Source organism: Megalops cyprinoides, chromosome 17 (genome assembly GCF_013368585.1).
Source record: "Megalops cyprinoides isolate fMegCyp1 chromosome 17, fMegCyp1.pri, whole genome shotgun sequence".
NCBI classification, from domain to species: domain Eukaryota; kingdom Metazoa; phylum Chordata; class Actinopteri; order Elopiformes; family Megalopidae; genus Megalops; species Megalops cyprinoides.
In genome coordinates this window covers 13,956,413-14,100,591 of record NC_050599.1, presented here as the reverse complement: position 1 = coordinate 14,100,591, position 144,179 = coordinate 13,956,413, and the positions used below count along the sequence as shown (strand labels likewise).

At 42.4% G+C, this 144,179-nt stretch overlaps 6 protein-coding genes across 8 annotated transcripts in view; 3 read left to right on the top strand and 3 right to left on the bottom strand.

Moving 5' to 3' along the window:
- The window catches only part of msra (methionine sulfoxide reductase A), a 58,990-nt gene extending 15,174 nt beyond the window's left edge, over positions 1 to 43,816 (top strand). For both annotated transcript variants that reach the window (XM_036549412.1, XM_036549413.1), the window contains exons 2-6: positions 20,150 to 20,218; positions 21,697 to 21,816; positions 27,385 to 27,489; positions 28,790 to 28,896; positions 43,427 to 43,816. In XM_036549412.1, the coding sequence (XP_036405305.1) occupies positions 20,150 to 20,218; positions 21,697 to 21,816; positions 27,385 to 27,489; positions 28,790 to 28,896; positions 43,427 to 43,591 (566 nt within the window). In that variant the 3' untranslated portion in view covers positions 43,592 to 43,816. The remainder of the gene's footprint in view (positions 1 to 20,149; positions 20,219 to 21,696; positions 21,817 to 27,384; positions 27,490 to 28,789; positions 28,897 to 43,426) is intronic.
- Positions 43,817 to 50,271: 6,455 nt separating this feature from the next.
- Positions 50,272 to 111,076, bottom strand: rcan2 (regulator of calcineurin 2). 2 transcript variants are annotated; one of them, XM_036550439.1, is made up of 5 exons: positions 110,912 to 111,076; positions 107,706 to 107,923; positions 64,549 to 64,722; positions 63,434 to 63,605; positions 50,272 to 53,799 (listed from the first exon to the last, which is right to left on the bottom strand). In XM_036550439.1, the coding sequence occupies exons 2-5, from the start codon at positions 107,919 to 107,921 to the stop codon at positions 53,645 to 53,647; spliced, it is 717 nt and encodes a 238-aa protein (XP_036406332.1). In that variant the 5' UTR covers positions 107,922 to 107,923; positions 110,912 to 111,076; the 3' UTR covers positions 50,272 to 53,644. The 2 variants fall into 2 exon arrangements, with proteins under 2 accessions (XP_036406332.1, XP_036406333.1); XM_036550440.1 differs by lacking the exons at positions 107,706 to 107,923; positions 110,912 to 111,076 and adding an exon at positions 76,974 to 77,187.
- A 2,907-nt stretch (positions 111,077 to 113,983) lies between these two features.
- On the bottom strand, positions 113,984 to 127,910 carry LOC118792554 (24-hydroxycholesterol 7-alpha-hydroxylase). The gene is made up of 12 exons (XM_036550433.1): positions 127,634 to 127,910; positions 126,005 to 126,140; positions 125,249 to 125,423; positions 124,187 to 124,336; positions 122,631 to 122,724; positions 121,303 to 121,398; positions 121,000 to 121,090; positions 120,089 to 120,222; positions 118,680 to 118,775; positions 116,797 to 116,885; positions 115,238 to 115,325; positions 113,984 to 114,914 (listed from the first exon to the last, which is right to left on the bottom strand). The coding sequence occupies exons 1-12, from the start codon at positions 127,808 to 127,810 to the stop codon at positions 114,846 to 114,848; spliced, it is 1,395 nt and encodes a 464-aa protein (XP_036406326.1). The 5' UTR covers positions 127,811 to 127,910; the 3' UTR covers positions 113,984 to 114,845.
- Positions 127,911 to 129,762: 1,852 nt separating this feature from the next.
- slc25a27 (solute carrier family 25 member 27) lies at positions 129,763 to 134,245 on the top strand. The gene is made up of 9 exons (XM_036550420.1): positions 129,763 to 130,084; positions 130,499 to 130,690; positions 131,165 to 131,246; positions 131,354 to 131,476; positions 131,752 to 131,864; positions 132,015 to 132,099; positions 132,369 to 132,461; positions 133,720 to 133,822; positions 133,921 to 134,245. Exons 1-9 carry the CDS (start codon positions 129,988 to 129,990, stop codon positions 133,990 to 133,992), a joined length of 960 nt encoding a protein of 319 aa, XP_036406313.1. The 5' UTR covers positions 129,763 to 129,987; the 3' UTR covers positions 133,993 to 134,245.
- Positions 134,246 to 135,434: 1,189 nt separating this feature from the next.
- Positions 135,435 to 136,947, bottom strand: LOC118792415. Its single transcript, XM_036550257.1, has 4 exons — positions 136,935 to 136,947; positions 136,301 to 136,744; positions 135,798 to 135,926; positions 135,435 to 135,651 (listed from the first exon to the last, which is right to left on the bottom strand). Exons 2-4 carry the CDS (start codon positions 136,705 to 136,707, stop codon positions 135,435 to 135,437), a joined length of 753 nt encoding a protein of 250 aa, XP_036406150.1. The 5' UTR covers positions 136,708 to 136,744; positions 136,935 to 136,947.
- A 4,255-nt stretch (positions 136,948 to 141,202) lies between these two features.
- Positions 141,203 to 142,196, top strand: ptrhd1 (peptidyl-tRNA hydrolase domain containing 1). The gene is made up of 2 exons (XM_036550631.1): positions 141,203 to 141,428; positions 141,689 to 142,196. The coding sequence occupies exons 1-2, from the start codon at positions 141,213 to 141,215 to the stop codon at positions 141,857 to 141,859; spliced, it is 387 nt and encodes a 128-aa protein (XP_036406524.1). The 5' UTR covers positions 141,203 to 141,212; the 3' UTR covers positions 141,860 to 142,196.
- Positions 142,197 to 144,179: the final 1,983 nt, after the last annotated feature.

The following is a 144,179-nucleotide window of genomic DNA, read 5'->3' as shown; positions in this document are numbered from 1 at the left end:
GATGTCTTGAAATGTAATTTTTATTTCAACTCATTGAAATAGAGGTTCTCGTGCCTTCTGTGACTGAAAGGTATTCAGGGTACATAAGAAGATGCCTATACACTTCACATTTTAGTATATGTATTCTATATACAGTACCTGTGTACTGAAGGGTTTGCATAATGTATATTGTACATACTTAAATCATTTATGAAGTGGGGCCTCTGTAGTTGTTTCCAGAATTGTGTTATATTTAGTCATAATTGATACCAATGCACAACACACAACTGCAAGTGAAATCACAGGTTTGATATTTACCGCTTTGGGTAAGGAGTCTGTTTGCTCAATAGCTTTTGATAAATGAGTAAGGTGGCGCTCTGAGATAATAGAATGTGTTGTCTTTGGCGTGGCACAACAAAGGAACAGTATCCTTGGATGCAGCTGCCTGGTGCTTTTAACACAATTATCTTTTTAGCTGCCTTAATTGCAGGTAGAACAGCCCGTGCTAAACTGCCCATTATTCCAGGGAAGAAAGCGGGTTGATTGGAGCTCGCACAGACGCTGTCATTTATTCAAGGTTTCAGCCACGCTTGCTAATGACAAACTAGCCAAACATCTGCACCAAGACGCTTTCTATTTCAAACTCAACCCCTGACATCCGTGTGTCTGAGCCTCTGTTTGTCGTCTCAACAATGTGTTCCATTATCCACCTGCTCCTTGAGTAGCTGTGCCCCCCCCCCAATTGCCAAGGCTTGCGAGCAGGAAATCAAATGGATTCTTTTGTGTGCTGTGACAATTAATGGAGCCTTCCCTCTGCGTGTGCGTGTGTGTGTGTGTGTGTGTGTGCGCGCGCATGTGTGTGTTCAAGTGTGTCTGTGTGTGTATGTGGTGTGTGCGTGTGTGTGTACGTGTGTGTGTGTGTGTGTTTTCCGCCATTCCCTTTTTTGAGTGAAAAATCTCATACACTTACTTGGTGGAAATTGAAAAGGAAGTTAAAACAATTTTTCTTTTGAATTCAAATACGTCTCTTCCTGGCTCTCACATTCCACTGAGAGGATGAAAGAACTCTCCTTTTAATTCTGTCTCATCATGTGTGTTTAAGCATGCTGCCTTGTATTGAAATTTCTCTGAACCTGCCCTTCAGTGAAAGACAGCCCTGGCATGAGCTATCAAACACCCTTCGAATACTATGTAGTCCCTGGTATGCAAGTCTTCTCATTTTTCTACAAAATGCATTTCAGTAAAAAGGCTTGTGGAGGGGATTCTGTAATGGCAAAGAGAAAAATCTCCACAGCAAGAGGACAATAAAGTTTCTGTTTTATCCACATTCCGGGAACAAGACTGTAGATAATTTGGGCACAAAATTCCAACTGAGTCACTTGCAAGTTATGTGTTTCCATTAAAATGGTCTACTGGTGACCAGCCATTGATGAGCAGAGCCAAACTGAGCCAAAGTTCGCCAGGCGTGCTCATAGGTAAGCAGGGTGCTGTCGTTGCGGGCACCTGGCAAGCACACAGGAACACCATGGCATTTGCCTTCCGCTGGCCACGGTCCTGGTGGGATCAGGGCGCACAGGCAGCACGGGCGGCAGCCACATGACTAGCAGCATGCCGCGTGCCAGACGACCTGCTTTCAAACAGCTCCCACGCCTCCACCATTTCACTTACACCTCCTCCCCCCCTGCCACCGCCACGGCCACCCCCCCCCCCCCCCCCCTTTGTTGTGGAATTTCTTTTTCCAATAAAATAGTTGCCAGCTAATGGATTTTTCCTTTATTCATTGGATGCACTGAGTGATGACTCTCCAGGCAGTTCTTAAACTTGATTTACAATTAAACGGAGTCAGGCTATTTTCTAATGATTCTTAGCTGAGCAGGTTTTATTGCACTACTAAGCTGCGTTATTAACAAACCCTGGCTTTTTCTCTCCCAGTGGGACATCTAAAATGCTTTGTCCTTTTTTTTTGCAAAGAATGAATAAGCCTTTTCCCCCAATTATGCATTTAGGGATTTTTACAAAAATGCACTCACATACATGCATGTACGCACATACACATACACATACACACACACACTCATGGGTCTTCACACACACAGCCCCCTCCACACACATGCATGCCTACAGACACATACACACAATTCATTAGGCTTTACACACATGCACCACCACATATACACAGGCAGTCCATTAAATTTGTTTATGAATACTTATCATTTATATTTACATTTAGTCATTTATCATATGCTCTTGTCCAGAGCAACTCTCCAAGTCCATTGAGCAAAGTTGTCTCAGCATGCTAAACGCAAAGGACCACATCCAAACGTGTGCCATTCTCTCCCTAGTGGTGTGATAAGTAGTGCTACTGCGAAAACACACATGTTACAATAAACTCATAAGTGCAGTACGTAAGTGCACGACTACAAGCGTGCAGTCAGACTAAATGTGAGCATTGGGCTTGGAGGTCTTCCATTAGCGTCAGACCTGGACTGTGAAACTGACCGGAGGAGCGCTGCTCTGGCTTTCCTATGTACTGCGCATGTGATCTCATGCCATGCAAATTTAGGTCACAGCATATAGGACAGGGCTCGTGGCTCATGGGTGCATGGCCATTTATTCACGGTCTCATGCAGACGGGTCGACCGTGCAGCTGACAGAGAGAGAGAGGAGAGGAGAGAGAGAGAGAGAGAGCCTGAGAGGGCGGATGTAGCGCGAAGTGTAATAATGGAAAGTGTTTTGAATGCATTTGGATTGATTTTTCTCTGTGATAATATTCATAGGGCCCCCTGCTGAGCTCAGAGACACAGTGGCTTTAGCTTCATTGTGTTTTGCCTCGTTTTTTTTTTTTTTCCAAACTGTAAAACACCGATGACAGATCAGTGGGGACTAGAACATCGGGAGATTTTCCTAAAGTGCACCTAAGGTGTTTCTCTGAAGCATTATCACTAAGTCACACTCCTATTAGTATTTCATGTTTATGAATGTAGAGCAAAGTACTCGGGCAGGCTTAAAACACACCGGTCAAATAGGCTTTAAAAGGCCTATTTGTGTGGCATGTTTAACCAAGACCTTTCCTAGAGATGAATTTTTAAGTAGAAGAACCCCAGGAATCCTTGAAGTCAGTTCTTTGTGATGAAGCATTAAAATTTGCTTTAGTGGTAAACCGCTGTGCTCCATGTACAATTACTCCTATTTTAAATTTCAACAGAATATGTTAGTGATGTATTGTCAAAAAGAGGCTTTTAATCAAATGTAAACACTTGAAACTACAGTTCCTTTAAGAAATGCAATTGTTTACTTAGTCCATGTATTGAGAGAACAGCAAGGTACTACATGGGAGCTGCTTAATACTGACATACACTAATATGATGGTTGCATGCTACCTAATATAGCTCTTTTTGCTTTGTTTTTGTGTGAAATGCTTGAAGGTTGGATGTGGAAGTATATATTATTGCAGACAGGCATTAGTTTAAGAGCTATGTAGTAATTCAGTGTTCTTACATTGAATGCATTTGAGAGGGCATTGCAAGTTGACCTTAGTTGATAAGGGTCCTTTGATTCCAGTGCAGTGCTGTATCGGGACACAGGACTGGCCTCGTGCCAGAATCGTCCGTCAGCAATTTGGTTTCCCACAGGAACATGTTCTTTTCTAATATGTTGTGCAGTCTCCTTTCTGGTATGAAGTCCTTCAAGGAATTATTATGAAAGAATCATTTCAGAATAGTATCTATATTTGACAGCAAAGATGAAAAAACATCCTACACTCATGTATTTAACTTAATGTTACAGCTGTTTAAATTGTTTGCTCTGTATAACTGTGTATTCACTTACCACCTGACATGACGTAGTTTCACTAGTAAAGGTTCGATCCCCACCATGTCATCAGCTGACATTGACCAGGAGCCCCTAACAGCGGAACAAATTGGCTTCATTCTGCTGGGAGTAGGGGTGGTTAGGTCAACTGACATTGACTGGGAGCACAACTCGGCTCGTAAGCCTGGGATAAGGCTGGGGTTCTCTTGTTACACATTCTCTTGTCACCTTGCAACTAGTTGGGTGCCAGTAAGGTACTGATATGATGTAGGGAATATACACCTGTCCACATATGTGTTGGCATATGCTTGCACTGTGGGATTTGTAGTGCGAAAGGTATTCATTGCTGGCGGGTGACTGTATTGAAGGTTTGCATTTTCTGCACCACTGCACTCCTGCACCAGTGAGATGAGCCTCGTTTACAAATTTTGATTCCAAAAAAGGGGGAAGAGGGGGGGAAAGCTTAAAAGAATTCATAATACTTTAAAAAATCAAATTACAGCTGAATAATGATCATTTGAGCTGTACTTCCTAAGGTAGGAAGGGGTTAATTCTTGCAGTATAAAATGTCATGTAGCCACGATTGTGTTGCTTAGTGTCTCTCCCGCTACCTAATGAAGCCCACCAAGGTCCCTGTCGCCTGAGTGCCTATCCTTGCAATCAGCTGCCTCTAAAATAAATGCCTCAGTAGTTGAACTGGTTGTCTTGTTCCGTTTCCTGTGGATCTTTTTGTGAAGGACAAAAATCTTCCACACATGATTAAGACTTGAGTGGTTATATATTCGCAGAAAACCGTCTCTGTCTCCCAGGGTGGCAAGAGGAACACAGCACAGCATGGCTGAGAGATATGTTGTCATAAATGTACTTCTTACTCAATACACCATTAGTAATTTAATTCATTGCCGCCAGCTAATGCTGTGTGCAGGTATTATTTAATATTCATTGTGCTATAGGAAGAAGTCATGTAACAGCCTCCTACACTGCTGTGAATCAACCGATCAAGCAGTTTCCCCTTTGAAAAGCTCTGTGTTTAAAAAAGGCTGTGGCTCTTATTGTCCTGTGCTGCTTATCACTGCATACGCAGACCCTCTCAATCTTTAGCAGTGCTACAGTCACAGGGCCTGCTTGGCCTTGGTTTACACTGGGGTCACGAGCAGACTGGAAGAGAAGCCTGATGCTCCCTTTGTTGAATAGCTATAAACCACCGATGATTGAGGTATGTGAAAACTCTGCGTTGCATAATGTGCTCATATGTATGCGCACACTCCATACGTTTCGCTTTAGACATTGTGTTTTTGTATGCAGGTCACTTTCAAGTGGAGTGGCGAGCGCTGATAACGACAAGCCCATTTTCACTAATTGCGTGGTGGAGTGCTATTGGTTTCTAATGGCTGGGGTCTGTGTGGTGTTTGACTCACAGTGGAAGCAAGAGTTTTTATCATGCCTGCTAATGGTTAGGAGAGCTAGAGGTACTGCAGACCTTCAGTGGGAAGGCTTAGGCACCCTAACAGGTTAAGTAAAACCCAATTACAGGAAACTGTGGAATGCACCTAAAATTGCTGCAGCAAAGTTAATTACAGGTATCTAGGACTTTTTACATTTTACTGTTTTATTAATGTTTTATTGTTTATTGTAAATCCTGTTATGTCCATAGCTGTTGCAACTCAAGATAACTGCCATGTAAATAAATGTACACACAAATGTAAATAAAACTCTAAATTTGTATATTGGTTAGGGTATTTGACTTACAACCAGAATATATTGTATGCAAAAGAAAGTTGCAGGTTTGTTTCATGGGTGGTATTCAGAAAATATCCAGCTATGTAGAGTAATGGTTAACACATTAAAAGCAGACTAGGTAAATCATCCTTTTTAAGGAGGTCAACTACACAATGAAATTGTCATATTCAGCCAACTGCTCTGTCCTGTAGGTCTATGTAGAGATTTACAAGAAGCATGAACAGAATGTTTCTGTTGATTACCTAAAAAGATGAAACCCTCGTCGAGCGATAGCTCAGCTCTATTTTGATTTCCGTGCTGCACTGGTCCTTCATGCTCTGTGCTGTACAGAGAGACACAGGTAGAGGGGCAGGTGGAGCTTTGTGGCATTATACTAGATAAAAGCCAGGACTGGGCCAGGCTGCTCTGAAATGAGTTCCCATATAGCTTCCTCCCCCCAGCACCTGGCTGCACACCAGGGCAGCAGAACAGCACTGTGGTGGGTAGCAGTGTAACTGGCTCTTGTCTGGGTGCCAGGTGTCACTGTATTGAGGGGGCACAGTATGGTACTTTTCTATTAGGAGTATGGATGAAGCATTTAATATCAAGAGTGGAGCCAGGATTTTGTGTCAATACCGAGGCATGGGGGGAAGCTGCTTGTCTATTTTCAATTCTCCCTCTCTGTTGCTGTGTCTTCACACCACACCACACCACACCACACCACTTCTCTCTCCCCCATTCCTCTCCTCTCCTCTCCTCTCTTTCACTCTTCTCTCTCCCTCCTTCAAATCTGTCGGCGGTTGCAGCAGTGGAGTCTCCTGAGTCACCATCACTGTGGTGTAATGGTGCGTAACTGGCCAAGGTGAATGGTTATTACTTATTGAGTTCCTGATTGCTGCATAAAGCTTAGACCTCATCTGTTTCAGCGGGGTGGGAGGGAGGCTGGGGGGTAGAAGGTTGTGTCAGAGCTGTATAGTTTTATTTTATTTTCTGTGTGGCCATAAGCAAAGCAAGTTCACATCAGTGGTTGACATCGATTTGCATATAACATATTCATAATTTTTTTTGTACTAAAGATTAAGTGCAAGTGGCATGGCATATCCCACATTTTCCACATAGTGAATCTTGCCAAAACACAGAGATTTATCGCAGGTTTTTCATGCCAGACACAGAACTGTGTGTGTTGGCTGCAAATCAGAATATGTTTTCTTTGACACATTTTTTACTATGGAGAAAATGTCTGTAAGTGTTCTTTTTTACTTTTTTTTTGCTTTGTTGCACCTGCTTTTCGTTCTCTGAAGCCCACTCTTCAAGAACACAGTCACCCAAAGAGTGAATTCTCATTGACAGAACACATCTGCATCTACATATTACATCTGATGGCTGTTATTCTAGTGAATTCATAATTCAGATTCACCCAAATAAATTCAAATGGATATTAACAGCGCTAATACTAGATCTGCATGGTATTACTCATGTATTAAAACGAAATTTAAATTAAAACAATGGGTGATGCAAACAGAGTTAATCCAGTTTCCACTTTATTCAGTGCAAACTGAGATTTTCATAAAAGCTTGTCTCGACAAACATAACATACACTGACGAGACATTCGTGGAAAGATACATTGAGATGGAGATGGAGAGGAAAAATGTTCTTTATAGAGTGGTGACCAAAATTAAACACAGTGATCTAATTGTGGTCTAAGGCATTGTATAATTTTGCCCGTCCTGTTTCGACTACACGTTTGGCTGTATACCCCATCATTGTGATGGCCTTTTATACTGCTTCAGTGTCTAGCTCCTCACACAGGTCTCCAGAACCATATTGACGTTCATGTCACAAATTCAAAGGTCAAGGTCACAGAGGACCCTTTCTTGACTCAAATGTTGTGCCAGCAGTTCCCAAGAACCCTATCAATAGGCAAAGAGATTCCAGAAAGGTTTCCCCCTTCCTATTTCTAACTCTGCCACTTATGTAAGAATTTAGATTGAAATGAGTTCAAATTTTTGCAAGTGGTTCTCTTAGAACCCCATTGAATCTCACTTTAAAAGGTCAAACGTCAAGGTCAGAGATTCCAGATAAATTTTGTAATTACAAGTCTCTTATTGTTTATACATTTGCTATTCTTCTTCAATTACAATCTATGACTGTTCATTGTGCATTCTTCTTTACACAATAGGTGACCACACTAGTTGTCCACCACCTCAGTGTTAGTGAACATACATGTACCCTACTTACAGCTTCCATTTTCTTGTATTGCATTAATTGGAACTTATGAATTTTAATCTTAGTCCTAAACCAATTTTAGTTCTAGTCCTTTAGTCCTATTCTGTGATTTTCAAACAGGTGGTTATTTTCTCAAGGCCTGTGTTGTGTGGAGTATTTCCTGTCTGGCGTGTGGTGATTCATGTAGTGTGTCGTTGTGTTTGACCCTGTGTGAATATGGCCCTTTCCAGTTGCATCTGCTGTCCTTCAGCCCAACTACACAGTGTACTGTTTGCCATCTATATGTGCTGGTTAACATATAAACATGGTTGTTTGGGTGTTTGTCTCTCTCCTTTTGATGTTAACCCGGGTGCAAATTTTCCCATCGTCATCATCAGTCACGTGTGGCACTGTTGAACAATGGGAAATTTTTCCCAGCATGATTAAGCCAAAGCTGGTGTTCTCTCTTTCTCCTCTTCCAATCTACTTTCCCTTTTTTTTCGAAAGCCATGTCATGTGTTCAAGGTCCTTGTCTTTACAGGCTTGTCAATACCTTAATCAAAAAGCCAGTGGCAAGAGTGAGACAGAAACGCTGATTCAATATCACTTATGCGCCTCCCTTTGATGAGACAAACCTATGCCTCGACAATGCGTTTGGCCAAACACGCTCGGGCCCTCTATTCACGGCGCATCTACCCAAACTGCACAAAGCGGCCGGGGTGTGGAGTGCATATTGAATAGGATGCTTGCTTGTGCCTTGAGAGACTGCGGGAGACATACTGTACAGCGTGCAGCACTCAGGACCTCTAATTGCCCCAGCACTTTGAATCCATTCAGAGTCCCCCTCCTGCTGGAACCATTGAAGCGCCGCTCTCTTCGGGGCGCCACCATTGTAAGGGCGAACCTGGTGGTGAGGAAGAGTGTCCCTGCGCTTTGAATCTTGCCCCGGCCCTTTTAAATTCCCCACCCTTTTTTTTTTTACATCCTCCCTCTCTTTTGTTAACCCGAATGCGCCAAAAGGCAGAGTGCATCTGGTCGCTCACCTCGCGGTACCGGATCCTTAATGGGTCCCCCCGTAGGACGGTTCGGGGTCAGATCCGGAGGGAGCTGGCAGTCCTGTGGGGGCCCAAAGGGCAGAGCCCGGGGGAAGGGGGGGGGGGGCCAAGGGAGACGGCGGTTTATTCGTACGGCCCTTCCATCATGCGTGCATCTGTCACTCAGAGCTGCTGTCAATCACATGGCAATCACTGCCTCACCAAACAATGGCCACTGACTGCCCCACGCGGTATCAGAAAAGCAGCTGATGAAATGATGTGTCACTTACATCTTAATGATAAGCTAACGTTCAGGCCATCTGGGGCAGCAATATTCTGGTCAAATCCCTTGAATGCGGCACAATTGCACACATTTAACATATGGCAAACATTTAAACAGAGCCCTCCCAGTATTGACACGGTGGCCTCAGGTTTGTTCACAGTCAGATACCTTTTTAGGGCCTTAAAATGATCTCGGTGTGACTTCTTCTTGGACATTGTGGGATGCATGCATTTTGGGTGTTTGGATGCCCCGTAGGTCTTGACCACTGTGTGTCATATTAGATGCGAGGGATTCTTTGGCCTTGCTCATATCTAAGTTGATATAAGACATGGAATATAAGATTATTCAAGAAAATAAGTGATAAAAACCTATTATCATGTAATGACATTTCAAACATTTTACACCCAATAGGCAACAACAGTGGATGCATCTTTTATTATTGTGAAATTTTTAATACATAAGACGCCTGAAATGCAAGATAATTTGTCTGCAAAGCAGTTGACTTAATTCTTACAGTGCCCGTGTGTGTACACTTAACATGTTTATTTGTTCTTTTATACCTGCATGTTTGTGTATATTTGTGCCGTTACTTAGGGGTACAACAGCACTGTCATTAGGGTTTTGAACCCACCGCCATCAGCCAATATGCTACACTATTTGTGCACCTTTTGTGAACCCACATGTAGCAACTGAGTAACTCCACAGCAACTTATGTAGATTATTCCATCAATTTGTATTTGTTTTTTTTTTTTATTTAGTTCAACATTTGAGAAATGATGTGTGCGCACCCAGACTCATCCTTCAGCAAGCAGTAGGTCTCTGTCAGTCTCAGGAGAGGAGGACTGAGTGGGATTCATCGTCGGGCTGTGTGGTTTGACGTGCTTGCAGGCACCCGAGGTTGAAACAGGGAAGCCGCTGTGAGCGAGTGGGGGTGGCGGACGCGGGTGGCGTTATCGGGAGTACCAATCTGCAATTATTAGGATGATGTGAGAAATGGAACGGCAGTTAGCTAGTGACTCGTGCACTTTCTGTAGGGGGAGAAAAAAAAACGTAGCCAGCGACCATTTGAACCGGCATTGGCCTTGCATTAAAACAGAGGAGCAAGTCATTAAAGCGAGGCAGTTAATATCCTGCTGCGCTTTTAAATTGGATTCGCGGGGAAGCGGAAGAGGCGCTTTCGGTCAGTCCAAACGGGAGCTCTCCGGGGGGGTAGGGGGGGAAGGGGCTAGGGCTCGAGCTCTCTCCAGGGAGAGATGACTCTCCTCCAAATCCTCTCATTTTTAGCACGGGCACAAGTGGAAATGAATGATTGTATTGTGATCTAATGGTTTTAAGGCGTTTTATTTGGCCCTCCGGCTAAAACGCTCAGCCTGTTAGCTCTTTGTCTTACTGTTTGATGAATGTGATCTTGATTGTGGATGCACACGGCTTTTTCTATATTTTACTCTACTGATAGTTGGATAATCTTCTGCTTTGTCTTGCTCTTTAAAAATGTAATGTATTCACAAGGTAGGATGCGAAACTAGAATGGTAATGGGATTAGTACCTCCCCCAGGCATTGTTTTGGCATCCGTGTCCTGTTGTGTACAGGGAACTCCACGTCTTCTCTGCGTGAGGCAATGTTGTGACCAAACCCTTTGTATGTCAGGGTCAGTTTCCACTGAGCCAAGGCTTGAGGGATGGACATCTTATGGATCATGCTATACAGCTTCATCTCCAAGACCTTTTGATGATCTGTACAAGAGTGGCTTGTAAAAATCTGGTTTAGGAATATGTGCCTATTTACCAAGCAGTAAAAGAAAGTAACCACACTGAACTAAACTTGAATAGCTACAGCAACAGAAATTCTGCACAGCTTCTGGGTCACTGCCTGGAGTGCTGTTGGGTGTTTGACCACTCTGTCATCCATCAAGCCACTGCAGAGTAATCGATGGAGCTGGGCTCTGCAAAGGTTCTCCCATCTGCACGCCTGCGTGGCTGGTGTGGGTCCCTCAGCAACACTGATCTGAAGTCAGGCAACACACCCGCACCTCTTCCACGGTGCAGAAACACATGGGGGATGCACTCCCTAATGCAAACAGCATATCAAGCCCTGTGGTTTAAGATTGGCATCAAGAGCTCACCATTGTGATATTGCGCATGATCACAGAAAGAGGATGCTGCGAGTTGTAGAGCTGACGGTTTCATTCCTTGATTGACAAGTTTATGCAGGTAAATGCTGCAGGGAATCACGGTCTCTCTGCCTAATTTGCCGTCTCCATTAGCGGGGCTAAACCTTGATTGATGGTGCTCTGAGGATGCTGGGGCTGGGAAATGATTAGAAGACTGTCTGGTTCCACCTATAATCCTCCTAGTCACCCACACATTTTCTGTCCATTCCTCTAGCACATGAAACGCCCTGGATGGGCAACTGGGTTACTCGCCCTACAACTCGCCCCATCAGAATGTTGCTTCTTGGCATTCACCTCTATAGGGAAGGGACTTGTTTGGGTCAGAGGTTGGCTTTTGAAACTGGTGGAGGTCTTAATCCTACACAGTTAATTGGGGTGTTAGTGAGTGGCCGAGGGCATCTGGTGTGTTTGCCTGGGTGTAGATATGGCCTTCATCACAGGAACAGTTCATCAGGCTCTGCGTCTAATGGCTTCTGTACTTTCCTGCAGTAGTTTGTACATGGAGTGTGTGTCGTTATCTTATTTTTGTGCTCTTAATTGTGGTAGAGCACCCAGAAAAAGGCTTCGCATCCGTCCCAGAGACATTAGATTGACTCCATTCCCTATAATATGCTTTTTGTCTTGGGTGTTATCTTTTAAGACACAAACTCATTGTGACACATCCCGAGGAGATCAAATGAGCTGTGAGATCACAATGCTACCCTCTCATTTGCATTTGTATAAAGACCTTTGTTCATACTGCTGATTTGGTGAGTGGCTAATTATGCTTATCAATGCCTCCAAAATAACTTTAGTGCTGGCTACAAGCTGGTTTCTAGTTAGCGTCTGCCTTGATGAATTACGCTTCTTCAAACAAAGTGGAACAAACAACAGCGATAAAGTGATTATTACTGTCGATGTCAGGGGCCTCCGATTGCAGACTTGGAGTCTGAGCCGAAACAAGGAATTCAAAAGAGGAGCACGGTATTGTTTTCCATTGATGGCATGAAAGTGTTCGGACTTGGCTGTGAAATCTCTGTCCTGGGTTGCTCCTGTCCCAGGTCTCACTGTCTTGTATGAGACTCTCCTCTCCTTTTGCTGGGTTTTAATCCAAGATGTCCAACCCTGGCAGATGCAGAATTTTTTTTTGCCACTCTGTGCGGTTGTAGGTGTCTCACTGATGTGGTGCAGGGTGTGTTGGTAGATGAGGGGAGATTTTTCACTGGCAATTTCTGTACTGTTTGGCCTATCTTCCATGGCTCTCCCTAATTTGGCCCAGTGGCTTTGATGTGGATGTGTGAAGTGCAGTAATGGTGGGTGGTATGGGGGGAATAAGCGTAATGAGGCAGGGCTGTTCTCACGGCTTCAAACGCCGCCCACTCCAGCGCACGCTGGCGAGAGATCAAGTGCTTCGCCTGCTGCTATCTCCAGCACGCCCTGACGCGCGGATGCAAATTAAAACAGGTATCCGAAGTGCGATGTCAAATTTCTCCCCACCTTTGGGTTGCTTAGGAATCTGCACTTTGCCGCTGTACGTATGTGAAATCCTTCTCATAGGCTTCCTCTCAGAGAGACTTCACATGATTGCGAAGAGAACATGCTGTCATTCAACACTTCTGTCAGAACCTCCCCTCCGAACGAGAGTTTGTTTTTCACCTGGCTATTTGTCTTTGTTTTGTTGAGAAGATGGTCTTGTGTATCTTGTGTATGTTTGCCATGGAAGTCTGGCCTCTTAATTGCAGGATCTAGCAGATTCAGGTTTCCACCTAGATCAGATTATTGCTATTGTGGATAACAATAATAATAATGGTAATAATAATTGTCATAAAAATGATGATGATGATGACGATGATGATGATAATTGTAATCAATGAAGAGGAGTGCAGCTGTGTATATTTCATGGCCGCTCATGCTGCGTGAGAGGATTGATGTCTTTTCCCTAATTGCTACAACGATGAGGCAGTGTGTTTTTCTCCCACCAGGGCTATTATTACAGAGGAGGGAGGCTGCTCCAATCAGGAGCGAGCCAAGCATTAATGATACCGCCTCGTTTATCACTGTCAGTCCGAGCCGGCCAGGAGAGCGGGGGGTGGGTCGGGGGGGGGGGGGGTATGGGGGGAGGGAGGGAGCGTCGACCCAGCCCGAGAGCCTGTCTGCTGGCTGTCTGCGTGCCGCGACTCCCAGGGCCCGCGGGCCCGCTAATCTGCAGCGCGGAGGGAGCAGCGGGGGGTGCGGGCCAGAGATAGCGTATCGCCCGGCACACACTCTCTGCCGCGCTACCCCAATCCGTACGCTTCCGCAGTCGCAAACACACAGCCCCACGGCCAGCGAATTCGTCTCTGGAAAAAAAAAAAACACAACAGAGGAGAAACGGCTGCACGGCTGTCTCTCCTCATTTATCTGCTTTTCTTTTGTGTTTGCTCTTCTTCTTCTTTCCCCTTTTGATGCCTTGGTTTTTTCAACTGCTTAACAAGAAAATCTTCTCACTTCCTTTGCTCAGAATTCTACAAGGCGGTTCCCTCTCTTGGTGTCTTTTTTTTTTTTTCACTTGAGACTTAATTGATATCTGTCCCATTTTTCTGAAGCGCTCACGTCAAGCTGCAGCAAGTAAGGCTTCAGATCAAAATAGCATTGCATCAAAGCGTTTCTTTTTTTTTAACTACAGAATTATCTCTGCTCAAACTCCGGCAGCAGCAGCAGTTCTACACAGCTTCTGGGTCACTGCCCGGAGTGTTATTGGGTGTTTGACCACTCTGTCATCCTTCAAGCCACTGCAGAGTAATCGATGGAGCTGGGCTCTGCAAAGGTTCTTCTGTCTGTACGTCTGTGTTGCTGGTGTGGGTCCCCAGGCGTCGCGACACTGATCTGAGATCAGGCAACACACCCGCACCCCCTCCACGGTGCAGAAACATGGGGGATGCACACTCTGCTACAAACAGAAAATCGAGCCTGTGGCATCTGAAACAGTCAAGATTTCATCAATGTGATATTCTTAAAGAGTAATGGTACGCTGTCAGAGAGCATTGCTAACTCAATATTAGAAAGTGTCAGAGAAATAACCAAGTTCGCTTTTCAGTTGAGTTAGTATGTTCATACATGATTTTGCATGTGGTGTAGTTCATTGGTTCCCATATGGGAGGAGGTGAGCTGGGTTGCCAGACACATGTGAAAGACATGTTAAGCCTCTTCCATAGTTATTCACACTGATCAAGCTAAATACTACATTGGCTTGTATACATCCTGTTGACATAAAAGTATATTAAATCCATTGTGCAACAAATCATATCTTCATGCATCTAGTCATAGGTTCAGAAAGTTTGGGAAGCCTTGTTGTAATGTGCCTGCTTTCAATTTTATGTTAATTTAGAATTCCCAATGTTTTTTCCCCTTTTTCTCCCAATTTAGAATCCCACTTTTGTCAAGCAGATTCTGCTTATGGAAACAACTCCCCTTAACAATCAGGAGTAAAACATGCTCTCCTTGGAAACATGTGATGCCTGACACCACTTCTTTACCACTCTGTAGTCCCCATGGATATTTTTGTTTGCACAGAAATGAGCTGGAGGAGGACACTAGATGTGCAGCTTTATGCAGGCAGACTGTGGATGTCCGGTTGACCAGTGGGGCTTGCTTGTGTTTGATGAGATGGACAAACCCTGGCTGACCTACACACCCCTATCCCTGGTGAAATGAAGCGATTTTTTCCCCCCACTGTAGGCTCCCAGCCATCAAGACTGATGACATGGCCAGGATTGAACCCGGACCATAGAGCTCCACTCGCACACAAACCAAACGCGTTGCCCACTGAGCTAATCAGGAGCATTGCGTGTGTCTGCTTTCTTAAACATGCATAAACCTGACATGCGTTTGTGATAGTTCTCTTATTCACAGTGAGTGTCAGCTACAGTGCTCCAGTGATGCTAGCCATCTTTCTTTGTCCAAGCCCCATTTCCTGCATCTGCGGCCTCCCGCTCTATAGGACTGTGTCACTCAAAGAGTCCTGCGAGCAAGTGTTAGTTATGTCATGTGACTGACTGTCAAGTGGGCTCTTTCCTCTGTGGGCTCTTCCCTCTGTTCTGCATTCCTAAAAGTGGTGCAGTTCAATAAGGCAGCTCCATCAGTCTATGGCTCGGTGAGTGGAAGTGATACAGCTCAATAGGCTTGTAAATAAGACTGGGCCTAGGGGTCCCCTGAAAGGGCCGATTACGGCCCCAGAGCAGAGCAGTTACCCACAGGAAAGGACCTGAGTGCTCTGCGTGTCCTCCTCAGCGAGGGTGGGGCCCCAAACACGGGCCGTGGGCGGAGAGCGTGAAATGAGAAACGCAGCCCCGGTTCAACCGCAGCCTGGCAGCCTCCTGCAGGCAGGACGCAGGACACAGGGTTCCTCAAATTAACAAATCCGAGGGCAGGATTACAGCGGACCGCATGCCAGCGTCTCTTCTGTCAGCCTCTCTGTGGCCATCGGGCAGGAGGCCGAATCCACAAAGAAGAACATTTTGCTCGGCGCTCACTGCTCCCGTAGTCACCTATCACTACCAGTTACAGCTCAGGAGTGTGAGGAGATGGCCCTGCAGCACAGTCAGGGAGCTCAGGAAGGCTGTACACAACAGGGCCCGTTGAGAACAGGGGAAAGAGAGGTCTGTGATGTGCAGCCAAAGGGCTACACTGTGAATCAGCACTCTCTCCTGTGCTCTCTGCAGGTGATGCCTGACCAGACCGTCCGCACACATCCACTAGATGTCTCCAGGACAGACATGTGCCATCATAGCATAGAATCCTGACAGGCTGGTCCTTTCATGAGGTCACCATTATAATTAGGAGCACCCTGTGAAAAAAATGTCAATTTTATTTCTCATGAATTTGATTTTGATCTTGAAGTAGTTTCCATAGCAGACACTGTTGGGCCTGGTATCTGGGAAAATGATCACATAACCTTACAACAATCATGCGCAACATACATATTTTAGGGCTTGAAAGCTTTGATGCATTTACTGGACAAAAAGTCAATAAACGATAAACGCGATTGAAACTGTTTATAGTTGAACATACTGAGCAGACACAAGACCAATGAACTTAAAGAGGATGAACTGTAAATACTTCATATGTCCATATGGGCTATGCGGTAATTATGCTTAATTTCCTCCAGATCATGTTTGTAGGCCATTGAAGTTGTGTGGTATCACAGCCAAAACCATGTCAGTATGGGGCATGGTGGGTCATAGCATTTATCCATTGAACGTGATAGAGGAGTGGCCACAGTCAGGAGACTTGTACTGTGTGTATCTGGTGGACTGAAATAGTGCATTACTAACTAGTGGAGTGCTTGCAGGACCTTGCGGAAGCTGGGGGACAGCTCAGATGCCACCACGGATGAGGCCTCGGCTGTGATAGCGCTCATTTTTCCGACAGATTTTTTTGGGGCTCTCGGAAGAGGCTTCAAGGCAGTGCAGTTAGTCATTTCGGACTCTGTCCAAGGAAATTGGACAAGGAGAACAGCTTTGGAGGACTGCTTAGAAGGGTCAGACTGAAGCAACCCCCCCCCCCCCCCCCCCCCGTGCTGTTTTGCCTGCGCAGTCACATCCTCTTGCCCACTGCAGGCCCATTGAACAGAGACAGCCTGAGCTTAAACATGAGACTTCATGCTGTTTGCTTATTCATGGGAGCGTGTACACAAAGTGCACTTTAAACTGCGCTCCCGTTTTGTCCAGCCAAATAAAGGCAAATTATTTCCACCTCTTTCTGAACTGTCTCATAACACCATTACAGTTTGCTGTTTGTAAAACAAACATGTACCAAGTTCCAGAGGAGTTTGGGATGCGTCTCTAGGACTGGCGCATCAAGTCTGTTTCATTCATTTATTTGTTCATTTTAATCCTTCTTACTTTGTGATACTGTGTAAAAGCTACTGTTGTAAGTAATTGTACACTTCAGGTAACTAGCTAGAAAAATGTATAGTATTCAGTTCCATTTCTCATCCAGCAAATCTATAGTAAATGTTTTCTTTAGAGAGTGGTGGAGCATTTGTCAGTCGCAGACAACATTACAATATGTGGAGCACTAAAATAATTCTGTCAAACTCAAAATATAAATTCAATTAGCGTAAAATCCAATGTCATTAAAACCCTTTTTATAGTAACAGAATGAGACAGATGTACCAGCTTTGCGTAATTACTGCTGTGAAATTTCATTGGTGGACATATACGTGTCAAGAAAATGATAAATATGCAATATTAGTTCAAAAATGCGATTTTTAAAAACTTCACTGCACATAGCATGCTATAAAGGGTTCTTTTCTTCTTTTCTTTCTTTTTGTTCATCACAATCAGGACATATGAGGTAACCCCTTCTTTGCCAATGCAGTAAATATTGGCCTGGTAATCTTGCCTTATGTCACGTTTTGCCCTCTGTGTGAAACGTGTCCTGTTTCGCTGTGAGAGCGATGCCTCTCCAGCACTCTTCACTGCGTTTGTTCTACCCAGACTGTTCATTCCAAATTACATTAGATGATGACAATGGTAATGTCACTGCTGCTGGGACACCACCCTGGATAATGGGGGTAGGGGGGGAGAGACAGGGGGTGACAGGGAGTAGTTTCATTTTGGGGGTAGGGGGCCATCTTCATGTGTGGCCCCTGTCCCCAACAGTTGTCGTGTGTCCTGTCCCCACAGTCAGACTGTCAGACATGCAAACATCGCGTTCTCTTCTGGGCCATTAATATTCCGCCTTGACTCATTGCCTTCTCAGCTGACATTTACATTTAAATTGTTTATCTGACGGTTAGAGGGGGAAGGGGGGGGTGGGGGCACCAACGCGTTAATGAATATGTGTCCGCTTTAGCGAAAGACGGTAATTACCAGGCCCTGCAATAACATAATCAAAGTGGAGCTATGGCGTTGGTGGGCATTAGCAATGGGGCGGGGGACTGATTTAGTAGCTCTTTTCATATATCCTGGCAGGGGTCACATGACAGAAGCCCTAGACTTTGGTGGGGATTCATCATTGTCACCTGACACCTCTCTGTCTGTTTGGACCCTTCAGCAAGGCATGAGGTTGATTGCTAAATGAATCCTTGGTTGCCTTGCTCCCCTTTGGATGTCTGGTCCTTCTCCCACTCTGTATCTTCCTCAGGGCCTCTTTAGGATCTTCTCAATCAGTGCTGAGAGGGCCTCCCCTGGTCTTGTGATGCTCTCAGTGCTAAGCTCTCTCGGCGTGCATCGCAAAGGGTGCTGTTGCAGTGGGTGGGAGCTGTGGCTGAGATGTTTTCTCCGCCTGCTCTGTTAGGAAGGGCGTGAGGAGCTTGTTAAAGTGAAGGGGTGTGATGGTGAGGGTAATGGAATGCCGTCGGTGATGGGACACCACCAGGCGTGCTGCGCCTTCCTCTGCTCCACCGTCGGATTGCACAGGCGGCAGAGCTCCGGGTCTGTCCCAGCCAGGCCGGTCTGACTTTAGCACCTGGCCCTGGGAGTGATGATCAGGCAGCCGCACGATTGTGGTGCAATCGTGCTAAAGGGGGCTAAACTGGTCAAGAAACAGCCCAGATCCCAGCCGTCTCAGATGCCGTGGATGTGGTGCGTCCTAGCTGACAGCACGGAAGTAAAAGTGATTAAATGAAGTGTTTTCGAAGGCTTTGTCCTCAGGCTGCATCCGCAGATTACATTAGACCAGAGATTTCCTCAAGCAAGCCTCTCCCTTTCATTGCATTGTTCACCCTTTCATTGAGCCCTTTCAGCCCTGAAACGGTGTTTTTACTGCCAATTAAGTTAGCATGGAAGTGTTGCAGATTTTAGTGATACAGAAATCCAAGGATCAAACCCTCCTCTGTCTGAAACCCCCCCCCCCCCCTTTCACCCCCGGAGGCAAGTGGTCCGTAAGGCATATTATGTTGACATAATGTAATGGCTGTTTATCTGAAAAAAAAAAATTTGAACTGAAGCTGTCGAATGGAAGAGGGGTTTTTGTAGCACACAGGGTAGAATTACCATTACCTCAGTGTCACTGAAAGACCATGAATGGTTTTACAGGACATTTAATATCGGGCGGAAATGAGGCATCGTTTTTGCGGGAGAGAGGTTGCATACACTCAACGCTTTGAGTTACTCTCCCCCTGCAAGGGCCATTTTATTGAGTTTGCAGCGTGCATACATGTGAGCACTCAGCGATATTTGCTTGTCGCCATACACGTTAGCTGGAATGCAGGCATACTGTGCCGTTCTGAAATGCTGCAGATTGTCTCCCGGCCTCCAGCTGGCTGTATCGGCACGCCTGGCTGCCGTGACGACCAGCTCATGCGTGCGGATGGGGAGAGAGAGAGAGCCTTGGCTGAGCCCAGATGTTGAGCTCTCTTCTCCCCCATTTATTCTAATCTGCTCACTGCCCCCTGAAACCGCAGGCCATCTGCATCTCCGCCCAGAACGCCAGCACTTCACTGACTCTGCGTCAGTGCTGCACATTGCCACCATGTGTGCCTTCGTTTTCTTACCTCTTCCTGTTCTCCCTAAAGACTGTACTGTGCTTGCTCAAAAATACCGTAGGGGACTGGATGGTGTTTGTAATCATTCATTTTCTGAACTTAAGATTTTATGAATATGCCCTGTTTTTTAAAATTAAAATTTCAATAAATGCTTATGCCTTCCTTTTATGCGTACAGATTATATATAATATATATTATATACATATATATGTATAGAGAGAGAGACACACACATTCATATTGTCAATGACAGTTTTAGGATTATAGTGATAAGCTAAAACAATTAAGTATTGGTAAGTATTGGGGGCCTCATAGTGACCAAGAAGAAACAAGAATTCAGAGGGAGAATGTAATATTGGGATATCTTTGGATGCATCTTTTAATTAGCTCCAGAGCTTGATGCTCCTGTGGTATTTGTGGGTCTGGGTGGGCTGGTCTGACAATGTATCCAGGTTGAGGCTAAAGAGGACCGTCTCCATTGTTTCCTTGCTTCTTGTAGCGAAACACCACGTTAATGGGAACAGAACCACACCGCCGTTCCCCGAGGGACTGCAGATGGCTGTATTTGGTAAGTGATCTGCATTGAAAGAGAGGGGAATATGGCAGCAGGCACTGTTGTGTAATTAGTTTTTTTTTCCCCCTGATGCTTAAAAAAAAGGCTGAAAAAAAAGAAGAAGTGCAAAACAAAAAGGGGTGAGAGAGAGATGGAAATTAATTGCTGAAGATGATTAGGATCTCTTTAATAAAATGCATTAGTTCAGCTGCTATTTTCTTTATTTGGGACTCAAACTGTGTAATTCATCATGGCAGACAGGAATTAAATCTTTTTTTTTTTCCTTTCTGTTTTTTTTTTTTTTTTTTTATCGAGCTCTTCTTTGTGCAAATAAAATTATGTTTTAAAGTAGCTTTATTGCACTCATGGCCTGCAGAGCATTTCAAATCACAAAGCCCCCTGCAGCTTGTTTTAAAAGGTGGCTGTTACCCTTGACTCCACAAAAGCCTGTGCTTTTCGCAGTGTCTGTGTTTGATTGGTGTTGCTCTGCATTACCTCACATTGTTTGAATCAACGCTGATTTACACAAATCTCCTTTCTGACCGACACAGCAAAGAAGCACGCTCAGGCTTGACATCCTCATAAGCAGTGGTAGAGCTACGCTTCAAAAGAAATATATTCAGATCTATTAAATGAAATAAATTCATTGCTGTTGTTTGCTTTTCACAAGTAAATAACTCTCAAGTGTACCCATGGGAAAAGACAGTGGATAACAATATATGACCATATTTTACTGTTATTGTAAGGAAAGTGTTGCTTGGCCATAAATGTTTACTGCAGGTATTAGTTTTACAGAGTTTATCTGGTTTTACTGCCCTAAAGTACATACAATAGCTGGAGTTGTGTTGCAGGTTTATTTGACTGTAAATTCAGATAAGTCATAGACCCAGACATTTTAGGAGTTGATTTGTCACTCAAAGTATAATCAGGTCCCAGATGATAAATACTGTTAAAGGAGGGCTTTGCCAGCACAGGAATGAGTGATCGTTCATAGCAATGAATGTGCTATAATGTATTTGGATCCCAAGGACATGTTTCAGAGGGCATAGATAAAGGAGTCTTTAAGACTCTCTGAGACGGGGCACAACACAAAGACCTAGGAGACTAATTTAATAGAGCATGTGCTCTTCAACAGGACCAGTCACATCAGACTGAGTGCTTAGCACACATCCTGGATGGGACCAAAGCAGCCCAGCACAGGTCTACCCCTGCTAATTCTTCAGGGCTCAGCCCAGCATAGGTTTTGCCCTGCTAATTCTTCATTGCTAAGTCATGGAGAGTCCCAGCTAGGTCTCTACATTTGGCCACCTAAGCATCCCTCCTACAACTGATTGGCTACACAAACCCTTACATTTCCTACCCACTGTAATTCCACAGGTAGCTACAACAAAAGAGAACTGAGTTCCCTGTTGACCTTCCCAACTATACTTTAAATAATGCATAATCATAAATAATACATTGAAATCATTTTCACTGTCTCTTGTCTCTTGAAGGTATGGGCTGTTTCTGGGGGGCGGAGAGGAAGTTCTGGAGGCAAAAAGGGGTGTACTCCACACAGGTGGGCTACGCTGGGGGGTTCACACCCAACCCCACCTACGAGGAGGTCTGCACAGGTAAGACCTCGCAGGGATTCAGCCTTCAGGTGACAACTGAATACTCTATGGAACAGTGTTCGTGCAGTTGGCTCAATCCAGCCTCTGCTGTCTCTAACACAAACGCTGAACAAGGGGTTTCAGTCCATGCATGTTTCTCGGGGAAATCGCAGTGTTCAGTTCATAAATCATGCATTGGTTGATTATCCTTTTTCCTCGATATGATGACTTTGGTCGTCCTTTTGAATGCCCTTAAACTTCAATCAGGTGACGGAGTACAGTGCAGCGGTTTCAAGCTCGTAATTATTCTGTGTGAACCCGCCTTCGGAGTCTCTTAAATGATGTATACCGATCTGTTTACTCAGTCATCAGCGTATAAAAAGAGAGTAGTCATTTGGAAAAATAAAGCAGGGGAGTCCTCCAGGCCTGATTACAGTAGAGAGGAATGGTGTAGCATCAGGATCTGCAATAAAATGTTGACTGCTTAGTGGCATGAGGCATGTTTGAATTTAACAAGCTTTTAAAAAGAGATTGAGGCGAGTTATGGTGTGTATTAGCCTTATAGTGGTCTCTTCCGGAGTAAAATCCTTTATTAGTGTGCCTTAGCTCTGCTCATTTCTGTTAGCAAAGTCTGGGTTTACTGCAGGGGTAGGTCAAGCCCAGCCCCTGCAGTAAAACGACTTTTTTTTTTTTTTTATCAGTGCACCTCCCTTATTGCGCAGTGAATGAAGCCCATGTGTATAAAGATCTTCTTTTTTTTCTTTTTTACAACTTCAAAGGCTGCCGTAGCAATTTGGAGAAATTCCCAATATTGCTACAGTCAGATTCCATTCCAGTTGTTTATCGCGCTGCATCCCTCCTATAGTGAAAACAGTAACTGAATTCTTAAGATGTTTTTGTGCTATAAAAATCTCAGGAAGCAGAAGGTGTGACCGTGCGTGCCTAAACACAATGCCTCTCTGTGCTTTAATGCATTCATAAACCCAAATAGCAGTCATTTTAACAACATTTATTCTGATGGTGCCAGCTGTTGTGGCATTCTGTTTGGACACACCCACTGCTGCCAATTCTTGCCTTGCTGGAATTGGAATTGATCACACTAAAAATTGCCTGTACAACCACTTTAGTGTGTGAGTTCGTATGTCAGGCAACAAAAATGATCACTGTTACATCACAATCATCCATTATAGCACGTGCTCACATATCTAAATGCTGTCATCATGTGAATAATTTGCGGATAAGTTCCACTGGTCTGAGCTATTTCAGATTGACCTTGATAAATGACAGCTCTCCCCTCTGCTCCTGCGTATGCCGTCTGGCCCAAAAGCACTTCCAGTGGGCTCAGAAGGGAATGACAGGTTTTGCTTTTGATGTTTAAAGATTCGCTTTTGTTTCACAGAAAAATCCAGTTCAGTGAACTTGGAGTGAAAATTGAAAATTGTTTGATGGCTTCTCCCAGAGGGGAGAACATACTCTGGGCTGTGGAGAGGAGTTTAGAAAATTCAAACAATACACATCAGCTGCCAAAGTATCAAAGTCTGTGTACAGCCAGTATGGGGACAGCTCTACTCTTTTCACCATAGCGAAACAGACACTCACTGGAATAAACACAATCATTGATGTTTTACGTATGGAGTTATATGTTACAGACAGAAACTGAAGATAAATATGAATATTTTTTGTTATTAACTTTTCTTATATCCATGGGCTTAATTTGGGTTTATCAGACATACAGACAGTTGCGCATATTAATAAGGAAAATAGCTTTTTTGTCACAAATTACATCAGATATACAAATATTAAAATACTGATGTTGACAATTGAACAAAAGAGTCCAATTACATCCTCATTGAAAACAAACGTTACATATGCTGGTGTTTTCCCTTTCTCTTCCATGGACTGTGAACAAAATAGTTAGACATATGGTGACGTATGGTTCTAGAGCAAACTCTGCCTTGATTAGAATAATTTTCTCAACTTGGGTTTCAGCCAAACATCTGCAGGGCAACAAATTTTATTACATTGTTTAAGAAATGCCAGCAGGCTTTCTGGTGTTTGTGTACATTCTCAGCCTACAGAGGGAGCTGTCCAATCTGTGGTGCTGAACTTACAGGCTTGCGGCTCACTGGACATTTTTGTGTGCTTTCAGTATAAGCTATGCAATAAATTAACAGTGAAAATGTGTTGCCAGGATTTTTTTCTTCTTCTGTACATTACATGAATCTGGCCATTGGTACATGATACCGTGATACCATGTTACATGCCACTGAAATCTCAAATCCCCTAATTGTCAGGGCAGGCTGTTTCAGAACGCTCTTGTTCCAGTCTTCAGATTATGTGTCTCTGCTAAAATCATCTCAAGTCATTAACTGATTTCAAAGCCCTACATCAGTTAAAATACAGCAGCACTGTTGCTCAGATGGTCAGTAAAAAGTCACTTTTTACTGTGCTTGTTTAAATAATTCAAGCTCTGTGATTGGGCTCTCTTTGGGATCTAGGAAATGTCTTACCAAGTATGCAAGGAGGTCAGAAATCAAAAATTCATAAATATTTTGCTTTGTTTCTTCAAAAGAAGGCAATTGTACTCCTCTTTACATTTGTTAAATATTAAATGCATCTTTTAAATGCAAACATCAGAAAATTCACAGTGTCCTTTATTTGTAATCTTTAAGCGTTTGACTTCTGTTGGAGGCTTTGTGTTAGTACTGAGACAGCGGTGTCTCAGTTTTTTCTGATAGATCTGAGGTGCCCTTTGCAGTGTGTCGTGTGCCCTGTGCACAGGCTCCATAGCCTTGTTGTCCTTATTCTGGGCCCTGTGTCCTTTACTCTGTGATTTACTCCATTTGCTGTGTTCTTGCTGCCCTGTGCTCTGCACACTGTGCTCTTAGTTCCGTGCCCTGTGCTCTGCTTTGAATGCTTTGTTCTCTCTGCCGTGCATTCTTTGTTCCGGGCGCTCTGCAGTCTGTGCAGCTGCAGCCAGGCTGCACTAATCCTGCGGGAGGGTCTGCTCTCTGCAGATTGGAAAGGAATCCCGTGTAAACAGGGGATTACTGGATGCAGGAATGCAAGTGAAACAGCAGCTCTGCACACAAAAAAAGGTCTGATGGAGGGAAAAGCCTTTTGTCCCAAAGCCCAATGACCAGCACCCTCCTTCAGGGCAAGTGTGAGTCTTCCAGTTCAGTTGGTGCTACTTAATTAGACCTATACTTACACTCATGTGCTGCTGCTGTATTAAATAGTGGGCTCTTGAAATAACCAGGCATGTCCAAGCATGTCTGACGAGGCAAGGGGGAAATAAGCCTGTGCTGAATCACGATTGTGCACGTGTCATGAAGAAGTAGGTAAAACAGGGACACATATGCTATTACACTTTGCAATTCTGACTCGCGTGGAGTTCCAAATTGTAGGAGCAAAAGTGACTGCTCATGGCAGCCTCCACACTCCTTTAGCCTTTAGCCAACCCTGTCTGCCAAACCCTACTGGCAGCGCTGTGAGTGGAGGCAGTGTGTGAAAGTATGAGATAACCTTGGCTTAGACTGAGCAAGACCAGATTTACCCTCTTCTTCCACCCCCACAAAGCACAGCACTCACACAAGAGTGAAGGCGCTGCATTTGAGGGCTCTGTTAATGCAACCTCCATGATACATTAACTATCAGGGATCAGTCGGTCTTTGCACCACTTGGTGGATATACATGAGCACTGTCTTGCAATATGTATAGAAAATACCCATCCAGAGGTCAGTGGCAGAATAATCTCATATAAACTTACACAATATTGTGCTTTTTAATTCTGCTGTACTCTCCAACATCTTCTCACTCCTGGATATAAATTTAACATGCCTTGTGTACAGAAGTTCTGATGGAGGCCTGCTGTATCTTTGTAGGTAATGAAAGTGACCCCCCAGGTTAGTCTTTATTACTTTTTTAATATTAGAGCTGTAGATTTGTGGGAGATAGCAGGCAACAAGACTGTCCTTATGGCTCAGATTTGAAGAATATTAAAATGTGGGCAGATCTCTTAGGGAATATATTCATATCCATGAAAACCTTGGAATTAGAAATAAGGCTCAAAGTCAGTCATTGTTTCGTTGTTCAGTTTGATCGATTCGGTTCACCTTTCTTTGTATCTATAATGTACGCCTCTCCTCTACCGCAGACTGGACCTCATATTACTTTCATTTTTTTACATTTCTATATGTATGTCGCTGCTTGAAGTGTAACCACCGAATGGCATAATAAGATTGTAAACTCCGAACGCAGACCAGCACAAGACACTTGTCAAGCACATTCCTGGGGGCTGTGGCAGACAAACCGTTTAATTCCGCGAAATCTGCACGACTGATTCCGTGCCGCCCTAATTCGGGAATGTTCATTTCAGAGCATTGTGAGCAAACGCGTTTCCCCTTCGTTAAAGCCTGAATAGCTCCTCCAGGACTAAATCGCAGAACTGCTGCAGTGAAAACCAATTTACGGCCTTTTTCCCTGTATTTGTAGAATCAGCAGAATACGTGATCAAGAGCGCAGTAGTTGTGTGTCTCTCTCTCGCCGTGGCTAATTGACGCGACGAGGTAATGAAAGATGCGCTGTCTTCAACCACAGACTCAGATGGTTCATGTAGAGTGCTCCTCAGCGCCTCACAGCCGTTTTTGTTGTTGGCCTTTACGATTCGCCTTTGTAGTCAAACCCTCGATGGGAAAATGGGGGGAAGAATATGTTGCACAAATAGCCATGCAAACAGTCATTTTCCTCCCGTTAATGTTTTCTGCACTAGATGAAATTTGTTAAAGGAAAAATATCCAACATTTTATGGCTTTTTTACACATAATGTTTCCTCTCAGTGTAATTACGCACCATTGTGAGGAACCTTTACCCATTGTGTGTAGTGGGTATGCTGCTGTCTGTTTTTACCGCTTCCTGGTTTCAGTGTAACGGCAGTTACTTTTGCTGTGTTTCCACTGATTTTAGAGGTCTAGCTGAAAGCTGTGCATGAATTCAAAGTGAAATTTGGTGGGATTTTTTTTTTATGTTGGATGTGAAAAAATGGTACACGTTTGTGAAACCAAAGAGTTCATGAAATTGAGTATAGTGTGAAATCAGCAGTTTTGCTGTGCTGTAGAAACTGAGGTCATCAGCATCAGAGGTGAACTCTTCTCTGCCTCTCAGAAATGTCCAGGCCTCAAAACCAACCACACTTTCCCTAGACATCTAAGCAAAGACATACTATATTATAAAGATCACACAATATTCAGCCCCCTGCTAACCTTTTTCACAGCAGCCTTGTCCCTGACATCAACCTCATTGTCTTTGGTCATTTACATCCAGTTACCATTAGATGTCACAGTGGGGAAACTTAGAACAAAGTGATGGACAAAGTATCTGAAGTGGTATGAAAAATACCCCAGATGTGTAAGGTTTCAAGCCAAACCAAAAAGGGGGAAATATAGTTATAACCCTAGTTACTAAATCCTGTGCTGGGAAAGATAGCACATGCTACCTTGAGTCTCTAAGGGGTCCTTTAAAGAGAACTTGGAGAGTGACAGCTGTTACATTACCTAACGTAATTGTCTCTCTTTCCAATGCTTCTCCCAGGTAAAACAGGCCACGCAGAGGTTGTCCGCGTTGTGTTTGACCCAGCCAATGTGAACTACGGAAAGCTGCTCAAAGTCTTCTGGGAGAATCACAACCCTACACAAGGTACTGTAGTCCAGCTAGTCATAGTCAGGGCCAGTTTCACTTCAGAACTGTCCAATCACACAGTTGTCTTCAGGGGACATTTTTTTTTCCCTCACCTTGACTGGCCCTCTCAACTTAAGTTTCATACACTTTGTGCCCTTTGCACTGAGTTGCAGACAAACTCTCTTTAGAATTCTCACTTTGCCTCCTTGCCATCACTGACTGTTTGCAGACTCCTCACTCATTCAGGCATACCCAAAGCTGCTAATGGACTCAATTAAAAAAGACACAGGCCAACAGGGCTCTTAATGAATCTCTGCACTCGGGCGAACAGAAAAATAAAAGGGAGCGTGTCTCCTGAACACACAATCACCAGGGCTGTTAAATGGTAAGCAGTACATGTGTTTCTCTTATTCGTTTGTCACAGCGGGCAATGTGTTATCCAGTGCAGGTAATTAGCCTATTGTCCAAGATGCATTTACAGAAACCCAAGGTTAGACATTTTAGTCTAGTCTGTTTTGCACATATTGCCCAGGAAACATTTTCTTATTTTTGCATTTTTGAAAGAATAATGACGCAATTCTTTGCTATGTAGTAGTCAATACAGTACGTCAGTATTTAAACTTGTGTTGAGGCTGTATGCTCCCCAAAATGAAGCAATATTCCGCTCAGTAAAACCACAGCTGTTAGGTCAAGGTGTGAAGCTGAGTCATCTTATAGATTAGTACTTTTTCAGTCCTGTGTGTGCTATGTCATAATATTTTGTTTCTTGGGATTTGTAGAATAAGTTGCCTTGTCATCGAACAGCCAGCTAGCAATTAGCTGTGTAGATTTCAGCTCAAAATCAGTGTGATTCTGCACTATTCTACATGCTCTGCTCCCTGCAAATGAATAATTACCAGCAGGAACTTTCTCTTTCGGATCAAGCGGATTGTGCTTTGATTAAAATTACATCGTCTGTCAGTAGTTTCCAGGTAACCTTACCTGGGTTTGATTGCAAATTTGTTCCAAGATGAGGCATTTTTGAAAAGATTTTTTTTAAAAAAGGACTGGAGGTTGACCACTGGGCTGAGTGCTACTTTTGAAAAACTTGAATAAGATTTAAACTTTTCTCTTTAAACACATTTTATGATCCTGCTCAGAATCAGTCTTTTGAGTACATCTATTCCATTGTAAACTGGACCTGACGCTTTAACAGGCCTCCTTTTTGGCTTTTTTGTGAGTGTGGAAGGGAGGAGTTATATGGGTGTACTGGTCTATGGCATAGGAAGTGCTTCCACAGTTTAACCCAACAATATTCTCAACTTCCCTTCGTTCACAGGGATGAGGCAGGGCAACGATGTGGGGACAGCATACCGATCTACCATCTACACGTACTCTGAAGAACAGATGAACATGGCCCTTCAGTCTAAAGATGAATACCAGAAGGTAATGTCCCTATATGAATGTGACATCTTTTAGACTTTGATAAATTGACATCAAGGACTATACAGTCACTGGTGTCCTTTAGTCCTTGTCAAGCTCAATCACTGATGAAAATGACATTCAGAGTGACCATTGTATGGCAGTTGACTGCATACAGCTCTGGATAGAAATTGCGTTCTGGCTCCTGTCACATTGGGGTATGAATGTTCTGACTAGCGCCCAGAATTTGTTATGCAGAGAATGATTGTGAGGCTGCTTCCTCTTTTGCGGGCACGCGATACAACCAGCAGCTGGCTTTTGAAGAGATTTGAGTGGGGAAGACATGTTTTCCAAAAACAAAGAAAATGATTGATGTGAAATTTGGGGGCTTGGAAGCGAATTCAAAGTTTGAGTATGTACAGAGAGGGCTGGTCTCTTTTTCCTGCGATGGCAGTCAAGGTTCAAAGCCAATCACTGTGTAGAGAGCATGCATCAAACCCTCACCATCTGCATTATACATCTGCATATCTTTAATTGAGAAGGATTGCAGGCGGAGACAGATTCCCCTCATGAATAGGGATGGAGAGAGCTTTGGTTTGGTGGTGCAATGCATTGTGGACCAGCATATGTACTCCACCCTTCTGGAACTGGTGATGGGAACTAGAACAACAGAGATAAAAAAGAATAGCTGTAGTTCACAAAGAAGCTAGACATTCCCCTACTGGCTTTCTCTCTCACGCCGTTGATTTAAAGAAAGTTTTCCCTGCCATGCATGGCTTGCATGCATAGTAATTACTCTCACTCCCTCCAATCTCTCTCTCTCTCTTTCTCCTCCCTTTTTCCTTTCTCCTCCCTCCCATCTCTCTTTGTCTTTCTCTCTGTTCTCTAGTATGGCAGCTTTTTTGTAGTGTCCTCCATGAGGAAATGTTGTCGTGTGCTGCATCTAACGATGCTTTAAAGCCAGGCTGTTCCATGGCGGAGTCCGTGCCGCAGGAAGGCACAGAAGCACCCACAATGAGGAGAGTGTCACGTTCATCTATCGCTGAGATGACTGGTGCGGAGTGCATCTTAATTTCTGCTGAGGGTCTTTTTGTTTTGCTAATCAACTCAGAACTGGGTGGCATGAAGGGGAAGCCACTGTCCTCAAGCTCAGGACCCAAGGAGGGCCTTTCAGGGCCGTCATGACACAAAGCGTGGCCGCCTTTGTTAATAGCTGGTCTTTGTTCACCAGCGTCCCTCGCAGTGACTCTACACAATGTCTTACCGCTGACCCCTGTGTTTCAGCTCGGGAAAAACCCACAGCAATTTGTCTTTGTCAACACCTTTTGAACTATGTAAGTTCAAATTGTCAATTGTAAGCTGCGTTCGTTCCATTAACTTTCTAACCATATATTCGCACACAGACGTGCACACACTGACCGAGGCACACAGCCGTGCACTCACGCGCATGTGCATGCAGATACTCTCTTGCACACACACGCAACACACACATCCTGGTGTGTTGCACAGTGGGTCTCCCTTAACAGCCGTTCCTTTGCTGTCTCCCTCTGTTGTCTACAAACCTTTGGGCAGGGAATCTAAAAGGAAAAAAAAGAATATTAAAGCAAGTGAAGACGTGTTTTTTTTCTCCGTACTGACGCTCCGAGTGAAGGAAGGGGGTGGAGTGTGGGCTCAGGGGAGGGAACGTGGGGACCACACTCTCAGGAATTAAAGAGGGGGGAAAAGCATCTGGGCTCGATTTGTTCTGTCACGGTGTAGTGACTGCAGCTGATGGTGTCACCATCTGAGATCTCGCTGTCTGGAGGTCCTGATGGCTGCCTAATTGTGCAGTGGATGCCGCACCTACCTGTCCCCTTTGCCTACTGTCGCAGCCCAAATGCACCTACCTGGCGCCCCTTCTGCCGTCACTGCCCTCATGCCCCACCTGTCCCCTCACCATGCTGTTGTACAATGCATGCACGCATCCCTCCCATTTTCACACCCTCACAGTCCGCCATCTTTGCTAATTGTCCCGCTCCCATCTTACCATACGGCTGTAAGCCCTCGTATGCACAAGCATGAAGGGCTGAACACTGCCTTGGGATGGCTTCTCACAGGTCACTAATAAATTTTATGTGTGTAGCTTATGGGTCTGCAAACAGAAATGAACTGGACAGAAAATGTGGTTTCACCTCTGATGGCACAAACATGAAACTGCCTTTGCTATGTTAGACTGTGTGGCGTGGTTACAGCTTGTATACGATTCCCAGCACTTAAACTCCACATCCAGTCAGTGGAAACGGTTAGGCGTGATTCACTTTTCGCCGGACGATGGATGGCGGTATTCGCGATGAAGGGAGATCTAATTCCACCCCGGCTTTTTCTCTCCTCCTCCGTGACAATGACATCACCTGCCTGGGAGATGCGGCTCGTTCTGTGTGTGGTTGGAGATAAAAGATTCATGCAGTTCGGCGCTGGAAACGAGCCCTGGCAAGGTGCTGTCAGATCCATCGCATGATGAAGACAGCACAGCGGCTCTAACCAGCAACCGCGTCCATTTGAATATTGCATTTTCCCCTGTATTTGCTTACACAAAGCGCAGTAATGGATAAAATGCTGAGAGCCTGGCTGAGTGTATTGCACACTGATCATGCTAACAGGCTCCCTCTGCTGGCAGCGTGAGTCCTTTGTCCTCTCTCCTTCCTCCATTGTCTGCTCTCTCCCCTCCCACACCTCCTCCCAACAACACCCCCCCACCACCAACCCCCCCGGAGACATCTGCTCTGCACCAGAACAGAGCAGCAGGCCCTGTCGCCATGGCAACAGGGTAGGCCCTCGCGTCCTCCGATTGGACCACCGCCCAAATTAAAAGGCGACCAGGGTTGGAGGTCATTTGTAGAGTGCCGCCTCGCTACCGTTTTAATCAGCTGTTGACCCCCCCAGCCTTAATGAAATGGATGTCAGAAGGCAAGGGTTAATAAAGACTGCAATGACTGGCAGCTGTGTCCATTATGAAGGGGAGCAAGGGGGAGGGAGCTGATGTGGAGGCTGGGGGGGGGGGGTGGGTTACAGGAGTGGGGTTGGACGGGGGAGGGGACAGGGAAGGGTTGGATGGATGTACAGGGAGCCAATAGAAAGCAAAGGTCAATGTCATGGTGCCTTTTGTTCCCGGGTGTCTGGCTCGCTCAGGGTGGCGGGACTCTGCTTTGGGTGTTACCATCGTTAATATTTATCGTGGAGGAGAGTCAGAGGCACTGCATCGGGCTGTCAGCGGGAGGTCGGAGCTGCGGGGCGGGGGGGCTGGGGGGACGTCTGCGCAGAAGCACTGCGCACTGCAGGGGATGCTCCTGTCCTACACCGCAGTGCTACATCTGCCGGGCCTCTCCAGTGACCAGGCTCTTGTCCAGAATAGATTCGCTCCTGTCCAGCACAACAGGGCATATTCCTCCTCCTCATTACCGCCTATTGCCACATTGAGTTGGCTATCATTATTAGCTGTGTCAAAACGACATTAGCTCCTTTACATGATTCCTTCTTTCAGATTCAGCAGGAAACACTCCAGCTGGACAGTCTGCCTTGTTTTGCTAAATACACATATCGTGGAGAGGCAGTGACACAGTCCTTTGGGCAGCCGCTACGCCGCGAACCGCTGGAGACAGCCCAACACACTTCACCTACAGTGCTTTACATCAGTCTCTGCCGCGTCACTCCCACCGACATCGGCGCACTGCGGACACGCCCGTCCGTCTCACCCCCCGCACCCTGTGTTCAGGGCAGCGGATCACCCTCCGCCGGCTGGTGGGACTGGGGTGTCTTTTTAGAGGGCGTTAACGTGTTGCCCAGTAGGCTGCTTTAAACCACAGGCTCGCTGTTCTCACTCAGTGCAGTGTCAATGAGCGGCAGCGGTTTCCTTAACGCACTGGATCACAGAGGGTTTCTTAAGCAGGGATTTGTTTATATTGATTTCTGCAAAGTGTGGTCAATAGCCAGGAAATCCCAGCAGTTTTAATATTTTTATGAAGCCTGTTAATTATCATCACTTATAGGAACACCAGACATGAAGACCCACACTAGCAGGCATAGAGGATAGTCAGGATCTCATGGAAACTTGAAAGAGACTGTAATTTTTTTTTTTTTACCAAGAAAATTTTTTCTCATAGAGATTTTTTTCAGAATTCATTTTTCCCCTGTGTTATAAAAAAAAAAAAATAGCAAAAAAATAAGATGTGTTTATAACACTTTTCTTAAGATAAGACACAGAAAATGTTCTGATATATTTTGATTCATTTTCATTTTAAAATCTTAAAATAAAGTATTTTATGATTTTGTTAATATTTTGTATAGGAATTGTGCAAAAACAGACAAAAATGAAGGCCAGATAAAGCTCCGCACAGTTAACATAATGATGAATAAATTTTACAGCATATAAAATTGAAAGTAGGTTGAATGCATCTGGAGAAAAGCAAGATGAAAGAAATACTGCCATTTAAAAGTTTATACCCAAAATATTAAAGTTTTAATGTAACCTTTTGAAATGGTATTTTCAAATGTGGCATGAATTATGTATTCAGTCAGGGACTCTATTGAGAGAAAATATTTGTGAAATTTGTAGAGTACCCATTCTTAACCATACTGTTATCGTATACATATTTGTCTAATTATTTGCCTCTTGCACCTGCTATGGCAATTAATAGAATATGACATGTTTTGCAGTGACTCCTGCTATTGGATTGTAACGCTTATGATTTGGTATGCATTGTCTCTAGTCTTGGCCTTCTTGTATAAACTTTTGTAAGTCATTCTGCTAATGGTAAGAACATCTGCTAAATGACTAAGTGTAAATGTAAAGGTACATTTGAGCATTCGTTTTAAGCTTTCTGTAAAAATAGCATTTAATAATAAAACCCTGGGAGGCTGTGGTGAGGTGCTCCAAGTGCAAACAGATGGTCCTTACTAGGGGGTTTGATAAACACTTGCTGTGTACAATCAAACACTTTCCCTGGGTTTATGTTTTTCAGACAGTCATTCCAGGTGTTTCTACAACAAAGCTCATCATTATTACTGAGTGAGTGTGGATAACCTTTTGGTTCTGGCACCCAGGAAACAGACGGACATAGATCCAAAGCCAAAGTTTGCCTTGACATGACTGAGCAGTTCCACTCATTATATGTATGCATGTGTTCTTTGACTGAACCTCACCTGCCAACTTAGGACAAAAAAAATTGTGAATATTACCCCAGGAACCACAAGGGGTCACTGTGCTCCATTCTTGGCGTAATGAAGACAAGAGATTCTGCCTTCTCTCTGGAGGAAGAATATTTGTGTACGGCACGTTCCCATCTATTAGTGTCTCAATTAAGGGGCCACAAAAGACAGGTTTTTACCTCAGAGGGTTCCATGTGTGCTGCTCACCTTCCCCTGAAAGCCTAGAGCCAAATTCTGGAGTCGGCAAAGATTGACTGCACTCCACCAATTAGGGATCCTGTCTGTGTCCGTGAGAAATCAGAGTGTCTTTAATTAGATAGTCCTCACCCACTGCATTTCTCATTAGTGGAGCTGCTTCCCAGCTCCATTTAGAGGATTACTTTGTGATAGATACGGTGTGTAACTCAGAATAGGGATGAGTGCATGTTTCTCTGGGAACCAGTTTTTCCTCCCATCATAGTCTTTCCCTTAAAGTACATGTTGCTGTTTTCATGTGCCCCTTTGTGCTAAATCAGCCTCAGTTCAAGCTGTGGCCTACAGAAATTGAAGAGCAGGCCAGTTCGGTTCATCTGTAATAACTGACGGCTGCAGTAACTCAGACAACCCAACTAACACGCACGTGCAAAGATGCAGTACTGTGCTGGATTCAGACACCGCTAGCCTTGGTTTCGATGTCCATGTGTGAAAGGATCTTGAGGGTGCAGTGAAGGTGAAAGAGTGTCAGAGCAGTGTGAGGTCACTGTGGACTGTGTGGCTGTAACTCGTCTGAGACCGTCAGTTGTGCTGTGGTGTCACTGGTGAAGCCATCCGTCCCAGTCGTTTCTAAATGGGAGACTGATAGGACAGATGTGGAGGCCATCTCTCTGTTGCCACACAGACGCACAGCAGGGACCAGGGAAGAGAGGACAGGCATGGGATAGGGGGTCAGACCTGGCCAAACGCAAGCGTGTCTCATGAAAGGGCAAGCAGAGGAAGGTGAAGTCACCCTCCCCCCAGCCCCCCACCACCCCCAGGTGACAAGCAGGCCTACAGCTGTGACAGACGCTCACCTGAGAGTCCCGGGGGCTCTTCAGTCGTGGAGTTGGGAGAGTGACTGGAGGCCGTGGCTGGGCTAATTAGCTTTCCCCTGTCCGCTCTGTGACTGCTCTCGTTATTTCCTGACCAGCTTGCCGAGGCCTGCCGCACCCCCCCCCCCCCATCTGTGGTCGTTCTAAATGGAGCCACGTTCCATGCTGCTCCCTGACAGCCTAATGTACCCGACCAGTTGGTTTAACAAACACGGAGCTGCCAACCATCTGCCAGCCAAATCTGTCTTCGGATTGCTTTAGTAACAAACTCAACTTTCTTTCCCCTTCTCTCCTTCCCCTCTCTCTCTCTCCACTCTCTTGTCACTCTGGCCTCCATTTTGAATGTAATGGAATTCTGAAAGCCGGGACTAGGTGAAGCCTCCGTGAGTGTGCGAGGCGCTGAAAGCCTTCAGCCCGCCCACACACTTACTGCTATCCTGTTTAGCCACATCTAGTCAAGCAGCATTTCACCGCGATGAAATAGAGGAAGGCATAGTGCTCTGATCTCTGCATGAGCATCCTAAATGCCATGAATTTCAGACCCATTCTCTAGAAGCAGACTGCCATATGATCAGTCATGGTACATCATTTCAAATCCAACCTCAGTAAGCTGAAGATCTTATAGACATTTTTTTCACTAACCCTGTTAAAGGAACAGATCTATTTGTGTAATGAATTACTAGCACGGTTTCAGTACAGCAGCTAGATCTCTTTCCGAACCCGTCTCTTTTCTCTTCTCTTTGAGTTCTTCCTCGTGAGAGATTGGTTTCACAGTTCTCTCGTAGCGTGATATTCTCATCCTTGTTTTTGAATTCCTCTGGGTGTGTTAACTCCCACGGCTCTCAGGAGCTAGGCTTTCTTGGCAGCTGAAGTCAGGTGTCAGCGGCGTACTGCCGGTGTGTGTACAGTTTGTCTCCCTCCCATCCTGTCTCGCCTTCATCCTCTTCCTCGAGACGATGAAGGGATTCGCCTCCTTTTCCTGCCCGGTTCTCCCTCTCCTTCCCATGTGATGTTTATCACGAGCAGATTTAGAAAGCAGACTTCCTCCTCTTCACGCAACAGGTCCTGGCAAATCTACAGGCAGAAACATAACCAGCTATGCGTGGACTTCTCAGAGCTCCAGCTTTGCTCCGGGGTGGGAAATGAGTTGTGAAATGAAAACATTACAGTGCTGATTTGAAGCAGCGCAGAGTATTCAGCACTGACCATGATTGCTTTAAAAAGAGTGGATATATAAATGTCATATAACAGTCCTTAAAGCAATCATGTAGAGCAGAAAATACAGAATGGTACATGGCATATACAGCCACAAACATTCTCTGTACTGTGGCTCACAGTTGTTGCTTCACTGGGGTAGCTACAATGTTTAGTTCACCTCTCTTTCCAGTGGCTCTTCCCTTCCCCTCCCTGTCATTAAACACGTGAAGCTGGTCATTTTTCCCCAACGCTTTGCTGTTCTATCAGGACCAGACCCTCCTATTTTCATTTTCCTTTTGATGGTCCCCACAGGAGACCTGAACAAATGGTGTGTAACAGATTTTTGGCTTGTGTGCCCATATTTCCCTAAACATCATTATGGACAGAGGCACGTTTCTGCCAGGGAGTGAGCAATGCTACCTTCCTCTCCAGCATTGATATTCCCGTGTCCAACAGTCTCACATGGGTACACACACCCGCAAAAGCACTTTACACACAGACAGGTACAGAAGTGCATATGCGCTCACAAACACACACACACACACACACAGCCAGTCATAGATACATGCACACATGCCTACATGTAGACAGATGAGCAGAGACACATGCACACACAGGCATGAGCACATGCACACAGCCTGTATTTTGCATGGAGATTTGTTTTGACCTCTTTTGTTGACCTCTCAGCAGACATTGAATGGTTTCTTTTCAGAGCACACCCTTTCTTCTCTCAGGGTTACTGATTCTGAGTGTTGGAGAGATGAGACAGGAAGTCTGTGCATCTCCTGTATGTAGAGATGAAAGCAGAAGCGACAACATAGTCATCCTCTTCAGCGCCTTATATCATATAATCTTAACTGTATGTAAGGGTGTATATATATTTATATATATATGCTACCTCTGTTCAGTGAAAAAAATTCTCTGAGACGACCTCTGAATACTTATTTGAACAGCTGGCAATTGTTGGCTCCACAGAAAACTGTTGTCACGCTACTGTTCTGTGCTCCCCGGCATGTAACCTTATTGCTTAACAGAACGCTGACTGCGAAGCGTCTCGGTCCGAACGCGTTCACGTTTTTCATCCACCCTCACGTCATTGTCCGTTTCAACAGAGATTTGAATCGAATGTCATTTTAAGAAGCGCTGATGCGCCGAACATTGGTAAACCATGCCTTTCGGTGTGACTGTATTATTTTAGTTTCTTAGGGGAGCCAACGGGAGTGTTGTGGCTCTCATTGTGACAGCGCCCCTTCTCTTGGTGTCCACGGCAGCGGCGTCTGCGTTGCTCATACCGCCGCGTCGTGACTGCATTCTGCTCCCTCCGTGTCCCGTGGTGTGCTGATCGTCCCATTACAGCAGTCCTGTTCCATGCTTTGTGCGGCATGCCCCTCAGGTGGGCCTGCATTATTAATGTGCATTCAGTGTGTGTGGCAGCCCCCCCTTCTTTTTTTTCCACAGCAACCACGCCTGGGCAATAACTCACGGCTTTTCTGAATAAGCACATGCCGCCTTAGGGAACGCGGAGGTCAGAATGCATTGCCAGCACCTGAGTGCAGGTATGGCCACGCTGGGGTGTTGTTGGTTTCTTGCGCGCATCTTACGTTTTACAGCTTTGCGCTTTCGGCTATCGTTAATAAACGTTTTAGCCCCCCCCCCGCGGGAAGGTAGGCTCCTTCATGGTTTGTTTGCTGAATAAGCACGTCAAGATCTAAAGTACACCCCTCCACAACCTCGAAGCGTTTGTGGGAATATTCCCCCGGAAATGAATTTCATTCTTCTCTGCTGCACGCGTCCTTCCTCAAGTACAAAAGGGCTGCCACCTGTCTGGTGTCGCGCCGCGGTGCCGGCACCGTCACTCTGCGCCCGTGTCCTCCTCTCCCTCCCCGGCTGGCTCTTTAGCATTCCGCGCCGTTTTCAGCCGCCTGAAATCACCGCAATAGAAAGTCATTTCAGGCTGCTTATCGCTGCCTTTCACGTTTTTTCACTTAACCAGGGCACGCAGGTATTTGCATTCCAAATGAGGCCTCCGTCTGACATGCAAATTAATTAATCTGAATTATGCATTTGGTAGTGCAGTGACGGTAACGCTGTGCAGGAATAGTTTAGCAGACGGAGGGTTGCGGAGAGACATTTTGAAGACTGTTTTTCAGGAGTGCTGGCCCGGGAGAAGGGCGCTGTGAACACAGGATTTTGTACGCCTTTCGATAGGCAGGTTTACCACCACACCACCCAGGAGCCCCATGTGGTATAGGGTTTGATTTTGCTGTGTGAAAGAACACGTATTTTACAATAGGTAGCTAACTATCCTGTCTTTGGAACTTCCCGATGTTTATGTGCACATTTTCATCCAGTAGGTGGTATATGAAGCTCTTTTTTATTATTTTAGCTTAGTGAAATTTGAAATTTTCCACATCCATTTCGTCATTTTCATATCCATATCCGTCCATATTGGCTGACTAGTCCATGCACAATGTGTTTGGGTGAGGCTGGTGATGACATGGAGCCCCATGTGGGGAGGATCCTTGATGGACTGATATCCCATGAGATGGGAGTGTGCACGTCTATACCCCCCCCCCCCCCCCCCCCCCAGGGGACTGTGACCCAGACCAGGAGCACCACGCCGTGGCTAATGAATGATTGATTAAGTGAATGGATGAATGAAATGAATGAATGCAGGATGAATGATAAATGGGTCTGGAATAGAGGCGAGGCCTCAGTCCTTGATCAGCATCATGATTCAGCTGGAAAGTCACTCTTATACGCATGGGCATATTAGTGTGGGCCTACTGTGTTTTTGCACAAAAGGTACCAGCCGTCCTATTGCAAATGCATCAAAATGTATCATGTCTTATTTGTTTTACTATCATTCAAACATGACATTTTTATTATGCGATCTCTCGTGCTTCGCAATTGCATATCTCTTCTTCAGTGTCCCAAATGAGGTTATCGGAGAAAGATTCACCACACATCAGTTTCATTAGAGTAGATCTCTATCACTTCTTAAGCTCATCAATCACACCTGTAAGGGACGCGTTTGCTAGCGGTTTTATTCTCCGCTAAACAGCCGTGCCCCATTGTATGAGCGAACAAAGGAGAGAGGAGGAGGGGAAGAAAGCCGCGGGACGGAGAGAAAAGCTGAGCTGAAATAAAGAGGAGAGAAAGTGGCCACTCTCTAACCCCCCCCAGCCCGATGCATTTGCTTTCAACAGGAGAAACGGAACAGGAGCCAGGGGACATCAAATACCCTTAAACCCACCACAGCTTTATTGACACACCAGTGTCAGATACTCTGTAAACTGGAGAAGTTAAACAAAATGGCAGTTTTTTTTTTCACCACTGTTAGCAGAAAAAAAAAAAACAACCTGAGACCCAGCCGACTTTTAGCCGTCTGTGTTCAGTGACATGTTTATGCATCAGATGTGATGGCTATTGGTAGATCATCTATCAGTGCATGCATAAATCTTTGGCACATTATGTTCTGCTAATAAAAAAGGATTGTTGTGTACACGCATGCATGTACATATGTGTGAACTCTCTCTCTATCTCTCTCTCTCTCACACACAGACACACATTGAAATTGGGGGAACAAAGCACTTCGGGGTACTCCAGTTCATCTGTTCAAATGTCTTATAAAGGTACCAGAAGAGGGAGCTTTGTGTCTGTGTAACATAGCCCAGGTGCTGTTTAACAGCAGTGAGTCTGGCTTAATGAAGAGTCCCTTCCACTAAAACCAGAGGCTGTCTCCTCCTACAAGCCCTTAACTCACCAGGCTCTTGCCTATGATTTATGAAATCACCATGATAACAAGGAGTTAGAAACGTCCTCAACCTCTTCAACCTTTTTTTGCAACTCAGTATACAGATATTGAAATTACAGAAGAGAAATCCTCCAAATCAATAACCTTTTATTGGTAAAGTAGCGGTAATTCACTATCTTAAATTCAGTTTTGGTTTGTTAGGACTTGCGTCAGGGTACTATGACCAGGGTCCTTTAACTGGCCCTGAAAACAGAACAAATGCTATGATATAACACGCAGAATCAGTAACCCTGAGAAACTGTGATAAAAGTTTCAGATACAAGTCATCCTCCCAACCTAGCTATTTACTACCCAGACCATTTACCTTGTTCAATTTCACAAAGGGCCTTTGTTTCAGATACTTGGCTGGTTCACTTTCCAGTGCCGACAGACAAGATGACTGGGAGAGCATGCCACCTGCCACGGAATTATTGGTGTAATTGCTTCAGATTTCATACACACCCCCCCCCCCCCCCCCAGCTTTCCCTGCTGCCCCCTGTCTTCCCCCTCCCATTTCTGTGGAACAATAAGTGCTAGAGTTACCCGCTGCTGCAGTGGTCTCCTTGGCGACTGCATCCTGCGATTGTGGTTTAGAGCTACCGTGGAGGAGTCGGTTCTGAATCACTCATCTAGCAGGCACTGAAAAAGCCCGGGTGGCCTTGGGCATATATATATATCTTCCTGTGCCACGTTGGGAGGTTGCCAGCGGGAGGGTTTGGCATTTCTCCAGCAGAGGGCTCCCTGTCCTATTGGCTTCCTGCTGGGCCATCACGCTGGGCCATCTTCAGCTTCTATAAAGGCACAGTTAAGCTCTGGTGCATAGCGACAGCTTCAGAGGGAGAGTGAGTCTCAGGAGGGCCTGGGCCTCACTCTGCAGCACTGGGTGGTCAGCTCCAGAAATCCCCCATCAGTTATCATGGACACGGACTGTGTTACATTAAGAAGGGCTCCAGGTCTTTAAAACTGCCATTGCTCCGTGCCTCGGAAAGCGCGAATAATCTTTAATGGCCTCCTGACCAGTGTAATGTTCCCCTGACCAGTGATCATCCAAGACAGATTCACCTGATTGTCTTGAATCCAAAATGTCATGACAGATGATGCAACTTCTCCTCCGCCACATAACAAAGCCTGCAGTTTCACATCTTAAGTTTCTCTGTAAGCTGTTCATTAAGATGCTTTTCTCAGCGGAACACCTCTCTGAAGCAAGCAACATCAGTGTCACAACCAGCATCCAGACCCACAGCCCTCAGGTGTACGGTCTCAGCCTCTGAAGCTTCACGGTGCTGCCCTTCCACAGACAGTAGCAGGGAGTTGTGAGTGATTGCTTTAGCAGTGACCTCCACTGCTACACTGATGTGCGTATAAAGGTGTGTGTGTGAGGGTATATATATATATATATGTATATAATATATATATATATATATTATATACACTGTGTATATATATATATAATATCCTCCACAAACCAAAATTCTCTATGTGGTATTCTCCTTCATATGACACATGCAGACCCTTTCATATGTGTCCCACTTGCCAGATTCTTTTCATAAGTACTTTTAGCTAGTAAACAACTATGCAAGACATTCTTCAGATGATGTTTCTTATGGCCTCATAAGAATAGCGAATAGCAGGGATGCGCCTTTAAAAGGAGTTTGGCCTTGGGGGTAAAAATTGATTTGCTGCTACCTCGCTCCTGTCTGCAGCAGAGCCTCCTAACAGGTGTGCACTAGCTTCACGGCAGATGGTCAGCAAAGTGAGGTAGTTGGCACGTTCCCTCACGGAGCAGGTCCTTTTCACACATCTCCAGGCGCGAGCAAGCCCAGTTCTGGAAGAAGAGAGACAGGGAGGGAGAGCTGGTGCTTCTCTTCTCCAGAACAGGGTGCATGTTGGCAGCCGTCTTGACAACAATGGCTCTCTCTCCTACTACTCTCTCAGTTCAGGAAATAATGGGAATGGTGGTGTTCCAGTTAGTGCAGCCACAATTTTTGGGGTATTGTATATAACTATAGGAACCTATTGCTTCCTTGGTTAGCCAGAAATCATTCATTATCAAATCCTTTTCTCAGTCTTGCCTAATGAATACAAAGGCAAGCAATAAAGGCATCTGTGAAAAACATGTTTCTGGTTCTTCTCAAACAACAAAAATCACGTGTGTTAATTAGTGACTAAAAAGCAGGTATGGTTGGCCGAAATATCCATCAAAATCCAAACTAAATTATGGCTGTGACCGATTTTTTCGTCTTGTTCATTTTAGGGTATCATTTCACCTACCTGCCCTGACCACTTTCATTCTCAGTGCACAGCGGAGTTTGATTTGAATTCAGTCTGTCACCCTCGATTCAGGTCCATGTCCCAATACATAAAACATCAGAAAATCAAATGTGGACAGGTGCTGTGATGTGGAATCCGACAACATAGGGGAGTCTCGCCTTGTTGCCTGACTGGCTTCTGACGGACCACGGCCCCCGATGCCTGGCCTTACTATGGCAGAGAATATTTTGGTCACGGCTGTATGACCCAAAAAAGTCAAGACTTCCCACAAAAAAAAAGACAAAAAATGCCGGATGGCAATTGAGGTCAGCCTCTTGGAAACAGACAAGTTCAGAGACTCGTCCACATGTGAGCATTCCCAGTGAATTGGCTTCTGTTGTGTTTGGGTGCCAGTCTGTTTGAATTTCCCTCTATATATTTCTACGGTTATATGTTATGATCGTTTTTTTTTTTTTTTATCCAAATGAGAATTTCTCGGAGCGCCGCTGGCGCTGGTACGTGGGGCAGGTTGCCATGGTGCCCGAGGGAGACTCTCGGCACATCTGGATCATGAAAGCAGGCATCTGTCAGTCCCTTGTCAGCTGAGGCCTGCAGCGATAATGACCTCGTTCTTGCTCTGCTCCGCTGCTTTACAAATGTCTATGACAACGACCGATTCACAAATGCCTCCCGCCCAGTCTCTGGATACTGTATGTGTTGCGAACCCTGCAGATTTCAGTCATTGTAGAACTGAGGAACATGGTGGGAAAACTGGCCCCCAAACAGCACAATGACAATATGGTTATAGAAATGCGTTCCTCTGTGTGGCCACGACAGAACCTTCAAAACTGATGGCTCTCATCTGAAACATGCTGTCAGTCCTCTTTGTGCTTCTACCACCTAAATCTCCAGACTGTATCTAATGATGTGCATGTCACAGTGGTGCTTTCTGGATGCAGAAGAAGTAATAGGCTTGTTCATCAAATGCTAAAAAGTAACTCACTGAACTGAATAATTTTAATGTAACAAGCCTTAATGTTTTAACTGTTTGCTTTGACAGGTGTTGACTGAGGAGGGGTTTGGGCCAATCACCACAGAGATCCAAGAGGCCCCAGAGTTCTACTATGCTGAGGACTACCACCAGCAGTACCTAAGCAAGAACCCAGGAGGGTACTGTGGGCTGGGTGGCACAGGAGTGTCCTGTCCAATAGGACTGAAGAATTAAATCCCCTACCCCTGTGATTGACAATGTTGGGTAGAAGTGGCCTTAATGCAGATGCAACAGTTCATCAGGTTTTGCTTTTAATTTAAGATCCATCTTCAGACATTATGCTGTATCTCTTAGTGGAAAAGTTCCTGTACAATCAAGATGATGACATAACATCAGGTTGTAAAATTACGACTCTAATCTGTTTTAGCATTCCTCCATCACGCACTTGCCGAGTTTTACTTGAACACATTATTTAATAAACTATACACATTATATATGTATATATATATATGTATATATATATATATATATATATATATATATATATATATATATATATATATATATATATATATATATATATATATATATATACATACATATATACATACATACATACATACATAATCTCCACTGGAATATATTTTCCTTTTTCAGTAAAATTACAATGATGCATGTGTACAGTATGAGTATGTGTGTGGATGTATACATACATGTATGTATACAGTACACTCATGCAGTAATATTTAGTAAAGATTACAAGGACTATTCAATGCAATAATGGTTTCTCTGCTGGTTGCTGAAAGACAAAGATTAATTCACTGAAAAACAGCATCTTAAGCCTAGTAAAAATAAGATTGGTCCTTACATTTTCTTTGCCTGTGCCTTCTGTATAGGACTCCAAGCCATACCCAAGTGTCTTCACACTTGCCTCATAATGTCTCTCCCTAGTGAATACTGGCGTTTGTGCTCTTGCATATCATTTCAGTAGCTTCTACTGATGAGCTCGCTCATGCACTGCTCCTCATTGGTGCTTCCAGTTGCCCCCGAGCAGACCGGGGGAGCGGGGCGCGTGTGGAGATGGAGGTTGAGAGGGCGCACACTCTCGCTGGGAGGGTACCGCCAGAAGGGGGCCCCCCGGTGGCGGGGTGACGGAGTGTGTGGAGAGCAGCAGCAGCTTGTGTGTACACTCGCTGGGAAGAAGGAAGTGAAGCAGAGAGAGGCCAGCCTGTCAGTTGGTTTATACCCATTGCCTTCTGTACCCTCCACACAGGGAGGTGTGCACAACACAGCGGGTAAATGCTGGAAAACACAATCACGAGCAGTAGAGATCACAAAAGTGTTCATTTGTGAAACAGCACACACACGCGTAGATAGATATTTCCATGGCTGTCCGTCAACGGGGTTGACAAGGATAAATGAAATGGAAAAGTAGATGCGATATGATCATACCAAAAGCAAAATCATTTTTATTGCAAAGCCTCAAACCGAAAAACAGATCGCAGCTGATCAGAGTGCCACATACAGGATGGAAATGTCCACAGAAACTTCCGGTAGCACTGAAGAAAGGTAGTTAACAAACAGATCCCACTGATGATATAGGCTTACCCGCATGCACGTACACACATGTACACACACACACACACACACACACACACACACACACACGCACGCACGCTAGCTAGCTAGCAGGGCTCAGCTCTCTTGAAGAGGTTCTGTAAGTAATCACAGCCAGTATGTCTGTGCGTCTCCATCCATCTGCCTCGACTGTTTATACACATATCTATTCATCTATCCATCTGTCTCCTACCTATCTGTGTGCACAAAGCGTTTCCAGCCAGCCAACACAAACAAGTGTTTTCTCTTCTCTCACAAAGTGTCAGTACATATTTCATCTCTTCAAACAAAGAAGTGACTGAGACCACACACAAACAAATGGCCCCGTTTTTTATGTGTGCGCAAACTACTTTATTATGCATTCAAGAAAAAAATCATTTTTATGGCAACCCAAGTTTGCTTCGCTAGTTAAGCTCCATGTGTGCCGGAAAGTGTCCAATTATTTAACACGGTCCATTGCTATTCATAACTTTGGAATCACAGTTTTACATGAAACAGGTTAAACTGCAATGTGTTCCTGCACAGTGCCTGTTCTGCAGTGAAAACTGAGAAGGGTTTCACATCATAAACAGCAAACAGGCCAGCTACATGTTTGATTGTTTATATCAATATTCAGAACCCCACATCCTGCCATCTGAAAAGCAAACTTACACTCTGCTTTTAGCCTCGGTTCAGGCCCCAAGGTCTATGAAAGAGAGGAAAGTGCTCATACTGACAGTTTTGAATTCCCAAGTAGTTAAATGTGCATTAGAGGTTTAGGTTATATGCAGGCGGCAGGAAGCTTGTAGCACAGAAGGACAGGGAGCAGGGTTAGGTTAAAAAGATCTGGTTTGTCATGCATCACAGTGTTTGAAGTCAAACAAAACTCACGGTTGAAAGAGCCTTCTTTCACTCATGAATAGCATTCTAAAACAGTTATTAGAAACAAGGGAGAAACAATTTAAGAAAACTGTTTTCTGAATGAAAAAGCACATGCCCCTATCCCTGCCAGTAGGGTGAAAGTTGTTCAGTGTCTGGAGGTCTAGCCAGTCCTCAGCCCTGCCTCTTGGTGATGGAGGATGGTTGGTTGTGGTTGCACATATTTGTGGTGGTGTTAGGCGAGGCCGCAGGCAGCTGATGGACCTGCTGGCTGTGCTAATCCCTGGACCATGTGGCTTCTGTGCTACGCTCATCTCCCAGAGTTCCTCCAAATCTGCCACTGCAGGGAGAGCTGGCTCAGGAGCACGGCCTGGCAGCACTGCGGACCAAGCTGGGACTCACTGTCAAAATACTGATTCACTGTCACAACACTGCACAGTACTGCAGAACGCTGAGACACTATCACCATGCTGCACGATACTGCAGGATATTGAGAGTTACACACTGTAACAACACTGCACAGAACTGCAGAACGCTGAGACACTGTCACCATGCTGCACGATACTGCAGGATACTGAGAGTTACACACTGTAACAACACTGCACAAAACTGGGACATTGTTATATACTGTCACAATTATGCACAATACAAAGACAGTGTTACACAATGTTGCAATGGTGCACAAGACTCAGACACTGTTATACACTGTCACAATAATGCAGAATACTGAGACACTTACACACTGTCACAATGCTGCACAATACAGAAACACTTATATGCTGTCACGATAGTGCAGATTATTACGACACTACAGGAAGAACAGGATGTGACACTCTGACACCATGGACAGGATACATACTGCACACTGATTTGAAGTCTTCTCATTGCAAGAAATAAAGGTTTAATTTATTTTTTCAAATTAAAAAGCCAGTTTCTTTATTTTTAGGCTGCAAAATCACACACTGATCATGACAGAGTATTTACTGCCTCCCAGTGGTACGTTTGGATATTGCTGTGCAGCACCTTACCCAATTATCTAAAAAAGGACAAATGTTTGCACAAAACTTTTAGGGGCCCTCCTTTCACAGGGTATCAGTAATTTTCATAACACTCCAAATATAATTTCACTCTAATCTAAGTTTCTAGGTTAAAAAAAAACATCTGTGAAGAGCAAAAATAATTTCAGCAAATTTGCTTCAGTAACTTTTCCACGAGTGGTGAAGTTTTATACCTAGGCATACACAAAGGCTGTCAAAAGAAAGACACCATTTTCACTGACAATGGCGGTGTGCCAGGCCTTCTAGCCTCATCTTTCTTAATCCTGTAGTCCTATTCAGTCCTACAACGTTAAGAATGTAGTTACTGTATGACATGGTGTTTAGTGCCATCTTCTGATAGATATGAGTATTGCTGGGCAAATCACTATACGTAATTAAGGACCAGATATTCCTCACTTATTACTTGAATGAATGAATTTAAGCAACTTTATTTATAGAAAAATAATAGACTGCATTCAGGAATGCAGCCAGGAATTAATAATACAATGATTATACTTGGACAATTGCTTACAGCTTTAAGTGTTTATAAGTCTTCAAAAAATCTGTGAAATAATGAGCACATTTCCCTTGCTTGTATGGATGGATGTTCAGTCAGATTCCATTAAATGAAATAAAAGAGCATGGTGTGGAAATTATTCCCTTCAGTCAGGCTGCAGAAATGGGTGATCCCACAGTAAACACTGCAGCAGTCGAATTTATTTCTATATTCATTGTCACTAGACCCAAATATTGCATTGCCACTTAAAAAAGCTCTTGAAACACAGAATGGTTTGACTCTTTACTGCAAGAGGAAGCTGTGTAAAACATACAAACATTTGTGTAAAATGTTTCCACGAAAACATTAAAAAATCTGTAATGGTGGTTGTGTTTTATAAAATATAATTTAAAACATATCTCCTCTAGGGGACACTAAAAGATTATTTTTTGTCACTGGTCAAGTTTTCCATTTGCGTGAAGTGACGTTAGACCAAACCGTCTTCTTAGTATTGAATGTAAATGATGTCATTTTTAATGTTACACGCTATTTGGTTATATATGTTTTTAGTGTGTTTTTAATGTCTCATTTCAGGGCATTGGCCAAGCCAGCTGGTGAAAATCAATGACCTGAGTGGACATACATGTGTACAGTCCTTTGAGGGAAATCAATGTGAGTGGAAATTCAAAGGGATATGTTTGGTCCATTCTCATTACTAAGGGACTGCAATCTGAGGCACTTCTTTAGCACCCATTCCCCTCAGCAGATCACGGATCAGTGCTTGGCACGTAAGCACTTTGAAGCCACATGTAGAGTACAGTCAGACTGGTGAACTGGAAGCAAAGGGAACAGTCTGAAGTGCACAGGCTGATCCCAACAGTTGCCTGCCCAGCCATACACCATACACATCTGTCTGCTTAACTGATCAGCATCACTAAATGTGCGCAGATGTTGCATCGTGACATACAGCAAGAGAGTGGAGCTTGCGTCTGCGCCTGCATCTCACGCCTGTCTCCGGATGTTTTGCCAGGCCCCCAAAGTGGACTGCTCTGTGGTGGGGCTCAGAAGAAAGTACAGTCCCATTCATTTGCTCTCTGTGCTATTTATATCTGACCCCACTCCCAGATGTGGTTTACTTATTCCCCCCTCAACACAGCACTTAACTCTAATGTGGAGAGGACAGGAAAGTTCAGACCTAAATACACGTAGATGGGGTGCAAAATGAACATCGGTGGCTCATCTTACTCTGCCATCCATAATGTAAGGGGAAAAACTTTGGAAAACCTTCAAGATTGTTGATAGTTGTGTCAGCACTGTCCTAGAAACCAGAACCAGCAGCAGCGTGAGCAGAATACCGGAATCATTTTGCGGCGATAGAGACGGCTGCGAAAGCAACACAGGGAGGGCGAGTCCTCAGGAGTTTTTTTTTTTTTTTTTATCGCTGAACCTCCGCACGCAATTTCTACCGAAATGCAGTTAATTGGCTTTGGTTTCTAAATTGGCCACGGAAAATCTGACGTACCCATGATGCGGAAAAGCATCGGCAGAGAAAAAGGTTTCATGTGAGAAATACTTAGTAATTTATTAGCCGAACGAACGTTGTTGAATTTGACGTAGGAGTGAAAAAGGCCAGCGAGCAGGTCTTAATTCATTCCATTCTCACACGGGCATGAAATTAGCATTTCTGTCATTCCGGTTGAGTGAAGAGCTGCCATCTTCCCAGCCCCTCGCCTTGCGTGCGCAAACCAAGCAGAGGATTGATTTTCAAATACCCCGATTTACCTGTATGCGTCCACACTCCGCACCTCTGTTCTCTGCAGTTTTTCCATCTTCAAAGCTGAAGCAGATGACGCACCTCGCACCGTTTCTGCGCTGGAATTCGGTTTGGAGACACTGCAACTGCGACGTTTTTGTTTGGAACTTATCGCTATGCAAATTGGGGCGCGTATGCAGATGAGGCTCAGGTGATGGGTGCAGATAACACGCGTGCAGTTCTGGCAGCCGCATCATCAGAACACACGTGCAACAGACAGGCCTTTCATGGCAATAATAACACCAATTTGCCTCTGCCGCGGCTGTTCTGGCCTCGCTGCACGCTCAGCACAGGATAGTCAAATAGGTAAAACCATTTTAATTCAACAAATCACAGACGCGTCCAAATTACCAATTGCCCAAATCACAAGCCTTAGTTCGGGGTTGATGTAGGTGCTACAATGAGATACTGAATGAGCAATAATACTACATGGATTAAAGAACAAATTAAATTCCCTTGTTGAGAGGAATGGTATTGATGCTTCAGATTTGTATGTTTTATATATTTACATTTACATTTATTTATTTAGCAGACGCTTTTATCCAAAGCGACTTACAAAAGTGCATACAGTAAGTACAGCGACAAATATATGCGTATATATTGTGCATATATTGTGTTGGATCATTCCATACACCTGTAGAATCTATGCCAGTGCATGTTGAGGCTGTTACAGCAGCTTGAGGTGGCCCAACACTCTACCAAGACACTTATATTTTATTCATATATTTTACTAAGATTTACCATAACTTATCTCCCATTCACTTTCAACTTCAGTCAACGCAGCAACATTTATGAATAAATAAGGGCAAGACAGCAAATTAAAATCAAACTCTTTTAATACTACCGTAGAATCAGTTAAACTACTCCTACATGGCTACCATGAATATTTGTACAAAAATGCAGTAAAAATAGTATTGATTAATATATACAGATATGTCTTCTCAGTGTAGGCAGGCAGGTTGTACATGTAGATGACAAGTACATCGATGGTCTTGCACAAGTTTACACAATACAGATATTGATTCCCAACGTCTGTGGTACTGCTTCCCATTCCAGCAGACTTTCATAAGAACAAAGAGAATATCATGTTTAAAAAAAAAAAAAAAAAAAAAATCAGAAAATACATGTTTGGAAATGTTTAAAAAAAGATATACAATTACATAAATGACAAAGTGCAGGAACCCTACATAGGAGTGGGGAAAAAAAACAAACTACAAGTCTGACAGCAGTCTATAGCAGGCTATAGATATTGAATTAGTAGATTGGAAATGCCCATTTTAAGGTAAAAGTTATTTCAGCCAAACAGATACATTGCACAGAACTGGACTTTTGTAGTTATAATAGGTTATTATAGAAATCTGATTCCCACTGTGAGCATCCACTAGCATACTAAACTGAACAGGTACTGAAATGCACATCGGATAGAACGCTAATCTAGTCCAATTAATTAAATGTATGTATATGTCTGCGATCAGGGCCTTCTGTTTCAAAACATCTGTGTCTGTGTCTGTGAAGGACTTCTTTGCAAATTGGAAAAGGCAGACAGTGTGCCACAATGGGTTTCCCTGTCAACCTATCTTAAAAACACACCATCACCTGCACAGTAAAATATACCATTGTAAGGCATGCTTTTCTGGACAGTCGAGCAAACAACTTATTGGTTTTCTTGCAATGAAACTGAGAATATTAATCCGCTTTTCCAGACAGCAGTAAACTACCCTTTGCCTCATGTCCATCACTGATGCCTTGAATAAATGTTTCACCTGTTAATTGTTAATCAGCAAAAGAGCAGCTCGACCTGCCATTTTTGTTCAAAACAGCTGAAAGGACTGTCACGTGCTGTTGAAGGTCCATTACAATGTTAGAGTGCAGAGGAGGGTGACAGGTTGAACACAATCCTGGAAACATCCTGGAAAGATTTTCCTAACATGGATTAGCATAGCTTGATGAGACGCTGTCAAAATGCATTTAATAACTCATCCAGTGTTTTCAAAATCCAATCAAGTCGCTTTCCTCATTCGACCTGCACTTCCAGGACAGCCAGCCCTATTTTATATACCACAGATTAAAGTCCTCTTCTAAATAGCACACAAGTAGCCTGTCCTTTTAAAATGTACTCAACTCTAAATGACTCGTTCTAAAGCGAGCAAGCCACATAGCCTTCATGAAAGCTGTCATTTATGCGAAATCACGTTAACGACAGACGAAAGACAGGGAAAAAAGATCAGAGCTCTCCCCTTCAGAAAGCTGTGCATACGGAATACAAAGAATGGAGGGCCAAGATAATAATAATAATGGCCATTTAACACCCAGCAGATTATAAGAAAATATGCCTCTTTCACCCCAGCATTTTAATATTAACCCTCTCTCACCAATTCCACTGTACACCTTCTGATAACATATTAATTTGGACTTGATTTTGACCTGATTTTCCAAGAACATTGCTTCCTTATTTACTATTGGGTTAACCCAAAAAAGATTTAATTAGGATGAATAGCTAGTAATTCTACTTTGAATATTGGGGAAATGGGACAGTGCTATTGCACCCTTGAGCAAAGTATTTTATATAAACTGTATCAGTGATATTCACCCACAGAAAACAGGTTAGAGGAAATTAAAGATTATAAAATCATAAGAACTGTACAAATACAAGTGGAGTGATAGGGACATCTGTTCAGCAAATATAATAAATGATACAATTAACATGTTAATTGGATTGGCTTTTATATAGAACACTAAGGTTCTTCCTCTTTTTCTTGTACACTGAAGTGTAAGCAATGAGATACAGAGAAAATCTGGCTTTGTGGGAGGGAAAGTATTTTTAAAACTCTGAGGTGAAGTCAGTGAGTCACAGTAGCGGCAGGTCACAGTGCTGATGTATTATTGTCTGAAAATGAAGTCAGTTCTTATGCTCTGACCACAGAAAAGTGGTGATCAATAGTTGGCAGCAGTGTGGCGTAGTAGTAAGGAGCAGATTCCCTGGTGAGGCACTGCTGTTGCACCTTGGAGCAAGGTGCTTCGCTCAGAACCGCGTCAGTAAATATCCAGCTGTATAAAATGGAAACGTAAGCTATGTAAGCCTAAGCAAATAACATAATGTAATTTTGGGTCAACATTTAAACTGATGCAATATGTGTATTGTTCCAGTGTCAAGGGAGCATATCGAATTACCTACATGGATTATACCGCATCAAACAGACACTGAAGCCGAACGAGCAAAGGGGTGGACACAGTACAAAAGGGAAAGCGCTGTTTTTTTGTCATTCTCTTGGCCTTCATGTCATCCGTTGTGTAATAGCACTTGGAAGTTTTGTATAACTTACTTGACTACAGTGTATATTTACTCTTCGCTCTAGAATCATGCACTTTGTTTTCTTCTACATGAACTTTAAAAATGTCACGTTCTTGCACTCTGCAGAGGCACACAAACTAAGGAAACCCATGGACGGTTGTTTTTTTGATAACACAAGTGTCTCCATAAACAAATAACCATGCATTTTACAGACTCCGGCTTCAACTAGTGATGTCTGATTGGCTTTGCATTTCATCATAAGAAAAGATGGATGGGGGCCCAGGAAGGCCATACAGTACTTTTTTTTAACAGAGCCTTAAGGACAAGACAGGGAGACAAAGATTCACATTGAGAAAAATCACAGAATTGCAATATCATCTTACAAATGATTCACTAGAAGGTGCATGGCCCAAAATGTTTAGCGAAGTTACTGGATTAAGCATTTTTTTTCTGTGAGCAACACTGAAAGCCAGAAACACAGAAACATTTTTGAGTGGACAGTTATACACAGCAAACAGAATAAAGTAAATACGCAAACAATATCAGGTCAGTGCATGCATTGGCAAGTTTCCTGTTGTTGACAGCACTGCTATGTGAGTATTAACCTTAGGACGGCCTTAGGGAATATAAGACAAAATTCAGTTGTATTTTTTTTTTTTTTTTTTTTACCAGGTTATGTCAATTCATGCAGCGCTAGAATTCAGTCACCTTGGTGACTTGCATGCCCTTATGAAAATGCGCTATTCATTGTCAATGTTGGTATGTGCAGTGATACACAGTGGTGTGAAAGCAAGGCAGCCACAGGCCAGGCATCAGACACTGACTGGAGTCGTAGCCCCACAGCCAATCACAGGCAGAGCTTGAAGAAAATAGAACTGTTGCTGCCTCCCACTGTTAACCATGTGTTATTACAACAGGACAGTAAGAGGGGGGGTTAAGGACACAGTATTGTATATGGAGTAATGCCAACAAAACAAAAACGTTGTGATCACACGTTAATGGCTGTGTGTTGGATAAGGAGCACAGACCAACCCCTCTAGCCCTTGGGACAGGACTGTCAGGACAGTGGGGGGTTTTCTCAACATGGAGGGGAGGGGGGTTAAAGGAGATGGGGACAAGGTTCTCCCCCCCCCCCCACCCCTCACTCCAGAGGACGGTGGTGACTGGAAACAGTTCAGTGGGACACGGGGAGGTCAGGGCGCCGGGTCTGGATGATTTTTGGCTTGGGGCAATTCTTTGGTTCTTCTTCCTCCTCATTGTCGCTATCGCAGACATGGACCACCACGCTGGGGGTGGACTCTGTTCCTGCGTGGAGTTCATACTTCTCTCCTGCAGAGAGAGAGAGAGAGCAATAAAGAGAGATGAAGAGAAGGTTAGCAGCAGGCACATAACAGGAGGGATACCACAGAAAGAGTGACCTCATTTCTGGAGGCTAATTGAGGCTAATTGCATGAACCCTAAAACAAATGTTACCCCTACTTACATAACCATGTCAATCTCCACAGTATGAAAACCAGGGCTCACCTTCTCACCCTTTTTACTTGCAGTTTAAAAGGTCATGTTACCCCCAAAAATGCTTTATTGAGTTGAGGCTCTGGAGTGTAACAATTTAAAATGAAGCATTATGAAGACCTCTGATGGTCCTCACTGTGATATTATAAATGATAATATATGCTGTAGCATAGTTACTCATAGCAGATTCAGCCGCAGAAACATCAAGTATAAACAATAAATGCCCTGTAGGACAAGTGCATAAACATAAACTTTACAAGTCAAACGAAAAACATGTAGTGACAAACTTGGTTTACCCTTAAGCGTGAATTTCAACTTATTTTTTTACTAAATTACTTTAATATTTAATGTATTTTATTATTACAACATGCTAGTGATCAGACAGGTTCGAGGGGAAGCACATGCAAAGCTACAAGTAAATGATGATACTATTGTATGGGGGGGTGGTTTGCTCCTCGGAAAAGGTTGCTGAGTTATGATCCTAGGCAGAATGCCTGTCTCATCCCACACATGCATACTGTGAATCAATGTCTGTGACTGAAGTTTTGCTGCTCTTGTGTTTGGTAGGGCATTCTGTGAAAACAACATTTCAAACAATGCCAATGTATATTTTACATACTGTTGACACTGGAGGGCACTGTCTGTCTCAGACAGTTGACAAGCAGTAATTTAATGATCTTACCAAAGCAGGAACTTAGGCTAAATCAGTAAGTGCTTTGTACTGCTTGGTATCCCTCTGAAAATGAAATTATTACATTTACATTGAAGTTTGATGTTGGCATGGTAACCAAGCAGTAATCAAAAACATTTGTATCTAGTCCTAGGTGTATGTGTGACCAGTTGCTCACACTTCAATATCAGAGCTTAGAGAACTCATTTTGGCACTGAATGTATTCAGATATTCTTTTGTAATATCCATATATTCCACTTAATTAAGAGGCACTTGCCAAGTATTATCAGTGTGACTAAAACATTTTTTTAAACAAAAAAGAGCCTACATAAGACCTTAGCTTGATTTTACTGTGGACCTGCATATTTCTTTCTGCCCTGTCTTTCTTAACCTGAAACATGGAGGTAAAGAGATTAGGCCAGGAGAGGCAGCAGTCTTCCTCACACCGCTCTCTCTTTTACAGAGTAACAGAATAGTGTAAATATTTGAGGTGTGCTTCGTCACTGCTCAACACTGTGTACTGGGGGACAGAGATCTGGCATTGCCAGGGTGATCGTCAACAGTCAGCCCACTGTGGGGAGTCTGATTGCTCAAAGACCCGAGCAAACACCCAGCACACTCACCGCAGTGTAGGCACAAGACTGTCACAGTATCTAACAGGACTGTACTTCTCCTTCCTTGTCAGTCTCACTCTTTGTCCATCTCTTTCTCTATCTCTTTACCTCTCTCACTTTCACTCCATGTCTACCTTCTCCAACTCCCTCTCTCTTACTTCCACTCAATATCCATCTCTCTCTCTTTTTCAATCTTTCTCTCCCCTTTTCTCTCTAACAATTTAGACATTCTCATTCATTCACCACATATTATACATGCAGTATTCACAATGTTGATGAGCTGCATTTGATTTGTCTCTATCTTTCATCTCTATTATTCATCTTCTCTGTCTCCCTTTATCTCCTGTTCTCTCTTTTCCTCCCACATCTCTCCTATCTTCCCTGTCTCCCCCGCTCTTTTTCTTCCTCTCTCCATTTTCCCTCTCTCCCTTTCTCTCCCCATCCCCCTTCTCTCTGGTTCTCTCCCGTCTTCCTCTCTGTTTCTCCTTTACTCCTGTATCTTTCTCTCTCTCCCCTGTCTCTTTCTCCTTCTCTCTCATCTCTCTTTCTGTCTCTCCTGTCAATGCTGTCAATGTTTATCTCTCTCCCCCTCTCTCTATCTTCTTCTCTCTCTCTCTCTCTTTCTCTCTCTCTGTGGCAGCCTTGGCTCCTCTCCTGACCGCCCAGTGACGTCAATGCTGCACGCTGACGCCAGGGGTCAGACGATCGGAGTCGGAGCACTCTCTCCACTGCAGCGCCAGTGGAGGAGAGAGGAGATCACACAAACACCCTGGGCAATGCAGGGCACTGCCTCGCACTCTGCTTCAACTTGCCCCGGCCGGCCAATCACAAGGACGAGGAGACAAGGCCGAGTGCGTTACCAGACAAGGAACGCCATACTTTTTTCACCAAATAAAATCCATGTTCACATTTTATCATCCTTTTATCTACAAAGGCAATAAAATTAACCATGTACTCACCACCACATGTACATATTCTGGTATGTGTGACATAACAATGCACAAAGAGCTACAAGTCACCAGTAACCACACTGCAGCCTAATCTTTTTCCATAATTCTCAGATAGAACTCAACTGGGCTGATTGTTATGCAGAGCACATCTACCTTGCCTTTTCCATGTTACCCTTGATTACAGCGTCTGGCAGTAACTATGCAAACTATGTATACCCAAATATGAATCATTTCTCTGCCTTAGTGGTGCATTTTACCTGGCTTAGCTACCTGCAAACAAGGCAGTTTATTAATGAGGGATAATTACTGTTTATCAATGAGGGATAACAACAACATTAGATGTCAATAATGCCGTAAATGTTTTCATTTGGAAGTGTTTGGGACAGCTGGATGTCATCTTTCTACTCTGGTTCAGCTGCCAGCACGGCTACACGCTGGGTCTATTTTTACTGCATTCTTTCAAGTAGGGCCAAAACACTTCAAAATAATGCTCTCCCCGAATCACTATTTCTTATATATACAACATTCCTTAGCAACAGTCCAAAAATAAACTCTTGCAGTGCATTGTGGATCTTCTCCTCTCCAATAAATGCAACCCTATTCAAGTGCCCGGCTTAATCCAGATGCACCAGTGCGGGACACCGCATGCTGTGGAGCACGATGCCCAAAGAAACCCTCCTCATGAACCTTTGCACATTTCTATACTGCAGACATGACCACTGTAGGTACAGAGTGGGGGGGGGGGGGGCATTGCTGTTATCATTGGCATAAATGTTGCATTACAGTAGTATTTAAGGTGCTCATGCCCTTGACTCTGAGTTGCTTTTTACTGTATGTTGGCATGGTTTCATGTACAAGTGGCAATGCAGCTCATTGGGACTAGGCTTGTATGATAGCCAGTAATATCAAAATATTGCCTGTGTATCCACAGATGTAGAAGGGGGTGTATTTGATACAGATAATAATAATAATAATAATAATAATAATAATAATAATAATCATCATCATCATCATCACTGCTATTATTGATTTAACTTAATAATGAAAAAGAGAATTTATGAATATCATCATAATTTCAACAAATTCTCTCCTGCTTTTAGAAAATGCTCAGCTATTTTGGGCCAGCAATATTAAAACTGTAGCCTAATCTGTTTGCCTGGACAGCAGAGGGTCAAGTATATATGGTCCAGAATGCTGCAGCAGAACCTATCAGGCTCATGCAGGTCAGTAAAGGAGCTGGGGTCGGCTCAGGGCCTGACCGAAATGTCCTGTATTCCCCAGACCCTGGAAATGCTCCTGCACTGCCACTCTTGGCAACAGGTTTTCATCTAACTGCCCACAGATGCGAGCAAACATTTCATTAAGTGCTTTTCTTTCTCAGGGCGGATTGCTGGGTGAATTCCTTGTAAACAGCACAGAGAGCAACAACAAAAGCATTTTCTGTTAATGAGTGCTGCTGTTGCACAGAACAGAGGGCAGGGGGCTTAGTGTGGGAGCATGTTCAAGCCTCTTAAACACTCAAGAGCATGTGGAAACTGTAAGGGGAAGAGCATTTCTGGCTTTTTAATTGAGCCTCACAACAGTCACATCAAGTGTCACAGTTACAGACTGTGGAGCAATCTCTGTACTGTATATACTCTGTACAATATACTCTGTATATTGGTGCTGCTACCTACATGTGCCTACACGTGTGTGTGTGTTTGCATGTGTGTATATGTATACATATGTGTATATATATATACACATATACATATTCAATTTGCTCTGAACATTTGTTTCAACATCTTCTTTACAATTCAACATATTCCTATAATGACATTCTAGTTTTCTCAAAGATGGCTCAGTGCTCCCTTCAAACTTGAGAGAGAACTGGTAAGAGTTCACACAAGAGCTCACGAAGTGTCGCATCACAGACAATACAGAAAACCACAGGAAGGCTTACTGATTATCCCCCATTCACAGAGAGAGCAAAGAGCCTCGCGATGCCATAACTAAGCACTACACTCTTTTGTAGAAACACAACAAATCCATATTCACCCTGAACTGACAACATCTCAAATGAAAGCTGAGGCAGAAAAGACTGTAAAGGAAGATGAATGCATTGTCATAGACAGTCTCTGGAATCAACTTCACTGACAGGGAACACAGTTGTGTAGAATCATTCTGTGTCATTTTTATATTGAAATCTTCAGAATTAATAATCAAAATAGCCTTTAGGTGATGACTAAAATCCTAAAAAAACACAGAATACATCACTTGTTTCTATAAAAGTTAAATATACATGATAAACTCAATTCAATCAGTTAATGCTCTGAGGAAGGTTGAACCTAAGGTGGCCAATGTATTGCTAACACTCTAATCTATATTTAAATTGTACACACAAGCTGACTAACATTAGTCATACTGAATGAAAGCTTTCACCTCTTTTTCCAGGAGAGCGAGACAAGTGCTCACCTATGTCAATGTGGAAAAAGTATTTCACAATACTTTCAACAGCATTACAAGTCCATTTTATTGTAAGAGGTTTAACAAATGTGGTTTGCAGGAAGATAACCATCAATCACAAATAAAAGTGTACCATTAATTTTCTTTAGGGTACAAAAGCTAGGTACACTGTAATAGAATGTAAATAGTGCAGCTTGCACTCACCAACAATAATGAAAAGCTGACTCTTTATGAATGCACACTTTGTTCATTGTTACACAGAGGAAAAGCAAATGCATTAATTACCGTATTGTGATCTGTGTTCTCAGAATTAACACCAGCAGGTGTGTCTAAGGAGATCATCCATTGAGAACAATACACTGCAATAAATTTGCCATCTACTTCCCTTTCCACATGATGGAAACCTTTTATATTCAAAGACTTAGATGTTTATAAATTTAAGTGTGCATCAATAAGCATGATAAGCATGATATTTTATGTACATATGGTTTTGGCTGCAGCTTTAATAGTTTTGATGGTTTAGTAAATGCTCTAACTTCCCGGCATCTTCCTCCTCATGACACCTTTTTTAATGCACAAAGGGGTTGAAAATGCATTATGAATGCTGACTGGGGGGGTTTACATTATTCACAAAGCCATCACTATAATGTTCACATTTTCAATAGCATTAATACGGGATACCTCCAAATGAGACACTTCTGCATTTTATGCGGTGTTTGACTCATAACAGCCTATCTAGAGACTGGTATTTCTGTTGGCTGCTGCTGTCAGTTTTAAATCATTCCTCTTCTGCTTGAACAGTAAATGGCTTGATCTCAGTTTCTGCCCACCCAGTTCAGATGTAATATGTGCAGCCAATACCCCACTGCTGACACTGTATTGGCCAACAAAGGCTCATAATTCGGAGGGAAAATGCCAGTTTGATCTCACTCAGGCAGTTATGCAACACCCTTAAAATAAAACACTTATGCAACATTCCAAAACCAGTGGAAAAGGATATAGGCACTTGAGAAAATTCTGGTTTTATATACACTTAAGCGCAGAGCGAGGGACAGCTTTCATTGTTAACAGCTCACAGCTATGACTACATAAACAGAACGAAGTGTGGATTATGTTGATTTTTCCACTGGAGGAATTAAAGAGGTTCCTGAGGCACCTTTATAGCTACAGGACCTGGTGAACAGGGGGATAAAAATAGGCAGCTGACAACCCACCATGAAGATAAATGCTGAAGCACCAATAAGACAATTACTTTGGTGGGAGGTGTAAACCTTTTAGCTGGACAGAGTAAAAACAGCCATAAGATGGTTTGCACCGGCGTCAAACTAGTTGTTATCTTTAAACGTGCACTCAAGGACATACAAAAACAAGAACCTGTGAGGTATGAGTAAGGCATCACTAGTACAGTGCTGTCGGTTGGGCTTAAAGGTATGAACTAGAGCAACTGTATTCAGGGACACTGAGCACACCTTCTTCCACAGATTAGCTTTATATAATCCTAAATTTGATGCTGAGGTATTATTTGGAAAAATGTATAAATATTGTAAGTGAGACTGAGTGTCAAGAAAATGTTTATGCTGCTTGTCTGCAGTGATGAGTTTATACCATACATATTTCGATAGCAGGTATGATAAGCAGTAAAGAACCCTGCTACTTAAACATATGATAAACTTCCACTAAAACGTACAGATGTGTTAGCTCGTAAGATGTAAAATTTATAAAACAACAAAAAGCTAACTGCATATCAGCTGACAATGCAATGTTCCACAAATCTGCAGAAGGTGTGAAAAACAGCCCATTTTTCCCATTTCTATGCATACACATCTTCTCAGGCACTACAAACAAAACCCTACAGTATAAAATATAAGGGGAGCAAGTTAAACCCCAAAATGTTTCCATCCTGCTGAGCAGTCTAAATTTATCTAAGACTCTTAGCCACTGCACTGAATGTAAACCAGTATAATTGCGTATTCACATCTCCAAAAGCATCTAACAATATGTGATTAATGAATAATCATTTTTGGTTCATTAAAGCACAAACAATAACACAAAACCTTCCTCCTTACTATAACATATTTTCCAGTTCCAATCAACTATCCACACATGGGACTGAGAAAAACCTAAAAACATTTACTGTATCTGCCATGATATTTACACTATGACAAATGAATAATTTATAATTTCCATTGAGCCTACTGGACATAAGACAATGAACAAAATTAATGTATAACCTCAGAGCATGGCAGCTGACAATGGCATATGTCCAAAGTTCACAGTTGTAACACCAGGCTGTCCACCCCATTGAGGGCTCATTTTAAATTCATGCATGTGTAAAGACACGACCCCCAGCACATCAGATGTGGGCGTAAGACAGTAATTTTTCATCCAAAAGGATGTTTTTATAAGATTTGCATGAGAAATCCTTTTGGGTTTGGTGGTTGAAAGTCTATAATGCCAAGCGATGTTGCATAATTTAAATATTCCAACACATAATCCTAAACCCATTTAGCCACCCAGACTAAAAATAGGCGACCAGACAGCGGGTGACATTTAATATTCCTCCAAGAGGGCTCTCTAATTGACCGGCTCAAACAGCGGCATGAAGAGTGAACGGTTAATGAACTATTCTCCACATCCCATTGGCTACAACAGTGATGTATTTACTCAGCAAGCCAGCCGTGCTATTGGCTGCACGTACACCAACGCGCTAAGATAAGCAAGATGACCAAAATCTCGGAAACAGCTGTTTTACTGGGGAAAGGCTGCAGTTGCCAGGGAAACAGATGGATGACGCCTCGGGATATAATTCCAGCGGGTTTTAACATATTCCCAGAAAATGAGGGGGATTGGAACCTATAGCTTCCTGTCAGACCAGTACAGACAGTATTTCGCAGACGTGCAAATATATGCAGGATTTTTCTCTTGGTAAATCTTTGCAAAGCTTTCTGGTGATTTACCGTGCATCTCTGATGCTGTATATTTAAAAGCAATGTAAATGCAAAGTCAATGTTAAATAAACGCAAGAAGCTTTGCTTTTCTTTTCTTTCTTTTTCTTTTTTTTTTACTGAATTTGCACATTCGCATGTCACGAGGATTACTATCATTCATTTCCGACCCTTTTCGTCTCTGATTCTGAGTTCACGTTTCCTATATCTCTGCAGACATGGGCTCTGAATGCGCGTTATTTCTCAGACCGGCGCTGTTCAGAGGACCTGTTGATGGCCCTTCTCTGGCGATGATTAATCAGCCAGAAGGAGCAGTCAATCACGGCGGCTCGTCCTGATCAATTATTCACCGTCGACATGGCGACGCATGCCTCTTTGTGAAGAGCCTCTCCGTTGTGTCACAGCTTGACGTAGTGCTCTTTCAAGTTCGCGTGTTAAATTTAGAAGTGTCGCTACATCTGTCCCCTCTAATGCCATTAAAAGCACCGTGGGAGACTGTGCAGGTCTGACTACTGGCAGATACAGCTCATCGCCTTGGGCGTGCAGGAACACACAAGCCCCTCGGCAAAATGGACACCAGAGAGGGTGACGTGCATGGCCCTCCAGGTTGTATACCATATGTGTTTCAGCATTTTGGCAGATGCTCTTCTCTAGATTGTCTCAGGTGTCAGCGATGCCAAAATACATTATCTTTACGTCACAAGAGCAACATACAGTACGTATTCAGTACGTATACTGCAAAAGCTCTACCAACAAAAATGTGCATATAGTTTTAATGATCAATGTATGAGTGAAGAAGAACATACTTTTAACACCATTTATATATATATATATATATATATATATTTCATTATATATTAAATATATTATATATTAGATAGACAGCTTGTCTCTTCTCTAACTCTTGTTTCTTCAAACCAAACCGTAACATCCTTTCACAAAACCAGAGTCTCGATATTTTCATTAAAAATGCATCTTTAGCACAGCCCTAAAAAAAACAAGAGGGAAAAAAATTCTCCCTCTGGTACGATAAACACACAAACAAACATTATGTGCATATGAGAAGCTGACCCTGACATGATTGCCTTATCTCCAGTGAGTTGAGTGTACTCTTCCCCAGCTGACACGAATCCATTCTCTCAGCTTGTGTGGTCCCACAGCGGCGTCATCTGGAACCCTTCTCTCTCATATTCAGATAAACAGCAGCGTAAGAAGGCCACCTTCCATTAATGTCCAATTGAACAGACAAGCGAGGCCTTTTACAATGGCTCAGCATGGAGCTCTATAGACAGTCCCATACTGTAGTCAGTCAGATTCAAATGTGCTCTAAATGTCATCTCAAGTATGTCTTAGCATTGATATTCCTTGATCTTTCTCAGGGTTTCTATACCGTGTTTATGAGCTCTACTTCACTGTAGATCAGAGCTCATGAGTTATTTAGGAATAGAAGATTGTGCCTGAGGAGAAATTACTTTTGTTGCCCGTCAAATCAGCCTCCCGATGTGCAATATGACGTCAAGGCATTCATCCGAGAAACGAGACTCTGACCCTGTGACCCACTCTAAAAGAAAGGTTCATTGCATCAGAGTCGACTTTGACGTAATATTGTAACACAAGAGGCTGATGCGACCTTTGATATTATTCTTTCACCTTATTGGAGAAGGAAGTATGGGAATGGAAGTGGAAATATGATATTTAATTAATATGACCGTCTTGGAAGGGGGCAGCGGCTGCTGTAACACTGGTGTTGCAGGGAGCTTTTTATTTAGGAACGTCACAGAGCGCCTTAATGTGGCAACCCTGCGGGACCACCTCTCCATCACTTACCTGGTCCCAGTTTGGCCACTGCATAGAGGAGGTCGTAGTTGATGACGGGTGTGGCTTCATCGATCTGCTGCCAGCTCACGGGGGGCGAGCCAGGAGGGGAGATGAGGAACTGTTTGGAGGGCTGGGGTGGCGCCAGATGCAGGTTGTCTCCGTCAGAAGCTGGATTCTGGACCTAGAGAGGGGGACAGTTCAGGTTATCAGGAAATCCAAGGCTTTGCCTGCATGTGATTTTGGGCACCACTGGAAGCTCATGGTAACTGTCATTATCAGATTAAAATGTGAAGCAGCAGTTGAGGGTTCAGACTTCATGTAGCAGTCCTGAATTATGGGCAACGTAACCTTGAAGAACATACTTTGTGTGGGCACCCATTTTACAGGGAACAGTGGAACATTGCAATAAATGGTAATGCTGATAAGTGTCTGTTCAGAGCAACATCTGTAACATTGTGGATATTACATAACCTCGTACTGTATATGAAATCTACAGTATGTAAAGCTCATAGTGGCTGTCTCTTGTCCAGACAAGTGTTATATTCCTCTGATCTCGCTGGGTAGGAGAATTAAACAAGCCTGTGGATTTATGTAGTGCACTGCAGCCCAGCCCTGGAGGTGCTGTTGAGTGCCTGCCTGCGACTGTCAGAGATGAGCGATGATGTCACAGAGGAAACGAACAGGGACCAGGAATCCAGCAATACACAGGAGATAGCTGCCGTGCCAGGGCCGCCTCATTAGTGAGGGAGGTGTGAAAAAAATACACCAGCCACATGCCCTTTGACCCTAACGCACAAAGACTGACCTGTCTTAAGGGTCTATTTCTGGTCTCTTTCTCTGTGCTTTTCTTGTTTCCCTGACAGTGAAAGGCTGATATGCTAGGAGGTCTGCACAATGAATCATGAAATACATCTCTGTCCTACAGTGCCTCCTCTCATTAACACATGTTAAGGAGTCCTAAAGGCAAGGAACCTTGACCTTAATTGGCCACTTTTTAATAAACGGAACAACTGAAAAAACAGTTGTCTGAACAGGCAAGAAGTTGTCTGGAGAGGAAGCTGATATGGGGGTGGCCAAAAAAGTTGTGTTGCCTAGGGTTTCCAGTAGTAGAGGAATGGTCTTACCTGGGCAAAGTAGAGTTTCAGCTTCTTCCCCCTGAAGGGTGTTTCATGCAGCTCTATCCTGGCGCTGGCGGCTGCCTTGGGGTTACTGAAGTTGATCCGGACGCGCCGGAAGCTCTTAAACAGCTGGAACGTCACATGCTCGTCGTAGGCCAGGAAAAGCGCCTCAAACATCTCCTACAAGGGGAACCGAGAAGAGAGGTAGAAATCTTAACTGAAGTTTCCGAACGCAAATAGCAAATGCTGAATAGGAATGATAGCGTGAGTCCTGCGGGCCTGCAATTTTTCTGTCTTTCCAACTTGGACCAGGGAACCTTTCACATTCTATTTTTGCAGTTATCTCATGCATAAGTGATTCACTCAGTGCTAGACTGTCCTGTTTGGAATTACATGACTTTATTGGCAGTTATTTGCCACAGCTATTGGCCCAATCACACACGTCCAGCTGATCTTACATTCAAAACATCAACACCTTCCTTCCAGGATGCTCCAGTAGGGTCACATTGTCCCTGGATGGACAGCACATTACAGTCTGTGGTCATGCAGCACACAAAGCGGCTATCTGTTACTGAAGTGTTTCTGGAGTTTAAGCAAAATGAATCCAGTCACAGTATTAGCTTGGACTGGAACCGGCCATCCCTTGCATAATTTGCAGACCCAGGTTGCTAAGGTTACAGTATTTGCACTAAGATTTGTTCTATATCATCTGTGATTTTAATAAACAAATTTTTCACCTGATTTCATGCAAGGTAAAGTAGCGCTTATCCATTCATGACATACTGTTTAGTCTGTTTAGGCACAAACCCTCCATATCAATGTTGAAAATGTTTTATTTGGCAAATAACATTAAAAACCTTACTGTACAAGTATTGTAACATTGCAGTTCATAGATAAACATTGTGTTCTTTTTTTCTTTTTTTTCAAAAAGTTGTACAATAGGAGTAGAATGTTGTGGCTTGCACCTGAAAGCTGTGCCGTCCAACCAAAACCAAGTTGATATACTGGACCATATGTGGTTTAGAAGGGTTAAAAACCCTTTCAAACAGGTGATCCCTGATGCACTACTGGCCCAAACGGCAATGGCTCACACACAACTCCTTCAGGGGGAATGAAAATCTTTCAGACAAAATTTACAGCTGTGTCAGCTACATGAATAGTTAAAGCTCAGAGGGAGCCACTGCGTTCATTTACGGAGGTGTGATTTGCTCTGTTCAGACCAGCATGACTTGATTCTGCACAGAAGAGCGTTGTTGTTGTTGTTGTTGGCTTTTCGGAGCAGATTCGCAGCTGGACAGTGCTCAGTGCCAGCTTCTGGATTGTGCTGTGCAGGTACGATGTAAGCCGGCCTTCAGCACTTCATTTACATTTAGCAATCCGATTATACAACTTATTTGCCACTGGAACATGGTTTTTGCTCACTGTTTTGGGCCAGATATCGTTATGTCAGGAATATCATGTGGCTGAGGGTTAAATCCACTGTCAGTTTTGTTCTTCTTGTCAGAGGTTTTCAGAATCAAGCATAATAATAAAAAAATATAAGAGTAATCTGCGTTCTATATAAAAAAGCATTCCACCAAAAACTCTCATTTCCCTACTGGTGTTGTGAAACTTTGGGGATCCATCAATCATGTTTTTTTTGACAATATTCACATTATTGAGCAGTAAGCCTGATCTTGCATGATATTACATGTTGCTGAGAAGCCTACAAATTCATAACAAGGCTATGACATAGAAGTCATTTGAGTCAGACATGCATTTAAAACAATGCAATAAATTATAGATTGACAGATAACCAGATAGATACCCAGATAGATAGATATATAGATTGATAGCCAGACTGATGGACAGACAGACATTAATAAAGACAGATATTTTGGTTTGAAGTGCTCCTTCAAAGCTATGTAAATAATTCAAGTCAGCCAACCTCCAAGTCAGGGATGTTTCATGAAACCTCTCACGCTGTCAGAATTAATATCTAGATGACTCTCTTTCCCCCAGTCTGTACGGTACATCCCTTGGATCCACAGCTGTGGACATTGAGAGTCTGTACTGTGCCCAGGTGTGATGTGACTGACAGGATACACTTTTATTCTTGTTGTCAGGAATGGCATCTTCAATAGTGTGCTGTGACAGGCGGAGAATGCATGAGTGATGAGGGTGTTTCGCTGAGCCCTCAGCTAGACTGCATCAGAAGCTGTACTGAGATCAGCAATATCTCAAAGATTCATAACTGTGAAGTGAACAGGTATTAGTAAGTTCACCCACTTAAATTAGTCAGTTTAGGTTCTTTTATCTGAATCGTAACCAAACCTTCATATTTGTGCTCTGTCCAATAGGCATTTAAATGATGCTGATACTTCAGCTTACCTTCTGAGGACGTGGGACTGATTTTTATTAAGATGGACCATGCAGCTCAGGTATTGAATTTGAAATGTCTGCATCATTTGAACAACATACACAATAACAGTGCCCCGTCAGCTTATAACGGAAAACACGTGGACACCTAAGTTAGCTGACTTAGCATGGAGCACATCATACATTAACCGGAATCTGGCAATCAATGACAAGTATAACAAGCTGAAGAGTTAAACGTGGTAACTCTGTTACTACTTCCCTTCAAGGTTTACAGCACCGCAGCAAAAACGGCTCGATGAGCTTCAGGTACTTTTCCCTTTGAATGCCCCCCGAGCCTTTCAGAACACTTGTATTAGAGAGACAGGCAGCATATTTGCATTCAAAATAGATCACATTCCTTTACAAATATGGACAGCAGGGGGGAAAAGCGAGGGTGCTGCAACATAGCTTTCTAAAAATATCCGCTCCACTGATGGATGTAGCACTGAAAGAACCGGTGGGTGCATTCCTGACGGTTAAGCAAATGGCTGAGGCCTTTGCCATTAAAAGAAAGCGTATTGTGGGGAGCCTTTCCTAAAAAAGGTCATTTCCAAGGACTCGGCTTGCTAATCTGAACGCGTTTCAAGGGAGATGAGGCGAACAAAACCGAGCCACCTTCTCAAAGCAAAGTCCTGGCGGCCTGGTGTTGCATGTTCTCTGCGTTGTGTCCGTCATGAGGAGCAATCGCAGCCATTGTGCACAGTGGAGGGGTGACATAATGCAGCCAGTTGAGGTCTGGCATGTCTGCAGCATGTTGAGCTTTCAGAGCGCAGAAATCTGAACTATTGTCAAAGCGTGGCTGTAGTCTGCTCAGTACATGATTGATGCAGCAGATATTCAGATGTTAAAAGCGTGTCAGAGTCGAGTAAACACTGAACATGAGTGATGGAGCGGGGGAGGGGGGGGGGGTTGACCTTGGAAATGCATTTTCCTTGTCAAACATAATCAATGTTTTCCAGCAAGCAGCAACATCAAATGGAAAGTGGTGGATGAATTCAGTACACAATGTACCACCAGTGGAAAGACTGATGGCTCTTTGTGGCGCTGCTCATGTGGTGATCATCAATGAAATTATGCAACATCGCGGAAAGCACGCTGCGCTGCCCTTTTGCTTTCACATCCCACGACGAATCTGTGCTGTTAATCTATTCGCGTAACAGGAGCATATGCCGCTGTGGCCCGACTCATAGAACATACAGTATATGAAACGTAACATAATCTCATAATTATGCAGATTTTTATGCAATGGAGAGAGGCAATCAATGCCTCATTTTTTTCCCATGCAGGCTACAGTGTCCATGATCACATTTTCCTACAAACCTCTTTTCATCTCACACGTATGTAGGGCACAGGGCAGGAATGCGGGATTTGCCTGAAACACGTTGAAGGTAAAACTTTAATCTAACCATTATCCAATCAGCCTAATACCACCCACATGTAATCTCCAGCTATTAAAGCAAATCAGTCAAGTAGGGAGTGGGCCCTGAGCATGAAGTGTGGAAGAAGGCCATGCCCTGGGTTGTTTTGTCTGTGTGTAACACTGCAGACATGGCATGCTTTCCCACACGCTCCCTGTAAGTTCTGTGATGCAGGTCGACCGGCTCTGGTATCCAAATCGGATAGATTATTTCTGAGATATGTTGAAGGGGGTGGAACAATGACAGACAGAAAGTGGAGGCACAGGCTTGTCATTCAGTGATGATGTAGCACAGAAACCCTTTGGAGCACAAGGGCAAAATGACCTTAAGCAAAATATTGTAACAAAGATGTTTTTTTTGTTTTGTTTTTTAGTGTAGTCTGTACATCACTGTGTATCATCTTCCGTTCATCAATACTATTCACTGAAATGGATGACAAGGAAAATGGTAATATAGAAATTGTACTATATATTGACCAGATATTCAGCTCTTTATGCTGCACATTGAAAGTTCTATCTCTTCAATTCCTGAAGCTGTGAGTTGTCTGATTTGTTGTCTTATTGTGTTAAAGCAGCATGGTCTAATACAGAACACCAATAGCTAGCCCCACAATGCAAACAGCAGCAGATAATACCTTTTCAAAATCCCTTTCATTCGGACCACAGAAGATGAAGAATGCCATAGCCCAAGTCACATCTACTTGAATTATACACATGATCTGGAATGTTCCAAAAACCGCTTTGACTAAATCCTCCTTAATCCCAAACAATTAGAAATGATTCTGGTGAGAACAGAACACAACCTCTCTCAAACTGGACAGGCTCTCTTTGCGTACTGCTCTTTGGATTTTAACTGAACTGTAAACCTTTGAACGCAGACTCCTTTTTACCACAGCTCATTAACTACGCGGGAACATGCCTTCATCGATACCAGTCCTTTGACAAAAATAAACAGACGCTGAGTAACGACGAAAATGCAGAGACTGCTCCCAGAGTCCTTGGAGCTGCGTTTTAAAACAACGCCAAAAAGTTAATGAAAAACAGTTCAGTTTAACATTGTTGTGCTCGCAAGTAAGAGCATTTTGTCCCCCCCCCCACCACCCGCTCCCTTTGCATTGTGGGACTAAAAAGAAATTGCCAGGCTAACCGGAGGTGGGGTGAGGAAACCTCTCACCCCTATTCCCCTCTGGGCTCAGAAGTGGTACGTTCATGTTTGCTTAAAGACAGTGAGCAACCAGAGGGGGACATGCCGAGAAACAAACCATAGAGAGAATAAAACACAAATCATCACTGATCGAAGAGGACCTGACTGGCCAAAATACATTAATATGTCTGCAATTGACTAGCCTATGAATTATTTTTCTGTTTTGAGTGCTGTTTGCACATTCCTTGTTATTCTTTGGATAGTTTAATGATGAAGAGACTCCATGATCACTCACCATTGCTGTTGACCTACTGTATACAGAGGTACTGTGGAGCATTTTTAGAAGGGTGACAAGGGCTGGAAGACTTCATGTCCAACCAAAGGAAAAGCCCTTTGTCTTTGGCTCCTAGTGATTTTGTATCACTCCATGGTTGTCCTCCTGGGCTAATGCTACCCTTGGTAGCAGCCCAGATTCAGAGGATTTATATAGCCTCTGATCACCTTGAAGATGTACATGTGCGCGTGAGGAATAAAATGAGTCTAACATAATGAACCACATGGGGACTGTAATTGTGAGGACTTTCCATGTTCCTGTGTAACAGCGGTTTGCTATCCTGATGCTGGAGTCCTGGAGATGTGTCCGGGTCGATTATATCTAATCCGTTAATTAGGTAACTGGATCGACTGTTAGGTTCAATGGAGGCACATGACCACGCGCTCAAGCACTCGTGGCATTTCATTCGAGGAGGCACTCTAGGAGGTGGGTTACCTACCCCTGACATACAACACAGAGCAGGTCGAATGCTCCTAAAGAAAAGACCATGCTCTAATTACAGAGAAGACAAAAAACAAAAAAAAAAACACACACAAGCGACTTCTTTCAGGCAGCTGTTCACCCCTTTGCTGTAGGTTAGTGGAGTCATGGATCTGATGATAGACTGTTTGGAGTAGGATCGCAGTGTCCTGGCCCTGCAGTGGGCCTCTATTAAAGGTTAGCTCAGGTGTTTTCCTCATCAGACATGAAGCTGAGAGGGAAACTACACAGTTTGTGTGAGACAGAGCTGTGCTGAGAAACCCTCAGCAGACAAAGTACCAGCTATGTTTCCAGTGCAAAAGGAGAGCTGGTAATTTGTCAAACTGTATTTATGCATAGTGGAATTTCAAAACTCTCCTGAGGGATTCCCAAGGCATTAGAGCTTCTTGTACAAGAACTGCACAAGGCTACGTGTCTTCTCCCTGTCATACAATGCAGACAAAAATCTGCTACACTTTCCATCAATGGTAACAGGAACATACTTTGGGGAAAAAAACTATAAATCATTGTGAAACATTCAAATTCACATTTCAGTGGGGCAAGACATCCTCTACATATCTCTTTATCGGTCCACTCAAAAGGAGTTCCTTATGAATTTAATATCTGTAGGCTCTTGGAATGACAGATCAAATATTAATATTAGGAAGCAAAGTTAACACTAAGGAAATGACCCTGGTCCCCACAGATATGTACTGCAAGTAGTGTACTGCAAGTAGAGCATCCAGACAATAGCTATCATTCCTGTGGATTCAGCACAACTTGAAAAAATGATGTGATAGGCTTTGTCTATCATTTAGGCGACTCGCGGTTCACCATTTGATACCACTGGTTTTTCCTGAGAAAAATAAAGGAGTTAATAGCTGATTACTGAGTTTGTCTAAACTGTGCTAGAAATCTTCAATTCATATTTGATCACTGAAGCAAAAGGGGTTACACCATAGTTAAACATGTGTGCCCGCACACACACACACACACACACACACACCGGCATGCACGCACACATTCACACACATTGGCACATACAAACTACTGCTATGATTATATACAGAATAGATACTCACTGAGCTGAAAAGTCAGTCTTGTGTGTCAGAAGCCTTGTGTTCCTGTATTAAGCAGAGCTTTTAAAAGGTGAACATCAACATAATTATGTTTCATCAATGCCTAATGTTTGTAATAGTGCAGTCATTAAAATCAAATGTCAGGACACAGAGCTGAGCAATTCTAACAGCTATTAAGCCATGTCCCTGAGTTTTTGCGTAGCCTATTATTGAAATAAATGCCCTAATGAATCAAAGTGCACTCCACAGGAACACAGAATTAGCATTAGATGAAAACAGAAACACATTTCTTGGTGCTAAATTCACTGGATACTGGAGGACCTCGTGTGAAGATGAAGTAGCACAAAGCCGGGGAACATTACCTCCCACTACTCAATTTCCTCTCTTAGAAATGTCATACGTGTTATTCCAGGAAAATACATCTGACTCAGATTTTTCTGCAGAAAAAAAAATTATGTGAAAAGCCTTCATCGCAAGAGGCTTTTGGCCCTCTTGTGTTGACAGTGCTGCATTTGTTTGGTGGATTCAAGGTCAAATGAAAAATAAATTGTGATGGGTACTGATTTGTTTTTTCAGGGTAGCTGGGGGGACGAGATAAACTCCAGCCCTGGTTTCTAAACATTCCGACTGACATCTCCAAAACAAAAGCACAGCCCAAAAACAGCAAGAATGTTCCATTCAGTACAAATGACAAGGCTTCTATAAATAACTCACTTGACACAAGAAAGCTGCCTCTCAACTTGACCTTTCCGTTCTGACGAGTTCCTCTTGAGAAGCACTAGCATTTGCAGCAAACTCCCAAACAACATGCAATTTATCTCGGCAGTAATGGGTGTCACAGTTTTCTTTGCCATAATTTGCAACATGACAGAATTAGGTTTATCCAGTGCACTATGGTGTATACAAAAGATCAGGACTTGCACAAGAAGAGAAGTAAGCTAAAGACCAGGCCTGTGGTGCTCCGAAATCTTTGTTCGAGAGGGCTTGTGTATGTGGGCATTTAAGCAATTATAGCTGACTCAGAGCCAAGTGGTCATGTATACTCTCTGTAGTTACTGTCATAGGAATGTTATTAACAGGGAGGGGAAGGGGAAACATAAATTGAACCTCACCTTAAAATAGCGGAGAAAATGTAAAGTTTAACAAAGCAATCCTCTCTTTTTTAATCAAAGCCAGATCCTTTTGGAAGGGTTGATGCATTAGCCGGAGATTCAGGGGAATCAAGCAGAGGGCCTGTGTTTTTCTTTCTTCTTTCTCTTGTGAAAGGAGCACTAATTCAACTTAAACATATCCAGACCAAAGTCTCTCAGGTTACTTTTTTGCTTGCTGACCTTTGACTTGCACTAAATATAAATCTATTGCAGCTCCCACTTTAGGCCTCCAAGCACTTTTCTAGATGTATTTTTTTGGTCAGGAAGTTTCAGACTGCAGGGTTTGTGTGTGTGTGTGTTTGTGGTTGGGGGGGGGGGGGTTTGATAATTTCTCTGTCAGTTCATCCTTTTTCTTCTGGTCTTTCCAGCTCTAAAACTATGTTGTCCTGAGCCCCAACAAGTATTAGAATAGGCTATGCCAGCATTCTTTGTAAAATAGAAAAATAACTCAAGCAAAAGAGATCACACCCTGGATAAAGACTTAATCTCATCACTGACATCACTTCATAGCTGACTTTATCTGACCTAGCAAACCTGATATTGTTTTTTGAGTGAGACCATCTATCTGTCCCCTTTACAACCATTTAGAAAGAAAAAGCTCACCCCAGTTCCTCTCCTTAACCTCATCACGTTTCAAATCTGGAGCTGCAAACCCACAATGGAAAAAGCTGCAGAATGGCAAATCCCATGATGCACTTTCATTTTCAGGACAGGAAACATGCTTAAATGAGCCTCACAGGTCACATGCGGAGCTGTTCTCAGAACACTTCATCCGCTCTGTACATAGTATCTGTTGCGTAAATAGTATATATTTCTTATTCTTTCATATTTTCTTCTATTTTTTATATATTTTTTATATTTTCTTCTATTTTTATTTATCTCTCTACTGGTGTGTTGTGTGTCACTTATTTGCACAGTTGGAGTGTTGCAATTACATTTCACCACTGAGATACTCTATACAACATGCATGTGACAAATAAAGCTACTTCTACTTCTACATGCACATGGGAAACAGTATCATATTTTCAAGCAAACATTAATAAATCCAACCTTATATTACAAAAAACAAATAAATACATAAATAGGTCAAATTAAATCAATACATCCCATCCCACCCCGTCAAATGGAAATTCAATAATGGAGTTGGAAATGTTGGACAGACAAAAAAAGGGAAACAGTCACTCTCAGTTTAAAGCAGTATATTTCAGCCCATGTCAAATTTATGGAAAATGGCTGCTGTTGCATTACATTATTGTCATTTAGCAGATGCTCTTATTCAGAGCAACTTACATGCAGTAGGTTACAATTTTATCCATTTATACAGCTGGATATTTACTGAGGCAATTCTGAGTTAAGCACCTTGCCCAAGGGTACAGCAGCAGTGCCCTAGCAGGGAATCGAACCAGCAACCTTTTGGCTATGAGTCGTGTTCATATGTCCACACCACACTGCTGTCCCTTAGAAATTGGACTGATGTGAATGTCATAACTCATGTATAGTGAAAAGAAAAAAAACAGCATATACTCAAAACTGAAGCAATGACACAGACACGATCAGTCAAAACCAGCCATATTCAATGAGCTGAACGACCCTTAAACTGCCCTTTAAATCAAGAGCCCTGACCCAACCGCAACCACAAACCAAACCCTAACCACTCTACCCCCTAAAAATAACTGCTGCTCCAAATGTAACTCAAACATTCCATGTAATTACCTAAGTTATGTAACGGTATGTACTTGCACGATAAATAAACAGCAATGATCTCTCTAGTGATAGTATATTTATAGAGTGCTTATTTAATGTAAACCCCCCACCCCCCCACCAGAAGACAGCTTACCCCGAAGAAGGTAGGGGGTTGGCTGGGGTTCAGGTACAGGATGGAGATGAGGGAGGGGCATCAGTACACTCCTGCATCCTCTCAGCTTCCAACTCTCAGTGTGAGTATTCTTTGCTTGTTCCTCTAAACCCCTGCCAACCAGCTACAAAATGTCTCTCTCTCTAACCAACAGAATCATTTCCATGTTGCTGTGGACCACAAAGATGTCTCCCACAGGATGCCTCTGACTGGTTCAAAGCTGGTCTGTTTTAATCCCATTCTTTAATCTAAAGTTAATGTCATAACATTAACAACATTACAACACTGAGATTGCTGAGAGGGCCCATTCGTCTCTTTTTTACAACATGAAAGTCAAAACAGCATGGAAAACAAAAATGCACTTTTACGGATTCAGCCAGCTGTAAGCCAACCAAAAAGTCATGTACTGTGAGTACCATGTGCCATGAGTTATGCAAAAAGCCACTGTTCAGTTTCCCACAGCCATAATAATGAACTCTTCTAGATTTATTTATTTATTTTTTTTCCTGATTGCAGTGCAAATATATCTGAGGAGAACTGAAGTGACAAGGCTCTTACTGCCTTGGTCAGTATTCACAGCAGGCAAAGCCTCAACCCATGAATAAAGATGAATGAGAGATATCTCACTGGAAAGAGTCAGAGCAGCTCTACACTGTACAGAACACACACAGCAGCATGTTTTCTACAAGTGTGTGTGTGTCTGCACATATGTGTATGTCTGTGTGTGCATAGGTTTAAATAAGCATGTGTCTTCATATGTGTGTATGTGCGTGTGTGCATGTATATGTGTGTACATGTGTGGGTGTCTGCATATGTGTGTGTGTGTGTGTGTGGATGTGTATGTGTGAGTGTGTGCATGTGTATGTGTGTGTGTTGTGTACGTGTGTGTGCATGTGGGGGTGTCTGCGTGTGTGTGTGTATGTGTGTGTGTGTCTATGTGTGTGTAGGTGCATGCATGCGTGTGTGTCTGTGGGGGTAGGGGTGCAGCAGAGTCATCTTAGGCGAGTGCCTCATGGTGTGGCACTCTTTGAGAGCAGCGCAAAAGCGCTGTCACTGAGAGCTGTGAGGCCAGCACATTTCCCTAAAGACAGCCTGACACCATCCCGCTCCATGCACAGGTCTCACTGATGCAGCCTGACAGCCATTCACTCGGGACTGCAACACAGCGCACAAGGGACACAATGCACTCTACTGACCACGTTCAGTTCACCTGCAAAGACAGCCTGTGGACCCCTGTGCAACACCATAAGTAACAATGAGGTGAACAGCCTTCTTTCATCTCCTCTCAAGTGCTGCATTGATGATGCTGTCCCTCCTGGCCAGCGCTGTATCAATCCACTCTGAGCACGCATGTCACTCACAGATCAAGCCCCACACTTTAACTGGTCATTACACAATGTCAGCCAACCCTAACTCCCACCCCCCACACCCAGACATCCACATTATATCTCCTGTGCTACAGACATTTTATCTCTGAAAGAAGGAATTTTTTCAAGTGGTTGAGTATGCTATAATCATTAACCCAGTTAAAATCGCTCTGCAGCGCCAGTGTAGGTTGTTATGAATCATTCACATGTAATATGTGATGGTGCATTAACCCACCGCTCAAAATGCCCTTGAAATCAGCAGCATAAGCTGTTTAATGATAAATCCCCGAGCCCGCTGCTCATGGGCTCGCGGCGCAGACAGAGATCTGGTTTCTCGGAGCCGTGACGCATTTGATCCTCGTTTCTCTGGGATTTTATGAATGGAGCGAGATGCACAGAGTGAGCGCAGGAGCAGCACAAAAGCAATTCAGAGAAAAAAGGAAAACTCTTGGCTGCAGTGAGATGCTCGGCAGCCTGCTGGAGATAATACATGGTCCATGGTGCAAAAAGACCATTGGTGTCTAAAGGTCAACAGTACTTTTCAACCTGGTATTACAGCTCAAGCTTCAATAAGTAAGTTGCAGTCATCATAAATCAGCTTCAAAAATCACACAAAGGTCACATATTTCTTGCTAATTATTAGGTAGACTAAATCATACAATCATACCGTGCTAAAAAAATGCAAGATAGTTGCGCTAAAAATGTGATATGTGAACCCTAGAAAATACAATAGTAGAAGGAGTAGCCACTTATAAGTTCTGCAGAGAGTACAGAACACCACAGTGCAACATAACAGCAGAACCAAAATAAGCTTATCTAGAGCTTAGCTGTTCTGTCTTCAATAGTCCTGTTGTAATTGTGTGAGTTGTGTGAGTTGTGTGAGAATATTTTATCCCCAGAAAAACCGGCATATTTTCTCATAACATCATTCCTTTAATCTGTTTAAAATTTGTACACTATAGTAAATCACAAACAACACTTTGTCATCTTCTTAGAATCAAGACACAGCATGTTTTTGTGTTGCCAGTGTATTATGATCTGTGAAATTATTCTAATCACCCTTTGTTAACCACTACACCAGCGCAGACTGAAAAGAGTCTGTAAGAGTGCTATAATGCTTCATATACGCTGAACAATGTGAGATTGAATGTGAGGAGTTTCAGATACAGCTGAATGCCATAAAGCCCGTACACAGCGCCTGGGGCACAGACACAGCCTGATCACCTACCTTGACCTCTCGGTTAGTGAACACCTCCACATCCACCACGCAGGCGATCAGAGTGGACATCTCGCAGTCCATGTTTCGGGAGGGCATTCTCGAAACCCCCGGACGAACGCTCTGGAGACGGCTGAGAGGGAAAAGGGATGCACACTCGTGTGCCGGCCGTGCGTTGCTGTGGCGTTCTGAGCGCGCTCTTGGAGGGCTCTCTCTCTCTCGCTCGCTGTCTCTCTCAGCTAGTTGGCTGCCACACTTTGCAGCTCAAAGAAAGCAGCGCACCAGCCCCCCCTCGCTCCTTCTCTGTGCAATGACATCATTGGCCAACTCACATCAGCCTGGGCTAAAGGGTTTTTTTTTCCCTTAAGCCTCTCGCTGCCTCCCCCCCCCCACTTCTCTTTCTCTCTCTCTCTCTCCCACTCTTGTCTTCTCCACTGGAAGTAATGCAGTGAAGCAAATTGAAAATGATTACGTGCCAAAGCTGATTTCAAACTGAACATCCCGAGCAGTCTTTTGTCAGAGGTATGAGTCACAACGGCGGTTTTGAAGGGGTACAGGAGCTTGTTAAAGGACTACAGCCAGGGAGGGCGAATATCTGAGGTATCAGGGGTAAATTATTCATGTTGTAATTCCTTTGCATTCTACATTACTCCCTTTTAAGCTGAAAGGCAAGTTGCACATTATATACACGCATACACGCATATTTAGGCGTGTTCACAACAGTTTGTGACAACATGACAAGTGATTCTGGTTATCATAAATATTATGAATGTTTTTGAATAATAATGTCAAGCATTACAAGGCATTACAAAATGCTACACAATACTGTGAATCAATACCATACAAGAAATATTGCCAATTAAAATCTTTAAATATTTACCTGACAATCTATGAAATATGAAATTAATTACAACCAAAAAACTTCACAAATTAAATCTCCAATAATGCATATGCAAAAAAGAAAAGAAAAAACAGCATGGTTAATATTAAAATAAATCATAAGCTGAATTCACTAATCAGGAATCAGAAACACTGTTATTTTACCGGAGCTTTCACCTCTCACTCACCACTTTGTTTGCATTTAAAACATTTCGCTCTAATTGAGCGGGATTGTTGCTAAGAAACTGCAATAATCTAAACACTGCAGAAACAAATTAGCGTAGCCATGCGGTTCAACACAGAAGAAAGAGCTGTGTTTTTTTGGGTGACCCCACTTTAATTTTTTAACCTGCCTACAAGGCCTTTTTTCCAGTTTTTCAAAACATAGAGAGGAAGCTTGTAAGCCCCTGGCTGATGAACAGCAAAATTCCATGGCTGCCAGACAGGTTGATGGGTTTCTGTTCCTGTGCTTAAGTACAGCATGAGATAATCTGGTCAGGGCTACAAGGTCAGTGTGCTCTTTATGTGTCTGAACAGAGTCAACAAGCAGCTCCTGGACAAGCAGTCCTGTGTCACTGCATGTCATCTAATGTTGAATCAAGAGGGAAGGTGTTCACTCCTAGCTTTCCCTTTTAACGTTGTATCAAAGAGTACAGAGCCAGAGGCTGTAATCCAGAAAGAACCATCCTTTCCCGATGGACTGGCCTTAGGCTCTGAGCTGCTGAAGGATGTCACCAACAGGAGGAACTGGTTCCATGAAAAGTTTCTATTTTGTACCCATGTGTGTTTTGAAATGCATGAACAATCTAGAAACCTGAAGAAGCTGTTTTGACCACGCAATGAGTTTTAACTTTCTGTGGTCCATGCCATATAATGTGTTATATTCTTTGATGTTTTTCCATGCTTTATCACAGTCCAAAATACATTACAAAAAATACATTGCAAACCTCGACCATCATGAGATTCTTCCATGCTCATTTGGGACAAGTACACTCTCACAAAAAAAGTGACATAACCTGTTATGAATGCATTTTAGAATTAGCCAAATGGTTTAGAGCTCTGAATGGCTAAATGTTTGATCTCAAACAGCTTTTATCGCTGGCAAGACCCATGAATAAATAACTTGAGTCAACCTTGAGTCATGAGTCTGTGTCATTATACAAACTCATTTGCTTGTGAGTAGCTGTATGAGCTGTTGCACTCTGAGAAGGTATGTTACAGTGTTAATGGGTTTTGATCATATAGACTCATGGGACTATCAGAGTGCTTATTCACAGAAGAAATATAACAAAAAATTAGTCAAACAGAAAATTGCAGGAAAAAGCATTCAGTGGGATGAACAATGCACACAATGAATATATCAAATCAGTAGGCCGTAAAAGACGACGTAATTTATAAAGACTTGGTATGTCCATCTGAGTTGTATTTTTTTCAGAGAATTGCACTAGGTGCCTTTGAAACACAGGAACAAGGAAGTAGTTCCTGGTATTAAAATAACTCTTCCTTCCTCCACTGAAAATAAACTGTGCACTTCAAAATCACGTTCTTTTTTATGGCCTTACAAAAACATCATCAGCTCTGTGGTCTGTGACCATGTGTTATAGGAATAACCTTAGTGTTTTCCGGAAGGTCTTGATTAGATAAGGAAACCCATTACAGTCAATGTGGCCTTTCAAGCACATAATGACAGAAAATTGTGTTATTGAAGATGTAAGTGGAAAATCCATGATGGAGCTAAACAATGGACCTTTGTACCCTCACATTTCTCAAAAGAACTTTGTCGAGCACATCTGTCAATACATCAATATGTGTTTCTTGAGATGACCAATCAGAGCTGTTGCCAACAAACCCCTGCTCCCGTTCCACCGCTGATTACTTGCTTATCACTTCTCACGCCATGGGAACACAATTCTTTAAAAAGCTGAAAACAAACTTGTTTTCACACATGCATTCACCCATAAACACACACAAACACACACATGCCCATGCACACAAACACACTCACAAGTGTGCATATGCACATGTACACACAGGTCATACAAGTCCAACACAAACACACATGCATACACCAACAGACAAGAGCATACAGTATGCAAACATACTCATGCTCTTTCCTTCTCTCGCTGTTCCCTCTCTCTCGCACACACACACACACACAGGCCTATTCATGGCAGACACAACATGTGATTCCTGCCAAGCAATCTTCAGAAGCCTCTGCAGAAGGCTACTCATCACAAGCTGTTTCAAAACACTGTCATTACCAGTCATTTTCCCAGCAGAAGGATTCCACTGTGCACCTTCACAGCCCGCATGGCAATCATGCTGCACTTTTTTCGTGCTGTTCAGAAATACCTTTTTTTCCCTTTCATTCTTCTCCACCACTGGAAAGCTTGTGAAAGGCCTTCTTACATTTGCCAGCATGAAGCCATCGAAAACCCCTTCTAATCCTCACTCTGCAGATTCGCTCAGGTGAAGAAGATCAAACGCTCACATTCAGCATCTCAAACATTTGGGGCCTAGCTTAACACAGTTTTCATCCCCCTTTCATAATATTTGACTGCATGCTGTATATTCTAAACATGAGGCAGGATATGGGAGTGTTTGATCAGACACTCTTAGGTGAAATGAAACATCAACCAAAAGACCACCTGCTTCTTCCAAGGTCAATAATCACATTGAGTCAGCACACTCAGACATGCAGTTCTAACGATCATCTCTCCAGTTTCTAGAAAACTAATGGGGAAACAGCCCTTATTGCACGGCTCCAGAAACACACTTCCAAGGGACTCGAAGCCAATCTTTTTTCAGGGCTTTGTTATGGAAATGGGGTAATATCCTGGTCCCTGCTGCACTCAGCTCCTGTGCTCCTGGTCCAGCAAGCATCAAAGAGTCAGAAGAGAAAGAGGGTGAAAGAGAGAAGAGGAAGGGAAAATGAAAAATAAACATAGAAAGAGAAGGAGACAGTGAGAGAGAGAGAGAGAGAGAGAGAGAGAGAGCGAGGGAGGACACAATATCTGACCCAGGTGCCAGAGCAAGTGCTGGAACATTGGCACATGTCTGCTAGTTTGGGAGAGAGAACAATGCATACTTCAGTAGCTTCAGTTGCCATCTTTGCAATCGTACACAGTATGTCAACACTAGAATATCAGAGTAGCCATCCTACCTTCCTTCAGATACATTTGGATGGCCCTTGATATTGCTGTACTATTGTGCAACAAATTGTCTTTCTATCCAAAATCTGCTTAAAATGGGAAGAGGTTCCTCAATGCTGCTCATGATTTCTCTCTGTAAAGTCAAAGATTTACCGCAGCTGGCACACAAATAGGATTTGTATCTCAGATTCAAAATTCAGTAAGTGTGACTTCAAAGTAGGTCTGTCTTCCCCTGAAAACCCTTTCTGACTTAGGAATCGATCCACAGCAGGCTGTGGTAAAACGCACAGTTGTTGACAGAGGCTTCTCAAGCCAAATGTGGCATGTAATACAGGGGAGAGAGTGAGCGTCTTGAGATCAGCAAGCCAGCTGTGATGACGTCTGTGTCACAGGCTGCTCGTTGAGGACGTCAGACAGGCAGCCGACGCTGTGGGGGGGGTGACCACATGTATCGGGGCTTGTCTCTTTGCGCTGCAAGGTTTGCTGTGAGAGCCCCGAGGCTCATGCGATGGGGGGGGGGGGGGGGGGGACACCGCAGTGCGATCACATGATTAATGGGCCGTGCTGGTGAACGGCCCCCAATGAAGCTGCCGGTGGCACACAATTGTGAGACGCAGGGAAGCAAAACGCATACAGTACAGGCATTCATTAACCTGGGCAACGGAGACGCACACCAACGCCTCAGCGGCCAATCACAAACAGCCCCGGCATTCACGCACGCTCATACTCCGCTCTACAGTTTAAGCGCAAGCTATTATTAGACGCATTGCTTTGGGATGAAAGAACAATGCTTCATTAAACGAAGATGGGCTGACTGTGTGTCTCAGTGTATAAATAAGGATGCGTTGTGTAACTGAGACGGAAGATCATTTGAGGAGGCATGATGCTGTCTGGAGAGGAACAAAGTTTCTTGAGACTCTTATCCCCCACACGCAGATATTCTTCTGAATGAGCCAAATTTAGCAAGCTCAGTTTTATTGGTCAGGGTTTTTTTTTGCATGATGTCACTAAATCCCTGGAGCTTCATTAAATCATTTTGATTTTACTCCACTACACTGTTCATCTCTACCATACATTATTCAACAAAGAGGCATAAGTATGCGGCACCAAACAGAAAACATTTACATTTATTTAAGTACTAAAAAGATTCAAGTCATTACAATAAAAATACAGAAAAAATTAAACACTGATCCTGAGAAGGAAAGAGGAAAAATATTTAGAACAATCAAACAACCAAATAATGCTATGACAAATGAGAGCCTTTTTAAAATGCACTACAAGCTAATGAGTACACATTGTTACTTCAGGTAGTTTGCAAAGTTAATAAATTTTAAAAGCTATTTAAAATGCAAATAACAGCACATGCAAATTTAATAAAAGTGTGCATTTAAATACAACACCAAAAAGGGCTCTATAATCCATACCTTTTGGAAATGCAGCCATGTAAAGAAAAGCTGATGGGGCAGGGGAGTCGGATAGTCCCGGCATTAAATACTAAGATTGCTTTTACTCCGACTTTGTGTTTGCTAAAGGAAATCAAATATGACTTGGATATGAAAGACCCCCTTGGAAAAATAACTTTATTCGCAGCACATAATAAAGAACCTGTTCCTCAAGCGCTGGATATCAGATTCTGATCCTAATTTAACAGAATGGAAAAACTGGTGAGACACTATATAATTTTTTAAAAAAACCTGCACAATTGAAAAAATTAAGTAGTGCTCACAGGTACTTTTTTAATTAAAAAGTACCTGTGAGCACTGTCACAAAACTGGGAGAATTTCCTGAGACCTCTGCAGCTTCCTAAACCATTGTAAAACCACTGACCAACTGAAGAAGGAAAAATCTATCCATACAGTGTCCCGCACATTTATTCATACACCTCAATAAATTGGAACTATAACCTTGATATAAATATATACATCGGCTTTTTTCCTGTTTAAAACATTTTTAAAAATGTTACATTTTAATCTTAATAGCATTGCACAGTGCAGTCATATTGTTAACAAATGATGTATGTTGTTTAAAAAGCACAAGAGTTTAGGGGTTAATAACAATAAAAATGAGATAATTTCAAAAATAGTATTTCATCTTACGTAATTCCACACTATCTTTATTTAAAAGGTCACCGCATTCCAGCATGCCCATTAATGTGGGAACAAATACTAGCCTAAGAGACTGCTCATTTAATACCATATAAATAACATTCAAGCAGACAGCTAATCTTGGAGGAGCATATTTCTTTTTCTCTCTGTCTTTCTTTAATTGCTTTAAACCCTGAAGCATCCCTGGACCAGTTCCCCGAATCACACAATGTCCCGGTTCGCTTCCTATAGCAGTTCTAATCCACCCATGAGGGCCTGGTTTTAGGTTTCCTGAAAAATGCCGTTTTTGTAGAGAGACCCACATGTTGACAAGCTTCAAGCCATCCAAGGTCACCGGCAATCAATAAATTATGAAGGAAGCGTTCCATAAAGGAGTAAACCAGCTCATCGCCTGGCTTCATCTCTGGCAACAACCCCCCCCTCCCCAAAACAGATTGAAAACAGTCAGCAGGAGAGCTGCAGAATTCAAGGTCAAATCTTATCTTGAAGAAAGAAGACTGTATTCCCTGTATGCACATCTATGCTATCACAACATGTTATTTATTACTGATTAAAGCAGAATTCAAAGGGAAAACTGCTCAAGCCCACATTTTTAATGCGTGTAAAGCAAAATTAAGAGCTCTTAGGTTTTCAGAGCTCTGATCTGGACATTTACAATGCAATGGAGACAGAACATTCTGGACCTAACATCCTCTGGCTAGGTCGAGCGCTATGGCTTTTCGAGGACCTCCACCTGTGTCACCACAAATGCCCCCCAAGACACACATGGTCTCCCACCCGTGTGTCTCTGAACTGTGGGTATTATAAAGGAACGGAACATTTATTTACTTAGGTATTTCTCCTGCACACAGGCAGGGTAATGATATATAGCAACATATTAAAAAAAGGTCAAGACTCACAGTACACTTTACACACACATGTAAACTTTAAATCAGACTTCACATCAGTATCACTGAGAGATAAATTATACATCCCTTAAATATATGATGTAGAAGCAAGAGGGATAATCACTTTTGAAACTGTAAGCTTTTTGATAGGGAAAAGGTCAGAGCTGTTCCTGTCTACTAGAGGGATTGAGCAGCAGTAACCTGTGGGAAAATGTGTGCAGTCATTATGTATGGAACATGTACGATCGCTTACTAAGGGCTGTATGTTACTTACTGGTGCTTCTATTAATAGAAGTGCCCCCGCCACACATCCCCTGTGGCAGCTGGATTATATCTGGGATGTCTTGCTGTGTTGGGGAGGTGGCTGGTGGCTGCTCCTATAATAGCATGCAGAGAAGCTATTCCTCTGTTTCCACTGACAGGGAAGATTAATGAACACGTGTAATAATGGCAGCAATTGGCTTGAATCAGGGTGGGCTTGGATCAGAGCCGCACCTCACCACTTTCCTCCTATCCTATCATGCTTCTACCCCTCAAAATCTCCAAAATGGTTGCAGCAGGCTATATTGACAACTGACAGCAGTGCACCTCTCTGTCTCTCTCCCTCTCTCTCTATCTCCCTCTCTCTCTTTCTCTCTCTCTCACTGACGTCACCCTGCAGCTCGGAGCAGCATGCGTTCTTTTATTCAACACGCCCCATCCATTATTCATCCACTGAAAACAATCTCCAGCGCCACTCAAAAAAGCGCTCTCCAGCTTTCTTTGAAATCACCCAGACCCGACAGCAGACATGTTTTTTCCCCCCGTTTGTTTGTTCCGATTGTCGAGATGACGCTGAGGGTTTTTAGCAGAACATTGGGGAAATGGGTCTTCAAGGTCACTGAATCAAATCTGAAAATTTGTGTCATGTGCAAAATAAAGGCTTCAGAGTAACTGAAGGCTGTTTCCTTGGTTACACATGTGCCAGGCTAGCAAAGGTGGTTGTGGTGGGAGGGGTGTATTCATCTCAAAACACATTTCACACACAAGAAATCCCCTATAAAACTGCATTTTTAGATAAGAAAATTCAGCTCAGTAATGGGTCCCATTTTTCCATAGGAATTCACATAGTCATTGTTACATTTTCAGTTGTCCCACAGTATGGACACTGGACTCATATAAAGAGGGTTGTAAGTTTGAATTCCAGGTGGAGCTCTTCTGTCCTGCCCTCACGCAGTAAACATTCCCAGCTCTATAAATAAGCAATGCATACTGAAAATAAGCAAAACACACACCATGTATGTCCTGGAATATGGTGTCTCTCAAGAAACTAGGTAATGCAATAATGTGAGGGAATACCACACTTCCAGAGTTTCCTTCAATATCAACACCTCTATGCTCAAAAAGAGCCCTTAGTACACACAGAAAGCATGAGTGTAGGGTAGGTCGTAGCAACTTGGGGAATGTCAACGGTTCCAACAAACTGCACCTTTTATCTCCAAATGGGCTTTTTCATTACTGTGATGTCGTTTTGCTTATTTGCTACTCTAGTGACCATCTACTGTACTCTTCTGTGTTGTATATACAGGAGAACCAAGCATCTGCTGATTGTTCTACATCTCGGAGTGTTTTGTCTGATGTCAGTAAATGAATATGAAAGAACACTGACCCAGAGTGGCTTAACAGGAACTAAGAATAGACATGACTCTCGGATGCGGAAGGCTTTCGTGATGTTTAATGACAGATTGTTCTAAAGACGGTAAATAAACGTATGGGGTTTCATATAAATAAGCCCTTATGTAATGAATCAAAGCAAATGAAAAGGTTAGGTTATATTTGGATTAAGCCGTTTCCTTAAATAAATGCAATTCAGCCTGGCAAATCGATTAAGTGCAGGGATTACTTTTCTGCTTGGGATTAAAGGTCTTGTGTAAGCCGCTGAATTTATGAGTCAATATTTGACAGCTTAGTACTTTCCTTTGTTTGATTCACAGGTTGCAATAAAGATGCCGTCTGAAGAGGAACATGGGGGTTGTTGGTTAGATTTCTGATATAGATTTTCCAAGATGTAATAATTCTTTGGATAATATGAACAATGCAGTCCTCTACAATGATTTAAATAATTTATACAATATTCATTTTAAAATAGTGTTTCAAAGAGGTGAAGAGTATCGTATTATTTTCCAACTACCCTCAGATACATTGCATTGTCAAATTTGAAGTTCAAGAACTATAGATGTCATTGGACACAAAATGGAGACCAAAAGACTCAAAATCTCCATCACTTTCATTTACAATCAAACCATGCAAGATGAGCATGAAATATCAGAGGATCAGCCCTCTGGAGTGGATATGTACGCACGATATGAATCTCTGGTCCTAATCTATTCTCGCGTTTGTCAGCAAACAACTTCCATCTGGTTCCATCTCATTCATTTGTACTCAATGATTTGTCATGTTACAGTGGGGGCTTTTAGCGCCACACTTATTTAATTTGTAGTTCTATATGGTCATAAATACAAGGATAACTGAAATGGAATCATTTCAACAGATATGGCCGAGTCTAAGGAAACAAGGAGGTGACATTTACGCCTGGTTTGGGACACGGAAAAGGTTGGCCCTAATCTAGGACATGAGGCCACCACAGGATACACCTGCACTGCCAAGGTCTTCCCCCAACTTCCATCTAAGATTGAACTGTGCATTCATGACATCAGTGCACTTGACCTAACTGTGGGGTTGAATCTCGGGGACTGCAAATGTCAGCATTGCGTGAACCTTCCAGTTGTGCTGATGACACATGTATAGCTCCAGTACAACAATGTTTGCCTCGTCTTGTACATCCAGTACTAGTGTACTGCAGGTAGTCTGTATATTATGATAATATATTCAGTTCTTTGCAGCTTATGTTTAAATTTATGTTTCTACCATTGTGGAAGCCACTAGTGTCATTATTGCGCTGATTTCCTGGCTTATTAGGAAGCATTCTTGGGGGGGGGGGGGGGGTATGGTCTAAAACAGAACATCCACAGCTAGCACAGGAACACAGACAGTGCCAGAACTGGAACCTCCTATGAGAGAGACGGAGGGAATGCAGGACCGAAATGGACGCAGCACGGTTTGGATGGTCATAATGAATGTGTGTAGGTAGGCTACGCAACGCAGACAGTGGAAGCAAACAGCAATCCACAACTCAGTTCACTTCTGCAGAGATGCCCTTGGTATACTCTGAATGCTGTCTCCGGAGATGAATTTGAGAGGCGAACTCTCCAGTCTGTAATGACAGCTTGTTGTTCTCCTGTGTTTTGTCCTACATTGAAAGCATGTCTGGATCAGAGAAGGTAATGTGTGAAAGCACATCAAGCAACTGAGGCATTTGGGAATCCATTGTGAAAGCTGGGGTAGTGTAATACTTAACAATAATTTAATGATAGCCTAATAATAACAATCTGCTTGGTGGGGGCAGAACCCTTGGGATATTTCATATTACATTTTTGGAGCTTCAAATGCACAGAGGAATTCTCTTCAGTCACTGAGATAGACAGCAGTGCTTTAGATATGAACCTTTCAGTGAACGCTGTGATCAGATCTCTGTTAAAGGCTCCTTGTGTACGTTCAAAGGGAAGAGGTCGTGTTTGAAAAGCACCCAGCCAGCACACAGCAAACACCTTGACTAAATCAGCCGTAAAATCCAAAGTGATACTGAATTGGCAAATGCGTGCCACTAAATGGATTTCCTGCAACTCCCCCAGAACATGCTACTCGGCACGTAGGATAGGTGTGAAGTGTTGCTCTTTCGCATCTGTTGCTGGGAAAGGGAACCAGTGGCTTGATCGCTATCTCTATTTCTGACACGCTCTGTCGGGGCAGGCAGCTGCACCGTACCTATCCTTGGGCTGTGTTTGAAGAGCACTTGACGCCCGGTCGCTACGACAGGCCACAGCGAGTGCCCGCAACCAGCCCCGCTGCAAGAGAGATCAGAGCCGTGGTGACTCACAGAGAGACATTCATGACCGCGGCTCTGATCTCCACACGGAAGCGCGAGCTCCAAGTCGGGCAAGAAGTGCGTTCTGCGGTAACAAACTGCCAATCGGATCGCTCGCCGTTTCTTTCATCCAATCCCCTCCCAGCTCCTGGCTGGTGCATGCAACATGCATTTGGTATGAAAGTACACAGAGCTGCAGTCAATGTCAGGATCACTCCTGCAGTAGGAGAGCAATCAGCTCCAAGTCCTTGTTGTCACAGCACTACAGATATCTCATACTGGCAATTAGCTGGGCTCTGGGGTCGGCCAGAAGTCAGTCTGGTCATTTGATGGCTTGACTGGTGGTCACTCACATGAGGAGGCAGTGACTTCATATCATCGCAACAGCATCTGAAAATTGCAACACCTCTTCAGCCCTGAGTGGAGGAGGCAGGATGGTACAGAGGGTGGGGGGTGGGGTTGGTTAGGGTAAGCGATGGGCATGAAAAGGCAAGTGCCGCTTGGCTGGGGTGGAGTCATAATGCTGGCTGCAAGAGGGAGAATTAACAGGATTACAATCCACTTGTCAAATGTGCATAGCTGTAAGTAGATAGATTTGGCACTGCACCAGCCAGTTGTTGGTTTATTTCTCTCCACTGAATTTATCTGCAGCGAAGGCCAGACATCACTTTCATTTCTTTGGGAGAAGAAGCACTTCTTTGTAACAAACTAAGATAAAATATGTTCCAGACAGCTTGGACACACTGTACCTGTATTGGCATCCTATAACAGATACATTTTCAGGAAAGATACATTCATTTGAACAAGCACTAAGCACCAGTCTTTCACCCAGATAAATAGGGGGGTGTAACTCTTACACTACTGTGCTTGTTGTGCTTGGTGCTAAAGGAGTCACTGGCTTGTACAAGACTGTGCTGTCACTGCTCCTTTCCCATGACAGCAAAGGGACAGATACACTGAAGTCAATCTCATCTCACCACATCCTGGTGAAGAAGACTTGCCCACATCATAATAATCAAGCGTGACCGCAATTTCAGTAACCAAAACCATTTCCCTAATCACAATTCAAAATAACTACATTCTGAGCCATAAATTAGGGACTTAATAAATAAATAAATAAATAGTAGCAGCAGAATAGTCATAGTCAGCATCTACATGTTCTCAATAGTCAGCATCTGCATGTTCACAGTCATGAGCTGCCAAGGAGCAGAATGAGGTGTTTCTATTTCCTTGTCCTCATTTTGCCATGACACAAATACAAGCTTTACAGAACATCTCCCTCTTACCTCACAAAATACTGCAAATATTTAAAACCCAAGAGGACACCATGGAGCATAGCAGCTTCAGTTTTATGGTTAGAATGCAAGACTGTCTCCTTCAAGGATTAAGTGGTGAAACAAGAGAGTCCATTTGCGATGGAAGGAAAATATGTGAATATTAATATTAAAAAATGTGGTCTAATCTGATTTCTCATGGGCTGGTGTATGCAGTCATGCACTTGGGGAGACAAAGCAAAAGCCCCTCCCTGAACGTGACAGTGTCCTGTACCCAGGCAGAGATTTACAAAGCCCTCACATTCATACGTCTTTATTAAAAGATAATCTCCTTTCCTCGAGTCCTGGCATTACAAAGTATTATTGTTTTGAAATTGCTTCCATTATTTTATTGAAAACAGTTTTACTGTGAAGTTATATTTAGGTTCCTTTAATACCCAAAGAATTCAATGAAGAACTTTTGGCATTAGCAAGTCTATCCATTTTGTTTTCAGTGGATTGGAAGGGCATAATTTACTTTAAATGGTACAGCACTCTGAAATGAACCCTAGTAGAGGGAAAGAACAAATGAGTAATTTGTTTTGACAAAATTTTGACTTTGAAAATAAACCTGAAAATAAAGAGACTTTTTGACTTATTGATATATTGACTCAGCAAAACCTTACGGATAAACAAAATAAATTGTTACATTGTCAAGGCTAAAAAAATGATTTGCTTGAATCAGAAAAAACAAACTAATCTCTTCTAGGTTTATGGATCGGAGCTGAGGGTAAATAATCAAGTAATCTCAAGGGGTGAACGGATTACTTAAAGATGTCCCAAAACTAAATCAAATTTTCAGCATTAAACCACTAGCCATATTGTAATAATCTCATATATCATAATGCATTACAGTACATTATTGACATTTACCAAATGCTCTCTTCCAGAGCAATTTACAGAGGTTACAATATTTACAATATTTACATCCATTTATCCATCCAGTTATCCATTTATAAAGCTGGGTATTTACTCAAGCTCTTCTAGGCTAAGTACCTTGCTCAATGGTACAACAGAGTTCGGCTCCTTACCACTATTCTACACTGACACATTGTATGCATACTATATACTTTCTACACACGTAGTACTGGTGCATTGAAGACATAGGGTGAATGTGTGTGGAGGATATGTTTCATAAATAGTATAGCATTTCTCACAAAAGGACACAGTGTCATCAAAATCACTCCACAGGGCTTCTCATTTAAATGTGTTCATCCTGGTTTGTGCCTTGTATCCTGTCTCAGATCAAATGAAGAGACACTGAACAAAGCAACACAGTCTGTACATATGATGTATGCGATACATACATACATATTTAACATGTCTGCTAAATAAATACCAAAAAAGCAAAAAGGAAAATACTCCTCTTTGATCTAGGCAACTGGGCGTTTATAAAACTGACCAGGCCACAGGGGAGAGCTGCTTTTCTTTCGTGTGAGTGTGTGGGCTAAGGCTAAAAATGAGCTTCTTTGCAAATGGATGTACTGCATGTGTTGTAAGCTACTCCTCTACAGTTTTCATTGGTTAGAATGTAGTGAATCAGAGAGGTCTAGAAATCAGAGAGATCTTTCAAAGCCAGCCTTAAACTGCATCAGTGGTGCATCAAAGATATCCTAGATAACTGCTTTTCAAAACTATGATTATATGTCATTAAATTAGTGCAAGCCCTGGGGGTAGTCCTAAAAAAAAAACCCAATAGCCAACAATGTTCATAATTGCCAGTTTAAACTGAAGAATACACAGCAGCAGTCACCTGAACATACCTGAATAAGATAAAGGGAAACATGCATTCAAAGACATTTTGATCTAAAGACTTATGCTTAAATGCTTGGAATTTGTTTTGTTAGACAAATATACATAGTGAGGTTGATGCCTATGTATGAATTTCTTTCCAAAAAAATTTTACTAAAAAAATATATATTTTTTGGCTACTTTGGAGAATCTAAAATATAACATAGTTTACATTTGTTTAACACTTTTTTGGTCACTGCATTAGTCCATTTGTGTTATTTTACAGTTTTGATGTCTTTATTACTATTCTATAATGTGGAAAATAGTAAAAATAACAAAGGTTGTGTCCAAACTTTTGACTGGTACTGTGTACATATATATAATATATATATATATATATATATATATATATATATATATATATGGTCCCTACAGATATTGTGATCTTTCAACAAGAATTTAGGAATAAATGTCATGTGAGCTATAAACAGATTTGACCAATACAACTTCTGAAAGCTACTTTCCTGGCAAATCAGATCTGCTGACAAAGATCAGGAAATTGTACTGATATTTCCACATTGACATTATGCCTGGTGTCTTTTTTGCCTTTCTTTGTCTGACATTATGAAACATAAACAAGATCATATTTGATGGTATCATAAAGAATATATATTTGATAAGATCAAGCATTCCCTCTAACGACCAGGCTTTATCTGAAAATGCAAACCATGCACACCTCTCAATCTCAATATAACTCCTACCATATTATTCAAAAAAGGCAAACACCACCTAAAATGACTATGACTGAAACAAAATTTGCAAGTTTAACTGCAAAGCCATTTACACCTGCTTTTAAATCAATGAGCATTTGATTGTCTCGCCAGAGGGAGATTAAAGGCTTTACATAGATTACCATTAATACTTTTTATATTACAGTAGGCAGAACTGTAATATGCAGCAGATGGGTTCTCAGTGAGGGTCATTTAGTTTCTGGAGAACCTAATATCAGAGTCAAAAAACAAATCTAGAGCACCCCAGCTCTAATTTACAGGCCTATACACTAGCATGGAAAACAAATATAGGCAAAATAAATAATGAAATCATGAATAAAATAATAATGAACAAGCTACCTTGAAATTATTCCTACACAAGTACATATTTGATAACAGAACCACAAAACACAGAGACAAACTCCCATTCAGTTCTCCCAACAACAGACACCCACAGATTGACACCCAATGAACAGACAACCTAGATTCACTCATTACTGACTGTGAATACAGTTGTAATATTTAAATTTACCTATGTGCCTACTGGTTTCCTTCAGTGTGAGGTTACATTGTCACCTGAACATGCTTTACAATGCTTGACCCTCGTGTATTTTCACATTTGTAATAAATTAATTAATGTTGAATACCAATGTAATGATATATATTTAAACAAAATACTTTCAGAAAATAAGATGGGGTTAAAGTTGCTATACAATTGCTTCTATGAATACAAAGATTCTCTACTGAACAGTGTACCACTGTATACACTATCAAAGCAGAGGCCCCTAACCCGATATGTATGAATATCAATATGTGTTACCATCTTCTGCAATGCTGTTACTGTCTACATTCCAAACAGTTTTACCAATTGTCCCATTCCCCAAACACATTTCCTGTCTTAAGGAAAAACGTGTGTATGTGGTACTGCAAGCCAAATACACAGGTAAAGACAAGTCGGCCACTGTTTTTCACTCCCAAATCACTGGTGGGCACAGCTGAAGAGCCTAGGCACTAGCTAGGCGCTATCTGTTTGCTCTTTCCTGTTAAACAAGTTCCCACTGCTCTTAGCCTATCAGGTTTGTTTATTCCAGCCAGACAGTACACCGTAAACAGTGCAGCCCTCCAAATGGCGCAAGGGGTTTTGAACTTCATGAAAGTAGCCAACACTGGAAAACAGACATACCAGCGAAGTCTCTCCACCGAGCGCATTTAAGAAGTGCAGAGCCCGATTCCTGACACTCTGACAGTAACATCTCAGCAATTAAAAAAGGCTGTGTGCCTGGCCCCAGCCACGCTGAAAGGTTGCATAACAGCGGAGAGGAGGGAGGAATGCATGGGTCACAGGGGGTCAAAGAAAGGACAGCGTGTGGACAGAGATTAGGGTGAGATGGGCGGGATGCTCGATGCGCTCAGTACGTACACAGGGACCCCTCCATCATTTGTCATCTCCTCCCTCCATAAAATGCAATTAACCTTGACTGTCTGGGGCTGCCTGCCATGAATTTTCCAATTAGATATTAAACAGAAGGAAAAAAGAGAAGCAGGGGGAGGGGGAGGGGACCTCCCTATTGCCTTTCTTCTTCTCCATCTGCAGCCTTCATGCCTTTATTTCTTTTTGTTGTGAGTGAAAGCAAGAACCATGCAGACAGTATACCATGAAAACACGAATAACCTCTCGTGGAAAGTTGCTCTCAAACTCTTAAATGACGGTGATACAGTCATCTGCTCAACTTAATAATAGTACTTTTGTCAATAACCTTGAAAAGTCACTTATGATGAAATGTAGCATGATTTCCTGTTTCACTGTAGCCATCTTGGATTTTTTAAATGTCATGAGACATTTACAATATAGCTTGACATACTAAGAAAAAATGATTCAGCCCCTAAGAACAGCAATGAAATGCTTGGGTTTAACAAAGATTTACAAAAAAAGCTTGAATTTTTTAGGAAAAATGTGGAAATAGGACTACACTATAAGAGTGAAAATCTTTCTATATGTTAATACCTTAAGAAAATAGCCTTAGTTTCATTTCGATCTATGCAGCTTGTTCTCTGATATTTACTACAGACCAGGGAGCTGCATGACTCATCCTCTCTTAAAACGATGAGGGCAGCAGTGAACTCTAAAGCAAACGGCAGGACCTAAAACACACTGCAGATCCACAAACCGAAAAAAATTCCTCCACCAGCCGAGGATGTCTTCACAGCAGTGAGGAATCAGCTTCAAAGTCTGCATAATATTTCACATCCTCGCTTTACCTGATATGCAGTGGAAAAACCACATGGATTATGTCCTACAGTGCTTGTCTTCAAACATACTTGCCATGAGTAAAATTCCTCTCCTTTTCAACAATGCATTACCACATATATTCTATACTATGACAGATATTACTTCCATTTTCCCATTTCCTTGTCTGGCAGTTTACAGTTGGCAACAGTGCTGTCTGAATTGCTATGCTGACTATATATGAATTTTGTTTTAGATTATGCCCCTACAAGAATATTCATAACAAGCAAGTACATCAGACTTTTTATGTGAAGCAGTACTTTTTATGTGACAATACTATATCATGAAGGAAAACAAATGTTTGATTTTTACTAGCTAACTCCATATACATGTTTCATTTCTTTTACACTCCTTCTGGTTTTAGACTGGAAGGACAATTAGGCTGTTGTTAAGATGGATTCCACTGCATACTTCATCACATTTGGCTGGGGAATATCACTATAACCCAAGGTCCATAATTAGATCTGTAGAGTAAGTTTTACTTAAAAGCAACATTCAAGTGCAGACCCAGTCAGAACATTGTTCTGCTGATCAAAACTGCTGATTCAAACACATCTACCTGCCCTTGTAGACTCTACTTAATTCTTCAGTCCATAATTCCATTTTAGTCTCCTTCTTAAAATTTAAATTGGAATCGCAAAGCTTTATGTCTAACTTCTTCTCATATAATGCTGTTAGAGAGAAGAATCCATATGTGTACTGATGTACTCAGTTGCCTAGTGCCAAGGCTTTCAAACAATTCTGCCCTCTAGTGATACATTTCAGAAAACATCATAGCCCTCATCTCTTTTTCAATATCAGTACCTTTGTCCTCCTGTCACACAGCCACACAAGATTCAAATACTATTACAGAAGTTCAGAAATAAAATAAATATATTCCTACAGTTATAAGAAGTCAATGCACAGACTGTTACATTCCTTTAAAGATCAAACAGAGATGTGTCATTGTTGCCTTTGTGTACAATTGTACAGATCAATATTTCAAGAGGAATTTTCCCATAGAGACATTGCGAATGTCAAAATTACTGCTTTTTATATAGTCAATCATAAAAGAGACTGTGATATTTTAGAGAGAAGACTACACAGGCGAACTCTAGCACAGAAATGGCTTCATGGAAAACCTGGCCTTTCAGTCTCTGAGGAGGAGGCCCCTGGTGGATTTCAATTGTAAGGCACTACAACAAAGAAGAATGAAGAGGAGAAGGTTATTTCTTTGATGGATTAAAAGATGTCTCATGTGGCTTAATCCTTTCTGCCAGCTACAAACATCACTATTATATTCCACATTTTTCATGCAAGATATACATACATATGCACCAACCGTACAAATGTTTAGAAGGGACACTGCATTGCAAAGCATTTTGGGTATGTCCACATTAAATGAACGCTGTTCAGGAAGATCCTCACACACAAATGTCAAGACACTGGTGAGGCCGAGAGTGAATTCGTGGTGCTAGAGGAGTTAATGTCAGCTCTGCTTCCTCGTTTTCCGGTCCACGCCACCCTCCCCCCGCCCCCGCTCTGTCCCCGTTCTGTGCAGACCTACATCCCTGGGCATGACAAAGCCCGCGGCTCTCTCGGCCACCGTCTCTGCGTCACTCCACCGCTGACTGACGGGGGTCCGCAGCCCGAGCGCCGGTCTCCAGCTGGCAGCCCGAGAGCTCTCTGGGAGGGGGGGGGGGGCTCCTGATGCAGCAAGGCTGGGTTTGGAAGTGGGGGGTCGGGCGGGGAGCAGAGCCCCCCAGGGCCGCCCTCCACCGTGGCTAGAGCACAACGCCAATCAGAATGTGCTCAGACATGCTGTCTGTGAGGCTCTGCTTCGTGCGTCACTCAGAGCCAGCCTACCGAGGCTCGGCTGGTTTCACCCACAGCCAGAACCCCCCCACCCACAGCCTCGGCAACGCAGCTGCACTGCACCCACTGCACCCGCTAAAGGCGCTAAAGCCGCGGGACCAGATGGGCAAGGCCGGCGCAGGCAGCTAACTCCATCTGACACACCTTTGTCACATCCTGCCAGCTTCCTTTTTCTCCAAATGTCACAGACGTCCCAGGAGCGATCAGAACAAAAAACAAGTCAACATCCTCCTCCCCACTCCCTGTTTCTTATTCACGTGAGGCTGACTCTTCAAAAAGACTGCATACGCACAAGAAAGCAAAATCAATAAGCACGCTGAATTCATCAAGGATTCAAGACATTTTCAAGGCTGTGAACTCTCTATCACAACTCACAAGGCTGACTCTCACGTGGCTTGCCAGTTCCGCTCTTGTGAAGACCGGCGTGGGTGCCTGGTGATGTCTGGCCTTAGTGACAGTGCGTCTCTTCGTCTCCAAGTTCAGCACCATGGAGAGCTCCCTGAAGCAGGTGCACGGAACACACAGGCAACTCTAAGGTGAGTGTTATCCTGCACCCCCCCCCCCCCCAACACACACCCCCACCCCACACACCCTGTGCTCCTCCTCAGCGGATGTCATTACCACTTTTCCATCAGGGAGGGGCCTCTGAGACACGCCACAGCTATTTCTACCTCGCCCTGAGTGCCAGTCTCCACCCCAGAACATCACGCCAGTACACAATAGCCAGCCTGAAGTTCCTCCCCTCTGCAACAGTGCAAGCCTTACTCATGTTAGGATATTCAATAACAGGGTGCAAAACTCTGCTGAAAGTACAATGATGGCAAATCCTGCCAGACATTTAGGAGAACCCAGAGAGACATGGCAAATTTGTTTTAGATTGCATTGCAGTCGTTCCAAGTCTGTTAACTGTTGGGCTCTATTTGTGCAGATCTGTTTTCTGCGTTACAAACCTCTTCCTGATGGTCACTGAGTTGGGACCTAACCTCAGTGCTCAGGCACACAATTTCATTAAAGATATCATTAAAAAATGACAATAACATTCTGCATCTTTAACTGATGGAATCATAAATGTTTAATATAGAAGTGTCAGTGTCAGAGCTTTGCTCTGAAAATGCAGTGGACCTGTGAAACTAAACAAACAGCAAGACACAGATGTTTGCTGCAGAAATTTACAAAAACAGTCTACACCTACCTGCTCAACAGCTACAAGTGTGGAGGTCGACTCCATCCACTTGAAACAACATCCAAACAGCATTCTCCATTATACATCCACACAGACATACACACATTTTTTTAAAAACCTATCTATCTACCTTAACAGCTCCACACGAATTGCATGTCCAGTAATGGTAATTCATATTCCATGTATTTGGCAGTAAGCCATTCTTGATCCCTGCAAGTACTGTACTGAAAGCTGTTCCTGACCTCAGTCTATTCCACTTCATTTCACAGACACTAGATTGTATCATAAGCCAAAGCCAACAAAGCTGTCACAGAGAACAACGTTTTTCACAGGCACACAAAAACATACTAGTAATGAAATCTGACTAGATCGGGTACTGGATGTCAAAGAACAGCCAAGGTTCATTAGTGACTGCTGATAAGGGCTCCTCAAGATCACAATTCTATGAGGTCATATGTCCAAATGGAAGGAAAATATCTAATAAATGACATCACCAAATCATTATCACCATGAATAATACACAGCCTACATTTCAAAATAATTTGTCTAACTAAATAAGTATAGACACATATACATATGTGCAATATGTAGTATATGTGCATTGTTTTAACCAGAATCAGAACTCCGTTTCCTACACAGCCCACAGCTCAGTTCTAGGCAAATTATTACCACCGATCATCAATAATATTTACAAAACACGAATAACCAACTGTGAGATTTTTATAGAATATGACAGGGCCAATCTGAAGTTGTGCTTTCTGATAAATATACTCCCAGCAAGCACATTACTATCATAATCCTTACAACACCTAGATAGCTCCTAGAAGATTCTGTTTAAATTACATTATTCTTAATTTGATTAATTTGTCATTTGGTAAAGAACGAGTCAGTTGAGGCAGATTTAAGTCTGATCTCCCTTCAGCTTTCTCCCTATAATCAGTAAATGCCACGTCTTAGCTAAAGAGACTCCTCTAATCTCCTAACATTAATGGGCTTTGCTTGATGTTGTTGCATGGTTTTGTTTGTTATGTATCAGATGGTCCAAACTGTGTAAAAATAGTCAGCTGTGCCACCACCAATTTATAGGGTCCAGATTGCCTTGACAGGGAATCTTTAAAAAGGTTTGAATTAAAAAATGAGTTGAATTTTTCCAAGGTGACATAACCACTACTATCATGCAATACTTCACTGCTGACATTTCACTGTGCTGTTGTCAAGGGAGGCTGAACGATGCTGCCGGTCTGTGATGAGACCACACAGGGTCATCTTAAAAAAAATGTAATTAATGACCACAGAAGGTGTGGGGACAGAATGTGTGAATAGCTTCAAGTCTGTGAGTCACATAAAGTCAATGCAATTACAACGAGCTTGAATTCAAAAGGAGTTGTCAACATAATCCAATCTATCTATAATTATTCAGGTTTCAGAATATGGGTAAAGGTCAAGCATACAAATTAACAAATCATAGATCAAAGAGACGAGAGCACTGACTTCGGGGAAGCATTCAGGGAGAGGAAATTAAACCAACAGGTTCATATTCAACAACATCAACACCAACAGCACTTATTCCACATTCCTTCCCTCATCTTCATAGCAACAGAGAGGCTGGCCAGACTGAAAGGAGAAAATTATAGGCTCCTTTTGAATGTATGAATTGGCATCCTTACCAGCAGCACTGATGGAGAGAGAATTACTACTCACAAGCATAAGACAGAAAAGTGAACTGGAAAGTGATGGGACAGACACAGTACTACAAGCAAATGGCATATTCAACCACAGTCAATATTGCTCCTTTACTAAATGCAAGATTTATTTTTTCAATGCAAACATAATAATTTTCATTAATATTAATGAATACTAAACTCGCCTAACTGCGTTTGTAAAGCAAAAGAACAACACCTGAACTGAATACTGAGTTGAGAACAAATGTCAGCTTAATCCAGGGATGAATTTGTTTTTCAAGTTCACCATTTCATTGTTTAACACTCACAAAATAGGTTTCAGATCACAACAGAAATACCAAACGACTTCATCTGAATTATCATTTCCAAGTTTCATAGCACCACGTTCAAAGGATCCACTGCGGTGTGCCTCCACGGCTTTAAAAAAACGCCGCGTCCCCTCTAAAGCTTATTTCTGAACCCAGAGCAGTCCTATTATATGCACTGCTGCACCTTTGTGCTCTGTTTGGAGTCCTTACAAGGAAAAGTCTTTCCACAGCTCATTAAAGACAGTGACAGAACAATGCAATTTGTGCTGCTAGGTTTTTATGGAGGCTGCAGATGAAAGGAGGATGAGTCCTTCCCGTGGCCGGCGCACAGCGTCCGCCGATGGAGCTGGGACGTTCCTCACGAGCCGTTAGGCACCGTAAAGACTGGCGGGATACGGGAGAGCGCTGCCGCTGGTTCCCCGGGGGACGCTTGATGTCCATCTGAGGGGGGATTTGAAAAACGGATGCAGATTCCTTCCGCACCACACTTGAGTTCTGAACCATTTCTTCCAGATGAGAAAGGCACAAAGGCAGGGAGGAGGACAGCCCTCCGAACTTGAACAGGGAATCCATGTTCTGTCACCATTGGGGTGGAGTGGAAAAGACTGTGCAGCCTGGCACTGTGTGTTTCCACAACCACAGCCATACGGCATGTCACACATAGTCCTAGGCCTATGGCAGCATGTGCCACTGTAGCTTTACGAGTCCTTAACGAGACACTTTATGAGTCCCACATTTCATTACATTACATTATTTTCATTTAGCAGACATCCTTATCCAGAGCAACTTGCATAGGTTACAGTTTCATCCATTTATACAGCTGGATATTTTATTGAGGCAATTGTGGGTTAAGTACCTTGCCCAAGGGTACAACAGCAGCGCCCCATCAGGGAATCAAACCAGAGATCGTTGGGTTACCAGTCCTGCTCCTTCCTGCAGTCCTGCACCACAACACCACACTGCTGCCCCTTCCTCTCTTTCTGCCCTCTTCTTCCTCACATGATCCCTAAATAACCCATCTTGAGAAGTGGAACAACTGATTTTGCTTTGAGCAAGAAGTCTGTTTGATCCATTTCAGATGTTTATGATCAGCTAGGCACAATTTTTGGGATAAGAATCCTCTGTATGAGTTTATGTCATAGTACTGAGAGCCAAAGTGAACATTCATAACTACATGCTGAGGAGGACAAGATTTCTTTGTTTCAGGGATGCCTAGACAAATGATGCTAAGGATACAGACTAATTAAATGCAGGAGACAAAATAACAATTTCATGTTTTGTTTTGGTGGGCAGAGTGATATTTTAATATCAGTTCATCTCTCTGAACTGATATAGACATTGTCACACAGAGAGCAGTATATAAAATTGCCTTTTATTGTTTCTGAAGCACTTACATTTTGCCAGAGCTATGCCAATGTCAACAACAATGAACAAATAACAACACGGAGCAGCATGCTGAAAGGCCAATCCGGCTCTTAATGTCATCCTGGCAACGGCGTGTCAGATTAGGGCTAAACGGCTGTGTTTTGTCACTTGTCATATGTCAGAAGGGCTGATTTTGAGATGGTCTGCACTAGCAGGGATACTTACAGAAATGCTGCCAGAAAACTGCATTTAAACTGTCCAGTTTAAGATAATGGGAGACAGTTGACCCCCATTCTCAAAGGACACTTCATCTCCATTACTGACCGCAACCTTTTATGACCTCAGTGAGGTCATTCTTATTAGTGCTTGTTGGCTGCACTAACACAACAGCAGCAAAGATCTCCAAGATAAACAGCTCCATACATACACTAGGACAGCAGACACAGAACACAGTGATGCAGGGAAAACTAGCTAACACTTCACTGAAAGAATCCTTGATAGGAAATCCGCTTTTTGATTGTGGACCATTGGAAGTGAGTGGTTGTGAATCATTTTTAATTAGATGCCATTTCTTGGTGCTTATGGGAGAATAAATTGTACATCAGGCTCAGGCTTTGAATGGATGAATAATGATTTACCATATTCATGAAAAATGCTCTTTACCTTCTTTATTGTGCTTCAAGGACAATGGCCTACTGAACCTAATATTCTAAGACATCACAAAAAGCTACTGAAAGAAATTTGTGCTGAAAGAAGCACTCAGCCCTTAGGAGTTGGGAAACCTTTCCTTTGTGTTATTTTAGAAGCAGGGCAAGTAGGAAACCTAATGGTTTCTCAGAATAGTAGGTAACTCTCAGTATGCAAGTTATTTCCAGCCTTCTCTGTCTCACAAACAGGTCTCATCTCCTTCTGGCTAACAGCACTTAGCTTTAGTTTACATAAATATTTTAGGGCATATTATCACCCCAGAAAAAATGTAAAGAATGCTGCAGTCAGGAAAGCACATTAAAACTGACTCAAGTTTAAGGGACAAACAGCAACAGAAGCTTTTGTGCTCTCCACCATTTATCTAGCTCCAACAACTCAAAAAACATGCCAACAGATAATCTCAACCACCCACGATCAAAACTGCAGGCCTTGCATATGATAAATTACCTTTGCTTTGGGGAAAACCTCCCCGGAGCAGCCCTGATGTCTTCTGCACTTAATCGGACACTTTAATACCAAACGTTGAGTTAATCCAGGATGCAGCTGTGGCTTAACACTCCTTCACTGCACTTTGATTACGATAAATCAGAGGTCCCTGCTCTGTGTGTTCTCTCCCATCTCTTACAGAGAGAATAACACCGTGACCCCTTTTTTATTAAAAGGCAAAAGCCACAGGTTGTGAAAGAACAGCGACTGATGTTCGAGACAGGCTTCCCACAGCAGACATGTGTGGGCTCAGAACTCGCTACGAATGCTTACGTAAGCGCTCCCTCTCTCTGTGTTAAACAAACCGACTACAATGCAGAGGGATAATGCATTGTGAGCAGGAGCAGATGAGCTGGAGCAGGACTGACTACATCACTGGAGTAAAACAGGAAACTGGCCTTTGCACTCTGACGCAAAAGTGTTTCCCACACTAGGTCACACCTGGGAAGTGCAGGTGAGCATTACAAATGAGAAATGTACGGAAAAGTACAGGTGCAGTATTACTGGAGTCTGTGCTGTTCTAAGGAGCATCTGCATGGAGTATAAAACGCATGCAGCAACAGACCTGCAATAAATTCATAGTCAGCATACAGTTATAGTAAAAGCGAATCATGCCATCAATGCAGAATCAGAGCCATTCAATATTTAAAAAGCCAGAGATGTTAGAAGCTTCAGTGTCAGCAGGCTTCCTTTAATATAGTCACTACAAATGAAACCAGTTCTCTGTGCATCAGTATGACCACTGGGTATCTGCACTGTAATTCTATTCCTGGCAAGCAGCAGCTCTGATGGCAGCACTGAGCACATAGAGACTGGCTCTATTGGCATGGGTGCAACAAGGATCCCTCAAAATAATTCAAAAAAGGAAAAAGGCGAGGGAGTTGTCAAGAAAAAAATGTGTCTTCATGAAATAGTTCAAATGAATTCTTCTCATAAATGATGTGATATAAACAACAGAAAAAGCATTTTGAGCATTTTCATTGTTATAATGCTGCTGGTCTTTGTGAGCTCTAAGCTGAAAACTGCAGCTTCTTGCATGGCGCAGATGCAGACAGCTTGTTACAGCTGGAACATGACACAAAGCCTCATGATCATTCAGCCTCTCAGGTGTAAGCATCAGCTAACTCAATTTACACTCACACTGGAGTGAAGATGAAAAAATCTCAAAAAACAATTACATCACATTGCCTAATTAAAGTTTAACTGTCATTTTAATACCTTGTTTGCAATACAAAGCAAAAAATCCCTATATTCCTGCTGGCCAGCAAGAGGGAAAAGAATGGAGACAGGAAGGAATGTTAATACTTTTGCTGTAACATCAGCATTTTTAGCCCCCTCACCCCATAAATGTCTTTCAAGAGAGTGACAGTCTGATACTTCACTTCACAGAGTGCCACATTACTGAGATACAGTTTCAGCTAATCTCTTTAAACTTTACCCAACCTCACAAGCAGGACAGACACACACATACACACGTGCACCAAGGACCTCATTCCACAGAAAATCTTCACGCACCACAAAGGCCACGCTGGTAACTAACCACATAAAAACGATATGCCCTTATAAAGTAGAGCACACGACAAGGGAGTGTATTACATGACCACAATGAAACTGAGCTCCTTCAAATTTAGATTTCCTCGGATGTTGTCAGGAAACTTTTAGCCGTTTCATGAAGGAGCTGAAGCGTGTCACGCAGGCCAAGGCTTTTTTCCTCATTACGCTGACAGTTTGCACACATTTTTTTCTCTATCTCCTCCTTTGAAAACTTTCCATTGGTGTTGTGTGTCTGAAGCATCTTTCAGCAAAAGGGAGCTGTATCAGTCTGAAAAAAGTGAAAGGCAACAGTGACATATCCATTTACCCTCTTACTTGAAGAGAACATGAGTTCATTTCAGTTTAATGTTTAATATTTTTCCCGAGATAACCTGCCTTGTTATTTCATTATTTTGTGTCAGGCCGTTAAATTATAAACTCAGGCTATGAGCCTGAGAAGAAACAACATGATAAAGTGAAAACTATGACCTGGACCTTTTTAACCTGGACACAGACACAGCAGTGCTTCCACATCATTTGCTTTTGACATTTGAACTGTCAATTTAGTTCTCACATATGATTTTTAAATTTAAATTTTCAACTTTGTAACTATAATAACTCTGACACCTTGGCAAGTACAGTATGAATAATAAAAACATGCCACATGATTGTCTTACTCTGGGACATGATTGTCTTACTCTGGGACTCTGTTAGCTGGGGCATAAAAAATGACGAAACTCTGAATCTGAGGTCAACACTGACATTGAGATTTCACTGTGCCCCATTGAGCATTAGATTGGCCAACGCCTCTCAGCTCCCGCAGACAGGCTGGCTATTATTGGAAGGGCAATAACACCCATATCGTACATCTATAAATAGATATGATTCATCACTTAGAAGTTTTAGCAAGGTAATGTTATTGCAGCCTATTAAATTGATACTGGGTTGGCTCTGAGGACAGCATTTTGCTCCATGAACCCTGCTGCTACCGTGTTCAAACGGCTCTAGTGACAGCCATGGATGCTAAAAGAAGCTGCACCCCCACCAACCAGTGAAGACGTATTCAACACCAGTTCCCAGAGAACAATTAAAGGGTACCTTGGGCTGTGATCATCATGGATGCACTTCTAAATATTGTCCTATATCATGATCATTTAATGGATAAGGGAAAATATTTCAAAGTGCATCCATGTCCTGGAATATAAAAATCAAAAAATATTTTAAAACAACACCCACAGAAAGTGTCTGGCTGGACACACCAAGCACACTGCAAATCAATGACTCATACTATATATCAATGTTTTCAGGTGAAAAGAATTGAGATTTCCAACAAAATGCTCTCCTCAACAGATATACCTCTTTTCCAAGAAAAGAAGGAATATTCAAGAAGTATTCAGAAATCCCAACAAAAGACAACCAAGTCAGTGTGTGCTATGAGAAGAGGTTAACATTGCATCATTATACTATTGGGCATAACTTGCACATACCATGGGATTTGAAATCAGCTGTCTATGTTTGCACATGTTTATCAACTGCACCGTTAACTTGGAATCCCACCATTTTGGATGTGATCATGACAATTTAAACCAGCACCCAGACTGTATATCCAAGAACCAATAAATGATGCTATCATTGGCAAATAAATAGGCAGTGACATCACCATCTGTGGTTGACAGACACAGCACAGGGGAGATAGAGTGAGAGAAAGTGTGGGTCCCGTCCAAACTCGCTGGCCAGACAGAGAGAGGGAACATCCAAAACCTCCATCATCCCCCGAACACAAAGAACGAGATGCACCCGATTGTTCAGTGTGATGCAAAAGACAATAAAACGATATTGTACTCATCAGCACTTCAAATGTTTTTGCTTCCAGGGCACTTCCAGCAAGACTGTCAAACTGCCGTCTCCCATTCGTTTCACTTTCTGGCACAAATCCTCACAGTGATGGTGACTAATTCTGAGAAAAAAAAAAAACTCTGCCCCTATATTATTCTTTTTTTAGATCACTGCTCTGACTAATGTTTGCATACTGTGTGTGTACTGACGTAGATGTGCAAAATTTTGTTTTGATCTAAAAATAAAAAAGTCACGCAGTACTACCACTTACATATACAGAGGCTCAAACCTCTACTCTGCTAGTCATATATGTCAAATATTTGTTTGCGCTGTTGCACTGACACAGTACTCCGTTTTTGATGAACAACACAATCAATGGACACAAAAGCAAGTTCAAAGCAGTTTTGTTCTCAGACCCTTAGCACAGAAACAACTGTAATTTTCAGCCACCAGGGCTGGCTACGAAACACACTCTGACACCCTCCTTACCAGGATTGAACAGCCATGTAATGTGGTGATTAAGTGATAGTTATGGGACGCAAACATGGACTGGGAAGAGGTCAGCAGACCTTTGAGGAAACCTTTCCAGGAAGCTCACTGGCGGGAGAGAGGAGTGATGGTGAACGGAGGGGGGCGGAACTCCTCGGCTCTGCTCACTAGCCAGGGTTAACAGCTTCCCTGAGAGGCAGCCAGAGCCGCAGGCGGGGAGCCTGAGATTCTGACTCAGTGGAATAAATGATGGATCACCTTTAGCCCTCCCCTGTCCGGGAGGAATGGGTTCTGTATGTAGCTGTCACTACGCGTGAGTATCAAACCGGCGGGCATGGCAGCCCAGTTAATGCATTTCCTCTGACGCACAGCAACAGCGGGAAGCAGTGGTCACTGGGGCAAAGAAACCTGGCAGAGGTCTTATTGTCACATGACAGAGCTCTCGACGCAAGGACAAAGAGGCGGTATTTTCCTGCGGCGGAGAGCACTGCGCCACATATCACGCTTCATCATGGGATCAGCAAAGCGCCACGTTCTACTTGTCTGTTAACCACATCTGGACACTTTTCTAAGAACATATATATTTATCTCATTAATTTTAGCATCAGGTTACAAGCAACGGATTCTCTCTTTTCTCTTTCCCCGACACAGTTAATTGACATTTAAGCATTTAGTTGGGACCCGCCACCCTCTTATAAGATGTGCCGCAGACCTGTCACAGACCAGCGCAGGGACCATGACTCATGCCTCACATGCCTCTAGCTGCACGCTGGCGATAATTGGCAGATTCCCAAGCCGCTTTCTAAAAACATCAGTGAAATTCACACAACATCATAGCCGGTTCCCCGGCTCCTATTGCGCAAATGTTTGACATGCGGCCGTGGATTTGCCCCGCTGGTTAAAGACACCGTTACGTGACACCCATACGGTGCTTGGCATGGCAGGAGGAGACCGCAGCCATGGATCGCAGCCGGTGGTAACAGCTGCAGACGTGGACTCATTTCACCGCAGGCCCACACTGACAAACACAGAACCGCTGATTTAGTCAGGTGTGAGACTACCATTTTACCATTTCCTATTTCCTCCGCTGTCGATCAAAGTGGGAGCACAATGTGTTACAAACCAGGTTTAGAGCTGCCAGCAGAAGGCTGAGACCTCTCAGGGCTCCCCCGCCCTCATACTACAACTCTTTTAAGCATTGCAATATTATACTATTGTACTACTGTAACATTAATTACATTACATCATGTACTACATTGTGTTATAAAATGTAATTAATGCTATGCATTATCATTATTATCATTACTTCCTTTCTAATAAGACACCCTTTACTCAGAAGGATGTAAATAAACTAACATATTTTACATATTATTCATTTTCACAGATGGGTATATACTAAAGTATTTTAATTCTTGCACAGGGGTGCAACTACAGTGCCCCACCTAGCAGTGTGTGGGTTATAAACAAAGCTGGAGTCAATTCATTGTCACTTCAGTCCATTCAGGGAATGAAATGAGATTCAACTCATGAACTGAAATGTCTTCATAGAAAACGATGGGTGATTTCCAATTCATGTGAATCCCAGCTGAAACAGAACTGACCCCAACTTTGGTTATAACCTCAGCTCCTTAACTGCTACACCACACCGCTGCCCTGTTTAATGAAGGCAGTGGCAGCAGAGAGCAGAGGCTTGGGGTGATTCCAGCCATGACTGCAAAAACATTCCAGCTCATCAATCCTAACTTGCAACCAGATCTGTAATAATCACCCGGGTGCGTTGAGAGAATTACACTTCGCATTTTACACGCTATTAATAGGACAAAAAAATGCAATGACGTTATTATTTTCCTTCGCCCTGTGTGTGCCCTGCACCTAAAGTAGTTGTGTTTACAGCACACAGCATTTTGGATTTTCAGTCCCACCATCTGTTGTGACACTAATGCTACGGAATGTTGTGAGGACAATAAAGACTATTGCAAATGTTAGAGACATTTCAGCATCCACAGTTACATTTCAGCATTACAATTAAGCACGTATCTGGAATGACCAGTTCTCCTCTTTCTACGTCACTGTCTTTGACAGCTTTTCTTTGACTCATATTCAAATAAACGGGCATTTCCAGGTGTGTGACCCAAGTTCACAGGGTCAGTGAGACAGCGTGGAAGTTGGTTATTTATTTCCCCGTGGTGGAAGGTCTGTGATCTGAGCTTACCTTCCCTTCCTGCTCTTCGAACACCGTCTGGTCCACATTGCAGGCGAAGAGAGAGGTGGGCAGGTCATTGAAATCGGTGATCTGGTGGAAGCTGTCTCCCAGCATGGGGTCTCCCACGGAGTTCTGCAGAACAAACAGCTCCTCGCCCCCCAGCAGGTAAAAGCGCTGGTAAAATGTGCCGTTTCTCATCTTAGGGAACAAATGCTCTCCTTTCATGGCTGAGAGATGGAAGAGAGAACAAAAACATGAGAAATATTTTGGATGGCTTTCCTTATCTCTGTGTTCTGAGGCTTCCTGGGAAAGGGGAAGGAGAAGTGGGGGGGGGGGGGGGGTATAATGAGGCCTTCAGGTGATGAGTGATGAACACTGAATAATGAATCTGACAACACAGTCTAACAACAGCAAACAGCATCTACAGGAAAGGCTGCAATCATCCCTAACGCCAACAAATTTGACAGATATACATCCTATTGCATGACACGCATGATAAGACAAACTATAAGAAGACTTATGAAGGTATACGGCATCCTGGTGGTATGACCTGGAATGCTTGCTCTAGGAAATGTTTACCTTGTTGAAGAGTGACCAGAGCAGTTTATCTGCTAATGCTTCATCCAGGATTTGACCTCCATGTTCACTCTTTTTTATATGTCAGCTTTTTTGCTGATAGTGTGCTTCTATTATTTATCCTGTTTGCAACATTCACACAATTGAATGCAGAGTGTATAGGAGGATAGGCCTTATGAAACAAACTTGCATGGCAAACGACCTGGGAAAAAACCTTCCTTCACCTTCCTCAACCCTCCAAGCTTTGATGTTTTAAAAACAAAAAAACCCCACTGCAGTAAGCTGAACTGACATGACAGTTGAATCTAACATTTACCTCTCAAAACCCCTGCAAACAGATGTTAACCCTTGTATCAGGTCACTAATGCGCTGCCAAAAGATTAGGTGATGGGCTTAGAGCAGATCGGAGCGCTCCAGTCCCATCTGAATCCTGGCATGGGCACATTTCTCCCAGGAACATGGAGCCTGTCACGGCCTCTCCTCAGTAATGTGACCTGGCAGGCTTGCTCTGGCAGTAGGACATCGCTGTCACCAGAATCATTCAGGCTGAAACACCATTGGCTATTTTAAGATCAATACCCCATCATCAGCTGCACACTCTCTCTCTCTCTCTCTCTCTCTCTCTCTCTCTCTCTCTCTCTCTCACAAACACACACACATATGGCTATAGATAGAGTCCTGCCCTCTCTCAATCTTTCCCACCCTGACTAAATGCTTCTAAAAATAGGGGCTAAGAACTAATGAAATGCACAGATCACTAGACACTTGATTAAATTGCACTGCTCCTGACAGACCCAACTCATTTCAATATCAGTGTGCCCCGTGTTTAGACAAGAGTTCATGATTTCTACATCATCAGTGACACATGCTGACATGGGTGTCAGGAGCTTGTTTATGGACATGGTCGATGTATGCCTGTAACTATTCTGCATGCCTACATTATACCTTTTAATGTTTAGCTGAAAAGTAGTGCCTTTGAAGCTTAGTCACCTGTTGTTTTCTCATCTTTCTTTTCTTACATCATCTGACTTCAACAATGCACTACATAGTAGGCAGAAGATAGAAATAACAGATGAGGAACAGTGGTGGGAATATTTATTTTAGGAACGCAACTACCGGACTGCAAGCGGACCAATTCTGTTTTTTTTTTTTCTTTTCTTTACTACTGAGTTGCCAAGTAATCTTTGTTATATTATCTTGGTTACGTAATCTTAAGCAACATTGGACATGTAACCAGATGCACTGACCAAAAATAGGACACATATTAAATTATAGTTTCATGGTGGGCGCAGATGTTCCCATGGTCAATAGATTATGTTCTTGTCTCATTTCAGTAAACCTTTTTGTTTTTTTCGAAAGAAAAAAATGGACTATATTAAATCCCAGTACGGCTAGAAAAAGATACACATCTTTCTACTACACTCTTTAACAAAACTGCAACAGAGGATCACAGGATCACAGTCTTTCTGATGTATTTCTTATGAATGCAAATATAAGTGCTGCTTGTCATGACTGTGGTAAAACTTCACTAATCCCCACCCTGGCCTTCAGAACAAAGCAATAAACAGCCAGAAACAGACTAAATCAAGAGATTTGTAAAACACACACACATAAACACATACAATTTCAGCAAAGTGAAAATTATTGGGTGCAGACAGATAATGGCCCTGGGGTGTAGTGTGGTTGGGTCTGAGTAGCTGTGGGTCTGGTACTTGGACCTTCCTTAAAACACTTGAAGATATATAATCAACATAACCACACTGCATCATCAAAAGAATACAATCAATACATTCATTACACATCAAAAGGACATCAGTGGTGGGCCACATAATGACTAGAATCTGAATATCAGTCCAGTATCCCCCACTTTTCTCCAGTCAAAGTCCTACCCAGAACAGTTAAAGCCCATGGGTACTGACTAAAATATCAAAACTGGTAAAACACCTTGCATGAAAAATCAAATGTATTTTTGTGCGTTGAGAGTAGAAGGTAACAACCTGTTAACATCTTTTTGCAGTTTGGAGCGGCTCTCGTTTGTGTGCATCGTTCTGAGAAACGAGCCTCTTCCCATCACTATCGGACACAGCGATGAACCAGATCTCACACGCCAATGACTTGGTATCAGTGTATATTCATACATTTTTAAGAACGCAACCCATCAAAATAAATTCAGGTCTGGTCTTACGGTCGATAAAACGTTAGAAATAGCCTTTTTCATACAGAAAATGAATCGCAATATAAATTTGGTGAAAAGTAAAAGGTAGAAGTAATTTCACTTCAATTACTTCCACTTAAACTTACTTGATGTACACTGTAATTAAACCAGTGCAGAATAGCTCTAAAGTAACAGTATTTAGATTAAACAAACATGGCACAATACACAATGACACACCGAGCAATGCTCCTCTGTTTGCCTCTCAGTATAAAAAACACCCCCATTTAATAGATAAGACAATTAATTAGCTAATACTTGAACGGTGCGCTTAATAAGTTCAGATAGCGCGACTGCACTTTCTCATGCAATAATAAAAAAGTATAACCGCACAACGAAGCGATGCAAAGTTGTTTGCATCATAATCGCTGGTTGCCTAAATAAAAGCATTATCTGCAACAGAGAGTCGTTGGACGCTTTCATTTACCTGTGCGCGATGTAGCCTTCTGATACGTATCTGCAGCTGTGTCTTTGCCTCCTCACTTTCCTTTGTGAATCAACCTTGCATTCCAGCTGCGAACCGCGAGCTAATCTCCTGACGTTAATGCAGACAGTTTGACTCACCAATGACTGCCTTCCGGCATTCAGACGATATTTGTGTTACCCAGTAATGAAATACAGTTCTGTCCACAGGGGGCATACTTTGACCAATAGTGCAGTTGGGAGCGATGTCTAAAAAAAGCTGCAAATCAACAAAGGTGCGTCAGAGCTGTCGCCAGCAGTTGGATGTTGCGGTACATCCAGCAGGTAAATCGCTCGCGCGGGGAGTTGCCTGTTGCTGGGAATGGTGGCATTACACCGCATCAATTACTCATACAAGCCGGTGCAATTTTCAGATTTTCGCCACTGCTCGTCAAATACGCGTTTATGAAACGGTTACATGTGTTTGCAAAGCTGCAATTATGACGCATGGTAACCAAATTTCTAACTTCAAATAACGAGACGGCGTATTCAGACTAGTCACATCGTGATTTATTGTCCTTTTATGCCATTCATAAATGGCATTTAAATTAAACAGTTCACACAGATACTTTTGAGTAAGAACGTCATTAATTTATTATTAATATGCCTGTAACAGTCTAATCGAATAGGTCACTTCATTTAAAAACGTAGACAATGTAGTTCTACCCAGTGCCGCCTCAGTTCTGGGTGGAAGGCTCCATGCAGTCAAAAACCAGAATAAAGACAATTTATATTCTTTTAAAATAACTGTTACAGTAGAAAACATTACTAAAATACCAAACTTAACTCGTTTTAAAACCTTGAATTCAGTAATGCTGGAATTGTGTAGCAAACATATGACTTTTATACATATAGCTATACATACATAATATACAAAGATATTATGCATTATCTGTGGGTGATATGGTGAGTGAAATGAATGAGTGAATCTGAGAACAAGACGGCTGAACCTCATCGACATTATAAAGCCTTACTGACACCGATAGCATGACAAAGGTGAAATTACTGCCACATGTTCATAAATGCTAAGTAGTTACACATATGTTGTGGATTGAGCTGAATGCACTAGAGGAGGGTATTGAAATTTGATGAGCGGAATTTCAGAATGTGGAAAGTGTCATTTTTGGAACATAAAAAGGTAGCCCGGATATGAAAGACCTTAATTCAATCATACATTGTTATGTTAAGGAAGGTTTATAATAGAATAGTTTTTAAAGGCCCAACCTCTTGCTTTCGACACCACAGCACATGATTTATAGTAACGACAGATGAACGCTGATTTTTTTCCCAGATTTTATTCATCATAATACAGTGTTGAGCATGTCAATATGCAAAATAACAAACCCTACTTGTTGACTGAAGATGTTAAACATTTTTGAAAAGCTAAAAAAGTACAACATACCATGTTGGCTCAAAAACAAGGTGGTTTTCATTATAAAGCCACACCCCCCCCCCCCCCCCCTTAAAAATTACAAAAATGCACTATATCAAACCAAAAACAATGATAAACAAACAACAGGGGAAAATTAATGGGTGTTTTTCCACACTTGCTCAGGTGGCAAGGCATGTGCGATCTTCCTGTTCAGTGCCTGCACACAGCATAAAGGAGAGCCAACGCTGAACGAGAATAGCTTATTTTTACAAATGAACACATACATGTTTTTTCCTCAGCATACTGGGTCACAAACACAAGCTCTGCCACTTTGCTGACACCACCTATGGTGAGTAAGGGAACATTATGATTTTTTTTCCTTTGCCCAGAGAGATGCTTACTGTGTGAAATAGCAGTTGGCTGCAGGCAAATGTATCAGAGGACAAGCACTGGCACAAGCCTCACTCCAGCACTTTCCTGTGTAAGTGCAAGAAGATGTCACAGTGTGACCGTCTCAATGTTCAATTAGTGATTCTATATTAGGTTGTAAAAAGACTTAATAGTCACGCCTGCTGCATGCAGTCTCCATCCACAGGCGTTGTTTGGCCAATGGCCCCACCTTTCACTATGTGGAGCTAGCAAATTTGAAAGGTCGATTTTCTGGGGGAAACCACCTTATATTGAGACCCTATGGTAATAGGCAACAGATATATTCTTGCTATTATGTATAGTATAGTATGTATTTTTTTCCAAAAAGCAACTATACCTTAAACAATTACTGAATATGAAACCATATTATTTGTGTGGCTATAGATTACTTTTAAGAACAATGAAAATTAATTGTTCAAGTCAAGAGAGAATCTAAGAGGTTAGCCTCCACTGGCTCTAAACCTACAGAGGATGGTTAGAAGGACAAAGTGGAAGTATAAATTGAATTTTGACACTGTTGAATTGCAAGTTTTTGTATTAGGAACCATGTATTATTTGTATTTAAAAACACCACATGTTTGAACTTGCCCATTATTCCCAACTTCCCTATGACTTAACCATTCTCTACAATCTAATAAGGGTTTCATGTTCAGAATTCGATAGTCAAAATTCAGAGTCAACAACACTTGGGTCACATATCAGAGCTGAATTAGAAATGCTCTAGTTGCTTCTCTGTGATTCAAATATTTTGTTCAGGTAGTATGAAGATGTGAATCAACATCCATCACAACTATTTTTGTGTCATCTTAGCTTTATAACTATAATCTTTTCTATACAAAGTCAAAAAACAACTGAAAGGAATGTGAATGCATAAAGGCATACCCATTACAGCAGCAATCAATGATGGATACTACTGTCCACACCTTAGATGTAAGATCAATCTAATGGCCTGTTGCAATCCTATTAATAGGACTGGAGAGATAAATTAAGGGAAAAAAAACATCCAAGCCCTGTGATTTAGAATTCCTGGAATAATCTGTATTTATTTGTTTCCAAAATGAATTGAGTGGTGCTGATCATGTAAAATGTAATGTAATGTAAATGATCAGCATGGTACATAGATGAAGCAGGGTATAATGACCCCCCCCCCCCCCCCAACACACATACACAGAAGAGGGTTTTAAGATGTCACAAGAGCAGGTACAACCTCCAACAAATAACTGTACAAGGGACATTAACTACATCTGTATTGGTCAAAAGTGATGAAAAAAGACAGATGGAAGAGAAAACCAGGGCATTCAACATGAAAGCAAAGCTCAAAGCATTACAAGTGACCTGTATCTCTGCAATATGGGCCATCTCTTCCATCGCATACTGAAGACCCACCACTTTAGACTGCGTTTAGACTGTCCTGCCCAATCATAATTCACATCTTTCCTTCACTTGTGTATTCTCTGCAATGCTGTAGGATGTGTTGTATTGCACTTGTGTATTACAGTAGCACTGAACTACTTTACCATTGCACTAGATATCACAGCACATGTGACATGTAACACCTGTTTGGATATGAGCCATCATGTTCTATATGTAACACTGTGCCTGCAACTTTATCGAATACATTTTTACACTCTTACTTTGAGTCACTCTGGATAAGGGTATCTGCTGAGTGACAAACTGAAATGTAAATGTGCGTATTGTGAGATTTTTCATAATACTGCTCTTAAATCGGTACTAACCTCAATAGCATGTTCAAATGGTTCTGAATGTGTCTGCTTGATGTCCAACAGAACTTCTGTGTTCTTGTTCAGTGAATGCTGAATTATAATTAATCACAGTGTATACAAACCTACAAATACTAATACAAATAAAAATCAGATTTTCATATATATCCTAAATAAAAAGAGTTTGAAAATGAGATCATAAGTGCTTTCGTTGTTTCCCCAGGTTCTTGGAATGTTCATAGACGACGTGACAGGAGAGGTGATAAAGAGAAAGAGGTTTTAGTGACGAGGGCGTTAGGGGCAACATCTGGGGTGATGTGATCAAATGATCATCACAGGTGATGGAATGCTTAGCACCTCCCTCTGGCTGTGGCAGACTACCTGTGTCTGTACTGTACTCTGCAGGGACCGTCTGGTTGCTGTGTCCCAACCAGGTGAAGTGAGCTCTGAAGAGAAAGAGGACAGTTTTACTAAAAAGGGTACCGTTTTATTTTGCCTGTTTTTGGTTATGCAACCAAATATGTACAACAAGGAAATTATATGATTTATAAATAAGTAAGGTGGGAAACCAGGGATATCAGTGCATGAATGTAAGTCTGAACGGTATAATTATACATACACCATTAGATATGGACAGGGGGTCACCATGTATGGTTCTGATAATATCTGGGAAAAATACTACTCCTCCATTCATTTCCTTTTGCACCATGTGTTAGACCTGAAATCCTTTCAAAGTGTGTCTCAATGTAGCTGGCCAATATAAACTTACTGGGTTAGGGAGTGGATCCAGAAGGGTGAACTCATACTTGTAGAGAATTAAGGAAACAAACATATGGATCTCCATCAAGGCATACCACCTACAATGAGAACAACAAGATCCGCTTAGGAGACGGTAGCCCTTTAAAAATGCCAGCACCATGTACCGTACTAGATAGAAAGAATGAAATTTCAGAGGGAGTTGTCTGTCCTCCGGTGAAACGGTGCAGCGTTAAGTATTCCAAAATAACGTACGCCATCAAGCCACCTCCCTAAGGTGCCATTTCAAAGAACTGTAAGGGCTGAGAGCAGCCACTCCGCTTGATCACTGACGAGACGTTGCGCTTGGCGACGTTCCGTGCTGCATTCTCATGCACGGGCCGAGGCAGCGGGGGGCCGAGGCAGCGGGAGGCCGAGGCGCAGGGCGGCGAGATGGCGCGGACGGAGGCCATTATCTGTCATAATAACCTTGAAGACTACGAGTACACAATGAGTCATGCAGCGCCATTGTGTCAGTGACGCACATGGGCAATCTCCTAAAATGATCAAAATCAAAGTAAATGGGACTGGCTGCGGAGAGTGAGATGCCAGCGCCTTCTTTTTTGAGTCCTGCGCAGTTATTTTTGAATCCCTCAAGTAATACGAACAGGAACATAAGTGAACGTTTCAGCGGGTTTCCATTCAAATTTCCTTTGGGGGGGGGGGGGGCGCAGGCTCTGTGCTTGTGAGACGAGTAAGCAGCACTGCAGCTGGGAACCTTCTACTCGTCTTGATCTCTCTTGATTGACGTCACGCTGCCCTCAGCCACGCAGTCCCTGGGGTATGCGATGATGTCATCGGAACGGCCCCTGTGGAGCCTCAGGTTCACATTCTGCGGCAATGGTGCACAGCCGGCCACTCAGCAGGAGACTGCACCCCGAGAACCGCAGCGCAGCGGAGGGAAAGCTCTGGATGAATCCTCAGAAAACCATTAAGCTGGAGGCACCCAACACACGAAAAAAGGAGCTGGGGGCAAGTTGTAGTAAGTAGATGCCTACTTCAAGGCTGATGTGTAAAGGCTTGACGTGTCCAACCAAACCCTTTCCTTGGGTTTAATTTTGTCATCAAATACCCTTGGGTACTTGAAAGACCATCAGGCAATAACATAAGGCTCATGCTGTGTAGCCCAGTTATTCCAGTTGGGATTCAGGCTGCCCATTTCACCAGTCCGACACAGCAAAGTGTTCCCTCGATTTCAGAATACTGACAAGGCTGTTTCCCTCTCTTTTGTAAACATCCACTGAAAAGGCTCCCTCCCTAGTGCTGATTCCGAAATGATTGTCTATGCACCAGATTTCTGTTCATCCCATAAGAAACAGAGTAGACTGTTCTCCTTTGCCATTGGCACCTGTCTGACAACTATAATATCAACATCTTTGTGTGGGCTGAAAACCTTCTTGAACAGAGTTTTATAAACTCAAGGCATTCTAGGCCTCCTGGGTGATTCAAGATGGAGCTACTTGCCAAGAATGAGGCACACAAGATGGCAGATTGTTTTCTAAAGACAAAAACCGAAACGTCTGTTTTGCTAACCTTCCTGGGCACTGGTTTCGGCCGCCTCCAAATGCCACGAACCCTTCCAAGAAGACATTCTTTACTAAATCTGCCTTCTCCCATCGTTCCTGTGGGAAGAAAAGTCATACTGAACAAACAAGACTTTTTTATAGAAGTTAGGGCTTGAAGCAAGCCTCTGCTATTTCTAAGCAGGCTTTGATTCCAGGCCTTTGTTGAAAGCTTTGAAAGACACTGCAAATATTAAATGCTTACAAAGCATTGACTGACTCTTTGTAAGGAGATGAAGAATATTCCTGACAAAAAACTGCATCAAACTGCTGCAGGATAGGGGTAGACAATTTACCATTAGAGTACAGCTGAAAACTGTAGTCAATCACATTACCTACCAATAAAATAAAGAGAACTCTAATCAATACATATTTGAGGCTCCTGACTCCATTCAGTAAATAATTTTGAACCCATTTTGAAAAATAATTGTCAACAGACAATTATTTATGTCCAGAAATAGCCATTGCAAACTTCGTTCTTCCACTTAATTATTTACAATTACCCAAAGTTTATTTACAGTGAAAAATGGGCATATTTATTTCTTCGTTCTGACCCATTTCTGCCTAGGTATCTGCAGATGTGTCTTGGCCAGTGGTGCTAAACCCATTTCAGAGAGTAGGCCACCTGTGCAGGCAACAACATGTGATACAAGTCATGGCCATGGCTTTGACTACTTTTAAGCAAAAATGTTTCATAGCTTATGTTGTGACATAGCACAAAAAGACAGATATTGCCATTTTGTATTAGGAAGTTTATCTCTTCACTCTGCAAAGTCTATTTTTGGCTTATGAGTATCAAGCCACAACTATAAGGGTGACACCTCTGTGCTGACTGGACCACAGATTGAGAACCGCTGGCCTACTTAAAACATACTGTATCTGGTGTGTCCTTACATCATAATTCAAAAGTCCATCCGTATTGCTAAAGTAGGCATTGGGTGTCAGATTAAATATTTAAAGCCCGTTTTGGGAAAAAAAAAAAAAAAAGAGCAGAGCTAAAGTTGTCTTCACTGAGTTAGATTTCAGAACATCTCAGCAGTCAGCATCTACAGCCGGCAGGATTTCAAATCACTCACCAGGCAGCAGTTAAAAACAGAAACATGAACATTTAAATTTTCCCTTGCCATGAAACCTTTATCCGCAGGTAAAGAAAGGCTAACTAATTTATTACCCAAAGACTATTTCTTCAGAGGCAGATTCACCAGAAAACACCCCTGTGGAATCTGCACAGGTGTCTGCTGGAGATTTATTTGGAAGATAATTGTGTTTTCCTGCCAGATGGTCTAATGCTCCGTGTTATGCCACAGCTGGGAGTGTGGAGCTCCTTTTGACTAGATGGAAACTGGGTTCCAGACCAGAGAAATGCAGAACACTGCAAAAGCAGCCACACACTCAGAACTTGCTTGGCAATGTCCAGTGGAAAGTCATTTTCATCAAAGCATATTGTGCCCATCTACACATTGTTATACTTGTAAGCAGAGTTCATTCCTGTGCACTATACTAAGTACTGTTGAGTGTTACCTTCAGAGCTGGGGGTCACTTTCATTTCAATTCAGCCAGTTAATGAATGTGTGAAGTTAAAATTGCCCTTCATTTTCTATGAAGATGTTTCAATTAATGAACTGAATTTCAATTCATTTCCTGAATGACAGAATTGAAGTGGAACTGACCCCTATTCTGATTACCTTACTATAGTGCTGCTTCTGCAGCATGGGGTTACCTTGACAAGGGACATCTGTATATGGAATATTCTGTATAGACAACAGCACCATGGGAACATGAGAAAACTACATAAATGGCTTGCTTGTCTGACAGTATTGGGTATAGTGATCCTACTGAACCACACACACTCACAGGCTTGAACTTCTCTGGATCTGGGAAGTACTGGGGGTTCCGGTGAGCCCAGAAAGGGGACAACATCAACAGGTCCCCTGGTGGAATGATGTAGTTCTGAAAGACAGGACACACACACACACACACACACACAGATTCTGTTAACTACCTGCATAAGTAAAGTAAAACTGTACTGATACAATAATGAAAACCTATAGACAAAACAAACAACACAACCTGTGAAATCCGCTCACCATTTGGACAGCTTCACTGTCTACAACTAGAGCTCTTATTAGGTGCCTCTTCAACCTATAGCACTCACAATTCAGTCAGCAATATTTCTCACGCTCACTTTTTTTTTTTCTGAAATTAATCATGACAACTTTCACGCTGTTTGGTCCTGAAGTGGTTAAATAGAGACATATTAAAGAACTGCTAGGGGGTAGGTACAGTAAGGCCAGGTCGAGAGAGACTGATTATTAGAGGTGCCCGATGTAATGGATTGAAGTCACACTGCTTAGCCCGGACAACCAAAGGAGTGCCACAACCGTCCATATCAACACAATATCTTCCATCCACAATCCTTCCACACAGGGGCCATCAACCTCACAGGTCTCTGGCCTATTTCACATGCTCACTTGATGCCCAAGGCACATTTCTGTCTCTCTCAATGCATGGCCTACATTTCATGGCCAGCGAGTCACGTCATGGATGAGGAGGATGAGAGGATCTAAGGGGTAGAGCTTTTGAATCCAGGGCAGAACGCTGCTGATATTTCCCTTAAATAAGGTGACATACCTCCATTGCCATCGAAAAAGGATAGCTCAGCAAACTGCTGACAGAATGGAAGGAGCAAGAATTTTGGTCTTACAAGGCTGCAGTGTGTGCTGGCTTTCCCTCTATTTCTCAACCGAAGTCGAAACTTAGGAAATCAGCTCACCAGATGTTCCAGATGTGAGTCGGGCGCTGACAGCAAGGTGCAATATTTCTAAATAACCTTGAGGGACAGTGGCCCTAGGGGGCTGGAATTTGCTGATCCCTGGCACAAAGCTGTAAGTGCTGTACAGGCAGGCCTCTAGTTACTAATCACCCAACATGTGTGGATTTGATTTAATGTAAGCTCCCAAAAAATATAAAAATATACAACTATTAAAATCTGACGTGTTGCATATAAGAAATAACTATATTGGTAAGGAATACATAAACATATGCCTATAAATATATAGCTATACCAGTATATATGTATGGCTCCAGAGTAGAATCCTAAATACAGTACAATTTGAATTACACAGCCATTTAGCAACATTTCCCCTCTGTAACTCTGGGACTGTCTTTACTTTCAGTGCGCTCTGATAATGGTGCCCCCTGGTGGAATTTATAGGTACTTAATTGCCTGTGGCAGGAAGTGGGACAGCATGCCAGAGGCACACCTGCATCTTGAGTGGCCGGACCACTCTGCGGGTGATGGCCCCCGGGGCTCGGAGACGAATAGTTTCCAGGATGCACCACTTCACATAGGACAGCTGCTGCAGGTCCGCCGCCGTCACAGGTGTTCGCGCCGTGTCTGCCAAAAACGCAAACACCTCTCAGCGTCGCCTGTCAGTCTACGGCCCCACCCAGAGGGGCCGCTGGCCCTACCCTGAGGGGCTGTAGAACCCGAGCAGTTTGGTATGCAAGCACACTGAAGTTAAAACTAAAAATAAGGAGGGATTACTTGCAGATGCTTTATTGAAAAATGTTATTCCAGAGAATGAAATGTGCCAGAGCAATCTGGGAGCTGGTTCTCTGTGATCTTCTCTGTGTTCATATTAAACACATGTACATGTCTCATAGGTTTGGATGATAGAGGTTTCAGTCATTATGCCACATTTTATAGTATGTGTCATATTGAATTCTTTCTTAAAAGGCAATTTTCTTTGAACTCTGATTAGGACCAAAAAGAAGGCCCCAAGGGGTTCATCTAAATTTTTGAACATTCCAATTTCAAGTGAAAACACAAATAGGTAATCATGTGAGTCTGCTGCCCTCTCCTGGACATGAGAGGAAGTTCAAAGAATGGAGTACTTGATGGCATTCCAAGCTGCTGTGGCTACATCACTTGGGCTAGAACATCTGTTATCACATTCTGAAAGAGAAGCTCTATCATTCAGTGATCTCACACCTTACAATGGTAATGGTAAAATATGATGAAGCACAGCTTTATATTTTAAAATCTCAACCCTTCTTCATCTTCCTGAACAGCGGCTTCTCTACTTGAGAGTGGGGAGTGACATTTCAAAGGTTCAGGCCATCTGTGTAAATGCGGGTAAAACAAAGGCAGTATCTCATGGGCTGGCGTTACCTTGATTCTTGAGCACTGTGGTGATCTGCTCCATGGCTGTCTGGTACACTGAAGGATTGGACAGAATGAAGGCGATTGCCCAAAAGGTAATCTGAATAATACAGAGATTTAAAGGAGAAAACCTGTAATTATCCTATTTTTATTCTTAACAACATTACAGAGTAATTGCTGTCAATGATAAAGTATGTTCCATGAGCTGTTCTGCGATTATATAATGGTCGTAGGAACAAAAAGCAACAAATTCAAAACAAATTCATAATTTGTAATGATAAATGAAGGTAATTCCACTGAGCGTCAACTTACAGGTATTGCGTTGGCAAGTGATGCCCATAGCATCAGTAGTCCATAATTGGGCAGGAATTTATCTGTTATTGTGGTAACAAGATGTTGAAGCAATGTCTGTGAAAACAAATACTTAAATATTACAATTAAATTGTGATCATACTTTTAAAATAGGATTTCTTTCACATAACAAGACATCACATGTGCCTGCTGAATGTAAAGACTTTGACTTTTTGACTTCATGAATATTGCAGTATATAGAGGAAGGACTAAGATCTTCACTATCTGGGCACTATATTAATTGAAGCATCAAATTAAGATTCTGGAGGAGAATTTTCATACAATACTTTTAAGCAATCCTTAAGCTATTAACCAAACCTTGACAAATACATTCCCATTAACAACTATTAAAAACCCCCCTTTGACATCAGCTGTTCATAGTATCCTTCTTCTAACCCACCTCCCCACTTTCTTTTCCATATTTATGATGTTTAAATAGGGGGTCAACCTCAGCCCTTCTGATTCCAAGCAAAATATAAATACCACTATACCGATCTCAGTGACACGCTTAATGTTTTAGTTGTATGGAACTTCATATATATTGAACTTGCATTGTGAGCAACAGCTGCATGTTTTTTTCAGTACAAGGATCCTCTGAATTGCACAGAGTGAGTGTGTATGACATTCACAAACTCCTCTTATGTCCTTACAGTGGAATGCATTTGGTTTTGTAAAAAACAGCACCCCAACAATGGACTAACCTACCGTATCATGTACAAAGCATTTGCACAACTACTAGGCATGTTTACACATGTGGTGGCTCAAAACAAAAACAGGCACTTTCTAGGAGTCAGCGACACCATCTATGATCATGAACACTAATGACGAAAGGTGGACTGATCCAAATGAAGTGGATAATGAGTTCTGTCCAGCCCGGGCCAGCCCTGCCTCTGGAGCTTTACACAGGCAGATCACTGGGGAATGGCAGGTTCCATTCCTTACAGCTCAGTCCCAGCCCAGCTGGAGCGCAGCTTACATGGAGAGATGGGAAGTAATGACGGGAAGCAGATAAATAAAGTCAAACGGAGAAAAGGGGCCAAAACCTCCAAGTCTCAGTCAGTGTCTCTCAAAGCTGACTTTGTCACCCAGTGGTGGCCGCTGTTGAACCCAAGAGGCTTCATCAAACCATTATATGCATTTGTGCACAAAAATGATGCCAAAAAGATCAAATAAAGTGAATGCAAATCCAACAAAAGTCAGATCCAAAATTAAAGCATTACCTTTGAGGGGTGCAAAGCCAATTTGCAGGCTTCCTGTTTCATGGAGAAAGGATTAGTCCTGGGACTCACCTTGGTGCCAGCCTCTGTGGGCTTGTTCCCTTCTGCTTTGATGATCATGTTACCCAAAAGGGAAAGGAGCCATTGCTTTGATTTTGCCCAATCCCTGTGCAAAAAGTAACAATGTTTGACAGTATTAAGAATATACCAGAGAACTCTTTTCTTATAAGGGTACCATCACTGAAAATGTATATTTAGTTCCCTTTACTGTAGAAAATATACATTTTTACATTTAAATTGTTTCAAGGTAGAAAACCTTCTATGTTCTTCCAAAACTTTTATCCACTGTGATGTCAGAGCCTTATGTTGGACCCCTCTAATGCATGAGTGTTGAATGGACACTTGATTAAAATTCTCTTCAAGTTATTTTTTCCGACCTTCATAAGAGCCTTGAAAATGTGCACAGATGGCTGTCCTGAAACATTGAATCCATTTTTTAATGAAATGCTGATGCTTCTTGAAATATGTCTTAAACAGAGTACAACCCACATCACTTGTTCTTGACTCCTTCCAGTCTCCAAAAACTTGTAAAAGTGAACAAGGCTGGTGCACAGTTAATACTGTATATAAGCACTAATATTAGCATAATACTAATATTGATATAAACTCAATTTCTACACAGTAAGGCATTAAACTAGCTTTGTGTGCAAAGAGTAGACAGTAATTGCATTTTAGCTACAAGTAGGGTGGACCTAATTATATGTGTTGTGACAAATTATATAGAGGGGAAACCAGTGGCAAGCGTATCCTTGCCCTCAGCATGCTAACATCAGACAGTGCCCAGTTTGCTGACGCATGGAGTAATTATCAATCAGTCCTAAACCTATCACTCAGCCAACAGAGAATAGGGTACATCTGTGCTGTTTAGCTGTTTGGAGTCCATACTTATGTTTTAAGTCATCTTGATCGAGTTTGAGAGCTTCAGTAACAATGTTAACAAAATGGGACTACAAAGCAGAGAGAGGTGGAGAGGTGCCCATGCATTCTGGGCTTTGCATGAGGCCTAGTTGGCCTTGAAGCTGGCTTTCATACCATGAAAGCATTTCATATTAGCCTATGCTCTTAGCAATCAAAACAAATGAAGAGCTTTTCAATATGGATACCTACTACAGTAAAGGTAAGGAACAACACATTCCACAGTGAAGTATCCTTTAAAAGTTTTTGAAAATTACCCCCATCATATTTGTATGAAATTTTCAGGGGTTGAATACAGACAGGATGAGGGATATGAATCAACAGAAAATAACATGCCAGCTTCCCAGCTAAAGTTGTCTATGGAAAACAATTCTAGCTCGAGGCATAAAACCTACCAAACTTCACATGGAAACACCATACTGTATTAACAATAAAGCAAAGTTGTGCTCCCTGTGGGCTTGTACTGTGCAACACAGCATGCCAGAGAAAGAGGATTCCAGTGCCATTTGTTCTGTAGAGGTGGAAATTGGGCAGGTAGTGACTTGGCTGTCGTTAGCTTGCTCTCCGCCCACAGCATCATTCCGCCTGCATTAACAAGCTGTGCTCTCTGAGCTGCAGTTTGATGTCGTATTAAACAGGCCAGAGTTGCTTACCGCAGGAAAATGTCAGGCAGTTGGGATCCATACTCAAAGCCCTCGTCATAAATGCGAAATTTCTCCTTGAACTCCTGTACTGTGGCGGGGCAGGGTGGCGAGTTGCATTTCCCAAGAAGATTGCTCATCACCGCTGGGTACATGACACTCCTGCAAACCCGGGGGTAGAGGTATAGAGCTGTTTTAACAACACTAAGAGAGACCTGGCCTGTCTTGTGACAGTCATACAGAGGATATGTTTGTGAAAGTAGCATCATTTCAAATATATTAGCCTTAAACAATTATTTTTGAAAAATGCATAAATTGCCATAGGCATGCACACAAGTTCCCCAGTACCAACATGCCACGGTACATTCATTTTCTTTAAGAACACATCCTGGTTATCAACGAAGAGAGCTTAATACATTGGAGGAAGGATGCAACAGATCTGCTTCTAGATCTTAAACCTTTCACAGATTACAGAGGTCACCAGAGATTGTATGCGCCAGAGTCCTTGAACAACATGCTGAACACATGGCAAAGTTATCAAAAAATGTTTACAGGTTAGAGAGCAGACAGCGCATATAGAGTGAGCAAGCTCCACAGGATCAAAATATGTACTGTTGTGAGACATGTATGTGGTGAGAAAGCAATATAACATATACACTAAAATATATGAAATCAAAGGATAAGAGAGAAGGGAAAAACAGACTTATATGGAGTAATGTTTAAATCTATTTTATTTTTCCAAAGTACTGCCATACCATAAACATATTTCTGCTTAAGTCACAGGGCTACACAGAATGTTTGTGGATGTGAAAAAATAATTACATGCAATCAAGAAATTCTGGTTCTGGTTGGCTCTTTAGAAACACCCTCCAGGATCTATTGTTGATTGCCATTACTTGACTGTAATGCATGGTTATTTTGGCGCTGAATCAGGTGAGCACTGAGGCAGGAGGAACAGAAAAAGTGACACATCTTTAGTCATCATGAATGCGGAACTACCTTAAGGTGCAGTGTGAACATGAATATGGCTGTGTGAGGAGTCACAAGGTGGACTCTCCTTAGATTGCCACTTACCTGACAAGGTCACTCAGTCCCCCTGACCCCTTGCATCCCAGCAGCTCCAGATGGTAGTTGAACTCCTCACACAAGTTGCTGGACAATAGGGACAAGTTAGCCTGGGTCAGCCTGCCCTTGATCAGAGAATTACAGGCAGGATGGAACTTATAGAAGCTCTCCTTGCTGATGGATGCTGCAGGGGTACCAAGCACAAGAGAGTACTTCAGTGTCAATTTGTCTACCTATTGTTGCAAAGACATTGATAAGATACTTTTATCTTGACCATGAAACTTGCAGAATTATGAGGCTATAGAGCATGCTGAATGATAAGCAATCAAAAATGATTTTTTAGACTTTTGTACTCTGGTCAATTGATATCTTAATAGCCCATCTTTACATTCAGGAATGTACTGCAGAAACTGTGCCTCTCACAAACTGGCAAAAAAAACAGCTTCACTATACTGCTAAGCAAATAGAAACATGTTTGTTAATAATAGTACATAACAACAGATACATCTACTTAGCAAAACATCCAAATGTGGACCATGAAGGTGTGATAATTCAGCAACACTGAGCGATCTGAGCTCAGGTATAGGGAAACCTGATGCGAGGTGCTATGGGATATGCTACACAGTATGTGTCATGGCAGAGAAGTACAGTGTTTCAGTAAAGAATGACCAAAGAGTACACAATGAAACCTAACCCCTAAGGACAGGCGACTTCTGTCGTGCCCTTTCCATGCTGGGTGTTAAAAGGAGGGCCTCGAAACATTACCTGTGTTATGGACGGGCTCTTGCACTGCCTGCTCAAAGTCCACATCTTTTGACATGAAAAATGTATGAAAGTCTTCATGCTGAGTCACAAAGGTCAGGCGCTTCCCAGCAGCAAAGATGGTGAAGACTGGTCCATACTGACATGAAACAAATAAGCATTATGCAGCTGCCAACATGAAACAGAAGAGGCAACTTGCTGTTGCCCTGTTTGACCTCCATATTGACCTGCATTTAGAAGTTGCTCTAATCAGTTACTGTGACAAGCTTTCAGTAACAGCAATCATTCTTCCTCTCCTCTGAACCAAAGATAATAGATTTTAATAGCTTCAATCATTTTGAATTTTACAGAATTCAATCACTTAATTATATTACAAGTCATAACGAAACATTTTCATTTTACATGTTTTTTCTTTTCCTCGGCACACATACAAAAGTTGGAATCATACCCTCCTCCACTAAAAACTTTTTACCAAACCTTGTTTACAAGTATTGCAACAGGTTTAAAAGCTGAGCTTCCTCTCTTTGAGTTCGCTCCTCACCAGAGCAACAGATCTCATTGTGCCCACATTCGTCCAATCAGAACAAATTTAGAGGACCCAGCCATTTCGTGTCACAAAACCCCTGGCACCACCGAAACGTCCTCTGAACAAAGATTTCTGTCAACAGGGACAGTGCGCAGTGCGCCTGCTAGCCCTACTTACATAAATTACATTGTGTGCTAAGATCCAAAGTGGGTCAGCGTGACAAAGTGGCCAAAGCCATATGGCATGCTTTCGACCAGCAAAGCGTATTCTGCGTCTGCTTCCCCAATGGATAAAATTGTGTTACTCGCGCTTAGTTACGCATTGACTAGGGTTTGCAGCTGTGTGTAAGAGGGCGTAGGTTAGGCACTAGTTTAGTGGAGGACAACGATACCGTTTAAATACTGTAAAATGCAGATACTGGAAGAAATAAGCCACAACGAGGATACTGCAGATTAATTTTCTTCAATTCTTACTTGAACGTGTTTGACAAGTAGGTCACCTGAGTCATGTTGGAAATTTATGGATTGTCTTATTGGTCCTTTGTGAAATTTTCTTCTTTAACCCAATTTCTTTGTTTTCTGTGCATGCGTCTTTTTACAGTTTTATTCTCTACCTGTACACACAAATCATCCAGTTGCCATGAAGATTCAACGCTGATAATTAACCAGTCTGATAGCATAGGTACGTGATACATTAAACATACTTAATTTCACTCAATTTCTAATGTGCACTTTATGGAGTACTTTATGGAGAGTGAGTGCAGGTGCGTACAGTTGACGGGATGGAGTTTGAACTCCTGGATCTGCGACCATCAAAGCAGCCAAGAGTGGGTCGTCCTTGAATATCTGGTGATCGTTTGCATCATAATTTATGATTCGCTTGCACATTCACCTCGTTAGAATCTGAAAGGGCACCGTGAGCCTAACGCTGTTTTAAAAGCGACTTTGCTCTCTCATTTCACAGGGAAAATGTAAAGCACTCAGAAAATGATCATTTGCACTCAACACATTCCTGGATGACAACATGCTACTCACCTTGTTTCACGTAGCATATGCGAACAGAAACTCTGTAGTCTGCATTAGCCTGTCCGAAAACCTACCTCTTACCTTGAGCCTAGCTTGGGCTATGAAATCCAGTGGTGCTTTGCCGAACTCGAAAGCTGCACCGAACCAAGGGATCCATCCTCTTATGCACGGAGGGGAGTTCGGGTTTCTCTTAGAACACAGTAGACACGTAGAGATGATCACTATGAACACGGACAGTGTCACTACTATAAAATCCATCCCACCTGACAGTTCCCCTGGGACTCTGGTTAGAGCGCATGGATCGGGAAATGGAAAAAAGCAACTGACAGTTGATGCAGTCGGTGATGTACCTGCTCTCAAATCAACACCACTTCGTAACTGAACTCAACCAATCACTGCGTAAACTGTCTCCACAAGCCCACCCCCTCCAGAAGATGAGAGCGTGGAGATGAATGTGAATTGGTGACAGTGAAACGCACGTGATAGGGGTAGTTTTGCTCTTCTGATTGTTTTTTTTTTTTACGATAACATAACTCCATTTTCTACTTGCAAGATACACATCAATTGCAGAACTAAGCAACAGCAAAAAGGTTCTCCCTCACAATCATGGCGATCCCAACTCCCTCAAAGTGTCTGTTATTGAATTAATTCCATGCTCTACAGGAGGAGAACCCTGTACCGTTTCGGATATTCAAGCGTAAAGCTACTACTTTCACAGGCCTGAATGAAGAGAAAGTCTATTCCCTTTTATTATAGTAGCTGCACGTTATACTCGTTCTTTTTAAGTCGCTCTAGATAACAGCGTCTGCTAAACGACAAAATGTAAACGTACTTTGAGGGAAATGTTAGCTTGTAGTGGCAATGACAATGACATCAGTTCCTACTTATGCATCTGAGTGAATTATGACACGTCTTATCAACATTTGGATTGTGTAGATTTATAAATATGTTTCATGGTTTGCTCTTTGATCCGCGTTGAAAGTTTCACCAACTTGGCCAAGTTTACATTTGTTTCCCATAAAATACCGACTTTTTCATGTAATTTCCCAGTCAAGGGTGTCTTGGAATATTTTGTCTTAAAAAGGGGGCATACACATATACACAGCAAATATGATTTAGGTCTATTATACTGACTGACTGAATGTAACCTCTTTAGCAACAAAAACAACGTTTACTCATATGCAGTACCTAACATACATCTCTAGATGGCACTGTTGTGCCATCTAGAGATGGCACAAGTGTTGGTGTGTCCTTAATAGTGATGTAATCACACGCTGCAAAACTGATTTCAAATGACATGTTTTAAGCAATGACTGAACCAGTGTTTTTAACCCTGCTCTTAGTGACACCTTGCATGTTGGCTTCTGTTCTAATTGAGTTCCTGAGAAGTTCGATGAGAACCATTTGAGCAGATGTCGTTTCTCTTTACATCACTAGGCTAACAACTGCTGTTTGGTTATTTGTTCCTTGAGGGGCATTTGTACTAACAGAAAGATGCAGTTTTTAAATTGCATGTTTTCAACATGTATTTCACTTTTTGTGCCTTAAATTTATATAAATTGGTTAATCATACAAATTAATTGCTTGTTAAATGAAATATTTAGAAACATTCATTGAGTAACTAATGCTACTTCATACTAAAGCTGCTCCAAAAAGTAAAGATATTGACACAAGAATACATAATAAAACGTTTTAGTTATGTCTGTCAGTAGAAATGCACCTCCAAATAAAGTATTTGTTTCACGTTGTACATGATTAAATGTTAAAAGATACCAAACACAGGTGAGTATTCGATTAACAGCTCAGCTGAACCTAATTAAATCAATTTGAAACGAAGCAAAGCATACGCATTGGACCAAAGCAGAACAACACTTTTGAGTTTAAAATTGTATGTCATTAGATGTATTGATGCACCAATCCTTCCCACAAATGAATCGCTGGCATGGTGACATAATTAGTTGCAGCAAACGTCCAACAAATATTTTTACGTGCAGAAGGTTGCACAGCACCGAAGGACGCAAGGTTGGCAGTCGTCCAGAACCAATCAACTAAAGCTGAGGTTACGCATATTCTTCGCGATGCATTTTGGGAATTATATTTTTCGAGTACTCGCTACACATTGAGGAGGCGATCGGTGCGTTGTATATGTGAACTACACACAACTTATTTCCTGCATACGGTAGCTAAAGGTCAGTGGCTTGTGCAGCAAAGTAAACACTGAAGCAGCATGCCTATTTCAAACATGCGTTTCACCCGCTCTCTAGTGGAGGGACAGGCTGTAAATGTAATTTATATGTGCGGTTTCTTATCACTGTAGCCCTAGTTTTTTTCCCGTTTTGTTTCGAAGCGTTTGCTCATTTATGAGGTGCTTAGAAAGCACGAAGTGATAGCGCCAGGTCTTGTAACATATAAGCTTGCAAAGTTCTGAGTTCGCAATGGAACCGGTGCAAGAAGAGGACTATGTTCGCCCACGTTGGCCGCGGTTGTCAAAGTTCATTTTATCTGCATGTGCGGCAACTGTTGCTGAAATAGGTAGCTACCATACCATTCTTTCCGCTGTTCACAATGTGATAGTCGGCTAACAACTGGATATATAAATATATTGGGCAGTCTGGGGTGAGGTATTAAATATTAACAATCAAAATGAGAGCAAATGCATAATAACGTTATTTAAAATATACTTTATGGCAAGAATTATATTTAAAGTGACGTAAATGCAAATATTTATGGAGAAGTAAATCTAATTGTTTCAGTCTGTGCTTGTTTGGAGATGAGATATTTATCTGTTGATTATACAGCTCCATAAATATTTAACAAACTCAGAATTTTAGGTATGTATTCTGTCTGTGTGGTTGCTGTTGGCTGTTATAAACTTTCATCTGAGATTCATAAAGCACAGCAGTCCTGACTGGCTTGTTTAAAATCAGTGTGTGCACTCTATCCTAGTGACATTCCCGCTGGACTTGACAAAAACCAGGCTTCAGATCCAAGGTGAAGGAGCCCTCCGCAGCCATGGAAGTGCAGGCAGTGGACAGGCAGCATACCGTGGTATGCTGCGGACTGCTGTTGGAATTGTGCGTGAAGAGGGACCCCTGAAGCTATGGCAGGGTGCCACACCAGCCATCTACAGACATATAGGTATACCGAGCTGGGGATCTCTTGTACCTTAAGTGCAAGTGAGTAGCTAAAATGATGATAACCCGCAAATGAGCGAATGAGGGCAAGTTGTGAATGCAGTGCATGTGGGCTTTCAGCTTTGAGCTTACAGGCTGCTGTATACGTTGGCAAATCACATTCCATACGCCCAAAAATATTTTTGTGGTTGTGAAAAAGGTTATTATCAAGCTTAGCACAGTAATATCACTCAGAAGCTGTTGGTGTCTGATGAATCACTTAGTTTTACACATAAAGAGGAATCACAGAGGAAATTAGTGGTATAGAATCTTAATGCTCTAGTTTGAGTAATCTTGAGAGTGAGGTAACTGCAGCGCCCCTGACCTGTGGGGTTTAACGCGACGTTAGAGGCAAAAGGTTTATAATGCAATTCAGTCAAGTAGCCGCCCTGTATATGCGCTAATGCCTTAACCTCCATTTGTCTCTGATACATAATAGTGTACTCTGGTGTGCGGATGGTGGCCTACGAGCAGCTGCGGGACTTGCTGGGCAGAAATGAGGATGCCAGTTTTCCGCTCTGGTGAGAGTGCGCCAGCTCGGTCTTGCTTGTCGCTGCAGACTGCAGCTGTGGAAACGAAATTGACCTTGTGAGTCACAGCCTGGACTGAAGCCCCTGTCCTCTTGCAGGAAAGCAGTGGTGGGGGGCATGGTGGCAGGGGCGCTGGGCCAGTTCATGGCCAGCCCCACAGATCTGGTGAAGGTGCAGATGCAGATGGAGGGCAGGCGCAGACTGGAGGGCAAGCCCCCCAGGTGAGTCCCGTCGCCCCTGCTGCAGCCCCTTTCGCAGTCTGGCCATAGCACTAAACCACTGCATTACGTACTACACTACATCACATTACACTACACTACACTGTTGTCATTTAGCAGATGAGCTTATCCAGAGAAACTTACATAGGTCACAATTTTTTTAAAGTTATCCATTTATACAGCTGGATATTTACTGAGGAAAGTATGGGTTAAGTACCCATACTAAGAATGTATACCAAAGCTGTTCACGTGGACTGATTGGGTTTCTTTTACAACAGAGTGCACGGAGTGTACCACGCTTTTCTGAAGATCATTTCGGAGGGAGGAGTCCGAGGCCTGTGGGCTGGATGGGTACCCAACGTGCAAAGGGCAGCTTTGGTCAATTTAGGAGGTAGGAGAACGAAAGTCTGTTGTTGGAATAAGTATAACCACTTCACAAAATGAGTGTGAAGAGTAAAGACTCTCATTATGCATTAATATTTTCAGTGATTGTGATTTAGCCATGTTCCAGACAGACATTTCTTGTTAATTCCATATGCAGATCTCACTACATACGACACAGTGAAGCACTTCTTACTAAGAAATACCTCTCTAGAGGACAACAGCCTCTGTCATGGTTTGGCAAGGTACTTTGATTTTGTACCCATCAGTTGCTAGCTATGGATATGGAGATGTATTTTTATGCTTTGTTATACTTTTTTTTTAGCAGTAACAGTCAGGTTTCTCCATGAGCATCTAAAAAAGTTTATATCTGTTTTTTTATGAAAATACTGTGTATTTCAGTATGGACGGTCCATGTACATTTATTTGTAGGCACAGTATTTAGTAATGAATTAATGATAATATTATTGAATATGATTAATAGAAATTAAAGCATTAATTTTTTCCAATGCAGCACTTGTTCGGGTCTGGTCGCAGCTACCATGGGAACACCTGCTGATGTAGTCAAAACCAGAATCATGAACCAACCAACAGACAGCAGTGGCAGGTGAAAACTACTACTCTCACAGAAATGAACAGAAGAGATCATTGATCATTGTGGTTGTAAATATTAGTTTGTTCATTGTTTATTCAACAGCACACATTATATTTCAAGACATTTTTTCTTTTTACATTTTCTGCCTTCAGTTTTAAATTCCCAAACATACAAAATGAGACTAATAGATATTGCATAGTTGTTTTCCCAGAGGGAATAATAAAAACAGAAAACACAGGTGAACTGGGGAAAGAAACTGGAAAACTATTCCCCGACCCAGGGAAAAAGCGGTTGAGAGAGTCCTGGAAAACAGTGGAAGTGGTAAGATAGGGATTGCAACACTTCCATTCTGTAGCCAGTGAGATAGACAGGGGATGACACGGTGGCCTTGGGCAAGCTATGAGTAGGGACTCTCTATGTGACAGCAGGCATTACAGCAATGGTCGAGGCAAAATAAATGTAACACAATTCAACAATAAATATAAATAAAATACTTTAAATATTCAGTCAGTCTTCAGTGTACCGACAGATGCTACATTCACATTTCAGTAGCTTATATATGTGAACAGTTCACAGGTACTGCTTTCCACTGATAAGAATCACATCTGTCCAGGAGGATTTGATTCTTGTAAGTGGTTGAGTAATAACAGCAGTCTTCCAAACAAATGGATAAAATTGACATTTAGGTTTTTGTCAATGTTTTTCCACTTTAACATTGCCTATGACTTTACCTAAATCTTCATACACCTAGCAATAATAACATAAAAACACTTAAGTTCCTTCAACTTTTACAAAAATACTGATACACAAATTGATCCCATTTAGTGGTCAAAAACACTGTCTTGAATTGAGACAGCAGTGAAAGGCAGCACTGAGAAAGAGTAACATTACACTTATTTAAATAATAACATTATCAGCAGTAGTACAAAGCCATGTTATTTTACCTTAGCTTAGCAGATGCATAATGACTTACTGTACATACCTTACAATTTCGTGGTTCACCTGGATATTTACTGTATATTTACAATTCAGGTTTAGTGCATTGTCATAGAATAAAACAGCATTGTAAACAGCATTACAGTAAAATATAGAATAGTGGTAAGACAAATGGTTGTCTCCCAGAGGTTGCTGGTTTGATTTCCAGGTGGAGTACTGTTGTGGTCCCTTCAGGTTAGATGCATAGATTGTATTGCCTTTAATGGCCTTGTCGTTAAGTACACCTACACATATGCATTTAACGTAGTGTTTTCATGTCTTTGTCTTCCTTCAGGGGCCTACTGTACAAATCTTCCATTGATTGCCTGATACAGTCTGTAAAAGTTGAGGGACTCAAGTCTTTGTATAAAGGCTTCCTACCTACATGGATGCGCATGGTAAATTCATTTTCATGTATCTTTTTTTCAATTGAGAGTACCTGCATTGAAAAAACTAGATGAATTGATTCATTAAGCCCTTGATCTCTGTTTGGTAGGCCCCCTGGTCCATGACGTTTTGGCTGACGTTTGAGCAGATCAGAAGGGCAATGGGCATCAGCTCGTTCTAGAGCCTGGATTGTCAGCCGGTCCCACCGATCTCAGTGTTAATGTTCTACATCTGTGAGTTACTCTCTGGTAAATGAGCAACTGTGCATTGCACATGCAAAGGTGCTGCAAATAAAATGCCTGTAACTCAATCTGTTTCAGAAGTTCAGATGTGATTTTTTTGTTCTACCACCTGTTGAGGACTTCCCACATCATCATCACATGTTTTTCCATGAAAATGAATTCACACATTCTTGTCACACACATTCTTGAAAGGTTGCCGGTTCAATCCCCGTTGGGACACTGCTGTTGTACCCTTGGGCAAGGTACTTAACCCCAAATTGCCTCAGTAAATATCCAGCTGTATAAATGGATAATGTTGTAAAGAACTGTAACCTATGTAGGTCGCTTTGGATAAAAGCGTCTGCCAAATGAATAAATGTAAATGTAAACATCGCATGTTCATAGCCCTAAACACAGTTACAGAATATTCAGCCTTTTGTTTTGTATTTTCCCCCATTCTTCACTTAACCTTCTTGTAACGTTTGTGGCACAGAGGGTTCCTATGTGACAGCTTGTGCATTCACAGGGTGAGGTGAAGGCAACACTCAGATACTGTACATATGCATACCATTGCAATTGTTTTTCACACTGCAAGTGTCACAGTGCACTACAGCGAAAGTGAGTGCTGATTGGTTGATATTCGCTACGCTGACACTACCTGAGCAGCTCACCAGCAGGTAAGGAATCACAGGGTGCTGAGAACAGTGCGACGACAAGACCTTGGCTGACCAAAAGCTCTATCCGTGGCAGAACAAAGCCAATTTGTTTTGCCATTGTAGTCAACCAGGGGTCCCTCATTTCTCTGATGTGGTGCCCCGTATCTGCTCAAGAGGCACCTGCAGTGTCCATCAGTAACATTGTTGTGGATGTAACAATACTTCAATTGGGGTCCACCCCTCTGCGGTGCACTGTGGGACTTTTACTGTGAATAATAGCTGCCGGCTCTGTCCAACAGAGAATTGCCCTGGCCTCACTGGTGTGCAAAAAGACAAGCTTGATGTGATGCAATTCCAAAATGAGAAAGAAACGGAAGAAGCGTAATTCGGAACAAGCTGTGGGGTCTGATCATGTAGGAAGGGAAACCAGAGAGGATGGAGCGGCAGTAGTCCAAGACGAGCGATGAGAGTTAAGTCGTTGCTGCGGAAAGGGTGGATTCTTTGAATGATGTAGAGGAAGAATCTGCAGGCCTTGCTGACGGATGCTATGTGCTTCACAAAGGCCAGTTTCCATAGCGCTGTTGAGGGGGGAGCATTGAGGATGCAGGATGTATAATCACAGAGTTTCAGCAAGGAGGGAAAAGAGACAAGAATTGGTGGATGCTGCCCAAAAACCTCAGATATGCATTCTTTGCTCTACAAGCATCAATGATACTTAAACCTTCCGTGCGGGCTGTACTTACCGATCAGTCTTGTTTTGAGTTCTCTGTAGGCACATTTACATAGGCCGCAAGGTAAACCACATAATCTTCTGCCTTTATTTCGGGGAGGGTGATGGTTCTGAACAGCGGTGTACTTGTGTCATCATACAGCAGCCAGTTTCCATCCAGCCTACTGCACAGCACCATATGGTTGGAGGCATGGGTCACCACCCCCAGCAAAAGAAACTGGAGATTGAATATCCTAAAAGACATTGGGGGAAAAAGCATGTTTCAGTACACAAACAGAGAAGTGGGGAGATGTTAAACATACCATGCATCAGTTATAAGTTTGTTGTCCTTTCAGTCCTTGTTAGATTATTATCTCCAGATTATGTTGTAAAGATTCACCTGGAATAGTGATCGATGATACGGCGAGGTGGGAATCCCTCCAGCCGGCCATCAGCATCCACCAGAATGAGTTTGGGGTCTTGGATCGTAGTGCCCAAGGCTCTCACTGCGCCAAGGTGCTCAAACTTGCTGTAAAACATCCAGACATTTTTATTTAAAACCTGTGCTTTTTATCATCCCGCAGCTAATAGAGCGTATAGGCCTATTATTGTCCATACACATCTTTCTGTAGTATTTAGTGAAGGCATAGCAATTACATTTGGCAAGGTGTTTCTGGAAGAAAAGCATATATCCAACAAGCATACATCTTAAAAGTAATACCAAAACTACAAGAAAATTCTTTACTGATACTTATGTTGAACATAGATATTGCACAGTGAATCTTAAATTTGCACCTTTACTGACACTACGGAGAGACAACATTTGAAAAATGCTGCATAGAAGAATAATTTCACTGGCTGTTTTTCAATGGGCATGCAGTAATATATTGAAAGCAATAATACCTCATCATGTTGTTGTAAATGTGGTCTTCCACATTAGGGCTGTTCCTGTCTTCATCATAGTGGTACTTTGCACATGTCAGGTCCATAAAGTTTGGAAGGTGGTCCTTGACGTAGCCTCTAATGTCAATGTGGTCATTTTGCATGAAAAGTTTTCCACTACAATTATGCAGATCTAAATTTATAAGCCACAGAGCTTTGGCCTCATCATACTTTCGATAGTCTAGGAGGGTCATGACAGCACTAATTGTGAGATCTGCCTTGAAAAGATCTGCTATGTGGAGGTGTTCGGCTGCAGCTATATGAATACCTGCTAACAGCGAATCCAGTACACAGGTATTACTGAAGTGATGCCCACCAAACTGACCGCCAAACCGGATGTATTCGCATTCTATTGGAATTCTCTGCATCCTTTGACGGAGATCAGAGATGGGGGCTTCATAGATTCTGGAAGAAAATGGGTGTACAAGCATATTTAATCCATGGCAATCTTATCAAACATCTTAAAAGTAGTACAAAATAAATACTTTTTATTGATATCTATTATATCTTAATATAATAGATATTACACAATGGAGCTTAAATTTCCACCTTCCATGACTATGTTTACTGCGCATAAGATCTGAAAAATGGATACCTTGGATCTTTTCTCAATGCCTCAGCTGAAATAAAGAAATGAAATAAGGATTAATGATGAACCTATGACCTATAAAGAAGAAGCCTGTGACTTATTAATTAATAAGATCAACAATAAAAAGGTGACACACCCATTGCGATCAGGTTCACGTATTCTCTCTTTCTGTCATTGACCCTCGCAACGTCCTGCGCACTGAACCCAAACTCCCTGTGAAACAGACAGACGTACGAATGGTATTGCTGCAACACTTCAGTTAAATCCTAAGGCATGCAACATGCCAAACTGTTATGCAACAAGTTTTCCAAATAGGAAATACGTCTCCTTTGGAAGCAAGGCCAAATCTCAGTTCAGCTAAGTTCACCTGGCTCCGTAATAATGCTGCTTATTAAGTTTGCACAAAGTCTTGCAACAAATGTTTAAACAAAGCTCCTAAAAACCAAAACCATAATTTCAATCTGTAAAAATGTGATATATCATAAATGACAAGATAAAAATGGCTTACTCTCCACAAGAATCCATTTTGGCGCTAATCTGGTGCCAGCCGGTTTTGCAAGGGATCCTCAGGAAGTGATGAATGTTCTTCTTCCGTAAAACAATTTATGACGCAATATGTATGCGTCAGTGAATCAGTGATCTAATGCTTTTACATAAACTTCATAAACTTTAAAAATGACTGAATTTTGTTTCTCAAAATAAATGTTCACGTGAAACAAAATTTTAGCATAAATGATTTCAGAAAAAAAAATGGTGCTGAGTCATTTCCTGCATTCACAGTGCTGGGAGAGTACCATGCAGTTTGTGGTTCCTTGCCCTGGTCTGGGTTTTTAATGATTCCTTTTATTACTCAGGACCTGACCGAGGGCAGACAAGATAAGACCACGGGTCACGTACCTACTTAAAATAAGCAGTCATTGCTTTAAAAATTGCAATAAAACCCAGTCACATACTTAAAACCTCAAACTAATGATTGTCTGTTTGAGAATCTCAAAAATATTAGTCATCAGCTTAGTCATCTGGCATGCTCAGCTTTTGCCTATGCTCAGTCCGTGGCTCAGTTTTTGTCTGCACAGCTTGGCTCAGTTTTTGCTTGCACTCCGTTCAATCTGCTCAGGTTCTCCTGCAACTTTTTGGATTTTTCCTTCTGGAGTTTTGCTGCTGTTGTAAGTGGTTCCTGTGTTCTTCCTCAGGAGAGGTAAACAATTGGCTTGGGTAATTTTCTCTTCACACATTCTGTGATCCATCCATGTTCTTGTTTTGTTAAGGTAGTGGACAAGGTCTGTAGCCCAGACTCTGAATTTTGTATTTCTCTTAGTGTAACTGCTCAACAAACCTTTTTAATTTATTCCAGTTGTGATTGTATATTTCTGGCAAAGGTTGATCCACCAGACTGCTCATTTCCTATCAATGAATTTGGTGATTTAATTGATAATTAATATCTTTAATAATTATTATTAAATTAAATTAATTTTTAAATTTAATTTATGTGTAGTAAGTTTAGTAATTGGTGTCATTTGTGTTTGGTATTCAGAGGGCCGGACAATAAACAAAGACATCAATTTCTAAGACTGCTGGGTTCAGACCATTTAATTTTTATTAAATTCTCACTTCCCCGACAACAGTGATAAATATAATCGAGCTGACACAGCAAAAAACTTGCTGCTTAGTCCAATGTGTTAAAAAAGCACAAATCTCTTGGATTTTGGCATGCATTATGGAATGAAAATCTAAGCCTGATGTTGTCAGCCTGCCCTTCTCACATGTAAAGACACATCTACTAAGAAAGGACCATGCTGTTAATGTTCGATCTTCCATATACCCTGCAATCATATTTCACACAAGGTGCTGAACTATAATTATCCTGACAGTCATACTCACCTCTGGTCAAGGGCAGGGAAAGAAAGGAATGGCCAAAATTTATCCATTATGACTGGACCATGGCTCAGACAGACCATCCTCTCACAGGTGAGCAACACTATGAGAATGACCCAGGTAAATCAAAAATGGGGTATTCCGTTTAAGACCAGGAAGAGAGTATTGTATACTACATAACTGCGTGCTGGACAGACTATGACATTACACCATCTGAAGTAGGCAATGTGCTCCCCCAGTTAATATAGGAAAGGCTGTTGAGAAGCTTGCCAGTGTTCCAGGTGGCCAGGGAAGAGAAATGCAGACAGATTTTGGGAGCTATTTCGCAGGTGCTTTCTTTGACATCCTTCTGGCAATTCATCCCTTTTGCCAGTGTGTCAGCAAGGTGGTCTTACCTTCCACCATCAGGAATGATACAGGCCTAATCTTAGACACAATACTACAGCTAAATGAGAAAATTGTGTTTTACGTGGAAAAGGAAAAAAGAAGGCAAACACTGATCTTTCCTGGTCATTTAATGTACACTTACACTACTTGTTTGCAACACTCAAGGACATTTAATGTCTTTGTGAGTATATGCACATTCATATACACTTGAATGTATATGAATATGTGTTAGTAGCAGTTTCTGGAAGTACAACATCTAAAAATATGATCCTAGTAGTTTCACACTAACACTGGTCTGCTTCACCCTGGATGGAACTAGGCCAGTTAAAACAAGCCTTGTACATCTGGTAATTCAAAAATAAATGAGTTTAAAAGGTGAACACATTTTTAAAATTGGGGATTAATGGGGTTGGTAGATTAAAACTGAAGAGGGTTAACACAGTTGTAGGACAATGGTAACGCAATATACTTCACAATATATAAATACACACCAATCTTTAACATATATTGTTTAATATATTATGGTGCTAATGCAGTGGTTAGAAGACTTCTTTAGAGTTAACAAATGAACACCTTCTCTTTTTGGCAATGTAAATTTTAACCCCTCTTGATTTCTCTACTGGCTTCTGAAGCTTCCTGGAGGAAAAGCTTTGTTTTAAATGGGCCATAAACCAACAGATAAGTTAGTTAGCCAGATATAGTCAGCTGCACCACACAGATGGAAAAAAAAAAAAGTTTTAATGATGACACATCTTTTCATGTAATTTGAATATTCTTATCAAGTATTCTTCTCCAGGGAAAACTATTTTAAGTGTTTTACACCCTTCAAAATTAGGTATAACAATTTGGCTTTACTGCCATCTAGTGACATTACGTGGCTGGAGGAATTGCAGCCACGTGTCAGAAATAGGCTGTTGTATTTTCATCCTCTGCAATGATGCCAAGAGCCTTAGAACGAGCAGGGTGGAGGGGCTTCTCTCTCGCATGCACTCTGGACGCATGAGTTCCACTGAAAGCATCTGCACAAAATGACAGTGAAAGACTGACAGGAAAAGAAGAATGCTCCTGAGAAACAAACTAACAAAAATAATAAAAATACACTTTCCTGAGTACAAGTACACTTGACAGTACAAATATGTGAAGGCTTTTTTTTTGGTGTGCAAGAGCTGAGTGTACTCAGTGTTCTTGAGTATCCTATGCTCAACTGTATAACATAATAGATGAGATTATCTTTGATCTGCCTGTGGTTGATCACACAGGAGAGTAACTATTGCCCTGTGGCTGTTCAATACCCCTAAACAAACCTCTCTTCATCCCTGTCCATCTTTCATTCCCTTTGTTAACCACAGCCATTGAGTGCCGTATGATGCTGTTAGCTAAACGTTTGAAGAAGAGATTAGTGTAAAATCACTATGATACCGAATTCTGTCTGTATAGCTCTGACCCGCCTGTTCTTAACTATCTATTTTTATCATTAGTGAGCTAATCACAGGGTTATGAGATTCGGCGTTTAGTTATAGATTTGAATTCCAGGGATATAATTTTACAGTACTGTGATGTAGGATATTTATTTATTATACCGTGATATTTAAACTTAGGATGCTTCAGAAAATCTCTCAAGTTGTATGAATACAACATTCATTTAACCTGTGTATGTAATGTCACAGTAGCCTAAGAGTTGAAGATGACAAAGGCGGGGAAATCAGTTAGCTATGAGCAAAGTTTTCTACGACAACCCATTCAATGCTGTTAATTTATTTTGCTTCTGAGTGTCTCTCTTTTCTCTGCGTTGAACAAGCTATTTGTTAAGTCATTTTGCTCGTTATTTCAATGAAGAGAGAGCAGTTTACACAATCTCAGGCAACTCCTCTTGTTAAAGCAGTCTTGTTCTGTACGTGGGCGCGCCAGCGATGTAAACATACTACGGGAGCGTTCCCAAGCCACGTTACCTTTAACCCGGAAAATAAGTATACAATGTAACGTCATTTTTGAGACAGTAGAGCGACTTCCTGCTCAATCAAGATGGCTGCTCCTGGTACGGGTACCGGCACCACACGCCGTCTAGTTCAGTATGTTGTAGTTAGGTCGGATCTAGTGCATTCATTAGCATGGCCTTTAGGAGCAGTTATAACGCAAGCTTGCCATGCCGCTACGGCGGCTATTCATTTAAACTACAACGACCCAGACACGCAGGAATACTTGGCGGAGCTGGACAGCATGCACAAAGTGGTGCTTGAGGTAACTATGATTTGAGGTAGCTAGCCAGCCAGCCAAATGTGAGTCGTTTCTATGCCACATGTACCAGCTAGCTGACTGGCTAGCACGCACCTGCAACTCTCAGTGCATGTTCATATGTGATATGCTAATAGTAAATAATGTAATGATCCTGTGACGGATGGTGTCAGTGTGCAGTTATATTTTTAGCTGTGTATTTCCACCATCTAGAGCCTTGCACGCTGTCAGCCTTTTTGCACCTAAAGAAGATCTCTATCCCGCAGGCTCCGGACCAAGCTTCTCTCAGCAGCCTGTCAGAAAAGCTGATTGAGAAGGGTGTAGCACACAAGCTGTGGGTGGAGCAACCAGAGAACATACCTACGTGCCTTGCCCTGAAACCATACCCGAAAGAGACGGTGCATCCTTTACTGCGGAAATTTAAATTGTTCAAATGACATCTGGAAAATTTCACTGTGGATTCTTACTCTATGACTGTGCAGAAAAGAAGGCTAGCGCCATGCTCTTGGTGTGTATCGTACAGTCTCTGTCCCTGTACGTTTTTAGTGTTGGAGGTTTGAAAGCACGGGGATGATAAAGACGCTGATCATCCTCACTGAAGCGGACCACCTCAGAAGTTCGTTGCTAAGTTTTGAGTTTGACCCGAAGACATCGACGTGGCACTACAGTTAACTTTAAGTGACATGCTGTGTAACCTTACATTGGGTGGTGTGTTCATAAAATGTGTTGGCGATGATATGTCTCCGTCAACAGTGAAAAGCAGAGGATCTTATGTTTGAGTGCAATAAAAACTAAAATAACTTCAGTTTGGTCAGTTATTAATCTGTTGCTGTTTCAATATGACAAGCTTGTAAGTTTGAGGAGACTGTACCTAAGTCGGCACTCGGGTTATGCCTTTTTAGTGTGTCTGTCTTTTGTGTGTCTGTTTCTTTCCCCTACATAATGATGATAGTAATAATACTAACAATAACAATAATGGACTACATTTATATAGCGTTTTTCAGCCTGTTCAGGTTCTCAAAGCACTTTACAATGAAAGGAGGAACTCACCTCAACCACCACTAATGTGTAGCACCCACCTGCATGATGCATGGCAGCATATTCTGCACCAGAATACTCACCACACATCAGCTGAGGTTGAGAAGGAGTGAGGGGAGGAATCTTGGGAAGTAATCATCCCACAGTTATGTTGAATCATGTACATGAACAATCTCTGCCTGTAGGACATAGGCTATATAACCTGTTGACCATATGTCCAAATTGGAAACAGAAATATAGATTTGTTATCAATGATTGTAATTGAAGTAAAGGCAAGTGGGGAAATTCTATATCCTCGTTGTAACCTACAGTTAGCAACACTAGGTTTGTAAACCCTAAATTACCTTTGTATATTACGATGCCTATTAGCCATAGAATAAAGACATTATGCAGCACCGGATGTTGAGATAATGACCAACATCGAAAAATGCTCGACTATGGTAAATATTTGAAATGAAGTGTATACAATTTACATAAGATACAAATTAATGTAAGTAAATTAATTAACTAATTAAACCTGTTGGAACTGAGATGAAACAATGATCAGAGTTACAGGTAAAAAAAAAAAGGGATAATGTACAAGGTTAGATGTGAACAACATCATTTAATATGGTTGCTGCATACTGGACCATCAATGGGGATGGTACTGGGGTAAAAGGGTGGTCATTGGAGAAAGGGGCAGCATTTGGAGAAATGGGTGGTACTAATATTTAGAGGTGGTGGCGGGAATGAGAGGGAGTTCATGCCTGATCATAGCAACTCCACAACTCTGACAGAGAATCCAGGAGCCCTCTGCTGGACACCGGTGGCAGAACGTTTGTCATGACGTTACAGTGAAGTGGCTAGCCAGCTGGATGGACAATGTGCAGGGCTCCATCAAATACATCATGATCAATCACAACTAAAAACTCAAGGTTGGAGGGATTAGCCAAGGGATAGCTGTTGTAACAACCCAAAAGCAAGGTTGTTGCATAGTTTCATCATTCCTTATTGCATCTACCACCCACTCTAGGTAATTATTTCTCTGTTTACAAAGCATTGTTGCTCTTCCTTTCTGGTTGTATCTGCTGTAACACACATTCTTTTATGGAACACACTCTGTGATTGTCTCTGTGGAATTTTCTTTGTTCAGAAAACAAAATGTTTTAATTGATCAAAATTACATTAGAATCTCTCATATTTAATCAGCTAATTCAGGAGAGGACTGAGAGAAGAACAAGGTCAAACAGTCACAGGAGGTGATATCGACTCTTGGTTCTCTTTGCACAGGGTGTGAAGAACTTGGAGAACTATGAACTGGCTTGTAGACTGAACACCTATGTGGACCAGAGTCTGTCCCAGTACCAGAAGGAATTTAAGTCCAAATTGAAAGTGAGAGGTGTAGCCCATTTGGGATGTAAATTCCTGTCTCTGAAGGATTCTTCATGTCAGTTCACAGTGTGATTCTGCCTCAGCAGTGATGACCCTTTGTTTGGAGAATCCTTGATTCTGTTGATTCTGACACCACTCTAAAATATAGAGGAACCCAGTGGTAGCTGTCTCTCACCCGTGTTTGGGCAACTGAGAAGGACGAGGAACGAGAAGGAGGAGGGTGGAACGGCAGACACTGTGAGCTGCTTTTCCCTGTGGATGGAGCATATCACCCTGCACAAGACACTGGATAGATATCAGCACATGGCAGAGTGCAATGCCCTGTATAAGGACTCCATCTGCTACTAT

Coding starts and splice junctions, on each gene's coding strand:
- LOC118792554 (XM_036550433.1), bottom strand. CDS start 127,810: ATGGATTTTATAGTAGTGACACTGTCCGTGTTCATAGTGATCATCTCT. Junction 126,141..127,633: donor TAGCCCAAGCTAGGCTCAAG/GTAAGAGGTAGG, acceptor GTTTCATGTCAG/TATGGACCAGTCTTCACCAT. Junction 125,424..126,004: donor AGAGCCCGTCCATAACACAG/GTAATGTTTCGA, acceptor GTACCCCTGCAG/CATCCATCAGCAAGGAGAGC.
- slc25a27 (XM_036550420.1), top strand. CDS start 129,988: ATGGAACCGGTGCAAGAAGAGGACTATGTTCGCCCACGTTGGCCGCGG. Junction 131,247..131,353: donor GATGCCAGTTTTCCGCTCTG/GTGAGAGTGCGC, acceptor GTCCTCTTGCAG/GAAAGCAGTGGTGGGGGGCA. Junction 132,462..133,719: donor CCAACAGACAGCAGTGGCAG/GTGAAAACTACT, acceptor GTCTTCCTTCAG/GGGCCTACTGTACAAATCTT.
- rcan2 (XM_036550439.1), bottom strand. CDS start 107,921: ATGAAAGGAGAGCATTTGTTCCCTAAGATGAGAAACGGCACATTTTAC. Junction 64,723..107,705: donor TCGAAGAGCAGGAAGGGAAG/GTAAGCTCAGAT, acceptor TTCCCCTTGTAG/GAGATGTTTGAGGCGCTTTT. Junction 63,606..64,548: donor TGAAACTCTACTTTGCCCAG/GTAAGACCATTC, acceptor CCCCCTCTCTAG/GTCCAGAATCCAGCTTCTGA.
- LOC118792415 (XM_036550257.1), bottom strand. CDS start 136,707: ATGCAGAGAATTCCAATAGAATGCGAATACATCCGGTTTGGCGGTCAG. Junction 135,927..136,300: donor ATTTACAACAACATGATGAG/GTATTATTGCTT, acceptor GATGTTTTACAG/CAAGTTTGAGCACCTTGGCG. Junction 135,652..135,797: donor ATCATCGATCACTATTCCAG/GTGAATCTTTAC, acceptor AATGTCTTTTAG/GATATTCAATCTCCAGTTTC.
- ptrhd1 (XM_036550631.1), top strand. CDS start 141,213: ATGGCTGCTCCTGGTACGGGTACCGGCACCACACGCCGTCTAGTTCAG. Junction 141,429..141,688: donor TGCACAAAGTGGTGCTTGAG/GTAACTATGATT, acceptor TCTATCCCGCAG/GCTCCGGACCAAGCTTCTCT.